The sequence below is a fragment of the Peromyscus eremicus genome, chromosome 4, assembly GCF_949786415.1.
Source record: "Peromyscus eremicus chromosome 4, PerEre_H2_v1, whole genome shotgun sequence".
NCBI classification, from domain to species: domain Eukaryota; kingdom Metazoa; phylum Chordata; class Mammalia; order Rodentia; family Cricetidae; genus Peromyscus; species Peromyscus eremicus.
In genome coordinates this window covers 57,009,955-57,154,133 of record NC_081419.1, presented here as the reverse complement: position 1 = coordinate 57,154,133, position 144,179 = coordinate 57,009,955, and the positions used below count along the sequence as shown (strand labels likewise).

The following is a 144,179-nucleotide window of genomic DNA, read 5'->3' as shown; positions in this document are numbered from 1 at the left end:
CTAAAGCCTGTAAAGCTCCTACCACATATCTACTGTCTGAATACAAATTAAAGGAACAATCTTCAAAAATTTTAAAGACAGCAAGGGCAGCATATAGCTCCACCAGCTGAGCTGACTTGAAAGGGGTTGTCATAACATTCTTTTGGCCATTGAGGACATACGCAGCTTTACCATTACTTGACCCATCTATGAAAAGCACAGGGGAGTCCGGGATGGGCTCCATTCGGGTATTTTTAAGAAAAACAAAAGAAGTAAGGGAGAAGAATTGTAGGAGTTTATTACTGGGCATCTGTGTGTCAAGTTTCCCTTCATAGGTGCAGACAAGAATGGCCCAGTCAGGACTACGGGTGCATAACCATTCAAGTTGCTCTTTATCATATGGCATAACAATAATATCAGGGTCATGTCCAAAGTATCGAGTGGAGGCTTTTATTCCTAACATTATTGATTGGCAAACCAGGGAAGGATAAGTAGGAAGGATTTTTCTTTTAGTAACAGGAAGATGTATCCACAGTAAAGGTACGGACTCTTGCCAAAGCAGGCCTGTAGGGGCAAAATCTGTAGAAAAAATGATCAAATACAATGGGAGAGTTGGGTCAAAATATCCCGTGTGTTGTTGAGTGATGGCCGTTTCAACCTTTTGTAATACCCTCTCTGCCTCCACTGTAAGGTATCTAGGGGATTGAGGGTCGGAGTCTCCTTTGAGGATATCCTCAAGGGGGCGTAACTCTCTCTTGGTTATTTTTAAATAGGGTCGCAGCCAATTGATATCCCCTAAAAGCTTTTGAAAATCATTGAGACAACGAAGTGTATCTTTTCTAATCTGGATTTTTTGTGTATAGAGGAGGTCCGGGTGTAACTCGAACCCTAAAAACAGGAAGGGGTATTGGGTTTGTATCTTCTCTGGAGCTATATGAAATCCTCGGTCCTGAAGTGTGATAATTATCTTTTGAGCTACATTTTGTGTTTTTTCTTCAGATTTTCCTGCTATTAACAAATCATCTATATAATGTATAATATAAACTTCAGGGTACTGGACCCTCACTGGATCTATAGATTGAGCTACATACTTTTGGCATAACATAGGGGAATTGGCCATTCCTTGGGGCAATACTTTCCACTGAAATCGAGGGTTAGGCCCAACATGATTCACAACAGGTATAGAAAAGGCAAAGCGTTTGCAATCCAGAGGATGCAGGGGGATAGAGAAAAAACAATCTTTAATATCTATGACTATCTTAAAATATTTTTTGGGAATGGCCACAGGGGATGGCAACCCAGGCTGTAACGCTCCCATGGGGACCATGGTTTTGTTTACTTCCCTGAGATCCTGCAATAGCCTCCATTTTCCTGTCTTTTTCTTTATCACAAAAATGGGAGTATTCCATGGAGATGTGGAAGGTTCAAGATGCCCTTGTTTTAACTGTTCCTGCACCAACTGAAGGGCAGCCTGTACCTTTTCTTGAGGCATTGACCACTGATCTATCCAAACCGGATCATCTGACTTCCAAGTTATTTTATCGGCTTGGTGTGCAGGAGGAACAGTGGTCCTTAGGAAAAAAGGTCTGTCCCCAATCCCCTTTTATCCAGCTTAGGGGTGAGCATGATGGGCTGAGTTCGTCCTTGTTCAAACTTCCCCAACCCTTTGCCAGGCAAAAAGCCTGTCTTTAGCATCATTTGGGTCACTTTATCATTGGGACTCATCATAATAACCCCCATTTGTGTCAAAATGTCTCTTCCCCACAGGTTGGTTGGCAACCCCTCAACTATAAAGGGCCTTATTGTTCCAGTATTTCCCTCAGGGTCTTTCCATTTTAAAAATTTAGAGCTTTGTAATGTATTTTGAATTTGGCCTATTCCCTTTAAATGTGTGGCAGTGGGTTCCAGTGGCCATGAATCAGGCCAGTATTTTTTTGCTATAATGGTAGCATCAGCACCTGTATCAAGAATTCCCGAAAATTGCTTCCCCTCCAAGGAGAGGTTGAGTATAGGCCGGCCCTCCGTTAATTGTTGTACCCAAAATATATCTGAAGATCCTGGTGTTGAGTGACCACGAGTTGGACCCTTATGGGGGAATCGTCCAACCATTGGGAGAGGAAGGGCCTGTGCGATGCGGTGGCCTGCGGGGATGGTGATAGGACCCCGAGAAGCCATGGCCAGGCATTTTATCTCTCCTTGATAATCAGCATCTACTATGGAGGGAACAATGGAGAGCCCTTGTAATGAGCTGGAGACTCGGCCTATAATTAGGAAGAACATACCAGGCGGGGGAGGGCCAAGGACCCCAGTTTCTATAATCACTGTGCCCTCTTCCGGAGTTACAACCCGGGTGGTGGGGGAACAGAGGTCCAATCCTGCACTTCCTGGTGTGGCTCGGGATAGGCCTGAGGAAGCTGAGCCAAGGCTGTCTGGGGCAGCGGGGTCCCCTGTTCCTGATTGTTGCGGAAGGGGTTGTTGGGATTTACACGGGGTTGTAATGGATGGGTGGGGCCCCGAAACGGGGCCCGCATCCCGTTTCCCGATACCGCAGACAATGGCTGGCCATTAATATCAGTCCTGGAATGGCAGTCCTTGACCCAATGTCGCCCCCTTTTGCATCGAGGGCAGAGCCCTGGGGGTAGATTGTTTAGATTATTATTAAAAGAGGATCCTTCACCTTGGGTGCCAGGGCACTCTCTGGCGAAATGTCCTGGGCGCCCGCATTTGAAACAGCTCTTGACTCCATAATTTGGCCCTCTAATGGGCACCTGAAGCACGGCACCTATGGCCATATTAATGGATTTAGAGATCTTGTGATCAAAGGAGTCTACCTCATTACATAGCTTGATCATGCCATTGAGATCCATGGCCTTAGTTTTGCCTCTTAAGGCTGCTCTGCAGGCTGCATTGGCATTTTCTATGGCCAATTGTTTAACCATAATATTTTCCAACCCATCATCTCCCAGGATTCGTTCAGCCGCTTCTAGTAGCCTGGCAATGAACTGGGCGTAAGGTTCATTGGTGCCTTGGACTATCTTAGACAGGGAAGTAGTGGCTGTCCCTGGTGCAGGCACAGCCCGCCAGGCAGCCATCGCTGCCTGGGCTGTTTGCACCAGAAGCCCTGCTGGGAGTTTTTGTTGCTTTTCCTCTGTGGCATACTTGCCCCTTCCCGTAATTTTATCTGAAGACCATGAGGCCGTCTGGGAGCCTTTTTTATTTATGACAGCCTGTGTTTCAGCTCTATCTATAAATTCAGCCTTCCAGGTCAAAAATTGACTTCGAGTTAACACTGACTGTACCACTTTGTTCCATTCATGAGGCAACAAATTGCCCCCCTGAGCCAGTCCTTCAAGGACTGAAATTGTGAAGGGGGCGTTGATACCATAATTTTTCACTGCTGAATGCAAATCTTTTAAATGCCTGATTTTTAGTTTTCTATATATGACCTGGCCATTAGTACCACCCCCCTGTTCCTCCGCTAGGTCTTCCTCCTCCCCTTCGGAGGCTGAGGCGCCTTGCTCTGCACCCTCAGCGTCCTCATTATCATCCTGAGTGGTGTCAACTTGTCCCCCCGCATCCTGGGACTGAGTACCGGAGCGGGTCATTACCGGGAAGGAGAGAGAAACGGTGGGCAGTGTCTTTTTGATTTTTTCTACTTTTGGTTTGGCCTTCGACTGGGAGTCTGAGTGATGGGAATTACTGGAGGCGTTGGGAAGGGTGGTGTTGGCCTCTCCTGTAAGGTCAGCTTGTAACTCCTGTATCTGTTGGGCAAGATCCCTCAACTCTCTTTTCATAGAAAGAACATTTTTTAAATTGGTGATCTGGTTTAGAAAAGATTCCTTGGCCTTTAAGAGACCCTGCATTCCTGGTATAGCACAGCCCATTTGTCCCAGCACTGTTTCTCTATGAGTAGGGGCCTTCAGGGCGTTAGGAATAGGAGGGACATAGGGAGGCAGGGGGGGCCAACGAAGGCGCCTCTCACCAAACAGAACCTGGGACTGAGTAAAAGGAGAGGGGTCATATCTTTCTTTTTCATAGCGCGCTGCTTCCTCTCCCAAGCTTACTTCAGATGAGGGGTCAAGCCATTCATCACCTGACACATTTTTATAAATGACAGGGTAGATCTTTTTACAAGATTGAGCGGCAGTGGGTGGCTTTAGTAGGGGGGGTGTTAACTCATTAGGGACAGGCTCATCGATAAGAGAGGGGGCACGCGAGACCGGGGCGGCTGCAGGGTCGCCCGTGATCTCGATGTTCTTTTGAGCCTCTGTTAGGGGGGAAGCGGCCGTTTTTGTTTTACTTTCATTTTTTAACGGAGTGGCCGCCACACCTCCAGACTCATTATCGGGAGTCAGGCAGGAGGAGTCTGAGAGAAGATCCTCTGCAAGGGCTAATAAATGTGAAACACGCCCGTCTCCCTCTGCTTCCTTTAGAACATCTCTAATCACACCATAAAAACTAAAAAAGGCATCGGGGACATTTTCCCCGTCTCTGAGTAATTTATTAATATCTTTCCCAACCTTGTTCCAAGTCAAAGGGTGAATTCCTGGTCCATCAATCACTAACCAGGGACACTTCTCCTCCACATATTGAAAAAACTTTACTAAATCCTTTTTTTTAACTCTTAATCCTCTCTCCCGAAGATTCCCTTTCATCTCCTTTAAAAAAACAGCCTCTTTAGATAAATTTTTTCCCATTGATCGATTGGACGACACTTACCTCAAGACTCTCCCGCGTTGCACGAGTGATGCGGTCCGGGCGTCTCTACCCTAATTCTCTCCGGGGCCCCTTTTGTTATCCGTCGTCCGGTAGGTCACCGTGCCTCGAGCCCCACGTTCGGGCGCCACTTGACCCGTCCCGCGGGCCACGTTATTTGATGAGACCCGAGGAGGCACCTCCTGAAAGATCAATGGGGGTGAGAGAGAAAGGAGACCAGGCGCGTAAAGGAAGACAAAGTCAGTCTGAGTTGCGTCAAGGTCTCGTTTATTGCAAGGGGAATCGGGTTTATATATGCTAGGAGCTAGGAGAAATAGATAGGGGTATGGAAAGTTACTAGGAGGAAGTTAGGGTAAGGTAGGGTTCAGGAAAAGGTCTCTTTGTTCCAAGGCCTGATCAACGGACCATACAGCAAACCATTATGTTTCAGGGAGTAGATCAAAAGGTACATACTGTGGTTTTGTTGAAAAATGGTTGCTATTGAAACTGTTAACGGAAGATTGGGTACACTGCTTTTTCCCATGAGAATCAGTTAGGCTACTTGGCTCCTGACACAGGGCAGAAAGGGCAGTCTGTGGGCCTTGAGTCTCAGATAGTGAGACCTGATTATCTCTGTACAAACTCCACTGTGCCAAACACCTCATAGGCATGCAATTCAGTGCCTGCTCCCCAGGATCCCTTTCCTGGTTCTATGCTCTCCTCTCAGTCATCGGAGTGGGTAGGGACAGGAGGTAACTGCTTTGCTTATTCCTCAGATGTCTACCCCCTGAGTGTAACTCCACCGCTGCACTTTCATTATTTGCATACTTACGGTCTTCACTACCACACTGTGACTAGAAGTGCAGGGACTTCCGGAACCTCTTATTGTTAGATCCAAAGCTTTAGCAACTAGACTAATGTAGAGCATACAACAAATATTTCCTCATTGAAAAAAATTAAATATATTGCAGATGGGCTCAGGTGAAAACATCCAGACTTGAGCCCTAATTCAGTTTTGCTAAGGACATCTCCATGCATCTGTGTACTTCAGTCTGAGTCTTGCAGTTCCCTTGTCTGAACTTCTATGGCCCTGTTTTATGAGGCGTTGATCTGTTTTGCTTGTTTTTGTCTATTGTTTTGTTTCTGTTTAGGGATTTTTATTGTTTTTTTTTTTTTTTAAATTTTACTCAAACCTTGCCTATTTACACTTTTTGTACTTACATTTTGGCCTTTCTTAAATTTTATATAGATATAATATTAAAATTAATTAATTTTTAGAAAGTAGACAAATTAGCAATAACCTTGGTTTTAGAGTATGGTGATCTATGAATTTTCAAATTTCAAAGCTAATTGTTTATCAACTTCTTTCCCTCAACTACAACTGTCCCAATATTTTTTGCCTGTAATTAAGGCACAGCAACAAATAACACACCCAAAGAAAGAAGCTTTTGAATGTTTATAAAGTACTTCACTAAATGTCACTTGCTCTGGTTATAGGATTAATGTGAAAAAAATGGCTGTTTGTAGGGTGAGTTTAAATATCTCAGAGTATGGGCCTTCACCATGCAAAGGCTCAAGGCAAAGACAACGTATAAAGTACACTGCAAGGCAAAAACAGCACACCAATCAAGTAAGCAAGCATTGAGGCACAAATAATATAACCATGTGACATTTGTATAGTGTGAATGTGTGTGTATCTGTGTGATATTTTTGTCTGTGTACATGTGACAACTTTGTGGTGTGTGTGTATGTGTGTGACATCTTTGTGTGTGACATCTTTGCGTGTGTGACACATTTATGGTATGTGTGTAACAACTTTGTGTGTGTGTGTGTATATGTGTGTGTGTGTGTGTGTACATGTCAGACATAGCTTGAAAAACAGATTTTTTTAGCAGTCTTCTTATCCTAAGCCAGCAAAGGGAGCAGTCTGCCTTCACCTTTACTAAACTTGGTTGAAACAGATGTTCATTTGCTCTCTTATGCCATTCATTAAATTTAAAAGGTGGTTTTGCAAATTTTTTAATTATGTATGACTGAATTTGAATTTGATCATTTATTCATCCCAGAGTATATTCCCCTGTTTTACTGGATAGAAACCAAATGAATATAAATGATTCTTTTATAATTAGTTTTAGGGGGTTTTTTTGTTTTGTTTTTGCATGTGTGTGTGTGTGTGTGTGTGTGTGTGTGTGTGTGTGTGTGTGTATGTAAAGTTTTGCTGTGTATCCCAGACTGGCCTTGAGCTCACCATGTTGCCCATACTGACCTTGAATTCCCTGGGGTTCTTCATCCTACTTTGGCACTCTCCATGCTGGGATTATGAGTGTATGCCACATGCCCACTGATAAATGATTATTCCAGTCACACTTAACCATGGTACAGTCATTATTAAGTAGCACAAAAACAATGCGCCTGGATTAGAACGGCAGTAGGAAGTCCCACATGCACTGCCTTTCTTTGTCACTTCCTCCCAGAGCACAGTCAGTCTCTTACTCGAGGCTAATGTCCTTCTTTGACCAGATCACTTGCCAATCTCACCGCGCTCGACTCCATCTTCTCCTCTGTCTGTACTGGTTTTACACAAAGATATGGTGTAATGGACACAGTTTAAACACTTTACTTTTAGCCATTTTCTATTTTATTCTTTTTTATTTATTTAAATCCTTTCAAATTTAGACACTATAGAAAACTATTATTTGCCTCAGAATGGCCTCTTCAGTGTGTTTCACAGTCTTTTGTGGAAAATAATGACATAATGATAGTGTTCTCAGACCTATATTTTCTACTTGATAAACTAGCAATTATATGATTAAAGCATTTTTTAGAAACCCACATTAAGTATGATACTCTAGAAATCAGTCCATCATGTAATTACACAGTCAGGAGAGAAATAATTTGCATGACTAAAAACCATCTGAAACAGTATCTGTGACCAGTGTGTGACTTTTTAAATGGGTAAAGAATTAAGAAATGTCAAATGGTTCTATATATAATGTACTTTTAATGTTAGGACTATAACTTCTGTGTTTTTAAAATTAGGTTTCAATTTTTATTTTTTTGTCATTAGTAACAGGAAGCTATATCCAACTCTGCTGGAAACATGCTGAATACATTAAGACAAAACACATAAATCTGATGATTTCTCTCCAAAAAAAACCAAGTACTTACAAAGAACAGAGACAAGCAGATGAGGCCTGGGTGTTGAAGTTTCTGTGATACATACCAACTTTGTAGTGACTTTTCTTCACTATATCATAAAGTCTAGCTATCTGGGTTGATGACTAGAGCTTCACAATTTTCTTGAAAGTCAAATCATAAATCAGAAAACCAATATTGTGGTCAGGTAGGAGAGGTATAAATATGTCCACACACATCATTTTTATTAGAAAATAGAATGGACATTAGCAGGATGTACAATGGGTTCTATCAGGAAATTTTGAGGTTCTCTCAGGAAAGTTTGTGGACCCATCTTCAAGACTAAAATATGCTATATAGACCCTTCATTGATTAATTTAACTCTTTAAAACCAATCACCCTGCTTTCCACACTGTTCTTGGAGGAAAACTCCAGAAGAATTCAGAAGTCTGACCCTAGGATTTACCCTTCAAAAGAATAATCCCACAAAGTCCCATGGACTAGTATTGCTTAAAAATGAAGCTTAGTTATATTAAGAAGGAATATTCAGTCTACCAATCAACGCATGTTATTTTGCCATTTCTGGAGTTTTTGAAGAATAAAACATGTATACACTCAGACTGGGCTGCATTTATAGATCTCTTTAAGCAGAAAGAGGAGAGTCTGGAGAGATGCCCCAGTAGAAAAGGACATATACTGTTTTTTCAGAGGACCCAAGTTTGGTTCCCAGCACCCCTGTTGGGCCACTCATAACCACCTGTAACTGGCTTCTGCAGGGCCCACACACATCTGTGCACACACTCACACAGGCATACACACATAAACATGAATAGGTTTTTTAAAGAACACATAGGAAACCTATAAGAAGAGTCCCTCTTTGGCCAGAATTGGATAGGATGTATGTGAATTAGACGTTGGGCCAGGGCAGTAAAGGAGAAATTTACAGAGATCTATATGCTTTCTGGTCATTGAGTCATTTGCATGCTCTACTCAAATATTATGTCTTCTTTAAATGTAAGAAAAAAGTGAGATAGAGCGAATGTTCTTAGCTCTGAAGAGCTTTAAGAATTAAGTCACCCCTGAGTTTAAGCCTCTAGAACCACAAAACAATGAAAATAGAAATCAACAAACATCTTTGCCCCTTGTTACAGCCTTACTCATTACTACCACAACCTCTCCAACGTCACTGGCTTCTATGCTTTCTAACTCAAAACAAGTTAAAAAGCACAACACATTTTATATTACAATGATGGGTTCACAACAGAATGAAGCCGGCACGGGATACTTGGTGGCCATGCCTAGTGATAAGAATGATGGTAAATACGTTCCACTCTTCCTGAGAGATCGTAAGAGAAAGCCAGGCACCACCATGCTCAAAGTAAACCTTATCTTAGCCTCAGTAATGTCTCTTGGGACACACATCCTCAAAAGTCCTGCCATTCAAGAATTACAAGGAGCTGAGAATGAAATCAAAGGAAGATAGAGTACACCCACTCATACCATAACAACCAAACTGATATGAAAAAAGGCATCTGCTGTCTTCCAAGTCTTCCCATTGACACCGCCTGGGCCATTCTTATTGGACTAGAGGATCACTCAGTTGGTCATTAAGAAAAGAACACAGGAACTGTTGATCTGCCAATCCTTGTATAAAGAATGAATGTGATGGAGATGCCCTGAGACACCTGATAAGCTCACAGACTATCATCCCACACAGACAGCAATGAGAGGCAGGTGGAACAGGGGCATCACATACTTTTTCATCAATTAAGAGTGAAAAGCCTGCTTGAAAGTGAGCAGGACTCAATCTCAGGTCTTGTGGGCTTGTGTCATTTGTTATATACCAGAGTCTTGATTTTCTCCTCACACAAGCAAGAAAGGCTTCTACAGCTGTGCTGCCAATTCCACACCAGAAGAGAGTCATAAGCTATGTTTTTTAGAAAATACTTTTTTCTACACTGTGGAAGGAATACAAGCAAGTAGCAAGTATGCTTCTAAGTTTTTGTATGGAAGCATGTTTATTATTTGCTTCTTTATTTTGTCTTTAATGGAAATTTTAAGGGAATGATACATAAACATTTGTTGCAACTGTTGACTGTTCATCTTAGAATATATGAACATGACCTCCTGGAATTTTGATCTTAGATAGATAGCCAACTGAAACTTCCAACATGACCTGGTCTGATCTCATCAGTTTACATTTGGAATAACTGAATGAAAAGTCCTGAATTTTTTTCCCCTGTGCTACTTTACCCAACCATATGTTTCCCATCCTCCTAAATATGATGGAGGCAATATGTTTGAATTTCAACAAAACACACTGTAGAAAAAAATGAAAAGCTGACAGGAACTACAAAGCACACTGTACCCTTGCCTACCCAAGTAGGGGAACACGGAGGTCTTCTCTGATTTCATTTTTGTTGCATGTTGGTTATGCTGGGCAAATTTCAACACAGGTCAGCACTTGGACCTTCAAAGTGAAAATGGGTTATCTTGAATCCACTTATTTCCTGTGTAATTAAACACCATCATTTTTGTCATGCCCATCACAATGATGCTATTTTAACTGTTTTACCATCTATATAAATGTTTTGCATTGATTGTTACTCCCACCAGCTAACATAAGAACACTAAAGCATTAAACTCAGTTTGAGATCATGTTTTACCAGACATCCATACTAACGTGTTCTGAAGAAAATGTCCTTTGCCAGCCTTAAAGTAATGAACATTGCTCATGTAAAAATATAAAGTTGATGTGTGTGTGTGTGTGTGTGTGTGTGTGTGTATCTTGGTTTATGAATTTCCTTAAAGAACCATTATTTAATTTTTATATATTTTTTTAATTTTTGAGATCATAACAGACTCATAATATTTCTCCCTTCCCTTTTCTCTCTTGAAAACTTCCCTATATCCATCCCTGCTCTCCTTCAAATTCAGGACCTCCTTTTTTATTAATTGTTATTGCATACATATATGGATATAGATATACAAACAAATTCTTAAATATAATCTGCTCAGTCTATAATGTCACTTGTATGGATGTTTTCAGGGCTGACTGTTTGGCACTGGACAAGCAGTTGGTGTGCTTTTCCTTGGGAAGACCACTCTCCTGTCCCTGGCATTCTACAGTTGTCTACAGCTCTGTGTAGGATTGAGGCCTCATGGGCTATTCCCTGCCCACTTTGGCATGCCCATTGGTGTCAGGTTTTTCAGCTTGTGTTTAGGCAGTCGTATCAATGAGACTTTGTTGTTGTATCTTCTTACATTAGTAGGAATAGGTCTCCCTGTTCGCTGACTTTTTCTAAAATTTCACAATAAAGTTCACTGAAGCAGGGCATATTGCAACAAACTGTTTCAGCATATATTGAATGGAGCTTAGACTCTGCTTACAAATGTGCACAACAGACCCTCTAGGATGCATCCTAGAGTAGACTGTTACACAGTTGTAAGTAATGAGAGATGCTATAGTGATACAAACAGTATACAGCCAGAGAAGGTAGTGTCTGTCCCTGGCTTAGTTATCTGCTTTATGTCTGAGAATTCTACTGCTGCCTTCAAGATTTTAGCATGGAAACCATGATTTTTGTCTTACAAGGCACTCAGGGGAATTAAATTCTGCATGCAAGCAAAAACACCTAAGGATAAATATAAGGAATTCATTTTATAATTACTAGTATTGAAACCATAGCGACAAGCACAGTGATAAGCTTCTGGTCTGCCATACCAAACACCATGGCACAACTGCAATCCCAGCACTTGGGAGACTGAAGCAGGGGAATCATCAATTCAAGGCCAATCTTGGCTATGGAGTAAGACCATGACTCAAGCAGAGGGGCAAAGACAGGAGGGCGTGGTAGGGAGAAAGGAGGTGGGGAGAGGAGAAAGGAGAGAGTAAAAAAACGCAGATTTTAAAGGCAATACACAAATCAGATAAGCTGTCATCTTTCCTTAGGTCATCATAGGGTTACAAATGTTCATCTTGTGTTCCTGCTTGCTGGTCAGAACACAAAGATGCTAATGACTTTCTTTAAAAAAAAAAAAAAAAGAGGGTAATACAATGGTTGAGTTTTTCAATTCTATGAATGTCTTGACCAACCAACTCTGTAACCTCAAACAAGTTGTCTAATCTCTCTCCCAGTTTCTTCACTAGAAAAAGGAATGAAACAAGTGCCAACATCTCAGAAGACAGGTAGGAGTGATTCATGGGTTATCATAGGCTTAGAGTTAACGCAATGCCTAACACAAGTCACTTCAAACATACTGGCCGATTTCCTTACTTACTTGTAAAGTCCAAATGATCAGAGTCCATCCCAGATTCACCTTCCTTCATAAGCCTTGATTTGCACTGTCTTTTGAAATGAACTCTGGGTGACCCCTGTGTTCAAGTCCACTTTGGTCACCAAAACATCTTATCCTAGCTAACTGGCCTTACAACAATTATAATAATAATAGTGAATTCATTCTAAATTCTTGCCACGTGACTTGATTGCTTCATTCATCTTAAGAAGAAAAGAAATGGTAATTTTAAAATCTCTAACACATACTAAGTATTGCATTAAGCTGTACAGTGGAAGGTATAATCTTTGCCTATCCCCGGGAAAGAAAGATAAAGTATAACCAAAGTTATTACAGAAAAAAAATTAAAATATAGCTGTAAGTAGAGATCTCAATGAGGAAAAAAAAACACAGAGCTGTGGGTCTGTAACTTTAAGAGGGAAAAAAATCAAATTATAATGCTGAGGGCAAGTCTGAGGGAGGGATGGCTGCCCTGAAGGTACCAAATTCTAAACACAGACAGGGAGATGGGAGGGAACCTGGAGCCTTGATGGCGGTGAAAAATACTGCAGCTGAGATTGATGCCCAGAAAGAGCACGGAACAAGTGGCAGAAGGCTGGAAGAGCGAGCCAAGCTCCCCTTCAGGTGAGAGAGATTCTAATCCTAAACGCTGAAGGAGTGGAACCATGGGCACCTGGCAAGTTCTGCGGAAAGGAAGGACCCATATGATCAACTGCCCCCGATAATCCGTTTTAAAGGGGCTAAGAGTGATTGTTCACAAGCTGGTTAGAAGGAAGCCTGGCTTCCACATGCATGGGACTGGACCTCTGAGCAGGGCAGCTGAGCCAGAGGTTTTGCAGGTGCTGGAGAAACAACTAGGATCACATAAAATACACTGTTTCTCCTTTTGTTGCCCAGCATATCTTTCACATAAAGGCACTTTCCTTTTGGAATATTCTAAAGAATCCCAGTAAAGGTTAATGGGGGGTTGAATGGTGGCTTCCACACACATTTAAATTCATGAGGGAACAGTCAACATGCCAATTCCTAATATAATTGGTATTATTTCCCTCCAGGTGAAAGTCCTTGTTTGGTACTGCTATAAAACAACACTGGAAAAAATTCCATTGAAACACATTTTTACTAGGAAAATAGTACAGATTAACACCATTTATAAGAGATTATATTAAAAAGTGGCAAAATCATGGAACCCAAAGTAAAAGAAAACAAAATACATGTGTGAACTTCAGAGGGTCATAAACAACACATTCAATAATAATAAAATCATCAAAGGCCTTGCCTTTAGAATCTGCTGGACCAGAGCCTTGGGGACATTGACTCCCATGCTTTGACCACTAAGCAACTGTGGGGTTTATGTCTGATGGCCAAGGCAACTGAGCAAATGGACATGTGTGCACACACAGGCACAGATATCGACAGCCCCATGACAGGCTAACTTCATACATCTCACAGAACTAGGCAGAAAAACAAAAGGAATGCCTCCCTGCCACAAGCAGGCACATAAGACATCCCTTAGAATTTTCTCTAAGATAAATCTTTCTCTCCTAAAAGAAAAAAAAATTAAATCATTGGCAGCCTGACTCTCCCCGAGTAGAAGTGAGACATTAATTTCAATCATGCACATTGAGAAGTTATTGCACGGCAGGGATTTCCAATTACATAATGCAGAACCAGGACTCTGCCGTGTCACTTGGCTGCCAGTATCCATGGGCGAGCTGTGTGACACTGCTCTGTGATGTAGCTCATGTGAGAAGAGAATTCTGCTCTTCCAAGAAATGGCACTCATCTTGGAGACCTTCCCAGTTACACAAAAGAGCATAATTTCCACATTATCCCCAGGCATACTGTCTGAGATGATAAGCGTGTGATAGCTTTATGTGTAAATTATAGATGCAATCCTTCTATGGAAAGGCATGCGAACTGACTGCTCTTGGGTGGTGGCAGTGCAGAGAAACTAAATCAATTTGTTCTTTGATTTTTATGAAATGATAGCTAAGCCCTCCTTTGATAATCAACAGACACTTGAGGGTTAGATGGCAGATAAGGTAATTGCATGGTGATTATCTATAGAGAAAGGCAGGAGCTGGAGACTTGTGTGGAGATGATGCAGGCTTAGTAACGAACTTGTCACAGACTGGTTCATTATTTGGATTTTAAGTCCTTCACAGTTCAACCCTAGTATTTATCTGTTTTTCCTTAGGGACTATGCATACTATTTGCAAATAGTATACATATCACACACACACACACACACACACACACACACACACACACACACACACATTCACACTTTTAAAAGAGAGAAGTAAAGGATGTATCTTCCTTATTTGATGCCAAGTTCTATATGTAATGTACACTGTGTGCCAGACACAAGGTTAAGCTTCGAGAAAATCTTGTGTGCTTTTCTCCTGAAAGCTCACAAGTCTTTTTGATAAGAGTCAAAATTATGTCCTTTCCACACTGTCTGTCAGTATCATTTGGAGGATTTCTTCTTAGTTGGTTAAGTTCAATCATATTTTAAACTAAAGAAAACAGGAATTAGAAAACAAAGGCAGGTAGACTGAACCTTATTTCTCAAGCATTTACTTTATCCAGGTATTACTCATATCCAACCCCTATGATAATTTAGTCTCTACATTTCAATCTTCAATGTAAAACAAAGAAACCTGGGGATCCTGGGTCAGGCATAAAGAAAGGGACTCTTTCTTCTTGCCTCCATCCCTACCTCCAAGTGTGTTCAGTGTTCATAAGGCAATAATGGGACAGTTCAGACTGATTCGGTGTATTGTGATGGTAGAGTCCAGATCAGGTAAGGAAGTGGAGTATGTGGAGAGGATGGCATTGATTGCCAGCCTGAAACACAGTCTGAGTCTCTAAGAGAGATTGTAAGTGTATTTGAAACTCTAGCCAGGAGATTTTAACCTACTCCAGCCCTCCATCCCAGAGTCTACAAACAGCTTCTGAGTTACGAATTTTACATTTAGAATTGTCTACTTTACAGTCAGACTGGCATGACACACATTTAGTAGAAACCATGCTTCAAATTCTGAAAGTGGATCTCTCCTCAAGGCATGAGATACAATATTATATATAGAGAGAGTTACAATACAAATGTCATATGACATATATATTATAACTGTGTTGGACAATAGCAGCAGTGAGCTGCATCTCAGAACTAAACTTGAGTTCATGAGAATAACAACTCTATAGAGTCCTGAATCACTTAGCGAGGAGGCTCAATCAGTTATATTTAATGGACACCCAGTTTTATGATTATTTTCAGTTTGCAATGGTTTTATGGGGACATTCCTCCATCCTAAATTGATAACTGATTGAATTTCTTACACCCAAGCCAAGATGATCCTTAAAAAATCTGTCAGATAGCCACTCTTATACTTAAAACTTTCTAACACTCTTGTGTTGACTAGTTTTATGTCAACTTGACACAAGGTAGAATCATTTGGGACAAAGGAACCTCACTTGAGAAGATGACCCCCACCAGACCGGCCTGTGGGAAACCCTGCGGTGCTTTTTCTTGATTAATGATTGATATGGGAGGGCACAGCTCACTGTGAGCAGTGCCACCCCTGGCCTGGTAGTCATGGGTGTTAAAGAAAACAGGATGAGGAAGTCATGAGGATCAAGCCAGTAAGCAGCCCCCTCCATGGTCTCTGCATCAGCTCCTGCCTCCAGATTCCTGCCCTGCTGGAGTTCCAGCCATGACTCCCTGCAGAGATGGACTGTGTTATGGAACTGTGTGAGGAAACAAGTCCTTTCCTCCATAAGTAGAGTTAGTCATGGTGTTTTTTCACAGCAATAGAAACCGTACTGAGACTTATGTCAAAGAGTAAAAGTCCAGGTATGTACAATGCTGTACAAAGCCTGCACAATGACATTAATTGGTGTTTTTGTTTTTAACTTCAAAATGTAAATTCCATAAACACATACTTATCATTTTTGCTGACTACTATATCCCCATCACAAGATTAGCACCAGGCATTTGTAACTGCAGGAAACTTCATGGAAAAGCAGTAAACTAAAGTAGCACAAGCAGCAACCAGAACCTGACGGACAGTGCAGTAGAGAAGGAAAGAGGGAGAGGAAACTGTTAATGAACTAGACATTGTTAATGTAATTCTTGACTGTATATACTGTATATACTTATTGGATATAGTTTTTCTTGTATTAGTTATAAGCCTTTTTTAATTTTAGACAGAAAAGGGGAAATGTGTTCCCCAAAATATTGTGCACCCTAATACACTTATTTGGGGTCAGAGAACAGAACAGCCACTAGATACAGAGGCCAGAAAATGGTGGCACACACACCTTTAATCCTAGCATTCTGGAGGCAGAAATCCATCCAGATCTCTGTGAGTTCAAAGCCACACTGGAAACAGCCAGGCATGATGACTCACACCTTTAATCCCAGGAAGTGATGGCAGAAAGCAGAAAGGTATATAAGGCATGAGGACCAGGAACAAGAGCCTGATGAAGCTTTTAGGCTTTTGATCAACAGTTCAGCTGAGATTCATTCTGGATGAGGACTCAGAGGCTTCCAGTCTGAGGAAACAGGATCAGCTGAGGAATTGGCGAAGTGAGGTGGCTGTGGCTTGTTCTGCTTCTCTGATCTTCCAGCATTCACCCCAATACCTGGCTTCAGGTTTGCTTTTATTAATAAGACCTTTTAAGATTTGTGCTACAGGAAACCATACTGCATATTGTACAGTTGCTTCACTTCTCGGTTTCTCAGTAAGGATCATCTTATTCAAGATGACTGGTTAAAACGACCATGGTCAAAGTTAATAATGATTAATCCCTAGTTGCCTAGTTATAGATAGGGCAATCTGGTCTAGTGAAAGAAGGAAGGGGCCAAGAACTTGGATCATAAACTTCGACAAACACCGATGTTTAGACACTAAATTTTGACTAGCACTTTTAGTGTAATAGTTTTAGAAAAGTTAGTATCTGAATCTATATCCCAGCAAGACAGGTGACCATGTAACAGAGAACAAAGAATCAGCTCAAAGGGCTCATATTAATTTAATAGTTGTATTTTGATCAATTCTAAATATTACATAATAATTGAATAATATTGGTTACTTAATGTTTGGTGAATCCCAGAATCCTGACACTTTTATATATGAAGTCAGAATTGTCTCTTTTCAAATATGTATTTGCAAATGTTTATAGGATGCAGTATGATAGTTTAGTATATGTGTAATGATCAAGTCAAGTGTCTTGGGAGGAGCCCCTTATCCAACTCCCCACTATCCCTCCTCCCCTACCCACCCTTCCAAGCTTCTATTAATTACTACTAAACATTTTGAATGAATTTTTCAGCATCCACATATGAGAAAGAACATTCTGTAGTTGTCTTTCTGTCTCTGATATGTTTCATTTACCATACTGTCTGCTAGTGCCATCCATTTTGCTACATATGAGAGCATGACATGTTGCTATCATTCTTACTCTTTCTCCTCCTTTTTTTTTTCATTTGAAACAGGGCCTTCCTTATGCAGTCTAGACTGGCCACAGAATGTCAATCTCCCTGCGTATGCCTCCTGAGTTACAAGTATACACTACTGCGTATTTTTTCATGGTCACTTACTATTTCATTGTGTTCTTTTTTCAGTCATTCATGCTATCCATCCATCTTTAGATTCCATATCTTAAATACTGTCACCAGCAATGAACATAAGCATGTAGGTGCTTCTCTAATATGATGATGTCATTTCCTGTGGATATAGACCCAGAGTAGAGTACCAGGATCATGTGACAGGTATTAGTGTTCAGAGTTTCCTCACTGGATGCTCCAGTGGCGCAATCGGTTAGCGCGCGGTACTTATACAGAGTTTCCTCACATTGTTCTCTAAGATGGATGCTCTATCTCATATGCCCCACTAACAAATGTGTAAGTTCTCTTTTTCTACAGTGTCACCAATATTTCTTATTTTAAATCATTTTAATAACAATTATTTAAGATACTACCCTACTATAGTTTTTATTTTAATTTCTTTTAAAAGGTGTCTATTAATATATTTGCCCCATATTTAGTTGGATTATTTAGGGGTTTATAACTGACTTTTTAAGGTTCCTGGATATGTTGGATATTAGTTACTTGAACAGCTTGTGGATTTTTTCCATTGTGAAAATTGTCATTTTGCTGTTTCTTTCACTGAATAGATTCATCATAGTTTGAAATCATTTCTTTTATCTATTTCTTTCTTTTTGTTGTTGTTGTTGTTGTTTGTTTTTTTTTTGAGACAGGGTTTCTCTGTGTAGTTTTGGTTCCTGTCCTGGATCTCACTCTGTAGACCAGGCTGGCCTTGAACTCACAGAGATCTGCCTGGCCCTGCCTCCCAAGTGCTGGGATTAAATGTGTGCACCACCGCCGGCTGACTCCTTTGTCTATTTCTACTTTTGTTTCTTGTACTTTGGGGGTCTTAGAAAAAAAATCTATTATCTATAATGATACCTTGAATTATTCTGAGCTTTTCAATCTTACTAATTTCATGTTTAAACTCTTAAGTTTAGATATATTTATTTATTTTTATTTGTTTTTATAAGTGAGACAGGGAAATAACTTATCAATTATCTGCAAATGTGTATATGAAGATCAAGTTTGCCCAGCACTACTTATTGAAGAGGGTATACTCTCATGCTCTGTCTCTCCAGTATGTATTTGGCATCTTTGTCAAGAATAATTCAGCAGTCAATGCACAGGGCTATTTTGGCCACTCTGTCTTGCTATAGTGGTGTGTATGTCTGTTTTTATGCCAACATCATTAAGTTTTGATAACTTTGCCCTTGTAGTCTATTTTGAAAGATCCTCAAAAATTAAAGTAAAAAAGTCTAAGTTTTCTCCAGGTAATACCTCTTAAAACAAATAGATTATTCTCATGGAGATTTCTTATTTATAAGGAAGTAACAATGGAAGTTTTCTAGCCCTAGAAAATAATACCAAATGTGATTTTATTTTAATGTTTATTACATTTAAGTGTGTGTGCACGCATGCGTGTGTGTGTGTGTGTGTGTGTGTGTGTGTGTGTGTGTGCATACCACTGTACACATGTAGAACTCACATTGTAGAAGTTGATTCAGTAGTTCCCTACTTTCCCCTTATAGGATTCAGGTCATGAGGTTTGGTGCAAGTACTCTCGGAACCATCTCACTGGGCACAAAGGTGATTTTAACTCAAATGTATCTTTCTTTTGTGTGACAGAGTATTGAATATCTGTATGTAGCAGGCAGCCTCATGTGCTAGGTAAATAGTACTGAGTTCAAAAACTATAGAGGCCAACATATAACATTTTTGAAGAGCTATAAGATTATAAAATAAAGGTGCAAACATAAGAATAAACATACGAAGCAGGCACTATGAGAGCAAGTAACATGAAAGGCTTAGCAAAATGGGGTAGCTAATGAGGGTTCTTTCGTTACTTAGAGAGAGGGTGGGCTGTAGAACAAACTTGAGGAAGAATAGTTTATGTGGTGACAAGATTTTAATGCCAGATTTTCATCCTAGAAAACACTAATGCCAGGGTAAGGGATCATAATTTAAAAAAATAAGTAAATTGCCCAAGATATGGGTGATCAGCTCCTTCATACTTTTAAACATTGTAAGGAGTTCAGATTTTTATTTTATTTGAAATAGGAAGTAGTTTCAAAGACTTTCAAGAAAGCCTGATTTGACCTGCTTCCCACATTTAGGAGCTCACGGGTGCTCAGAGTGATGGATGGCTATGGTAAGGGACAGAGGGGAACAAAGGAAGAAAGAGGGAAAATAATTAGGAGATTGTTGTAATCATTTCAGTGAATGGGGAATTGGTCTCTTGGGTGAATCGGATCACAGAAATGAGAGGAAACAAAGGAAACGGATTGAAAATTTAACCTGTTATGCAGACAAAGATGGCTTTTTGGTCATGATGGAGAAGGGGGGAACATCAAAAGGTACTTCTAAATGTCAAGTTTAAGCAAGTATGTGGTTGGTGGTGTCGCACAGGGATAGGGTAAAGAAAGAGAAAAGTGTTCAGAAGGGAAGTCAGAGCTCTATTCACAGCCAACTTGGAGGTTGACTGTGAGTCATCAAATAGAGATTTCCCAAGACTAATTAGAAAAAAATTAGTTCACAGCTTCCAAAAGAGGCTCCACAGGGTAGCCCTGGGAAAAAGGAAGTTTCTAGGTACTCTGAGTTGAAGAAATGAATGTCAGAGTCTAGGCAGATTAAGAAGCCCGTGCTGGCTGTAGCTCAGTTGGTGAAGTACTTGCCTAGCATGCACAGTGTCTCAGGTTCCATCCCCAGGACCACACAAAGCAGGCATGGTAGCTCGGCACAGTGTCTCAGGTTCCATCCCCAGGACCACATAAAGCAGGCATGGTAGCTCATTTGAAAAGTAGCTCAAGGCCATCATTAGCTATATAAGAGTCCAAGGTCAGCTTGGGATTCATCAGAACATGTTTCAAAAAATGGGATGGTGTTGGGGAAGCAAAAGCTTTCTGGGTAAGTGTGAGGATTACTTAGGTCTTCAGAACCCATGTAAAAGCTGGGCAGATGTGGAAGCTGTAATCTCAGTACTCAAGAGGCAGAATCTTCAGGGGATTCATGGGACAAACTGACTGACCAGACTAGCCAATCAGTAATCCCAGGGTTCAGTTAAGAGACTCTACCTTAATAAATGAGGTAGAGAACAACTGAGGACCACAACCAAGGTCAACTTCTGGTCTCTACATATGCACATGTGCTAGTACACACATGCATGTAAACATGCATACACACATACAGACATAAACAAGCAAACCAAAAAAAAAAAAAAGGTGGCTATAGTTCACAGGAAAATAAAACAAATGAAAAGAACTTATGGAAGTTGCATTGAGTCACTAGAAGTCTGAAGAAAGTCCTTCTTCAGTACTAAGTAGTGCACTGGTCATCACAGGCATCTCAGGAAGAGAAAAATCTGGAGGAAATTATCCTATCTACAACAGCTAGACAGCAAAAATCCCATAATCTAGAACTCTGAGTAAGTACTCTCAGGAACCTTACCTTAGTACTGGGAACTGCCCTAGGCTAACACTAGCGTGATGCCACCTGACATTTTGAAAACAGGATCTGAAAGGATCACGTTGCTTTTCAACAACAACATCACAAAATGAGACTCATGAAGTATCCATATGAATAAAAAAAAATACACTGTAAGGTAAAATTCTCAAATGTCTGTCATCTAATCAGAATCATAAGACATATGAAGAAAAGGAAAATATAACTCACTTAAAGGAAAATAAAATAAAACGAATCAACTGAAAGCAGTCAAGAGATGATAGCAATGTTGGAGTGAGCACACCAGGGTAAGTCCCACCCTCTGAAACACAGATGTGAAAGATGTAAAACTGGCAACACAAGACTATCATGGCCGAGGCTTCCAAGTGTAACAAGTTAGGTGAGTAACATATTCCATATTTAAAAAAAAAAAAAAAAAGATTCAGCCGGGCGGTGGTGGTGCACGCCTTTAATCCCAGCACTCGGGAGGCAGAGCCAGGCGGATCTCTGTGAGTTCAAGGCCAGCCTGGTCTACAGAACGAGATCCAGAAAAGGCGCAAAGCTATACAGAGAAACCCTGTCTCGAAAAACCAAAAAAAAAAAAAAAAAAAAAAGAGAGAGAGATTCAATGGACTAGAAAACACAGCCAAAGAACTATCAAAATGAAAACCTGAAGAGAATAGTAAGTACTTCACTGCAATAATTTAAAACTTGACGTGGAAATGCAAAGATTTAAAATAGTTGAAACAGCTTATAAAAAATTGAAGATCAGCACTACCTCATTTCAAAATAAATATCACCAAGGAAATGGGTTTGGGCATAAAAATAAACAAACAGATCACTAGAACAGAACACAGGACATAAACATCCACCTACCCATATATAGACAACTGTTGTTTCCATTAATGTGAAGAGTCAGTTCAATTGAGAAAGAACTCTGTCAAACAATAATATCACATATTTTCAAATTTTAGTATAAGAGAGAATGACCCAACTCAAAATGACAGAATATTTGAACAAACACTTCTCTTAAAATGAATACAAACAAAAGAACCTGGAAAAGACAGACAGCATGAGGAGACTTCTTGATGTTCACTGTATTCATTGTTATGCTTGGGGTGATAGTCTCACCTGTAAGCATATACGTCAAAGCATACCAGAGTGCACATTTTAAATATGCACAGTGCATTGTATGTCTATTACTCTTTACTCAACTTTGTTAGAAATAAATTCAAGTTGAGAATCAGGGTAAGGAGAACAAAGTAAACACATTTTGTTTTGCTTTAACTTTTTATTGATTCTTTGTGAATTTTACATCATGCATCCTAATTCTACTCATCTCCTTGACCCCTTGCTTCTGCCCTCTGCCCTTGCAATCTCACCCCCAAACAAAATTTAAAAGTAAAAACAAAAACAAACAAACAAACAAAAAAACAGCAACAAAAACAAATAAAACAAAATCTCAGCATGAAAGCTGTAGTGTGGCCCAGTGAGCCACAAAGTATACCCTTTAGTCCACACATCTTTACTTGAAAGTGTTCATTACTATGAGTCATTGGTATGGTTCAAGGCCTCTGGCTTCTGTTATACTATCAATAGTGGGCCCTCACTGGAACTCCTCTTGGATATCCTATAGTTGCCTTGTGTCATGGAGATCCTGTAGCTTTGGATCCACAGGTCCAGCCCCTCACACACTCCAGCAGTTCTCAGATGAGGCGGGTGTTAAGATGGGCTTCCTTGTAGTCTTAGTTCTGGGCCAGAGTGGTAGCTGGATTGGTCAATGCGCCAGCTTTTCCTCATCTTCACTACCTGGGCGAGCTCTCCAGCAATGCCCCGGCTAGCTCAACTCAATGCAGCAGAAAAGCAAGCAGCAGAGCCAGTTCTCCTGCTCTCACACCCTCAGGTCTGGCTCACAGGCTTTCACACCACCAGGGCCAGCTCTACTGTTTTGCCCAGGCAAGGGGCAGGGCCTGATCTCTGGGTTGCTGCACTTGATGAGGGGCAGAGCCAGCTCTCACACCCCAAGGCTACCTCTCCTGCCTATCACAGGTGGCAAGGAGTGGAGTGGGAGGGCATTATTTCCCTTACCCTTGCCACTTCATGGCATATGAGGGAGGGGGCAGGGCAGCTTTCCTGCTCTCATGCCCACAGGCCTTGCTCAACTGAATACCCTCCCACCTTCCCACCCCCACCAACAGGGTCATCTCCAGTGTGCTACCCAGGTAAGGTGCCCTGATGGCTCTCCCATGTGCTGCAGCTGGTGAGGGACAGGGCCAGCTCTCCCATCCTAATGGCCCCAGGGCCCACTCTCTCCCCTGCCATAGGTGGCAAGGGGCAAGGGAGGGAGGGCTTTTATTTCCTCACCCATGCCATCACATGACCGATGGGGGGGTGTGGCCAGAAGGCTTCTCAGGTCCTGCCTGGCCCCCTGCAGACCCGAAGCCACTTATAAAATAATCATTTAGAGGCTTAATATTATTTATAACTGCTTGGCCATTAGCTCAGGCTTATTACTGACTAGCTCTTACACTTACATTAACGCCAAATTCTTATCTATGTTTAGTCACCTGACTTGGTACCTTTTCTCAGTTCTGCCTTGTAATCTTGCTTCCTCTGTGTCTGGCTGTGGCCTCCTGACTCCACCCTTCCTCTTCCCACCATTCTCCTTGTCTGCTTGCCCTGCCTATACTTCCTGCCTGGCTACTGACCAATCAGCATTCTATTAAACCAATGTACAAGAGCATTATCCCACGGCAAGGGGATCAGTACTCCTGCTCTCAAGGCCCCTGGGCCGGCTCACCTGCACCCCTGCCAACAGGGTCAGCTCTATTATGCTCTCCAAATGAGGTGCAGGGTCTGCTCCTCAGAGTGCTGCTGCCAGTGGGGGCAGTGCCAATTCTCCCACTCTGGTGACCTCACCAGGGGCAGGGTAGGAGGGAGGTCATTTTTCCCTCTCCCACTCCACCAGATGAAGAGTGGGGCCAGATCTTCCGTGTTTGTGGGGCCGGATCACCTGCCCTCCCCATGCCTCATCCTCCCCCCACCCAACCCCATCCCCTCAACAGGGTCGGCTCTGCTGTGCCGCCTGGGCTAGGTGCAGGACCCACTCTCCCAAGTGCTGCAGCCGGTGAGGGGCAGGATCAACTCTCCCACTCTTGTGACACCAAGATCAGCTTTTCCTGACTGCAGTAGGGTGGCAACGGGTGAGGAGCAAGAGGAATATCTCTCTCTTGCCTGTGCCACCATGTCACAGACCGTGGGGCTAAGCTCTGGGCCAGCTCACTTGCACCCTCGCCAGCAGGGAGCTCTACTGTGTTTCCCTGGGGAGGTGCAAGGCCCAATCTCCAGAGTGGTGCAGTTGGTGAGGGGCAGGGCCAGGACTCCCTAGTGCTGCTGCCAACAAGCTGTGGGGCCGACTCTGTGCAGCCCTATCCTCACCGCTTCTCGTGTGCCATGGTGTTAACAGGAGCCACAGACATCAACACAGACCCTGGCTGCAGCAGGGCCACAGACGCAGACATGGCCCCTGGCAACAGCCCAGGCCCTGAGTACACCGTGGTACTGGGTAGCAGCACAGGCTACTCAGATCTGCATGACCGCCCAGCATAGGTTCAACCCTCAGACACTAATTTGGCCCCAGATGTCTACGTGACCCTTATTGGCGCTATTAACCTAACCATGATCCTTACAAAGAGAGTACTTTAAACTTCGGAAGTGAGTGGAGTCCACTGGAGAAAGATTAGCAAGAAGAGAGATGAAGCTCTAGGGTGGACCCTAAATCAACATCAAAACAAGCTTCAAAATGAAGCCAGTTGTGATAAGCAGAGTGGTTTCTACATGCTGCTTAAATCTAAAATCAAATCTGAAGCACTCGATGACACGTTAGGTGAAGCAATGTATATGCAAATCATTTAAGATCATTTGTAACTGGTTATTTTATACTCATTTCTAGCCGTAAGGACATTGTTCCTGATTCTGACTTACAAATGCTGTCTTTTTTTCCATGTTAATATTTATAGAAATATCACTCAAAAATGGTCTATCACAATGAAATGATGTCTTGTGTGTTCGGAAGCCATAAAACATGCCAACTTACCTGACGTTCAACTGGCAGCATTGCTCATGCTGTACTGAGCACAGAATACAAAATAGCCACAGAAAGGAGAAGGCAAAACCCTTCATTTGAACAGGTGTTTATGAGACATATACATCAGCGTATATCCTAAGCTAAACATGCTAAAGCTCAAAATTATTTTTTCTTTTTTTTGCCTTCAAGCTTAAGGTAAATTATTTCAAGTGACTGAGTTAATTCTGTGAGTGTTTCAGATCATTTTCTCTGTTTATTTGTTGTTTGCCTTTGTAAAACGACAGCCAAGAAACCTTGTAAATATTACAGAATCTTTTCAGGTGAAATCTCTGTGTTTATAATGCAAAACAATATTTTACTGGAACTATTGCACGTGCCTCTTTTCTTACTCAGCTTACACACTCCACCCTCAGCCCTTTGCCAAATGCTTGCACAAGTGTGGTTACTATTCCCTCCCTCCTCTTCCAGCCCCCAGCCAGGCTGCTTTTCCGGAAGGCTCCCCCAAAGCCTGCTGGAAAACCCCACATTTTCTGAGGGGAGTTTGTTCAACACTGGGGACTGCCTAGGGTTTTATTTTTCCAATAGCTCTCTCACACTTCTTTCTTTCTTTTCCTTCTCTCTCTCTCTCTCTCTCTCTCTCTCTCTCTCTCTCTCTCTCTCTCTCTCTCTCTCTCTCCTTTGTTCCTTTGTCTCTTTGTTTCTTTTGGATAGTACAGAAATGTTAGATAAGATACTATCTCCTCTTGTTTGCTGACTATGTGTCTTCTGGTGCAATTGTGAATTTGCATGTTTCTGTTTTCCACTTCCTTCTTTCTCAAATCACTTCCTGGATGGCCTTATCACCCACCACCCATGTTTTTAGCTCCAGCTTCCTAAACTATTTTTTATCTATATGAAATAAAGATGACACCTCTGGGAGCAAACCACACTCTCCACCTGCCTAGCTCCATTTATTTGCTAGTTTCTGTGGGACCTAGATAGCTAGGGTTATCTCTGATGCTTAGAAGGCATGCTTGTTCAACAACAACAAAATACATGGTCAAGGTATAAACCTTCCAAATAGTTATGACATGATGATGATATGTTTCAGTTTGTAACAAATTTATTTCAGGGACACCTTTCATAAAAACGTACATCAGCTTGTGTGTGTCAGTCATGGGCCAGCACAGAAAAGCTGGGGGAAATGACATTTGAGAGTGGAATCTCAGCGAGTATGAATTCATTTGGTCTGAAGCCAGGGCTTCAATGTTCATCTCATATTAATTTCCTGTACAGCTTAAAGTAAACCAAAGTAAATTAAAATGAAATGTGTGACCAAACTCACAGAAGTATGCTGAAGTCTAGAGCAACTCTGTCCCTAATGCCTGTGATACTTCACTATTGCAGAGGAAACCATCTTAAAATTCTGACCCTTAAGTCACTCGGATCTTGCACTTCCTGGGCAAAATCCAAGATTTAACTACAGGTAGGTCATTTTAGTGGCTGAGGAACCAAGGGGAATTAGAAATGCGTTGTCCATGCAGATGCTGCTTATGGAAGACTATGTCTCCTCTTTTCATAGCACCAGAATTATTCACTCATCAAGTTCTTCACATTGATCACAGTTTATAAGTAATAAAACATGTGTCGTCTATAGCTCTGCATTCTACAAGCTTAGCCTTCACAAAGCAACTGTCTTTAAAAATGTGTAGGAATACTTTCTTTGCATTTTCTACACAAAATATTAACACATATTCCTGTAGTGATCAGAAACTGTATGTAAACCCAATTTTTAAATTTCTGTTGGGATATTACATGCTTGCATTTAGTAAAGTAAAGAGGACATTTGAATGCTGATAGAGATAGAAAAATGCAAAAGAAATTGGGATGAAATGATGGTAGAGAAATGAAATGGTTTTCAAAGTACTTTATCATGTTAGATAATGAATATACAGGTCATAACAATAAAACAGCAAATGGTTTCCTACACACAGTAGGTTTGAAGGTATACATTTTTAAATACTTAGTTTTAAAAGATTTCCACACTGAAGTGTAAAGAATGTTTCCAGTAACATGCAAGTTTTTCTTAAACTTCAAGATTGATGATGATTTTCATAACTGAAAGCACTTAGTGAACCCTCTCAGTAAAACTGCCCTTCCCTCCTGTTATAATTCTCTTGGCACCTTCTTGTATTTACCAAACAGCAGACACCATCAGTGCACATGCACAGTTCACAGAGAAACCCATTCTCTTCAGTATTCGATAAAGCCAACTTGGAAGGAATCCACATTCACGGAATTTTATCATGTGAATAGAATATAATGAATCTCTACAGGTACAAGGTTGGTAGGTCAACAACATTTATAAAAAGCATATCTCAATCAGCTGTCTCATCACTGAGCCTCCCAGCACACTGTGGTGCAGGAACACTTACACACAGGACAAGGAAGGGCCTTCTACACTCTTCATTTCAATTACTGAAAGGTTCTCTAGCTGTGACCAGAGGCATACATCATGAAAGGTCATCGTGGTTGCTCAATCCATTTTCCTAACACTAATTTTCTCTACTAATAAGAATGATTAAAGTTTGAAAATTTGTAAAAGAGTAAACATATTAGATTCTGCTATTAAGCAAAAAAATACTAGGTTATTGAAGCAAAACCCTAGACTCTAAATGTTTTAATTAATTAGCTTAAAAAAAACCACGTCTCTTCAAAAGTTACAGAGTTGACGTCTAATACCTGTACTGACTTTTTCAGAACACACGCAAATTACAATCACAAATTCATAACGAAAGCAAGTTTCGACTCTGCTTAACAGGCGCAAGCTTTCCCCTCGAGTCTAATACTGTAGGTTTTCAGCATGCTGACATGGTTTCAGAAGTCTAAGTTTGAATGCGTACAACACAACCATTCTGTAGGCAGAGGACCTAAGGCACTGCACCAGCCTGTGGAAGGGCCACCATGACCTGATGCTGTCTGCTCCTTTCAATCCAACTGAAAACAAATGAAAGGATCATGAAGAAGGGGAATTCCTCTGTTCACATATCTTGAGTTACCCCAGTTCGCGTAATCAAAAGACTTTTCCTCTAGATAAATGATTGTCAAAGCCCAGTATTTATCACGAAAGGAAACAATTGCAATTACAATTCGGGGCTGCCTGACAACTTGCACATGCGCGTGTTAGAAATGCAAAATTCTTTTGTTGTTTTAATTTGTAATCCCCACTCCCATTTTTCTCGGGCACATATGCATATTTTTTAAAAAATTATAAAATTTGGATTCATAATTATTTTGATGGGGAAAATTATTTTAAAAAGAAAACCTAAATCTCAGAAAATGAACTCCGAATTTATTTTGTACAAATTCCAGGGGTCAAACAACTTTTTCTCCTCTAGAAAAAAAAATAATGCTAAACTAATTTTATAATGCCCCAAATGGATCATGATATGAACGGCTCTATTTTACTATATTTTTTCCAAGTTATGCCATAGATATTCATCTTTTAAAAAGTAACAAGCTGGAAATCCTATAACACCTGCATTGTAGCAAAACAAAGTGTATCTTCTCAAATCACACTTTCAGGAAACTTAAAAGTAAAAGCAGCTCTCCAAACTGCTCTGTTTAAAGTGTACATATCTGTCTAAAAATCATCATCCAATGTCAATGACGAAGAGCTGATGCAAAATATACCCAAGACTAATGAATGTGAAAATTCAAGTCAGCGAAAACTATGATAAAAGGGACACTCTTACCATGAAATATGGGTTTTCTGCTATATATTATATTCTTAATTACTCAAATCACTTATTTTGCCTTTGTCTTTTCACATGTTAAGACAGTGCCACTTTCCTTTTTAAGTTTGTGGAGCACAGTACCACTGACTCAATGCCATCTTCCTCTCAGGCACACTTCCCTGGCTCAAGACTCCCAAGGGTAGAATGACTTTGGTAGTCTCAAATGCCCTAGAAAGAGCAAGTGATGGCTGTAAGAGCATTAAGGACTCATGACATTATAGTAAGAATAAAGTTGATCAGTAAACAACAAAAGTCTTCCCCCCACCCCAGGGACTTTCAGAGAGATTACAAATGATAAACAGACAAGAAGTGAGCACACTATCAGGAACCTGTGCTTTAGCATGCCAGAGGATTCACATGAAACTCCAGAGAGAAATTAATAGTGAACCAAAGCTCAGTAGGTCAGAGCTGAACACCAAGTCACACAAACAGTAAAGATGGAGAAATGTCGGACTGATGTTACTATAAAGTTGTGCATTGACCAGACCTTTTATATCCACTTCTGCATTCATGATTCTTCCATACTAAGCTTTGGAGATACTCAAGAAATAGAGGGCCATCACCTCCTCCTCAACTGCATATGTTCATGTCATTGGTAGACAAACTTCACCCAAGTATCCTTGTATAGTTAATATTGGCCTTTCTTTTCTTTTCTTTCTTTCTTCCTACTTCCTTTCTTTCCTTCTCTCTCCTTTATTTCTTTCTCTCTTTTCTTTCTTTCTTTTTTTCTTTCTTTCTTTCTTTCTTTCTCCCTGTTTTTGTTTTTGTTTGTTTCACTTTGCTTTTGTTGTTGCTGCTGTTCATTTGCTACTAAAAACCATGCAACAGCTCCTTGTTTAACATTCTATTCTTGCCTGTTTAACTCTAGAGCAGCACAAAGTCCCTGTATTCTTTGATTCTAGTGGAACAGACAGGCAACACTTTAATACGCAACAGGATGTTATATTTTTATGAAGCTAAATGAGAGGAGGGTAAGTTACAGGAAATTTGTTACTTTAGATGGTGTGATAAAGAAAGTTGTGTTTGAGAAAATATGTGATCAGAAACCCGAAAAAAAAAAAATTGAGAAGTAAGCCATGAGGAGTTTTAAAGGATTAACAATACAGTTTTGAGGAGAGAGAATCTGTAGGGTGATTAATAATGATTGGGGATGCCATTGCAATTGGTGTGCCATGAGATAGAGGCTGAAAAGGGTGTCAATCACATGTTGGCCAGGGGCCAGGCGATGCAGCTTGTTAAGTGCTTTAGAAAATGCTACAGCAACATTCACTATTGCTAGGCCAGTCTCCCAAAGGTGCTGTCACTCATCAACATTCTCTCTATGAAAACAGGCCGAGTGTCTATGCTCAGCTGGGTTGGAACATCTACAAAGCTGTCGGCCAGCCATTTCAGTTTGCTTTTGAAAATCTCCTCGTACCTTGAAATGGTATGAAGAGAATAACGTTACAAAAGCTGTCTGAACACAAATATTCCCCAGTGTCTGCTGTGGTTTTCAAGCCCAGTGTACCTAGATATTAGGCCCACTGGCAGAAAACAGGACAGTTTCACAGGCTGAGAAATTCTAGTATAATCTCAAATCCAGTAAGCTCTGAAATAATAATTGCTGAAGCTAAAACAGGAACTTCAGATTAATTTGGCCAATACAAAGCTATTCGACAGAATAAGTTGCTGAAAGGCCCAACATAAATCAGTAAGACAGAATTTCCTAGGTTTATGTTAGATGGAAATGGTCTTGCAAATACTTATTATGTTCCTCAGTTTGCAATGGAGTTAGTTCCTCATGGGTGATGTTCAAAAAACTGAATATATTTATGGAGAAAGGAAAGGGAGTGGTAAGTGATATAATTATAAGATCAAAAACCTAAAAATATTGAACATATTTGACACATTTATATACAATGACATATATATATATATACAATACATTCAAAATATATTAGAAGCCTCTCATCTTATTGCATGTGTATTGAAAATGTACTTAGTTTATACACCTGCCCCTCCAAACACCTCAGCTTAACAACATAGTGCTTTGGACCAGTGCATCACTCACCCTCTTCATCTCACGGCTAGATATTCACTGTAGCTCCAGCCACTGCCAGCACCATGAGCATCCTGCCAGAGGTCACTATGCTAAGAAATGCAAAATGTCCCAATCCTATGCACACTCCTACTAAATGGGCATTGCTTTTGTAAGCCTTCTTGCTAAACTGTTCATCTTCAACCGTAATTGTTATAAAGCAATTTAAACCAATAAATATGTCCATGGTGAGTAAGCAGAGAAGGAGTTTGTGTTTGTGGTGGCCATGCAAACTTGTCTCAAAACTTCTAGTTTCTGCTTCTTGAGTTGACAACCTTCCTTCCAAACCCAGAGCACTTCTTCCAGTCTAGACAACAGAACCTGCTTCCATCTCACACAGGACACTTGGGAACCCCAGATCTGTCTCATGTCACTCACAACCTATGTGATACCACATAAGCCAGGCCTGTATGTTCCCTCCACACCCCACAGAAGGGCCCCTGAAGGCTCTTCCTATCTGTGAGCCAATGCCTTCACCAGATCCCACTTGAAGATACCTTTCGTTCTGTTTTCTTTTCACTTACCTTGTGAAGTCTCATCCCCATGACCCTGGTGGTGGCTTTGGGTGTTGGCTGAAGAGAAAGCAGCAGCAGTTAGGAGGTGATTTCCTGTAAAGCAGGCAATTAAGCACAGCTCGGGTCAGGTCACTTCATACTCAAACCGAGAAGTCAGCAGCAGGGCAAGGTTGGGCTGATGAACTTTTTCACTGAGTTGCACCTGCAGTGGAACCTCTGACTGGTTTTCTTTCTAGTCACTTTTCAAAACCTATTTTTCAACTTACAAATCTTTTCTGAGAGCCTTCTGTCAGTCATCCAGGAATCATCATTTGTACCGCCCACAACAAAATGGACATTTTAATGAAAGCATGGTTTTAACTATGAAAGATAACTCATTTTTTGGCCTGGAGACTTCAAAAATACCCTGGGCCAGGAAACGGTGGTGACATTCTTTGGTTCTTACTTGTGCTTGCTAATTAGATGAAGGAGAAGAGAGGAGTGTCATTTATCTTATTCGGATGACAAAAATAGGCTGAGCTTAATGAGTTAAAAAGCTCATTCAATTCCAAAATTCTATGTGCCAATCTTGTTGACAGTCAGGATTTGGGGCACTTAGCTTAGGCTTCAGTACCCTACCTAGTGAGCATGGTATTCCTGAGAAAACATGAATGGATGTAGTCTAATGTATGGGTTTCAGTTTGTCAAGACTCGAGCCCTAAAGCGCGTGTATTGCAGGGAATTAATTTGAAACTTAGGAAAGAATTTGTAGTGCTTGTTAAAAAGTTTCATCTAGTCAGACTAAATGAAGACATAGCTACTCTCATTTCAGCTTTGTGTATTATAAATTTGCACATACGGCCTGATTCACTATACACTGCTTGCGGCCACTTTATCTAGCAAGGTAAGTGCTTTCTAACTTGTTTGTACATGTGGATATATTTTTTGATGTACGTTTTGAATGTTATCTCTAGTCTAATTTTCATGAGTCCCACAAGAAGTAACAGAGTTTGATTAGTATCAGTTTAAAACTTCTCTGCGAGATCTCTTTTTTTTCCTTAGGAAGGAATAAATCAAAGTACCTCAAAATGTATCTTACATCCTGACACAAGTCCCACACCTAGATTTGGCTCTTCTCTATCTTTGGACATTTTTTGTCGTGTAAGCTTTAGTTATTTACATTCATTTCTGAGTGGAAGTTAAAAACTCCCCACCTAGTTCACTGTAAACCGAATCACCCCATCTGGAAACAATACTGCAATTTTGAAAAGTTTAGTTCTTTATTCTCAGCTATAATGAGATCTGTTTTCTGAACTTTTCCAGGGAAGATGCAAACAAATACCTCTCACCACAGACCAAGGACAGACCAAAGTCCAACCAGGCAACCCAATGAGTTTGTTGGCCTTGATTGTGGACGAAGACACATCGGTTTACAAACTTACCAGAGCATGGGTAACCCCTGAAGCACCCCAGCTACACCAAAAACTCCCCCTTCTGGCCTAGAAACCGTCACAAGCTCATGTGTTCCCTCCACTTTCTATTGACATCCCGCCTTCTACATATGCCAGTGCTTGGTTTTTTTACAGTTATTCTAACCCATTCAATAAAAACCTGTACAGCATTTCCATTTCTGTTTAGATGGCATGTTGTCAAATAGAATCATATATAAAACAAAACAGAGAAAAAAGGCTTGTAATTCAGTTTGGCTATAAAATATTAACCCAAATTATTCTAGTTTCTTTGGGGCAAAGAAAGGTTTAGTTCTCAAACAGGAAATAAATTCCCTTTTCCCAGGTTGGTGGTTAGAGATTAGAGAAAATGTCTAATTAGGAAGTAAAATAATAATAATAACAATATTAATAATAACAATAAGAGGGAAACCCTATAAACACCGCAAACAAAAAAAAAAAGCAAGCATATAATTAATAAATGCCTCAACAGTGGCTTATTTCTATCCCAGATCACAGCTACTCAATTTTAGTCTGGAAAGATAATGTGAGTGTACATCCCTCTGAATTTCTCTTCATTGTTGGCCTGAGTGAATGGGAAGAGAAGCACTTCAGATCTCTTGCTTGCTATTCCTGTTGGTCTGATCAGACACAATTACTGTAGAATATTAGATAAGGCAGACAGTGGGTGGCTTGCCAATCACGTTTACTATGGAAACAGTAGATGTTGCCACTTTTTGCCACTTCTGACAGTACTGTGAGGAATTAAACAGTGACATTAACTCAACACAATTATACTACAGAGACTGAGTCAGTCACCAGTTTAGGCCCCCATCCCCCAAAAAGTGGCAGGTAGAGATGCACTAGCCACAGCTAATAGCATGAGTGAGCTGGAGGCTCTGGCCAGTAGATAAGCATTTACAGGGCCTTTGTTTTTTTTTAATTCATCAGGCCATATGCTGCCAGGCTTTCATGCAAATAGACAAAATTACAAATAATAAAAAAGAACCAACTGTTTTAGTGGTCAGCTGTTTTCTGTCCTCATTGCTATCCATGTGAGAGGCCAGTTAATGAAAGAGGGGGTCTTGGACTTCCAGCGACACCAACCTAAGGGATAGACGCTTCAAAAGCCAAGCCTCATTCGAAGCATGTTAAACCTCTGCCCTGGAGTACAACCATGCCAAGTGTCTATTTGGCTGGGAAGCAAGGATCCTGGCCCTCCAGCTGGCCTGGACACTGGGCACAAGGCTCAAGTGCTCCTGCAGCTGAGGCCCATTGTCCACCGATGTGAGAAGAGATAAGAGGTTAAGTTTCATTCAGGCAGGGTTAAGTTGAGGCTCATGGGTTTATCAGATTCACGAACTTTGAGTAAAGTAATCATCTTTAGAAACAGAAAGGATTAGTCAATGCAATTTCCAATTCTAAAACTATAAGAAAATTAGCAATTATGGGCTTTTTAGAAATCTCTAACTCTTTAATAGCAAAGACTGCTCTCCAAGCAGACTCTAAACCCTTCCCTGAAATACTTGGATTTAAAACTAAAATGTTGTTAAACTTTTGAATAATTTCTGCTATCTCTCTCCTTATTACCAAATCTTCCAGTCTGTACAAATGGAGAGTTTCACACCCTTGATAGAATTCACACATTTGTTTCCCATTTTAAAGCAGTAAACCTCCAACCAAAAAAAAAAAAAAGAAGCAGACCAACTGAATTCATATCTATGTATTTAAAATAGAGCCATTCTAGAGATGTTATGTTAACGTTCATTTACACCTCTATTGGGTCACTTTGAGACAATAATTTACACCTTTTTAAAGATGATTCAAAACCAGTTGTAGTCAATTAGTGTGCAACATGTTGCCGTTTGAGAATTGTCAAAATAAAGTTGTCACAGAAATACATTCAGAATGCATGTAGTTCCCCTGCAGCAAAGAGAGGGTGTTTAAGATAGCCCAGGCCTGCAGAAGCCATGGCAGACAAATGTTTTGTAGGCATGCAGCAGCAATGTTCTTTCTATGCTGTCCACTCTACCATGCCACCAAACATTAGTGTCTTCCTGAGTTTGATTTGCTCAACTGGCTGATTGTAAACTAACCAGCAAGGTCACCCGGGCTTTGCTCTATTGCCAAGAGTGGTTACTAAATCCACTAGGCACATATCATCATAGTGATTAGAACCTTGCCCTCACCAGATCCTTATTCATATGCCCCACCAAAATGGTGAATTCAGTGAAGAAAATTTATGTTAGTACATAGAGGAAATTAACGCTCCCAAGGAAAATTAACCACACTGTAGATAAAATAGGGACAGAATATATTTCTGAGAAACTTTCTTAGAGACTCCCACAATTGGAATTAGTGGCTTCCATTGTTACTGACACTCATGATCCTGTTTTCCAAATCAATTGAAATTTTCTTCTAATGTGCAAGTGCTTACTTAGCTGGGAAAGGGGGTTCCTCCATGATGCCCATTGCATATGGTCTTACACAGAATGGTCCAACTTTCTAATTTAAAGCTGAGAAAAATAGAACCCAGATTGACTCTAACTTGAATGGATATGAAAGCCAGAAGTATTTATACACAGTTCACAGGGATAAGACAAAAATTTCAGACATTTTTATGTTATGGGAAACCATGCAAGTGAGGCGTGGGAGAACAAACAGGCAGTGATCTCCTGTGGCACTGGGGCACTTGGAAGTTTAGTACTTTTGACATGCAGCATTTAAAATTTGCATTTAAAGGGGGTAAAAATCCTTCTGTTATAGGAAAATCCATGCCAGAAATAGGCAAGTTTATTTGCATGGTGTAAACGAGATACTGCTATCTACTCAAGTACAAAGTGTCTATCAAACGGTGCTAAAAATTAAGCACATAAACAACATATTAGTAAAGCCCTAGTCTTCATCAGGTAGACTACTAATGTCACATATAAATGAAATATAAATACTCTGATACATATCAAGCAAAGTTTTTATCATCTTAGCCATTTCTTATATTCTTTCTTAGCATTAGCAATACTGTGTTTTTGGTTTTGAAATAGGGTTTCATGTATCCCTCTCTAGCTAGCTAAGGATGACCTTGAACTGTGATCACGCCTCCTCTACTTCCTGAGTGTTGGGATTATGGCCCTGTGCCAACACACCTAGGTTAAGTGGTGCTTGGGACAGGTTTCATAAATGTTAGCAAATCACTCTACCAACTGTACTACATCCCCAGCCCTAGAATTATTCACTTTACATTTCATTTAAATTTATTTTCAACAGATACACACAAACACTAAAATGATATACATTAATAGGGCAATGTAATATTTTAATGCATGTATATATTATATAATGTTTGAATCTGGTTAAATGTTCCTTTTCAATTATTTACCATTGCTTTACAGTATTTCTAAGTATGCAGGCCATTTTTAATCTAAAGTCACCTACACTTTTCATTCCTCTCTAACTGCAGTTCAGTACCTGCTGATAAACCCTCTCATCTCCCTCCACACTGTTCTTTATAGCCTCTGCTAACACTACTCTATTTCTCAGTTTCTGAGACTGGCTTTAATAGATTTGACATACTGACGAGACCAGGGGAACCTAGTGAGACCAGGGCGAACCTGTCTCTCTGGCTGGGCTTACTTCACTTAGCATAGTGAACTCTGTCACCATCTGTGTTGTGGCAACTGATGGAATTTAACCTCTTTAAATGACTGAATAGTTTTCCATTGCATGTAAGTCCTGCATTGTCTCTATCTGTTCATCAGTTGGTAGACACTGAAGTTGTTTCTGTCTTGGCTATTGTAAGTAGAACTGCAGTGGACACTGTGTTTCAGATATGTCTCTGACACAGGATTTTGTTTCCTTTAGCTGTATATCCAGGAATAGGATTGTTGGATCATGTAGTAAGTAGGTCTATTTTTAATTGTCTGGGGACCCTCCATTTTGGTCCTCTATTGGTTACGTTACAGGGACGGTGGATACAACAATGAACTCCTAGTGGAGCTATTTCAAAGAAGACTGCACTCTGGAGATAAATGAATCCATCCATCTATCCACCCACAAATATTGATTGACTCTCCATGATGTGCCAGGCTTACACAAAGAGTTCTCTACAGTTCACTAGACAGCCAGCCTTGGTGATTGGTGAGCTCCAGATTCACAGGAAAACCTTATTTCACAAAAATAAGGTGTGTGTGGACGAGGGATGCTAGTGAGATGGCTCAGTAGGCAAAAAGCCCCTTCCTGCCACACCTGACACTGAGTTTGACTCCCAGAATCCACAGAGTAGAAGGAGAGAACTGATGCCCCATAATTTTCCTCTGGCCTCTACATACATCCTATGGCATAAGCATGTGCACACACACACACACACACACACACACACACACACACACACAGAATAAATACAATATAAATTCAAATAAATACAATAAGAAAATAATTTAAAAACATAGTGTGGAAAGTGATTAAGGAAGACATGCAACATCGATCTCTGGCATCTACATAGAAGCACACACATATGCACATGTGTTCATGTAAAATGATACTCACACATGGACAGGACACATGAATGATCCGCATACACACACATAAAGAGTAATGGCTTGAGAAGTCAAGAGTTGTTTTAGATATTTATAGTTGGTACCTTTCTTGTGGAAAGCTCAGACTCATTCACTTGTGGAACACTCCTAGACCCACACAGTCTTCACACAGCCAAACTACACCCTTAGAAACCATTCAACATTAGTACCTCATTTGTGTGTGTGTATGTGTGTGTGTGTGTGTGTGTGTGTGTGTGTGTGTGTGTGAGAAAGAGAGAGAGAGAGAAAGGGAAAGAGAAAGAGAGAGATGAAATTTGAGTGGACTAAGTGGGCTTATCTGATGTACCACAGCTCAATAGACAAAGAGCTTTCACAACTGAGGAGTAGAAAACATTGTGTATCTCAACTTGCTTTATACCCCATGTTAGTGGGACATGCGTCTAATGCCATGAGGAAGTCTTTGAATCCACTTCAAACAGGAAGAATCTATGTAAATAATGGCCTATTTAATGAGATCGCACATAATGGTACTCTTACTGAATACCTGGCTTCAAGTGCCCACTCTCAAAATATAGTTTTTCATTTCTAGATTCACTTAGGAAAATTCTTTTCCTGAGGTACTACACATAATATGCATATGTGTAGACAAAATTGGTAACAATGCTTTGAACATTACAAGATGGATCACCATGACATTATAAATCTATACAACTAGGTTTTATATTTAATTAACCACACTAGAGAGATAAAACCACAGAATACCTATAAAGCAGTTGTGACTATTTCCATAATCCAATTTGTTCTTCAAATAAATTACAATGGTATGAGTGGGAAAGCTATTGTAACTCTTTTAGGGATAGAAGATAGGTTCAGAAAGTGCAAGCAACCTTGTCTAAGGTAACAAAGGTCCACCAAAGACAGCTGAAATCTGTGCTTCTCATCTCAGCCTGTGTGTTTTTATAAGAACATCTAACTCTCCATAGATGTGTCACTGAGTCATTGGTTACTTAAGCTACTGATGTGATCAGGGAAGCCATGAAGAAAAAAAATCTACCCATTGTTCTTTAGAATTCTTCACTTAACTGTAAATATGACTATGTTTGTACACACACACACACACACACACACAGACACACACACACACACACACACACACACACATGCTAAAATGATAACTCACACAAGGAATGAAAGAAGCATGTCCCTCTGTAGCCGGCCTTTCTGCAAAGTGTCTCATCCACACTTGTCTCCCTTTCAAAATGTTACAACAGTGTATTCCCAGCCATTTCAGCTCCCAGTGTTGGAGCATTGTCTGTCTGGCTTATCTGTTGTGGAATATTTCTTTAACTAGGCAAAGATGTATTACATTTGTTCACATTGCATTTGTTTAGCTACACAAAGACGTGTTGCTGTTTCACCTTGCCTGCCAAGGATACCTGATTGGTCTAATAAAAAGCTGAATGGCCAATGGCTAAGCAGTAGAGGGGTAGGTGGTGCTGGCAGGCAGGCAGAGAGAATAAGTAGGAGGAGGAATTTAGGTTTGGAGAGAATGAGAGAAGAGGAGAGAATGAGAAAGAAAGAGGGAAATGCCTGGGGCCAGCCAGGCAGCCACCAGCCATCAGACACAGAGTAAGACATACAGAATGAACAAAAGGCAAAAGTCCTGAGGCAAAGTGTAGATGAAGAGAAACAGGTTAATATAAGTTATAAAAGCTAGCAAGAAATGAGTCTAAGCTAAGTCCGAGCATTCATAACTAATAATATGTCTTCATATCATGATTTGGGAGCTGGTTGGTGGTCCCAAAGAAAGCCCATTACACTTATCTTCTTGCTTCCTAAGAATACTCCAAAGGAGCACATGTGAGTAGATACAACAAAACAATTTGCTTCTTGCATAAACCTAAATGTAATGGATTTAAAGTATTACAGACAATCAGAGGCAAAAGAAGATAAGAAGATGTCCTGGGCATCCAAACTGTTTCATTAGCCAGAAAATTTGCACCACTATGTTAGAGAAATTCATGGCTTGCAGCTAACACCACTAATGTGTGAGCCCAGCACAGCTCAAGCCCTGAAAATAAAGGACTTTACCTTGGGATTGCCAATGGCTTGCTCATTGACTGGTATGCAAAGCTCCACTCTACTCTGTTAAATCAAAAGGTTCAGAAGCACTTCATGCCCCTGACTTCCAAAAGAAGCATGGATAAATAATTAAGCCAACAGACCCCACTATTTTATACTCACTGTGTCATACTAAGTTAACAGTCAGAGGCCACACTGTTTCCACTGAGAAGCATTTAAGCAACACTGCTTCCATTCCCACGTTCTTGTCTTCCATGGGCTTGACTCCAATGACCAGTCACTGGCCCGCCATTCCATCAGCCCTCAGGTTTTTGTTTGTTTTTCCCTCACTGGGAAAGCTATTTCTAGTCCTTCTCACTGGTGGTGCTCAAATGTGGTGGGAAAGAAAAGAAAACATTAGCAGGAAGGAGACAAGATACAGAGCTGACACTCTTCATGCCCAAAGATGTTCAGTGTGCATAGGAGGAGGTATGATGTTGGCTGAAGGCAGAATAGTAATTTTCACTCTACCCCATGTTTTCAGAAGTGCTGTTGATTGGTCCTAATGAACTGGTTATAAGACAGCCACCCGTTAGGGAAAAACGGAAAACATTCTTCCTTGATCTCTGCTTTCTAATTACTTGATTTATACATTCTCATTTAGATACATTGAAAAAAATCAATTTTAGAACTTCTGTTGTCGGTAGTGATTAGTGATAGCACGTACAGTGCAGCTTTCGCCACTAAAATAATGATTGAAAATAGTTGTTTACATTAAGTAACTCTAAACATAAAACCTAGAGAACAATGAACCATATTTGTTTGGGACAAGCTCCCTGGAGAGCATGTTTTCTGATGTTTGATGTACAGAGTTTTTCAAGAGAAATCATAAAGACAGTGCTGTGGCCATTTGCAATTTAAATACAGAATTCAGCAGTTTGATTAAATATTTGTGATGCAAAAACCCTTTCCTACAAAACTAGAAATATAAATAAAAGAAAATTTTGTCTCTTTAATACTTTGTATTTACTTGTTTCTAGATTGGCTAATAACTCATTGTATGAGAGAATATTTCTGTCACTATGGAGAAAAAGTTCATCCCAAATTATGGTCTGTCTAAACTATAGTAAAATAATTCAGTTTTGAAAATGTCATTCTAACTGATTAGCTAGCTCACCTTCAAATTGTATGGTCTCTGCTTCCAGATAGCAGATGCCTCTTGCAAATCTCTACATGGTCCCCCCTGTTTCCCCAGTTTCCTACGATGCTTATTTAGAAATAGATAAATCCTGGGTTTGTCAATAAAATTGCTTCAAGATGCTCCACTCATAGAAGAGCACCATCTTTGTGTTGCTGAGTGTGGAATACCCCCACTGAAATTATCTGATGGTTTTCTCTGATATTTTTAAGGCGACTGCCCAAGACACCGCTCTAGGGTCTGTCTTGCTGATTAACTCTGTCGTTTATTAGAAAGCCACAGGCTTCTCCCTGTCAACTCAGGTTTGTATACAGATAAGTCATGTGTTGAAAGCACACTGAATGCCACCCTAACAGATGTCCAGAAAACCTGAAATATAGAGGTCAGTGTTTAAAAGCATCTCGGGAATGAAATCATTTGTTGAGACCGTCTTAAGGGCCTACTGAGGAATGTAAACTTCCTATGGTTGTCTGAGCGCTGACTGAGTTTGTCAGAACTGGACTCCCAAATTATTTCAAATGTATGAATGGAAGAATCCTTGTGTGGAGGGTTGACCTCATAAGACAGCAGAAACCACTTGACATAGTGACATAAAAAGATTCATTTGAGAAGGTCACCAGTCACTCAAGATTGCCTTTATTGGCTTAGAGCATAATAGTACATTCAGCAAAACTACAGACACCATTGGCATGTAACAAAGGATACAGAAAAGACTATGAAGCAGGATGGGGACCACAGGCAAGCTTCATTTTATATATTTTATTAGGGCTGGCCCTTGGTTATAAAGAGAAAATTGTGTAGATTAAGATGTAAGCACTTTCCGCCACATTAACAGTTTTGAATTTTGAAGCAAGATTACTGGTCCAGATCATCTGAAATGCTCTTTTTCTCCCCTCAGATCTAAGTTCTCATAAATTAGATGTGCTTGGGAGGAATCAGTATACATAAGAAAATTGTACTTTGATTTGCATCTTCTTGTGGACTTTCATGATTATTTTAAAATTTAAAAGCTAAGCCCTGATTCTTCATTTAAAGATCACCTGGAAAATGTTAATGTTGGCCTTCCTTCTCATGCCTGAGATAGAAAATCTGGTCTCCAGCTGCTGTGTCGCCACTGCCACCAATGGCTCCTTCTACTCTGGATCCTGCACTGTGTCCTGTCCTCCAAGCTTTGACTTTCATCCATGTCTACCAGCTCCCCCCTCTGCCTACAATGCATCAGCCTGCTTCTTTCTGCCTCTGCGGTAGTTTTGAAGAAATATTCCCAGTTAGATCCCCAAACCTTGTATTCTGAATCAGATTTTAGGTTCCATCCAGCTCTCATCTTTAGCTTGCCTAGATTCACCTTCTTCCCCCTTTTAATAAAATTTGGTGATTTGTCTGTGTTGTCCACCAAGCATTCCATGTTCCTCCAGCACTTTTCAAACTTTACTTTGAGTCACTGGAATAACTTGTTATAACACAGCTGCTTCTCACTGAAGCTGGATGAATCATGAATCACCATACATGACTATTATGCTTCTAGGTGATGCTCACATTCTTCAGATAGGTCCTTATGCCACGGTACCCACTTGCTCTAAACTCATCCGGGTCAGGCACAATGCATGGTTTTCTCAAGTTTATATCTCTAATGAGTCTTAGACTGCTGAACATATCACAACACTCAATAAATGCTTATTAAGTGATTGGCTGGATGAATAGGTATGTTATCAATATGCCCTGGCATTTAGAAATGTCTACTTAAAATAGACTGTTTTTAGACCTCCACACTTAGTTTTTGTTTTTAACTGAAATTGAATTAAGGATGGGTATCACATTATATTATATCTTCTCAAAGAATTATATATGCCCTGTGACCACAGAAAATAGACAATATAAATAGTAAATAAAAATCAATAAATAAAAGAGTTGATTGAATAAGTCACTGGAAAAAGAGCTGTATTAGGTGTAGCTTGTCCATGAGGTATCCAGAAAACTGGCCATATCCAACTGGCCATATTTTTGGATAGAAAGTCTCAAATCCAGTGAATGAAGATGGAGATGACAGGAATATTCAAATGAGCAACCAGGAAAATATGGTCTTTTGTAGACACAGACACAGTTTAATGAGAAAAGTGCTTCGGTTAGTTGAAATGCCAAGTCAGTGGTTGATGTGCTTGGGAATAAAACCAAGCATTATCACAGGGGGAGGCAGATGGCACATTCTCCCTTCATTCAAAGCTTCACTTTGGTAAATAACAATGGAAATTGAACAACTGGCACATTACATTCTGAGCTTTGCAGACTACATTAAGAGTTCTCAGAAAATGAAACTTCTCGGCCATTTCTGCCTTTAGAACACATAAGTATGTGCTGGCTTGCAGGGCTATTGAGTGGGTGTTTTCACCTGCATGGTCTAGATCTGTTCCCATGCAGGCTGTAGCCAGGGGTGGAGACCTTAGCTATATACATGCTCAGTGCACAGTGATGCTTGTTAAATAAGTAATAATGGAGCAGATCTTGGGTGGCACACATCCCTGGTTCCTGAGATGGCTCTGGAGTTGAGGAGAGAAAAGCAGGATGGGCCAGCAAAGAGAAGTCGAGGCATGGCACATGAATGGATTCCCAGACTAGAGACGGGAAGCCGTAGACAAGAGCTATAGATGTTTTTCTTTCTGGCATTTTCCTTGCTTTGTTCCACTGTATTTACAGAAGGTGAACTAGCTTTGAGTTCTGCCATTGCCTCGCTCTTTAAAATACTATCATGGAAATAGGTGAAAACTGTGCTTTTCCCAAAGCTTTCATCACCGTTTCACTGAGCATTGAGTCAATCACCAGATTATTGTAAGTAAGCTATTCGCAAACAATTTACCACCAGAGGCTATGGGCTTTTGTCTTTTAACTATATCATATTTAGCAGGAAATAACAAAGGCATACATATCTATTTACAGAGAGTCATACATGTATGAATGGTACAGATAACTACACAGTTTCAAATAGACTGTCAATGTGATGATATTAGGTTCATATTTTAATCTATTAACTACCTACCTATTACACAATTACTGAAAGGATTATGCTTTGATTTTGTCCAAAGCGTGGATTCTTGCAGGACCATAAGAGCTTCTTATGTGTAGAGTATTTAAAACAGAATGAAATTAGCAGTCTGTAACTTAAAATTATACATAACATTTAGCTTCATTTAAAATTAAAGCAGTAGAAGGAACAGATTTTCATGGCATTTCCATTATGCAGAGAGGTAAACAACAAATAAATATGCCACACATGAATATGAAATTCACAGCATGGTAATTGCTGTACTCCGTTGGCGTGTGCAATATTAAATCCTCAAATAAACACTTACTTAACCTCATTCTCACACACGCCTATTGCTTTTATCAGAGGCAGAACCACCTGAAACACTCGAACACAACATCCCCCAGTGAGGTACAAAGTCGACAGGAATCACTGCTGTTCCCCAGAAATTGCAGACCTATTTCTCCACCAGCTTCAGCAGTGCCAGTATTTCCAAGAAGCAGGGACAGGAGAAGCCGAAGTCAGTTTGAAAAAGTGTTGTTCTCCTGTGATTGTTTTGCCTGTCCCTCATCCTCAGCTCCTCTGCTGATGTTCAAAGGCCTTATTATGCAGACCAACAGCTTTACAGCCATGCCTTCCCGATGAGACCACACCCCAGCTCTCTCTTTCTCTAGTACTTGTTCTATAACATTGGTGCTGAAAACTGTTAAGCCTCATTTTCTGCAGAGAGCTCACACTCTTTTTGTATGCTTTTCATAATAGCTAACGTCTGTCTTGTGCTCTGGGCCCAAGCTTGCCCTAAATTTAACCCTAAACAATGGTTCTCTATTTTACTCACAGCCTTGAACTGACTCATTTATGAAGAGGCCTCTGCTAATCCTGGAGTTTTTCAGCAGGCAAAGGTTAAAAGGTCAACCATGGTGTCATTTCTGTCTTTATGTGTAGACAACTGGCAGAATTAATTTACATGAAGGTAACATGCTGAAGATGTCTCCTCATTTTCTACAATGTGACCAACGGTAAGGTTCACGAGCGATGCATGGTTTGAGTACATGAGGGACCATGTGTCCTAGCAGGGGACATCAGTGTCTCTTTTAGAAGTTAGGAACGAGAACATAAGTTGATTAAACTCAATTTTAAAATAGAAGCCAAAGAAGTATGAAATCCAAAGAAAGGAAAACTGTGTTGCTCCACATAAATACCTTTAAAATTCATCAGTTTTCACTGTCCTGGTGATGAAATTAATACATCTTTGTTGATCGAAACTTAAATTTGACTCGATGGGTAAATTCAAGCCTGAGGCTTTTATGCCATTATCAGAGGCTCTGTCAGTGAGTGCTTTAACCTAATTACATTTGATGCAGCAAATCAAGAAAACCACTGCTGGTTATGACCTCTGCCAAGAGCACTCACGAGCTAGACAAATGGAGCTTAAGATGTTATTAGTTGTTCATCGCAGAGTTCCAGATACAGCCCGCCAGGAGTCTGCTGCCTGATGTGGGCATGCACCCTCCAGATGGCACTCTGCATTGGCTTGTGGCAAGGCTCTTGGGGATGCTGGCACATTTTCTCCGTCAAAATGAAAGTTTTCCAATTACAAGGAGATAATGTGAGGAGATGCAAACTTAATCTCTTGAACAAAAGGTTGCAAGCTGTGTAATAGCCATTTCAGGGAGAGATTTCACTATAGTTCAATTGATTTAAACGTTGCAGATCACAAAATGGGCTATCTTTCCTAATAAAACGAAGGACCCAGCTGCAGTGGCTTCTACTTCATGGGGCAGGGTACCAGTGGGCTCCTCATCTTAGGGACTGCTTCTCTGAACTCAGTGTTCTTCTGTTGAATTCTAGTCAGTGATTATTTTTGTCTTCTCTTATGTGTGAAGGAATAACAAGAAGTCATTTCCTTTTAGTTAAACAGCAAATGTCTTAAATGAAGGCTTCCAGGTGTAACAGTATAACACAACTACTAGACAGCAGATCGTAGAGTTTCATCAAGACATAGTAAGTGGTAAGAAAGCCTCATTATTATCAAAACCCTTCAGACAATTGAAATGTTAGTCTTTTTTTTATCTAAGTCAGGCAATCCTGATACAAATGGGATGATAGACCTCAACACTTGCCCCCAAATAACTGACTCATTGAAGTTAGTAAGCCCAAGCTTGAGTGTAAGGATACCTCTCATGTGCTTGACAATTGACAAGAGCATGTGGTCACAAAACAAGAAGGTCTCATATACCCATCCCCACAAGCCAAATAGGGACACTGCCAAACAGGAGAATGAATGTGTGCCACCTCTGCACAGAACATTTACGGTGTGTGTTAGAGAGGTGGTGGTGCTGATAACAAGGTCCTCTGCTAAATGCATTGAGCTGGTTTTCAAGTGTATAAATGCTATGTTTATCATGTAGCTCTAATATAAGCAAAGACCCTTCAATATTGTTAGATTCCTTTCTTCTGTGATTTGAGAAGAATTTACCAATACAAACTTTCACAGCATAGATTCTCATAGAGAAAACAGACACCTCTAAAAAAAAATTAAGGCAATTTGCATGCAGAAAAATACTTCTATAATAAATTCCAAGATATTGAAAACTACATTTTAGACCTTGAAGTGATGGATGAAACATGTTTGTATCAATCTCTGAATTGCAGCTGATGGGGCAAACCATAGCAAACAGCTGCCTTCTGTCGTTTTAGGAACTAGCTACAGAACTGCCATTTCTTCACTGAAATTCAGTCAACTAAATAAAGCAGGATTATAAATTCTAAGTAGTCTCAAATGCAACATTGTAGGTCCTGTAAATCAGTCAAGAATATAAGCAAGCCCTTCAAATCACTCAGGAAACTTACCAGATTCCCACTGAGGAGTTAATGTATGCAAGCAATGAGCGTTTTTAAAAAGTCTCACCATCAACATAAAGTGGGCCACAGCAGCTGCCGAAAAGCTCAACATCAGTGTTATGTTGGCTCAACTACTAAACAGCGATCACAGTGATGTCCCTTAGGAGGCATTTAAGGGCCCCAGTGGAGAGCAATTTAAAAACTAAGCAGGAAATGAAAACTAGCGCCTAATCTGTTTACAAACTAGTTCTCCCTGTGTGCTTGTACCACCATCTAGTGGCTACACCGCTCCCAATCTGATCATTAATAGGAACGTGAGATAGAGGAAGAGGAGGGAGGAAGAAAAAAGGGTAGAAAAACACAGGAGAGAAATGAAAAAGAAAACGGCAAGAAAAGAAGCAAGTAAAAAACAACAACAAAAAATGCAGGTGCATAAAATTTCAAGATCTTAAAATCTAATTCATAAAATGCATAGGGCCTTGCCAATTAAAATTAAGACATTATTTAAAACCATTTGCTAGATATGAGAATTCCACAACTGATATAACAAATGCCTTATTTTTACAAATATAGCTACATTTCTAAGGACTTAACCACAATGTAGAATCTAGAGGAATGTTTGCCTGTGCATCTACAGATATGAATACAAGATCATAGGACTGTTTGAACAGCCTCAGTGTAGGTAAGTAGACTCTTTATATAAAGTATGGTACTTTACATCCTTAAAGTAAAGCATGAAGTCAGTCTTTATGGTTACTACAGAACCATCTCTATTGTACTTACTTAACAGAGGGAAAGCAATTATACGGAATGATGACTTTCATATTTTACCACTTCTATAAAGCGTATGTATTGTGTTACATGTGTACAGTAGGAAGAAAGACTCCTTACAGAGGAGAGAACTAAATTCGTTGGAAGCCAAGGATGAAAGGAGATATATACTATAGCTTAAATCATATGCATGCATTATGTATTCAAAACTAAATTGAATTTAAATCTAGAATATTTCACATGATTAAAAGAAACGGCCACCTGTTTGAGTTTTAAATTATTAAAAACCCTCCCTGGCAATTTCCCATAGGAAGAAACATATGAAGCATTTTATGTAAGTGTACATTTATTACAAAATGACAAAGATTGAAACTTCACTTTTTCTATATAAAAAGAAATTCATGGGTCTGGAGAGATGGCTGAACAGCTAAGAGCACTTGTTGTTCTTGCAGAGGACCTGGATTCAGTTCCCAGCACCGACACAGCAAGCAGCTCACAACCCTCAGTAACTCCAGTTCCAGGGGACCTGATGCCCTCTTCCGGCCTCTGCTGGTACCAGGCATGCATGTGGTGCACATACATGCAGGCAAAACCCTCATATACATAAAACAAATAGCATTAACAAAGTAAAGACATTCAGTAGTTCAAAGGGAAAAATTATTTGTAAATGCCATAAAAATCAAGTGATGGAAATTCAAAACTATTTTACCATCCAGCTTTGATGTGCTGTACAGAGCCAGGCAGAGAGGCACATTCTTATGTGGAGATTCAAGATGTTCATGACCTCTAGTTCCCGTCTGAAATGCTTAGAACGGGGAAGGAAAGTTCACTGGGACAGCTCTAGTTAGCAAGCAGGTGACCAAAAACAGAATTGGACTCAGTGAGTTAAAAAGAGGTCGTGGAGTGAGGAGGGAGACCTGTTTGGGAGTGGAAAGGTACAGGGGGAGCTGGAAGAGGGTGTGTGGTAGAAATGGTCAAAATACATTGTAAACAGGTCTGGAAAGATGGCCCAGTGGCTAAAAGCACATGCTGCTTTCTCAGAACCTGGGTTTGGTTCCCCGCACCCACATGGCAGCTCACAACTTTGGGCCATATCAGTTCTAGGGGATCCAACGTCCTCTTCTGCCCTCAAGGACACAAGGCACACATGTGGTGCACATACATACAGGCAAAACACTCGTACACACAAAATAAAGAAATATAGAATAATGACGCTAATAAACAGAAAGGGCAGGGTCTGTCGTGAGCTGGAAGAAGCAGTGAGAGTATACAAGGAGGTGTTCAATGGTGCAGAAATGTGATCAAGATGGATGCAGTTGGTCATTCACAAAAGACTTGAGCCCAGATCTTCCAAAGGCCTCTTCCACAGCCACAGCAAACTACTGATATTGGTGAGATGAGAGTCATTGGAGACCTTTGTGCATTTTTCATTCATGAAATAGAAATGTTTAATTATATGAATTATTTTTGATTTATGATTTAGGCATTCCTTGTCATCGTCATATAAGCTTTAGGATATGAACATTGTGAAAAGTCCCAGAGGAGACCTAGAAAGCATGGAAAGCTGGCAAGTAGGTTTGGAGAAAAGAAAGAAAGAAAAAAACAATTTACCAGTTTTAGCTCTTGGGATTGTAGGACAAGAGAGAGTTCATAAAAACCCTGATCATCTATTAACATGTTCATCATTATCATGATTTTAAGAGCATTGCAGAGATGGAGTCATTTAGTGTGTAGTGGCCTTTGGGGTTACTCTTTTCACCCACAGCATAATTCTCTGAGGAGATAATCAGTTCCAACTAGGTGACTGACAGACACTGCTTCTTAACTCCTGAAGAAAGAAGAAATGCATAGTGTACCTGGTTTTTGTTTGTTTGTTTGTTCTTGTTTTTCTAATCTCATTAAGAAGAATGTTCTAAAACCAATAGACCTATTTCTCTTTTTATTTCTATAGTTCGCTATATCTTCAAGATCCTTATATCTTATACAATTTTCCAGGTGCTTAGTTCTGTAAAATATTTCTCAAGTAAATAGGCAACATACTTAATCTCAGAACCTACAAAACAAGAGAGTTTTTGGAGATTTGGCATCAAAGGTAAATTATCTACAATTAGTACAGGCTACTAACTTAATATTTGGAATATTGAAAACTGACACCAAATCATCATATATCCAAGTGAGTAAATTCTCTTTGGTCAAAGCTGTAAGGAAGAGTACATAAACATGGAACACAGTGAGGTCTTTGCTCGAGGAGGTTGGTCGAGCAGCATAGCTTCGCACTGCACTGCACTCATGCTCACTAGCAAAAGAGCTGACACATTTCTGCATCCAATTTATATGCTATGTTCAACAGGATTTTGTTTTTCAATCAAACTCTTCGCTTTCAAGAGCTTATTATGTATTTGCTTGCATTTATAAGAAATTAGATTCTGTAAAAACCACACAAAATTTCTTTCAAAAGTAGCATCTTACAAAATTATAGTGCAACATCACCACTAGGGGATTGGCAGAGGATAAGATACAGACGTTCAGCCTCACAATCATCCCTCAGGTTGCCCTTCTTAAAGCTTCAATCAGTTCTCACACATCCCACCAGCTATGTGATACTCAATGCCCACTAGGTGTTCACTATTACTATAATTTCAGAACTTCAAGAGCATTGTATAGACAGAGTGGTTTAGATATAATCCTGGGGTTTAGTTATGTTTACTCACAGCATAGTTCCTGGGAGAGATATTTGGGTTATGGCGCATACCCATAGTTCATTCCTTCTCTCTGTGAGGTAGTGATGCCATTCCATCACATGAACCATATAGATGCGCCACAGTTTGTTCTACTGTTTATCCATTGCAGAGCATCTAAGGTTGTTTTTAACATGGGGAAGATGTGATTAGTTTGAAAAGGTTTCGAAGGAATATAATTTCACAGGATCCTGGAAGGGTGAGGCACTGTCCAATGCAGTTCTCTGGCGAGCTCTGCTGTGGTTGGTACCAGCATCCAAAACCACAAGGTAGCAAAGCTAAGAGAGACAAGAGAGACCTTGTACGTGCATCCTAGGTCTTAAGGGTCCCTGGTGGCCATGCCCCAGGTGCATGTACCTCAAGGTCATAGGCATGTGTAACAGCTACCTGCTATCTTACTATGGGTGGTGCTTCAGGGCATGGCTCAAACAATCCATGACAATTCTGTGTGCAGGGAAACTGTAGTTGATCTCTATAAAGTTTTGGTAAACCTTTCCCATCTTCCAAGGCTCAACTCAGGTGTTTGCTTCGTCTACAGAGATGTTAATGCCTCTTATGGAAGGAGTAGGTTTACATATGGACTTTTCAAGCATCATTAATGTTAGTTATCTTTTTCTCCACTCCACACCTTTGCCTTACCCTCCCTTCTGCTCCTCTACTTAAGCCCTCCCACTATCCCCCTTTCTCCTTCATATCATCTAGGTTCTACCATCCTCCGCTTAAGGTCTTTCTTTCCTCTCTCCACCAATGGCTCCTTTCTAGTTTCCTGAAATGGAAAAATAAAAATTGTAGGGAGATCAGAGGCAATGTACAAGGCAAAGAGCACATTTTAAAGAGAAGATACTGTATTTGTGAGTGCTAGATAAAAACTCACAAACTTCAGTCCTCATGCTTGTGCAGTAGGCACATGACTGACAGTTATCTGTAACCCAAATGCTGGGGGAGGGAGTGGTGCTGAGACAGGCTGATTCCTGGAGTTCATTGGCCAGCCAACCTAGCTGAATGGATGAGCTCCGGGTTCAGCGAGAGAGTGGCACATACATGGATGTGCATATACACCTATATATACACTGTGCACCACACATGAACATGCACACACACACACACACACACACACACACACACACACACACACACAGAAAGAGAGAGAGAGAGAGAGAGAGAGAGAGAGAGAGAGAGAGAGAGAGAGGTTTAGAGCTCTAGCAAACAGCTTGAAAATGTGTTAACAATAAGAATATAGAAAACAAAGGTCAAAATAAAATAAGCAAATTTTAGAAGGACCAAGTTGAAAAAGAAAGGAAATGCAATTAGTATTCTTTGTTGCTTTGCTTTGGATTTTTAATTATCATAATAATGCAACATTGGGTGCATTGTTTCACCAAACGTGACATGATTTGAGAGGAACGTGATGAGGGAAAACGGGGAGAGATAGGGTATGTGGCACAACAGAGGTCTGGGCAAGCTTGGTTGTTCCATTTCACTGTAGCCAAACACTGGGGTTATTTTGTTTAGAAACTAATTTGAAAAAAATAAGTAATGGGGATTACAATTCTTTCTGAAGACATTTGACCAATACAGAGCAATGCTACTCACAATACAATTGTCTCGTGTTTCCACCTTCCTTCCCTCACAAAGAGGTCCAATAGATCCTCTCCAGGAAGAGTCTAATGTGTACACTTGCAGGTATTTGTCAGCACACACAGATGGATGTCTCAGAAACAGAAGCCCCTCAACAGTAGGCAGCTATGATGTTAAATGTATGCAGCAATAAGGTTAGATTAGCATTTCCAGAAATTCCATCAAATATAATTTTAGATGCTCTGTGAAGATAATTTTGTGATGGATTAACATTTATATCAGTAGATTATGAGTGAGGCAGATTACCCTGTATCATGAGACAAGACTTTCATCAGTTCAACACATTAAGAAACAACAGACTAACGTGTCCCCCAAGGAAGATGGAATTATGCTTCCAAAGTACCCTCAACAAGCCACACCTGTTCTCTGGGTATCCAGCCTGCCAGTATGTACTACAGTTTGGGCTTGTCAGCACCATAATCACATAAGACAATGCCTTAAAATTAAATTATAATACACAAAACATGGGTGTTGAAGGGAGAAGAGGAAAGAGAGAGGGGATGGGGTTCAATTTCTCTTCCATATTATGTAAGGGCACACAGAGAATAGATTTGGACTTTAAAATGGATGACTCTGAGTTTGAACTAAGTAAGCTGGGGCAACTGGCAAGATGGTGTCCATGAACACAAATGCATAAGGGTTAATTAACAAGGCGTGCTTGTTGAAAGAAAAATTTCAATAGTATCATGAGAGATTCTATATGGGTAAACTTTTCACAAAAATCTAGTTGTAAATCTTCTTTTAGCCAAATCAAAGACAGGGGAAAAAAAAAACCTTTGAGAAGCTTGAGTTGTAGAAAATAGGAAGGAATCACACTAACCTACTTTCAAACCATGGAAAACAGCTTCTAATCCCTACTGTCTTGAATTCGCTGTCTTATCTTGGATACATTATTTCATTTCTCTAATCTTGCATTCCTACATCTATCACAATGGGAACAATTATACCTTTCATATGGCTATGGGGATAATTAAATAAGAGGATGTATGTGAATATAAAACCCACATTACACTGGACAAGAAACCATTAAAGAGTAATGAGTATTAGCTGCTTCCAGGGAGCAGTTTAAAGGACATAGGTTTTAAAGTGACTCTTCTGACAGAGTGAGTTTAATATCCCTCTCACTATCTCAGAGGAGGGGGAGGGGGGATTGGGAGGAAGAAAGACAAGGTACTGATCTCTGAGAAGTAAAACCACCACCACCGCAGAGGGTGAGAGTGTAGCTGGAGGGTTCTCTTTAGTGCAAACTCCATCTACAGGAGCAAGACAAGGGGAACTGGAAAAACCGAATGTGTAATGGGGTTAAATGCTGAAGATTTTAACAGTTGGCACCATAATTTCTCTTAGGAACACTTTGGTCACTTTCTCCAACACGGTGCAGAGCGTAGAGGTCAGCGAGAAACAAGACATCATAAACACAGAATGCTGCTTTGCACATGGGAGGGATTTCTTTTTCTTGTCTGCCTTTGTTGTTTTGTCTTGTACTTACTGGATAAAAGAAGCAAACACGAGTAAAAGCAGAAGACAAAGAGAAAAGAAGAGAGAGAAAACAAAGCTCCCTGGGAAGAGGTCAGATGTTGAACCAGGTGAGTCCTCTTGTCTCAAGACGATGACAAAAAAAAAAAAAAAAAAAAAAAAAAAAAAGACGATGACAAAACCCGGTGTTGATGTTCTGAAAACTCATCCTGGCTGGGCACATCTGGCAGGTGCAGAGGCTCTCCTGTGTGCACAGGGACTTTCTTGCTTAGGAACTGACAGTTTTTAGCGGCGCTCTAACCCTTCGAGGAAAAGTCACGAAACACGACAGCATCCACTAACAAGAGTTTTTTTGAGACAAGGAGAAAGGGATAGATGTGATCAGGCCTGCTGAAAGGACACGTGTGGGAGAAGGGGAGAGGGTACATGGGGCCCTGACTTTTTGGGCCACCCCAAGCATGCGCATACAGGCCCACGTGGCTACTCCACGCATGCACATAGATCACGTGGTCACGCGGCTCGTGATTACATGACCATGCAGGGCATGGGTTATGTAGGACGTATGACCCGGAAATGATTAAGTGTCCTGCCTGGGCATGTGCAACCATGGGGGCATGGCTGGAATTCCTATCAGGAACTTCTTTTCTTTTCTTTTCTTTTCTTTTCTTTTCTTTTCTTTTTTTTTGGTTTTTCAAGACAGGGTTTCTCTGTTTAGTTTTGGTGCCTGTCCTGAATCTTGCTCTGTAGACCAGGCTGGCCTCAAACTCACAGAGATCTGCCTGGCTCTGCCTCCCACTGCCGCCTGGCAGGAACATATTTTTTAAAGTCCCTAGGACAGAGGTATAATCTACAAATCCCAAGGAATCTACATGTTTTCAATGTACTTACTCTCCAATCTTATTTCTTCTCAAAGCACACATCCCCTTGTCACCATCTTGAGCACATCTGCCAAACACTATATCATTATCATCAGAGGTGCGGCCACCATTTCCTCCACCTCCTGCTCCTTGGTTAAATCCCATACCAGGTTTGGCTCAGGCTCCTTCTTCCAGGAAGCCATGTTTGATTATTCCAGCTCAAAGCTACCCTCCCCAACCCCAAGTTTCACTGTTTAGGGTATACATATATCATAAAGTTGATGACATTTTTTTCAATTGAAGCAAGCTTTATTTGGGGGTACACCTGGGATTGGCCAGTCCAGCTGACTCTCCCTAGGTCAGGATTTCAGAGAGCAGCCCCTGCTGGCCTCTTGAAGTCTTTTTATAGGAGAGAGAAGGTGTTCATAGAGACGAGAGAGTCAGCTGTTAGACATGGTTAGAAAGATACAATGAAAGGGAGGAAACAAGGGTCAGGAGACATCATGGAAATGGGGTCACAAGTTTAGTGCAGTACACATCAGATCTAAGAAACAAGAACTTATTCTTAATTACAAATAGGAGCCTTGACTTGCAAGGACTTGGCACAGGACAAACAGCAACTTATTCTTCAGCTACAAACAGAAAGCTTAACCTGCACAAGACAGAGTCCCAGGATAGTCAGAGCTGTGCAGAGAAATTCAGTCCTGAAAAAGAAAAAAAGTATGGTAGAAAGCGATTGAGGAGGACACCTGACATCAACTCCTGACCTCCACATGCCTTTGAGTAAACACAAACACACACACACACACACACACACACACACACACACACTCCACACATACACACACACACATACACACACATACCACACATACACACACACCACACATACACATACACACACACATACACACACACACCACACATACACATACACACACACACCACACATACACACACACACACACACACCACCACCACCACCACCACAACAACAACAACAACAGTTACACAGACGCATAAAAATAAAAATAGCTTTAAAAGAATTTGACGATGAAAAAGCAAAGTGATTCATATTATAATAAAAATTGAAACTACTGAAAAATCTGGAGAGGAATAAAACATTACAAATATTTAATACAAAACAATACAAATTGTAAGACCGAAACAGGAGCAGTATATGTTGCCAGTTAAGGTTTCTGTTTGCAATTAAAACAGCTAAGAACTTGATGACATTTTAATCTTTTCTATATGAATCTATTTTAATGATTGTGTTATGTGACAATTTTACACACGTAAGTAATATGTTCTGATTATTGTCTCCCCAGCATCCTCTTGTCCCTGTCCCATCCCTGTCAACCCAGATCCACCCTGACCCCAACCAATCCCTTTTTGGGATTCATGACTCTTGGTTTTGTGATCCACTTAGTTTAACCAGGGCCGTCTGTGTGACAATTGGTCAAAACTGTCTACTGGAGCCCACTGGAGACACACAACTAAGGGGAGTGACTTCCCCCTCCTTTAAAGTATGAGTAACAAACAGTTCAGCAGTGAGGAACGGGCTCTCTGAGATCCTTTTCCATGCATGTCTGAATAGTTGAGAGCAGACCCAGTGCATCCACATAAGAAGGGCTGCGAAATAATAGATGTGACCTTTGACCCCTAAAAAGAGTCTGAGCTTCTTCTGGGAAGGGACTAGTTAATTCAGTAATTCACTAGTTAGTGAAAAAGATGAGTTTCACTGTTTGACATGGTAAAGATAAATAGCAAGGAATGTGTCTAAGGGTTTCACCTTTCTATGTTTAAATTGAGGAATTTTTGCTGAAAATTATAAAACATGGTTATCTCTGAAATTATATACTAATTATGAGCCACAGTGGATAGTAAGTACTAACTCAATTTTATTATAAACTAAAAACAATTTAATATTAGAGGGCTAGGGTAGCCTCCGCCAGTGAGTAAAACAAGCTATTGTGCTTATTTATCAAGACCTTGACTAGCTCTTCCTAAAGATTTCCTGCTCACACAGTTTCCTGGAAACAACCTATTTTTGAATGGGTTCTCCAAGAAACGACAGCCAACCCTTTAACTACGTGAACTGAATCAATTATCATACTGATTTTGACAAACAGTAAGTGCACTGGAACCAACAATCTATCCCTACAAAGAATTTGCTCTACTTTGTATTGGTCACTTGCTTTGTTTCCTATGATACGGTTCAAGAAAGTAGAGTGTCCAGTGCGCATGTGCTTCCTACAACACTCTTCTGTTTTCATTGACCAAGTATTGTATTGGGATGACACTAGTCAGTAGCTGAACAGTATACTACTTGGGAGAAAATTAGTCTTGGCTAACTCCATCAGAAATTACTACAATTTACCACTACAAAAATTCAGAAAGGATAAGCCATGAAAATTTGAACCCTTGTGTTTTATGAAATGACTCTTAAGACTTCTAACCTCCAGAAGGAATTGGTTTGTGAGACTGTCACTATAATATTATGTTAATTGCAGTTGGAATCTTAGTGAATAAAAATGACAATTTTCTTCTTCTTGTATCCTGATCTCAAAATGCACAAAATAAAAATAAACCACTGAGGATGGTTCTTGTCTGTAACCCTGGAAGGAAAACCTCTAATGTTGAGTAGCATTGTATTGCAAAAATAGCTTGTCTATATGTTAACCATTGTTTTAAACACTAGTGTGTATGGAAATTATACTGGGTATTTATTAAAAGTAGACTCTTGGGGTAGGAAAGAAGGTGTGGGCTTAAAAAGTACTTGCCACACAAGAGTGAGGGTCTAAATGTGAATCCCCAGAACTCATGTAAAAGTAGGACATATAGTCTGAGCATATGTAATCTCAGAACTCCTATGGGAGATGGGAGGCAGAAGCAGAAGAATCCCTGGAAACTCATGGGCCAGCTAGTCTGAGGCATGCATCAGCAAAACAACAAAGAGATTGTCTCAGAAAAGATGGAAAATGAGGATAACACTCAATGTTATCCTCTGACCTCAATATGCATGCCACAGCCTGGGCACATCCGCATTCACACAGACAAATATGTGTATACGCAGGCACAACTATACACACAAAGTAGACTCCTGAATTATTTTGTAATGCTGTTACAGTATATTTTTGAGTGAGACCCAGACATTTATATATTAACTAGCAACTTAAATGATGAGATGTTGGATCATGTTTTAAGAAACACTGCTTTGGTCTTATATGACATAGGTTCCATTGTCCCTGCAGTGGGAAGAAGAAAAGATGCTGATGAGCTTCCCCTATAGGACCAGAGCCAACCTGGGCTTAAAGGCAGCTAATCACATCTGAAATGGCCTAGGTTAAAAGGGACTTATGATTTAAAAATTCTAACAAGGTGGATTATGCCTGGCATTTACCACAGTATTAGGAAAGGTTGCTATTTGGCTTCTGCCTTATCAAACTTAAAATTAACAAGATAACAAATCATTTCAATGCTGTATTTTCAGTATGGAGTGAATATGATTAAGTTCCTCTTTAAATATTCATAACTTGGTCAAATATATCTGGGTAGGCTGCTATAGACGTGGCATCCTTACATTAACTGTTAAGTTTTGGTGCAGCTACATCTAGGAGATTCTGTCTATTCTCACGTCAGGGCACAGCATGGGCAGTATAAACAGCGTCCAGACCTAGAGAGTGTTCATTATGAGTCTGGTCACCAGAATGCTGTAACAAAGGCTGCTGGCCTTGGCAGTGATGGTCTGGGTCTTAAACTCCAGTTTTGACACTTTAGTTTTATAACTTACAGTGTCAAAACCTTTTATATTGAGACTTTGGAAGGACTAAAGGTAACCACACATGTAGATGGCCAGACACAGTGGTAACAAGCTCTCTCTCTGCCTCTGGCTCTTCCTTGCTTCCCAGTGATGATTGCTCCAAGGGCTTGTCATTCAGAATAACTCTGAGACTCATCCCCGTCTTTATGGCCCTACTTCAGTAAATACCAAGTCTACATACTCTATTCCTACAAGCCTCCCTAGTGCCATCTACCTCATCAGGCCTGGATGCTTTGTGCATCTCTGAATTAAAATATCCTCTCATATTCCTCAGGCTCTCTGAGAGGGTCTCTTGCCACAGAAGGCCACCAAGCCTCTGATGATGCAGCGCTGTACACTTCCCTATGGGATCAAACTAGTCAACTGACATGTATGAGAATCCAGGAAATGACCAAGTTCCTTTATGTCCCTCGAGGTCTAAGATGGGAATCAGTGACCCTTTGCCCACTAAGACCACATATATACTTTAAAAGAAAAAAAGAAGAAAGTCCACTGCTAACTACTCCCCAGAGATCACAGCATATATAAGATGGAATCATTGTTTTAATGTATTTCAGCAAATTTAGAACTGAAATCCAGATAGAAAGAGAAACTACATTAGTTAGAAATGTAGCCAGGGAAGTGGCTCATTCAGTAAAATGCTTGCCAAGCATTCATGAGGACAAGTTTGATCCCTAGAAACTGGATAAAAAGCCAGACATGGTGATATGTGCTTCCAATTCCAGTCCTGGGAGACAGACAGGCAGATCCCTGCTGCTCATTAGCCAACCAATCTATTCCATTTGGGGAATTTCAGGCCAGGGAGAGACCCTGTCTCAAAATCGAAGCACTCAGATAGTCAAGGAGGGCAGATACCTTGTGAATTTGAGGTCAGCCTGGTCTACTTGGAGTAGGGGTTCTCACCCTTCCTAACGCTGAGACCCTTTAAGACAGTTCCTCCTGTTATGGTGAGCCCCAACCATAAAATTACTTTGTTGCTACTTCATAACTGTAGTTTTGCTACTGTTATACATTGTAATGTAAATATCTGATGTACAGGATATCTGCAAAGGGTCATGACCCACAGGTGGAGAACCACTGACTTAAGAGCATTCTAGGCCAATCAAGGTTAGAGAGTGAAACCCTGTCTCAAACAGAAAAGAAGCAAATACCCTAAGGTGGATGGCAACTGAGAAATGATACCCAAAGTTGACCTCTAGCCTAGAAAAAAATAGAAAGATTCTTACACAAAAAATGTTTCTCAAAAAGAAGATAGAAACCAGAATGATGTATTTAAGAATGCACATGTCAAATTATATACCTTTAAGAACAGCTACCTTAGGGCTGGAGAGATGACTCAGTGATTAAGAGCACTTACTATTGTTACAGAGGATCAGGGTTTGGTTCCCACGTGTTGCCTCACAACCATCGACTATAACTACAGTTCCTGAGAGTCTGATGCCCAGACACACATGAAGTACACATATACTCAGGCAGGTAAACACTCATACACAACACAATAAAAATAATTTTAAAAAGGAATAGCCACTTTTTCTTAGGGATTCATCTAAATTATTTCTGAAAGCTGAGCAAGGATTATATGTTAGGAAACTAGCAATACTTAATTAAATGATTTTCATAAATCACATGATCTGCTGCAAATGGTAGACTTAAAAAGTAGAGCAAAATTATGCAAAATATAAAATAATGATCATAAATATGAATTTTGTTGTCTTATTTTTCTGTTGCTAGTTCCAAGTTGAAGGTTTGGTCAGTATTACTATGGATACTGTACAAACTAGGGATGGTAAGCTTAAAGCTGCTGGCAAAGAAAAAGCTGGACTGAGGTCTCAAAACAGGTCCTTTAAACATGGCCCAGGAGGCAGCTCTCAGAAAAGTTTTGGAGGAGGTGATGCTCAACATCCAATATGTACTCACATGAAAATATCCCTATGTAACACAGTTACCACGCACAATAAATATACACCACCAAATTTTAAAAAAGAATTAATATCTGAAAAAAGGTCAAATGTGTTTAGGACTTAATATTTAGGACTTATTAGACAGGATCTCTGAGAAGCAGACAGAGGCCTAGTTGAAGAACAGCAAGGAGGCTTTTCATGATGGATGCGACACTCCCCAGCTTTTATCTTGAACTTTCCACAGCACTTCTTCCAAAGTCCATCAGTGGTTGGAAATCCATTTGCCAAACAAACAAAAGGCACGAGCTATAGATTCAGTTAGGCATGAGGCTGGAGCAATGGAGAGAACCTGATGAGTCAGACAGCTGAGGAAGTGGGGCTTTTCCTGAAATAAAGACTACAAGAGTTCGAGGCCAGCCTGGGCTACCAAGTGAGTTCCAGGAGAGGCGCAAACCTACACAGAGAAACCCTGTCTCGAAAAACCAAAAAAAAAAAAAAAAAAAAAAAGACTACAAGAAACTGTTTGCAATCTTTTATGTGTGCTACAACCATTATCTCATCCAACCTTCAACAGTAACTACTATCAACATTTGTAGTTTACAAATAAAAATTTGAACTACTGAGCTAAGCATCTTAGCCATGGTTAAACAGCTGGTGTGGCTGAGAAGCTCATGGTGGTAACTAGCATACTGCATGTCAATCTTCCCATCAGAAATCCCACCTAAGCAAATATGGTCTGTTTGTGATAAACCAGAAAACACTGCTTACAAGTTTAAAGATAGCCGTCAAGTCGTTCTTCCTCTCTGCTGAGCATAAAATTGAAGGATAAGTCCAGTAACGTGTTTTTGTTTTGTAAAATGCACTGCATGGTAACAAAATACTAGGTTCTTAATGTCTAATACCAGGCTATTATATTCAAAACAAAAATACACTGTACAGAAGATTCAAGATGGTATGAGTGTAAAACCTGATTAACGTATCTTTTTGTTAAACTCACTAAACCATGTATTTTACAACTACAACCCCAAGGAATAGCAATACTAAATGTAGGAATAAATTTGGTGCAAAACATTTGCTTCTATATATTCCCTTGATGTCCCATTTTAAAAAGTGAATTAATGCTTTTGTGAGAACCTATGTCAGGAATGCATAGGACCTAGAGCACATGAGGCAGGGCAGAGAATCCTATTCCTGTCAGGGTTGGATGGAGAGCAGAAAGACCTCAGAAGGTATCTTCAGAGGCAGTAGCTCCTAGATGATGCTTGGGTTAATGAGAAAAAAAAACACAACTGGAATTCTGAAATTCCTGGCACAAAACCAAAACATCCTTCAAACATACTTTGTCAGACAGAATTTATAAAGGACATGCTGTCAGTCACAAGGTTAGACACAAGAAAATGACAGTCTTATTTTCTGACTTGATATCTATGGTAGAGCAACAGGAGGGTCTGTAGCAGTCCCCAGAGAATAGTGGTTCCTGGGTTTATGGGAAATGGAGACAGAAGTGTTTGAGGACACAGAGAAGTTGCATGCTAACCCTCAGCTGCCTCCATCCCCCTAGCCAGGCAGCCCTTGTGTTCAGGGATGAAAGTACAGGGTGGAGCTGAGAGGTAGCAACTGCAGCTTGAGGGTTTTCAGAGCTACCTGGGAAGCCTGTGAGAGACAGTCAAGGTCTCAACAAAGCAACAGAAAGAAGATGGCAGTTGGGAGATTTCAAAGCAATCATTCTCTTCTTTGCTTAGGTAAGAAAGGGAAATTTTGAGGGCCTACAGCAGAAGTTATTGGTGCATTTTCTGACAAACCTCTAGGCTGTTGGTCCAGGGCAATACTACTGTTGTATTACTGTTGTTATATAGAAAAAAACCTTGATACCAAATCCTAACAAGCTTTTACTGAGCTCCCTAAAGGCCTCTGGGCTCTTGTGGTCATATACTTCAGAAGGGTAGCCAGGAAGACAATTCAAATGGTCATCCCAATTACAAGAAGGATACCTGGCTATGGAAGAAAATTGGCCTAAGTGGGTGGAAGTGGTTTCCCAGGTAAAGATCCTTGATGGTCCTGTCCTGTCACTGAACTACTAAAGCTAGGTAAGGAATCCTCCACTGCAGAATCGTTTTCTGCGGTATGAAAGGACCTATGCGTGAGGAGGAACTGCTCAGGAGAGCATGGACAAGCCTACCAGTCAGCAGTGAAAAAACCTTTGGTAAATTATATTGCTGTTTTCTTTTTTTCAATTTGAAAGGCAAAATGGCTTTAACCTTTTTTTGGTGCAGGTTCATTAACAACATTTGTAGAAAATACTGGTTGTTATGCTTTAAAGGAATAAACCTATTGATTTCTTTTTTTTTTTTCATAAAATATATTTTGGTCATGTTTTCCCCTCCCCTAAACCCTTTAAATCCTCCCCACCTCCCTATCCACCCAACCTCATGTTCTTTCTCTCCCTTTCCACAAAACAAAACACAAAAATCAAAACAGACAAGTGAGAAACAGCCTAGGTGTCCATCAATGGATGGATAATGAAATGTGGAACATTTATACAATGGAATATTATTCAGCTGTTAGGGAAATGTCTCCTCATTGGCTCTGGACTTTCGTCCAATGCATTTTCAAGTTCTTAAGATATCTTAAACCAAGCTTGGAGAAGATTTTGTAAAGAAAAGCCTGCAATATTTAGTACCAATGCTGTGTTTTGCTGAACAGCCTTATGTGTGGGTTTCTAACAATACAACCCACTGTGGGAAGGAAATGAAGATCCAAATACTTTTGAGGCCTGTGCTGCTTAATTTTTTTTTTTTTTTTAATCCTCTTGACAGTATTACAAGCAGCCAACACCAAAGCCAGGGCTTCTAAACTTGCAAAGATGAGAAGACACCTTGAGAGTTTGAATGAGAAGCTTCTCCAGCTAACACTTCTGGAAAAAAGGGAAATGCTGGCTTATCTTTGGAGCTTGTCAGCAGGTCGAATTCCATACCCAGGTCTCTGCCACCTATCAGGGCAGTGTGAGGACTGCAGCTGCCTATGGCTGTGCTGTTACCCACTTAAGCCCTAGCACTGAGTTAGGAATACAAATCTGTAAGCCTTTCCTACTCTGCTGAACTTATACCTATTTTAACAAGCCAGTCTAACTCATGTGCCAGAACTTCTGAAGATTCCTAGGTGATGAGGATAGGACTTGCCATGGACAAAGATGTCTGTCACTGCATACTAGAATTATGGACTCACGTGGGAGCTTATTGGACAAGCAGACTTTGCTATCCAAGCTGCACAGATCAATGTACATTTTACAAAGTTCCCCAGGGGATTCTTTCCTAAGTTCAAGTTAGAAGCTGAAAGAACCTGACATCCTGTTCTCCTAGAGGATTTTTCCATGTGCAGTCAGTTCCTGGGGGGCCAGCTATATCAGGCAGTTGCTGGAATGCTTTGGGCATCTCTTCATGCTCTCAGTCAAAATCCCTACTCTTTGCTTCAAAGCAGATGTGGACAGTGTGAGTTTTATGAGCTAATGAGCTATAGAGCCACTAATAAAATTCAAATGTGACTAATTCCTGTTACAGCTACATTAAAAAGACTTTGGGCAATGGCTGTACTTTAAGCTACAGAATCTCTAGTGATGAAATTCTAGGAACAATGAAAGGAGTAAACAAAGGTGTGTGAGGGTTTGGGATAGCAAACAAATCAGAATCAGAAATGCCACTGACTGGCTTTGTTTGGCCTCACACTGAATTCTTTTCCTCCAGATTTAATAAGAATTGACTGGATAAAGAATTCACCTAGGATGACCTGTCACTTAGATTTGCTTCAACCATGCACCTGCAGACTAGCAGGAGTTTAGATGTCTGTACTGAAGCCAGTAACATTCACTGGCTTGAGTAGTCTAAGAATTAACTTCAACTGAGCTTGTATCTGGTAGGTTAGGGTTAGGAGTTGATGTCAAAGAGTCTTGCATACACCTTACAGCCCCCTAAACACTCCTGAATTGTACCATTCTAACTCAAACATTCACGTGTACAAGTCTGGAAACCCAGGATTACAAACAGTATTACAAGACAGAGGGGCTGGTTAAAGATCACAGAAATGAGGCTTTTAAATTTTCTAACCAGTTCTGATTCACAGACCCAATTTCCTGAACTGATAGTCACTAATCAGCCAATGAAGATTTTACACATAATCCTATGGTTGCTAGACTATCATTACTTGAAAGAGACATACCATCAAAGTTTTCCTTTACACATACAAAATGTTATTATATTCCTTAATTTGATGAATGCAGTATTCACTACATACAACTTCTGAATCAAAATATATCTATATGTGAAAGTCAATAGTGATTTCAATTTTGATAACTTTTTCAGCTATACACTATCTTATACTTTAAACACTTCCTCACCAATATTTATATAATCCCAAGAATATTACTGCAACATTTTCTTGTATCCGGATAAGCATTTACCTATATTTGGAATTTATATTGTTTGAAAACCTGACCCTTTACCTCTGCCTGTGTAACCACAATTACAATTATTTAAAATAGCAAACCACATTAATTCCATCTCCTTGAACCACAATCCTTCAATGCAACCGACTAACATGAATAAGACCTTTCAAGGGTGAGATTGTGCCACATTTATATAACATGCACAACAAAACAGCATGGTTTTGTCTGTTTGTATGTTATAAAACATTACTAATAAAGTGGAAATAAATTTTCCAATCACCTTATCAACCTCACTTCATTTTTTTGTATATTGTTGTTTACAAGCAAAATTACTACATATCTGCAAGCTATGTTATACACTGAGGGAAAAATCAGTATTTAAGTTGTAATATTAGAATTAAAGATGAGTTCTTTAGGAAACTAGTATAAACATACAATATATAATATGCCCAATAATCTTATCAAATAACCACCAGCTTGAGTCTTCATTCAGTTTCAATTTCCTTTCCCATTTCTCTTAAGTAAATGAATTAAGAGGATACTCTTACTGGTCTGAGTTCACTATCTATAGATTTTCTTTTTCATAGTTGTTTCGCGTTCTGTGTGGTCATGGTTAAACTTTTAGGTTTGGGTTATAAACATTCCCTAGTTGTCCTCAATCAGACTGCTATTCTTATGCCAGCCATACTGAACAACTTATTAGGGAAGGTAGTAGTCCCAAGGACTGAGCATGGATGCAATGCAGACACCAAGAAGTACAGAAGGACTTAGGGGACCGGCCTGGTTCTACTGCACGGCAACTTCACAACCTGAGGCCAGTCAGTGTCTCCATGGGACTCTCATTTCTATACTATAAAATAAATGTCATATTTATAGTTTCTTTGGTACTATTATAAAAAAATGAGTGTATGCAAGCATCTGAAGTTTTCAGATAAAAAGGTAGACAATTCCTTATTTGAAAACAGAACAACAATCATTAGAAAAATAGCACTTATTAACCAGTATCACTAAAATGTCTTTGTATCAGTCTGAAAAAATGAATTCACCCCTCTTATGGGTTTCTCCAACAGTTTTGGAAGGCTGGACTGGATTCATTTAGTCACACACTGACATCTAGTGGAGATTTATAGTGAGCTGTGGGCTACCTTACACCCTAAAACAGGGGTTCTCAACCTTCCTAATGCTACAACCCTTTTACAGTTCCTCACGTTGTGGTAACCCCCAACCATAAAATTATTTTTATTGCTACTTGGTAACTGTAATTTTGCTGATGTTATGAATTGTAACATAAATATCTGATATGCAGGATATCTGATGTGCAACCCAAAGGATTCACGTCCCATAGGTTGAGGACCACTGGCCTAAAAGAAGCAAAACCACCACAAACTTTTATTAAAAGCATCAAGAACAGATATTAAGAGATTGAGCTATGAGGTATCTTCTTTAAGTCTTGCTTTTAATGTTGGGCAGTACACAAGGCAGAAAGGAGCTAGGGGAAGGTGGAGGTGTGGATGGTGAGGAGCTACTTGGTCCTGTGATGTTGGAGAGTTCCACCAAACAACTTTTTAACTTACAACTCTAAAGAACACATAACTATACTCAGTTATTCTTTTCAAGAGTGGACACAAGCAAGTAAATTTTCTTAAAAATACAAGTAAAGGGAAATGGAGAGAAGATAAGAAGCATTTCCTGGGTTTTCTACCACATATTGTGAGCTAACTATTCTCCATGGTTAGAATTTTATTAATTCCAGACAAGCATATGTTATGTGTATGTTTTACATATTACTAAGCATTTACCTGAATCTATTTACTTACCACACTCTGAAATAAAATATGTAAGATGTTTATTCTATTTTCCCAAGCTTTCCAAAGTATGTAGCACTATCAATAAAAGCATGACATTTTCCCTAAGAAACAAAACTGAGGGCCCAGGAGGAAGTCGATATAACACCTTCATATTTTATTTAATATACAAGTATTCAAATCAAGTAAAATTAATATTTAAAGATTGTTATAGCCATGTTTTTATCTGCTACAAACTAAATTTAAACCATGTCCCCTCCACCGCCTTTGTGAAGCTGGACTGTGTAGAGATGGTCTGATCCACATCAGGCTACTTCCTTGTTCTCCATTGGCATCAACCACAGGATGGCTTCCTTGTTCTAATGGACAGGAGAACCTGAAGAAGAGGAATTCTGGAATTCCATATATATATATGGCTGTGTGCTTAGCGTCTGTCTGCTCATGACAGACTTTCCATCACATCACTTCTGGGGAAAGAGAAAAAACCAAAACAAGAAAAAAAACCAGGAAAGTGAAAACCTCTTACTGTTGGTCAGGAACAGTATTAAATGAAATCCTCAAAAACTATGCATGGTACAGATTTCCTCCTGAGAAGAATGTGTATGAGACTGCTGCTACTACATCCCAAATAATTCCAATTCTTAAAATGTTTTCCCTCTTTTATTGCTTCTGTGAATCTGAATTTCTAGAAATGATTGTCAAGACCAGCCCTGGAGTGTAAAAATCCTAAGTGAATCTTAAGGCAGCCACATTACATATATAAACTATCCATCCTTAAATAAACATAATTGTTGGCATTCTTAAATGTAAAAGAAATAAAAAGGCAGGAAGACATTAGGGGGGAGTGGACGTGTGAGTGAAGAACTGTTTGGTACTGTGATGTTGGAGACTTCCCCTAAACATCCTTTTAATTTACAATCCTACAGACACATTGCTATACTCAGTTGCTCTGAGTACATCATACCAAACTGGTATGTAGGAAGACAAATTCACATCGGTCTTCAGTAATAGTGAATTCCAGTCTTCAGAGCTGAGACAAAAACAAACAAGCAAGCAAGCAAGCAAACAAAACAACAAAAAAGACAGGACCCAGCCAGAGACCAAGCAAAAGCATGTGAAGTGTCATGCTGCACAGAACTTAATGGTATTTTCTTACATTTGTTCTCCAAATAATCACAATGCCTATTGTTTTGCCACTAAATAATTTTCTCCCTCACTACATTTTTGCAGTGTTGTTCACTGGCTTTAGCCCAATTATACAATTGAAAAAAAAATATTCAGATTCCAAGAAGTAGAAAAACAAAATCCCAGTTACAGACAAGATAGCAAATAAAACTGGTGGTGACACTGTTTGAAGTTCAGTTTACTAAAGATCCAGAAATCAGAATTTCAGTACCAACTATAATTAGAATATTTTATTCACTAGATATTATGATACATTACTTCCCCGGTTTACTGAGACTACACTGAAGTTTTTCAGTTGTGATTCCTGTGTTTGTTCTTTCAAAAGGAAACTGTCAAAGTACGACAGGCTGTAAACTTGGTAATGTTTTCATAAACATGTATCATAATTTTACTGGATGGTAGGTTTTGACAGCAACAGAGTCATGGGCAGGACCCGTTTCAAAACTACGGCTACTATCTCTACTTGGTAAAATAAGCAGAGTCTGGTCATTTTCATAAGCTGTTAATTATGGTGGGGGGTAATATGTCCCACTAAGTTGGTCTTCTAGCTCCATTCTCTGAGGATAATGTGTTATGGAATAGTTTTCCAGATGGGTTCAAAGCTGTAAATGCTAAAGACAAGGCAGCTGTTAGAAGAGCAGTCCATGGTACGTTCTATGGGATGAATCTGCATGTGGTCAGAGTACCTGTGTACAAAGTATTTAATCTCAGAAAAAGAGTTTGCAGTAACAGCACAGAATGGATAACTAACATTTCACCAGAATCCGCCACCCTTTGTGATCTGGGCTTCCCTGGACATCAAGAAAATACAGACACGTCTGACTTGGAGAAGCAGAGGAAACTTTATTGATCTCTTTAACCTTCCAGCAATGAGAGCAAGCATGACAGGATTTTTAACCCAAGCTCAAAAGAGTACACCTTTTTCCAGAATTTAAATGGTTGGATGGTTATCCCAGTATAGTGCCTCCCTAAATCACACCTTCTGGTCCACCATCACCATCACAGGCAACACCCACACCTCACTGCCAAAGGGAATGTGTCTGTACTTTCTTTCCAGGAGTCCCCACTGGAGCACTGTATCTTCCTGTGGGCTTTTGGAATCCCATGATAATTTATAGTTCATATTCCTGGATGATAAACAGGGTTATGTTAATCCTACTTTGAAAATACATGAGAAAAAAAATACATTGAGAAGAATGTAATAAGCTGTAAGTCAAAATACAAAACAATTTCCAATTTTAGTTACCAAGATACAGGACTTGAGAAATGTTAATGGATTTGTGACATGCCCTTCTATAAACACAGACTTGAGAGACTCTATTAATTGTAATCCTCCAGCCCAGGCATACATGGGGAGTGCAGTTTAAGTGTTTGAGAAGAGGCACTGAAGGGAATAAACTTATTTGAGGTGACCACTCTGCACCTTTAAATCACTCCAGTAATATGTGAACATTTTGCTTACGATGAGCTTAACGAATGGTTAACTTTAAGCCTGGGAGATTTTGTGTGCACATTAAATATAACCAAGTACTAGCTAGTCTTCCTAGAACCAGCACTACGATGACAAAACCAGTGTGAGACGTGCCAAACTGCCAGGTAGGACTTTTCCACCGAGTAAGAACTTGCCTCATGAAGCCTCATTTCATGAAGGTGCCTATACATAGTTAAATACGGGTACATGTAGTTTGTGTCTTTGGAAGCTAAGATTTCCAAATACTCAAATTCTGAGGAAAGAAAAGTACAAAGTAGCCCACTCATCACTGAATTATTTTGGACTAAACAGAAAGCTCAATTTTAGCACTGCCAAATGCTCTTAGGTACAGACGGCAATGTGCCACCTCACCATCTGTCTTGAAGCACCAAGTCTACATTTAAAATACGAATGTGCCTAGCAACGGATCTTAAGCAATGTATGTGTTGGTGCTTAACCAAAACTTAAACATGGTCAGGTCACAGGGCTACATGTATCAACTTTTAACTACTACAAGGAAAGTACAAAGATGTCAGAGTATCCAAGAACTGCAGTGTTCTAAACAGAAGAAAGCCTTGAAGTAGAGTCCAACGATTAGGAAGTATTCATGATGCATTACTATCATTATTTCTCTGAGCAAGTATTTACAATGGACAGATACAAAGGTTGCAGTCGGCAAGAGTGACCCTTGACTTTCACTACAAAAACAAACATCTAGAGCAGCTGACATGGACACTGCTCCATTAAGAGTACAGTGACAGAAAGTGAGGCTTCTGCAGAATGTGGACTTGCATCTGTTCAACAACAGGCAACCACTAACATCGTATGAGCGGGAACTGCAAGGTGGAGCTTGTATGGGAGAGAGCTATGTGCTAGCAGTGTGAAGAATGGACTAGAGTCTGCATATGGACAAGAAAGTATTCCTTTTTTTTTTTTTTTTTTTGGTTTTTCGATACAGGGTTTCTCTGTGTAGCTTTGCGCCTTTCCTGGAACTCACTTGGTAGTCCAGGCTGGCCTTGAACTCACAGAGATCCGCCTGGCTCTGCCTCCCGAGTGCTGGGATTAAAGGCGTGCGCCACCACCGCCCGGCGAAAGTATTCCTTTAACAAGGTTCTGGTAGATAAGGGATAACCAAGCACTGGATTTAAAGAATAAGGTTAGAAAGGAAAATAAACTGACCCAAAGTCCTTCAGAAATAAGGAAAATAAAGCAATTATCAAGTTGCCTCTATATGAACTATTTTAAAGAATATTACAATCAATTTAACTTCGGAAAATAGGCATAGCCTATTTAAGTTCAGGGGTAAAAAAAACATTTACATGAGCTGGTACATGAACAATTACAATTACAGCAAATGGTCTTTTTTTTTTTTTTTTCTCCTTTGGTACTTTCTACAATCTAGCTTGGACCTAATCACAGGCTTAAACAAAACTGCACTTGTAAAAGTCATCGATGCAAAGCACTCCCCAGGTAGATAATGAAAACGACCATTTGAGTCTTGATTCCTGAATGCCACCTGATGCAAGGAGCCCCTTCTGGCATCCCTAAAACTCCTCACTTCCTTTCCAGGTACTTCCACTCTCCTTGGATTCTTTGTGATGTAGAGTTAACCACCCCAGCATGTACCTCACTTGGTACATAAGCTTGGGCCTTTCCATAGTGTGAATGCTGCATCTTCACAAAAGCACATGCCTAGTCCAGATCTGACTGCAACGCAGATTTACATATCCACTGTCTAAATATCCACTGCAGTGTTTAGTCAGGCACTTCAAACCCAGACTGTCAAAAATAAAGTTCTTAGCCTTCCTCCTGACCCTGTTCCCTCCAGACTCCCTCACAAATATATCCTTCTGGTCTGTTCAAGTCCCATGCATTGGTCCTTTTTCCACATCACACAGTCAAATCTTACCAAATATTGTTAGCTCTATCTTCAATCCAGGCACAGACATGTCTTATGAGTAATACTGTCACCCAGGTCAGGGCCACTTATATCGCTTATCTGGACTACTGTACTAGTCTCCTAACTGATACCCCTGTTCTCGGATTTCCATACAGGTGTCCTCTCCCTTATTCACATCCTCACTCTCATTTTTCTTTCCCCTAACACTAATCAGAGACCTAACAAAACTTGTCATGCCCTGAATCTTTGGGGTAAAAAGACCCTCAAAGAGCTTCCTATTTATAATAGCCAAAGCTCATCCAAGACCCCCAAATCATTCCATTTACCTCATCTTGTCCTAGCTTCCTACCCTTAGTGCTCACCCTACTCCAGTCTCAACACGCTTATTCTTGAACTCGAGTGCTTTCCTACTAAGGAGTCCTTTCGCCAGCCATTCCTTCTGGTATACTCTTATCTGGCTTATCCTTCAAGTTCAGCTCTTTCCAGCTCTTATTTTTCTGTCCATGTCCTTTACTGGCTACCCTCAACTCAGCTGTTGGGTTTCTAAAGTGGCAGTTTTATTAGGAAAATGAAAGTAACATACAATCTTAAACAACTAAGATACACAAGGATCTGAAAATTCCTATCTCCCTACCTTTGAAGACTTGGGACCATGATACAGGATCCTACTTTAGGACTCCCTGTGTTTTAAAGTATAGGGATATTAAGGATAGGGATTTTTTTTTTTTTTTTTTTGGAGCTCTAGTCTCTGCTACTACTAAGCATCCAGGACAATATTAATTTGTCCAAGTACACACATCATAATGTACTAAATTAATTGGATACATTATTTCTGGAAGCCTCATTAATGGAGTTGATAGATACACACAAGTAGAATGTAATATGCATTTTTAAATGTGCCATTTAAAAACCTATAGAAAACTTATATATATTATATATATATATTATCATCTTCATCACTGTTTGGAGATATAATTATAACCGTCACTGTTTGGTCAGGACAAATTCAGAAGGTTAGTGTTCCACTAACAATGATGAAGGAAGCAGGTAAGGGGAACCAGTAGATCACTCTCTTTACTCTCCTTAGCCCTTTATACTCCACAAAAAATTACTTTTCATCACTTCATAGACAGCAACATGAAGCTGGACCTAATTCCTCCAAACTCAGATCACTAGGAACTGAGAAACTTCCTTTGGGTTCTTGACTGCCAGGCTTCTGATGCCAGCACTGTTCAACCACCAACTTCTCACAGGGTTTTCTTCCATCTTTACCACACTGAGGTGGGCCCAGTTTGCTCAGCTGATTTAAATACTCATAAGTGAGATAACTGGAATCAGGAAGTCACTTTCCAATTAGACTTATTAGAACAATTATTGAGCAACAGAGTAAAAGGCAGCTTTTTGATCTTTATGTTATTACATTTCCCCTTTTCATAGACCCTGTAAATAGGGAATCTCAGTAATTACTTTCAACATTCAAGGGCAGCTCTCTACTACATAGCATACAGTATATTATATACTTCTACATAGTTCTTTTCCTCAAAGTATTTTTTTTTTTAAATAATATCCTCAAAGACCTCATTTCCCTTCTTTCCTAAAATACTGGGACACAGTCATGAATATCTTAACAATGGGAATATACTCTGAGAAATACGAGGATAGCCCTTCATCATTGTAAAAACATCAGCGTACACTTCAACTAGGCTACATATAACCCAAGAAACACCATTTGTAAAATCCACTTATCAAAATGCTGGCACACGGGACACAAGTCTACATATGCTTCTTTGTGACATTTTTTTCTTTTTATGAATAAAAGGGGGTTAAGAAAATACCAACGATAATGGAAAACTGTGTACAATTATAAGAAAGAATGATTTCTGGTATACTGACGAACTTTTAAAATTTTAAGATTAATTAATTCTTCATTCTAAGACACTGAAAAAAGTGTTATTACTTGGCACATTTTAACAGGAATAACCAAAGCAGCATTTACCATGTACAAAGCACTGCAATCACTGTATTGAGGATTTAAAGAAGACATGCTTTGTCATACAGACAAATACCATGTGGTGTGGGACAGCCTTAAGCTGAAGATTTACCTCCATGATAACATAATCATCCAGCTAGCAGCTACGTTAGATACCAGGTATTGAGACAGAGAAAGAGGATATATGACGTCTTCCCAGGGCTCACTAGCCAAACATACAGACATGGTGTTAAACTGAATAAAGTAAAATGCCAAAATACAAGTCACAGACATTGAATATGAAGAGTAATTTTAAAGACTGTTTTTTCTCATTTTGTGTGTATGTACAATGTCTAAGAGGAGGTTTTCTCTTTCCACCTTTAATGTGTGTTCAGGGCCGACTAAGGTAGTCATGCTTGCATGGCAAATACTTGGATCTGCTGAGCCATTTTGCTAGACCAAGAGTGTTTTTAAAATGTCAGTTAGTATGAAGTTTATTGAACATTATATAGATTGAGTACATTTACTAAACATTATACCAGCGTTTTTATTGTTATATCAGCAGAGACATCTGCTCAACTTCTCATTCAGCAGAAAACGAATACATTTTTTAACAAAGACATGTTTTTCTTTTGCTAGGGAGAAAAATCTATCTGGACAGGAAAGTGATTATAAGGATGTGAAAATGTATTCATCTCTTTATGTTTCATACTCTCTAAATAAACCAATCAACTATCAAGCACTTAAACTCTGAAGAACAAACTCTTAATGTAAATCAGTTAACGGGTTATGTAGTATATGCATCTTCTAACCACTACCTGCCCACCAAAAAGAAAAAGATAAAAAGAAGTTCTTGACTTTTAGGGAGGGCACCTGGCTTGTTGCTGATAATGGAAAATAAATACATACTTGATTCTTCGTGATGCTTGTATAGATGGTATCTCAGAAAAACAGACTGACAAACTAACAGGTAAATGAGAGCAGTGTGACAGAAATGTTCAAAGGGGTAGACCTGAGAGAAACTGAGGGGATTTGAGGGGGGAAATCTTTCAGTGACTTGCATGAGACAGACCTCCATGAATGAGGTAATCACCATGTCTCCATGCCAAGCTATTTATGTTGTTATTCTCCGTTCTATCTTAGATCACATCTAGAACTAAGCTCCGGCGCTCTGCTGCCTAACCTACACTTAATGACAAAGACTACAGAACGTCTGTACCTACCCTTGTGCCCAAATCTGGGTCATATGCTCTTTAAACTCCGCCCCCTCCCCAACACACGCAGTTTAGCTTCTTAGTATTTATGTATGTTGACACTGAAAGTTCTTATTTAAAATTCACTCTGGCCTTCCCGTCCAAACACAAGCAGTTGCAAGCCCAGCAGGTGACAAACTGGAAGACGCTGGTCCCAGGGCATTCCCTACAGAGAGCTGCTTGTGAGTTCAAGAGTCAGGAAGGAACGGAAAGGAAGCAGCAAGAGCAGAAGCACAAATGCATAAGCCTGTGGGGTGGTCCCATCTTGTCTCAGTTCTAGGTTAACAAGGTGGACGCTGTCTGACAGCGAGCAAGGCTTTAACACTCATAACCACTGGTGAAGCAGTTACAGAAACCACTTGGCAGTGTAGTCTAGAACCATGCTGAAAGCACTAACAGTCCACCATGCGTAAATGTTCCACTGTACACTGGAGACAAACACTCTTTAAAACACCGAAGATCTTCCTAAGGAAAAACTGAGCCTTTTTTTGGAGTGAGATTTGACTTAAATAATGTATATGTATTAAAATGTAATTATTTTCATTGGGGTATTGCTTGAAAGAACTAATGTGACTGGAAATAAAACAAAGATGCTTGTACATTTACTTACTCTGAATAAGGAACATTAACTGAAATATAACCATGATGCAATTATTGTAGGATTAGTTTCTTAAAGTGGTTCGACAAAAAGTAATTGATGTTTCAGCTCAGACTTAAATGATCCTTCTAAGTGTACCATATAAACTGTAACTCACAGTGTGTTAATAACATGCATTAACACGATAAATGAAGTTTCAGGACTGCAACTGCCACATACTCCTACTAGTTGTTCTTCTATTACTTGAACACCATCAAATACCAGTGGACTGACTCAAGTTCTTTACAAATCAGAGCAAAACTCAAAAAAGTTCTTCTGAGAAAAGGTGGCATGGGTCAAATTACAAATTTTTATCCCAATTAGTTAAGATTTCCTAGTTCAAAAGAAAAGGTCGTGTCCAGATAATTAAAATAACATACTTGATATGCTTATCAATATAAGCTTTTTGATGTGGTTATGTAAGATGGTTTTTAGTATTACTTGAATGAAAAAAAAATGTCAAGTTTTTAAACGAGGAAAACTATTTTAAGTGTTCCGGTAACAAATATTAATAAGCTACTTCATATTCATTAGAAATAAGTCTGAAACTAAAATAGGTTAGGGATCTACTCAAATAATTCTTTATCAAATTTCAGAAGTTGTAATTAATCGATGAAGAATTCTTTTACAGGCAACAGTTATAGCAGGTATGCATATCCGACACTGCTTTGTGCAATGCCCAGCTCCTCAGAGGGTCTGATGGGATACATGGTGGCTCGGTCATTCTCAGACATTTACAAGTTACAGTAGGAACAGCAATGCAACACCACAGCAATATGCAGAACAAAAGCTCTCTAGCACCAAGAGAAACTCATTACCCTAGGGTACAGCATGACCAAGTTCAGCAGTGGGGTGAAGTCCTTCCTACAGCTTACCATGGCTAATTAAAATGGTTTTGACTTTCATACAAAGCCTCCACTCTCTTCACATTGACTTGAACTGTGGATTTTTAATTTCTGTTTAAAATAACAATCAGAAGTTTCCCAAGATAAAGCTTAAATCTTCTAAACATTAACATGTTGTTCATTGTTCCTCTACAAAAGGGTACTGGTGTGTGTGTGTGTGTGTGTGTGTGTGTGTGTGTGTGTGTACTTGTAGGAAAAATAGAAACCTGCTAAATTTAAGTTTCCTCTGATTTAAGATTTCTGTCACCAAATACTTGAGTAGAAGCCCCCTATTTTAACAGTGGTAGTCTATGTAATTATACGATTCATTTTCCTGAAGAAATGTCTGTGTGTACGTGTGTGCATGTGAGTGTGTATGTGTGAGTGTGTGTGTACGTGGTGCTGAGGATGCCAAGGCAATCTCTACCACTGAGCTAACATTCCCCAGCCCAAAGCAATACATGCTTTTATCCTAATAATAAATTTCCATAAATTTTATGATGTTACTGTATTACCATATTTAGAACCGGAAAAGACACTCACCACAGATAATTTATTCCAGGCACAGGGGAAAAAAATAGTACAGTTATATTGTTTACAATTCTCTTAAGAAAGCTTAATAATTACAAGCTAAATAGTATACTTAATAATTACAGTTAGAAGTCATTTAACCTCTAAATCCGTACAATTTAGTATGTCTTCAACTGAGAGTGCCACATCTGCACACTAACACACCTTCTATCTTCAGGAAAAAGAGGGCCTTTGAGCCTCTGGCTACACTTGCTGGCCATGTATCACAGTAACAATAATGCACCATAAAAATTCAAGATCAGGATTAAAGGGAAAAGCACCATAGAAAAGAAATCACAGAATAGCAATTATCAGACAATATTGCCCAACTTTGAATAGACATCACCAATTTGGAAACAAAATATTATGTAAGACATGGATAGAGTCCTGAATAACCCAGGACTTCATTTTCAACTCAAATACTACATCATCAATGTAGAATTCATGTTTTTTTTTTTCTTTTTTAAAGGCCAATGGTTTAAATCCAGCTTCACATTTAAGCCACTATATTCTCTCCTTAAAGGAAAAAACTCTACACACTTAAGATTTTTAAATGTTTTCAATTTAATAATTCATTCATTTGTACTAGTCCTTAATAATCCATCTTCATATCCACATCTTTATTTCATCAACAATCATCTCAGACACACCTTCTGACAAGACTTTCAACATTACGACAAGAAACTATGCCTTCAGGAGCATGTTTATTGTGTTTGAGATGATACATCAGTGCTCTCTGAGCTACAAAGGGTAAAAGGAAATCCTCTCATTACAAACTGACAAAGGTAAAAGGTAAAACATTTTCACAACAGCATGAACCACATACTCAGAAATAGATCTGGGCTTAATACAAATGACATAATTCCTAGTCATCTACAGCTACTTTTATAACTTCATACAGATAATGAATTAGGCTAAAATGCACTATAATATTTGGTAGACTTCAGGACCAGTATCCTTAGTACATCACAAAATACATTTTGATATCCCAAAGAAGCAAGACTTGCAAGTAGGCATTTTAAACGTAACTAATCTACAGCTACGAAGTTCTACTCTTTATAGCATTTACCTTTTGGGGGAGTCTCCCAGTCTCCAAAGGATAAAGGCAGAGAGTAGAATCAGTATAACATATACACAGAAGTCCGTATTGTAAAGGCTATAAAGATCCGCAGCACAGTGGGAAGAGGCCTTCTGCTCCTTCACACTGCATACAAATTATGAGAATTATGTTGCGTATCTCTTGGTCCACTGTCTGGCTATCCTGTCATGTTCTGCTCTGTTGGTCAAATACTGAGTGGCTATGCTTCCAACCAGAGGATCCGCTGAAAAAGTAAAAACGACATTAAGATATCATGTGTGCTTTACATGTACAGTTCTAACATGGCATTATATTGAAAGTTATATTTTGGCAGCATTTTAAATATGGAATGTTTTAATTTTTTCCAAAGAAAATAATATATTTTAAAATAATAAAATAATATATTTTTAATATTAAAAAAGCCCCCTTCACTAAAAAAGTCTAAGAATTTAAGAGATATATTTAACAAATATTTTCAACTTTTTGAGAATCATACTGACTACTGTATTCACATTATTTCTACCTGCGTCTCTGCCTGAACCACCCCCTCAAATTCAAGACCTCTTCCATTATCATTGTTACATATGTGTGCATCCTCCCCTCCTTTTAGGTCCACGTGCTTAAGGCAACCACTTAGGAATAGATAGCCTATCGGGATAGTCTCTAGAAAAGACAGTCTTCTTCCTGATTGTAACTCTTCATTTAGGGTAGGGACACACACACACACACACACACACACACACACACGCACACACAGTGGCATGCCAATTGCTGATGTTACTGTGTAGGTTTTGCTTAGGCAACCTAAGATATTCTGTTGAGATATCAAGGATGCAGCATCCCGATCATGCTATTCTTGACATTTTATTCAACTATGAAAGTGTGGTAGATAGAAGCTGCATTTTTGTCTTGTTATGTATCTTAATGTAAGTATCTCATAATGCTATTCAGAATGAAATGTTCCCTGATGGTCATACAGTTATGTCTCTAACTGTAAACATAAGTCACTAAAAAACTGACCTGCCATTTCATGTTAAATATAATTTTGAAGTAAAAGTTGAATCTGAGATAAAAATTCTCAGCAAAGTATGTGCACATGGTACAGAAAGTGTTCCAAACAAAGCCAACACAGAACAGTAAAAGCTTTCCCTTCTAGACTCCAAAGACTCAGGATCCTCTCCCTGGCCAATAACTGCTAACACTTTTAAATTATTTTTCAGATATTCTATATATGCCTTATATCTAGGACTTAACAATATTTGTTAAGTATGAATGTATCTTTTTAAGGTCTCTCTATCTTGACATACTAGATCTTAAAGACTGTCTCCCTGTAAGCTCAGAATTGTTTCATTTTTTAATAGCTATAGTCTCTTAGTGGACACACAGGTTATTTCTAATGGTCTGCTTAAACAAATACACAATTAATTATCTCTTCTTCTCTTCCTCCTTGAACCCTCTCAAATCTAATAGCCAATCCTACACAGTAGTAACATGTGAAACTCTAATTCTAAACATGACTCTAACAAGTCTGTTACCCGTGTTCAATTTCTTATGAGGCATTTCAGAAGTCATTAATTATACACTAATAACTTTGAGTTTATACAGTAACAATCTAGACTGATTGATGAGCAGTAACTACAATATCCATTACCACTCTATTTAATACAATTAGCTTTAATACGAAAAGAAACCTTCAGTTACTGGGTGAGTACAGTAAAGCACATGGCAACATGGAAAGAGGGAAAAGGAATCAAAAGACACTGCTTAACTCTCACAGAAATGATCTGTACAGCCCCACAGTTTAGAAAGTAGAGGTTCCATAGCTGACAGTACAAAAATAATCACAAAGGGGCATGACACTGCTGTGGAATGTCACTTTATGAAAAGGTATGTTAAGCCGGGCGGTGGTGGTGCACGCCTTTAATCCCAGCACTCGGGAGGCAGAGCCAGGCGGATCTCTGTGAGTTCGAGGCCAGCCTGGGCTACCAAGTGAGTTCCAGGAAAGGCGCAAAGCTACACAGAGAAACCTTGTCTCGAAAAAACAACAACAACAACAACAAAAAAAAAAAAAACCGGAAAAAAAAAGAAAAGGTATGTTACATTTGTTTATGCAGTGGAATATTACTTTATGTGAAGGGGTGTTACATTTGTTTCTGCTGCCTTTGTTATGGCTACAAAGATGTCTTACTGTTTGTGCTGCATTTGTTTAATTAAATAAAGATGTGTGCTGTTTCATCTGCTTGCATAAGGTACCTGGATTGGTCTAATAAATAGCTGAACAGCCAATAGCTAGGCAGTAGAGGGATAGGTGGGGCTGGTGGGCAGAAAGAATAAGTAGGTGGAGAAATCTGGGAGAGCGGGGACAGGACAAGAGAGAAAGAGAGGGCATGCCTAGGGTCAGCCAGCCAGGCAGCACCAGCCAGCCAGACACAAGAAGCAGTGGAAGGAAGGAAGGAAGGAAGGAAGGAAGGAAGGAAGGAAGGAAGGAAGGAAGGAAGGAAGGAAGAAAAAAAGAAAGAAAAAAAAGAAAGAAAGAAAAAAAGAAAGGCAATAAGCCCTGAGGCAAAACATAGATAAAGAGAAACATTAAAATAAGAGCTAAGGTAAGGCTAAGCATTGATAACTAATAATAAGTCTCTATGTCATGATTTGGAAGCTGGTTGGTGGCCTAAAAGAAAACCTGCTACATGACAATAATAAACTAAATAAATATTAAGAAACTTTTGGCCCAGTTTCTAATTGAAATAACACTGATTTCTCAGAATTACTTTTGGTTTTTAAGAGAGAGGGTCTCACCAGATAGCCCCAGCTAACTCAGAAGTCTTATGAAGTAGTCAGCCTCAGACTCACTATTCTGCTGACTCAATCTCCATGCCTATCCCTCAAAAAAAATCTTATGCTGATCTTCCTAATAATAATACTTACTTCTTGATCAACATTAAATTAAGAAGCCTTATTTGTAGATTTATAAAGATTTGCTTACCAGGGTTGCAGTCTGTCAAAAGGGAACAAATAGAGAGCAAAACTTTTGAAATCGTCAAAGCAGGACTCCAGTTGTCTTTTAGAATATCCAGGCAGATGACTCCCTGACTGTTGATGTTGCAGTGATAGATTCTGGTGCGGAAGGTAACCTATACATGGTCACAGTAGAAACAGGAAGAAAAAGAGGCTGTGTCACAATTCGTCTCAGCAGTAACACCTCAGATGATGCTGACAACAAACTATTAACAAGTAATACTCATAGGTTGGGTATAACAACAAGTTAAATAGTTTGAACTGACTTAGTTAAAAATATTGTTTGTTCTGTCTTGTTTTGACTTAGTATATATAGAAAGAACTGTATTTGGCTTAGGTTTTGTTAAGGTTGTTTTGTTTTTTTGCTGCTGCTGCTGTTTGTTTTTGACATGAGGTCTCTAGATATGTAGCTTTGGCTAGCCCGAACTTGCTTTGCAGACCAGGCTGGTTTCAAACTTACAGCAATCCTCCTGCCTCTGTAGTGCATGCCTATAACCCCAGTACTCAGGAAACAGAGCAGGAGGGATCAGGTATGTGTGGGGGAGGGGTGTGACAGCTGCTAGACAATTTCCATTTCCACTAATGGTGCTAAGAAAAACATAACTGTAAATATAATTCTTCACATACAAATATATTCTGTTAACTTTCTCCCCTTATTTTTTCTAGTTTGTTGAAACCAATTTCCAATATGAAAAACTAGGCATGTAGAAGTATCACTATTTATAAAAATAGACATAAAGCTTACTAAAGCTTTGTTATACAGAAAACAACCAAATAAAAATTCAACAGTCAGTAATAAGCTGACATTAAATATATATCATTCTCATGAGAATCCAATGTATGCCACTATAACATGAGGGTTCTGACCTTTTATTTGACTTAGAAAAGCAGGCCTGCATACCTAAACAGCTTTCAAAGATAACTTCTAGGATCTTAGATTCTAATGGGCCACACTGTAAAACACTCAAACACAGTCTAATCTGGAGTGTGTCCAGGTGGTTAAAGGACCAACTTGTCAGAAAATGCTGTACATTTAAACAATAAAGCATTACTCAGCTGTTAAAAAAAAATGACATCATGAAATTTGCAGGCAACTGGATGCAACTAGAAAAATAAGAGCCTGAGTGAGATAATAACCCAGACTGAGAAAGACAAATATTGCAATAACTTATAAGTGGATATTAGCTGTTAAGTAAATGATTATCAAGCTACAATCTATAGACCAGAAAGGTTAGGTAAAGGGCTCCAGGGGAATGACACATGGGCCTCTCTGGGAAGGGGAAATAGAATACATTTTGCAAGTGGACTGAGGGTAGGTGGAGATGGGAGCAGGAGGGATCAAACAGTGGTGTGTGTGTGTGAGTGTGAAGACAGAGACAAATGGAGGACTCCTAGTAATCGAGGAAATGAGGTCTTTGTAGCTAGGCAGGTCTTCGAGTGGTGGGACTGGGTTGCATTCAGTTGAGTCGTTGGCCAAGAAGATCTATGATCCCATGGAGATCCCTAAACAACCCAGGCTGATGCAAGGACAGAGGGTTACTCTCCAAAAAGTGACGGTGAAGGGGGAGTGGACCACTGCTGAGGACGACATCCACGTAACTCATCGAATGGACAGAGGATGAACTGGTGCCTACATGAAGCCTTCATCCCTACATTCTAGTCTCTTTGCTAAGAGAAGATAATCTGCAGACTACAGAAAGAGAAACCTGGACACCAAGCCAGCCACAAAACCCTCCACCTATGCAATCTGTCCTGTCTGCTAGATGTGCTGGGGAAATGGTAGCGCAGAACATGTGGGAGTGGTCAAATAATGTTTGGTTTAACTTGAAGCCCATGCCAGGAGAGGGAACCCATGCCCTACACTGCCTGAATGGCCAGGAACTGGAGACTGGATAGCCCAGAAACCTAGGGTTGAACAAAACATGACTGGCAAAAAAACCCTATTGGAGTTGTCCACTAGGTCCCTCCCCTTGGAGATCAGGGAATCCCATGGAAGGGGGAGGGGTGTGTGTGGGAGTCAGAGGATATAGAGGACACCAGACAAGCATGGCCCTCTGAATCAACTAAACAGAGCTCATATGGGCTCACAGAGACTGAAGTGGAAAGCATGGGGCCTGCATGGTTCTGAACCAGGTCCTCTGTATACATGGTAAGACTGTTAGCTCGGTGTTTTGTGGGAGTCTTAACACTGGAAGCAGGGGTGTCTGACTCTTGCCTGCTCTTGAGACTCTTTCCTATTGGGTTGCCTTGTCCAGCCTCAATATGAGGGCTTTTACCTTTTCTTACTGCATCTTGTTTTGTCCTGTTTGGCTGTCTTCTCTTGGGGGGCCTGCTCTTTTCTGAAGAGGAAACTGGAGAGGGAGTGGATATGGGGAAGAGGAGAGGTGGAGGGAAGGGGGCTGGGAGGAGTAGAGTGAGAGAAAGCTGCTGTGGTGGGGATGTAGTGTACGAGAGAAGATTCTTTTATCTTCAATAAGAAAGGGAGGGAGGGAGGGAGGGAGAAGGAATGGAGGGAGAAGGAATGGAGGGAGGGATCATTCTGTTTTTAATTTGAGGTACACACCACTAGGTGGGACTCTTTTGCAATGTGTTAGAGAATATTTCCCAGAAAATGTCCTTTCTAAAAATCAAGTAAGTCTTTACAGACACAGACAGACCGACAGACACACACAGACACACACACAAACACACACGGGAGGGAGGGAGGGAGGGAGGGAGGGAGGGAGGGAGGGAGGGAGGGAAGGAGGGAGAGAGAGAGAGAGAGAGAGAGAGAGAGAGAGAGAGAGAGAGAGAGACTGTAGAGAATAGATAGGATGGATGGATTGATGAAGACAAACAGATACACACATACACACATATACTGAAAACATGTATTTAAAGAAAAGATTTAAAAAGAAAAGCATTTTACACACAAAGAAATCATATAAAAATTAGAAACTTTCTTGGCTTTTTCTTCTATTTATTTATCTAATTTTATTTTATTATTTGTTTCATATGCCTGTTTATATCCCAAGGAGAAAGAGAGAAAGGGTGTGTATTTGGGTTGGTAGGGAAGTAGGGCAGATCTGGGAGAAGTTGGGGGAGGGGAAACCATAATTGGAATGTATTATATTAAAAATTTTTATGCAATTTAAAAAAAAAAAAAAAGGAAAAGCACTTTACTAGTTGGGGGCCATGGTCCTGTCAACCTTCCTGGCACACTGGATTCCTCTATAACAAACTCAGCTACAAAGGCTAAGTAAGCTCCAGGGTTTTTACTTGAGTACTTTATAATGAGAAGTCAGAGGAAGAAGCCCTTGAAGTTAAGTATCATGTTTTCTATTTGTTACCCAGCTGGACACTCAGTTTAAATGAATTAAGGAGAAGGCAGAAGTGAGCCTGTCACTCTATTTTATTACACTCACAGAAGGCACAAAACGAGTGTGTATTAGTTTTTCCTTTTTTTGTTAGTTTTCTAATTTTTACTTATCTATAAATAAAGACAAAATCCTTATTATTAGCCTATTTATGAAAGCTGTCAATAAGGTTTATTTCACAGAGGGAATTTTGCATAAGATCACATTTATGTTTTATTTAATGTATAATTTTATTTAGTATTAACAAATTATGTTTAATATAAAATTATTTTTAGAAGGCAGAAGTCAGTAACTTTTTGGTTTCAAAATAATAGGTTGAGTTTCCATATTAATTTATGAACAATAAAATAAAAATTATTACATCAATATACATATAAATTCTACAATTCCTGGGTTTGGGAGAAGGATAATTAATCAATGTATATCTAGGTTCTTACCTTTGGTGGCTTAAATGGATAATCCGAAGAAAATGTGATATCCAGAAAAAAAACACCACCTTCATATACAGAACCTGGTGGACCAAGTATAGTTGACCTCCATTCATAAATGTTATCTCCTTTAGGCCCAGCACTATTTAAAAGAAATAAAAAAAAAATCAATATACATATCTATAATCACCTATATAAACACCTATATACATACTTATAAAAATTTAGGTTAATACTTTAAGATGAATGAAAAATTAGAAATAAACAATCTAAAGCAAATGTGCTCATGCACACATGCATAAATTTTGAAATATTGCAAATGAACAGAAAAAAATTGCAACGAAAACACAAACACCATGTAACTTTACCCAATGCGTGTGCTGCATCAACACTTATAGGTTGCTTACATCGTGATCCTTTCTATGTAAATACTTACATGTCCTCTTCCAAAAAATAATTTACAGATCAACAGTTACAACAGTTATAATTTCAGTAACTAAGTCAACCACAGTAATCTATAATCTGTATGATAAAATTGTCAACTAACTCTGTAATACACTTAATCCTCGCCTCGCCCCCCCTCCCCCATACAAGATCTAGTCTTGGGGTCAAGAAAATCTTGTGTCCTATACTTTTAATACATTTCATGACAGGGTTTTATTATTTATACCCCAGGCTGGCCTAGAACTTGCAATGCTCTTGCCTTCCCAGCTGTAGTGCTGTAACTGCAGGCATAATCCATCATGTGCAATTCACCACATCCACTTACCCTCTATGCCTTAACTTTCCTTTAGCATGGGTCCTACCATTATTTAATTTCTAACTTTTATTTGACAGGATATAGTCCCCTAAAAAAAAAAAAAAGTGCAGCATCATTTGAGTTTGTGGTTCTCTCATAATGGACTCAAATAATACACTCCTAACAGAGAAGTGAGTAAGTGGTATGTCATTTGAGGGTCAAGACAGTTTGAAGCACTTGATATGGTGTCCTGTTCCTCACTTGGTGATGTTAAGCTTCAGCCATAGAAGATGCATTCCAAATTTCCTACTGCTTAGTTACTATCTTTTCCTGCAACCAATAATATATTCTTTGGTCAGATTACAAGCATGAAAATAACCCACTCTCTTCATTCAAATTTCTTCTCTACATTTAACACTCATTTGGAATCCTCTGAACTTGACTATGACACTGGCATAATCATGATTTTCAACTCCAGTTCTTCCTCTACATTAACAGCTGTCTTGAGCCCCCTTTGGCCCCATGTGTTTATATAAATGTTATGCTAGTGATATAGTCTCATAAATTACTATTTCTTTCCAATGCTTTACAATTTACTACTGCTTTTAATTATTTTGCTACTTGAACCATCCTAGATTTGCCCAGTGGGAGAGCCCACAACACAGCTCCAACATGCTTCTAACATTCTGGCATTGTTTTAGAGTACATTCTTCCTTTCTGGCATGAAAAGATGCTCTACTGTTCCAGCCCTGGAATTAGCTTCAGGAACTCTGGGTCCTTGTAGGGGAATGTTAAGAAACCAAGACTTGAATTCTACTGAACCACATTAACATTTTAATGCAATGTGCTCTCAACATCAGTATCATTTATGGAATAAAAATGTAACGGTTCAATATAATCTAAATTCACAATTTGTGGTTAGCAAAGCAACTCTATGATTCCTGTAAATATTTTTCAAGCACACCTCACAAATTGCCATTTTCCTCTATTTGTTTAAATTTTCACTTTTATCTTTAATCATGTGTATATGGGGGTGGGGTGGGCAGGGAGGACATGTGCACATGAGTGAAGGGGCACACAGAGTCTAGGAGACAGTTTCAGATCCTCTGGAGCTTCAGGCCACCTGATATGAGTGCTGGGAATCAAATTCAGGTCCTTCTGCAAAGGCAGCACACGTCCTTAATGGCTGAGACATGTCTCCCACCCATTTTCCTCTAGGTTTTTACATCACAAATTATCCTGGCTTTCTAAATGTTAAGTATGCATATGCTTTTGTTCTTTTAAACAGTCCATCAATTAAGAGATGATCTGGAGGTTCTCCTTAAATAGTAAGTGTGAAACAGTACTGCAACCATATTAATAATAGGGCCATCAGTTTAACTGCAGGTTATGAATCTGCAAAGCTGACACTGCAAAACTAGAAAACTTCAGAAGACAAAATCTCAACAAATGCTATTCTATACATTCTACAAATGTTTTCTATTTACTTCTTTAATTTCACTGTGGCTACTTCTGCTATCCTGACAGACTTTGCAAATACTTAACTTGTATAAGTATCCAAATATATAAGAACCAACTTCCAAATAACCATATTGCCTCAGAACACTTATATTTCAGATGACTGAGCAGAAGGTAAGTTGAAGTTAATGAATTTTAATGGACCGAAGAATTGTAGACTGAAAAGATGGTGCTTTGGACAAATCCACCACCCCTTGAGGAAATCAAGATGGAGAGGATGAGGAATCTATCTCAAATCCTGTTATGTGGAGGAAAAGTGAGATACCCACTGTGAAACTAAATTCTTGATTCTAAAGTTTGCTTTTTTCCCTTCTTATGCTGCATGAGAAGGGGTTCACTTAACCCTATTACAGAAGGACATTAAATGAAACAGAAGCACCTGGCCTAAGGGGTCTATTTTCATTTTCCTTAAGGTAGCATTTAGGATAGAGAGGTTGGGGCAGACCCACCAAGAGGTGTGGAAAAAAGGAGCTTCAGGACTCAGCCCATTAATTCAAAGCATTTCACAGGCTAGCAGCAGACCTGCCATTGAGGCCTCATAGCTGGAGGAAGGGGGATAATTGGTAATAATGGCCAAGCATTTCCTGTATCGTTCCTGACCGATCTCCATTCTTTTTTTTCTGTCCCATACACAGGGCAGAACTTCACAACCTTCCACTTTGCCTTACACCGTCTCAGTTCCCTCTCAGGTGAACACCACCCATAAGAATCCAGCAGTGCCATCTCTCCAAACTTGATTAAGAAATAAACTTCTGTTCACTAAACTTTCCGACTTTCACCTCAAACTGCTTTTCCTTTAATAGAAAAACTTCCTTCAAAGTTTTGCCTTTACCAGTTGTCTTCAATTTCTCTCCTTCTGTTTTTAAGAATTTCAAATTGAGTTCCTTTCCTCATTTTTCTACAGAAACAACTCTTATCTAAGGTCAACAATGACATCACTGATGGACTCAGTGGTTATTTCTCATGCATCAATTAACTACATTTTAAAAGCAGTTAAGTCAACTCAAAAGAAAAGAAAACCCAAGAAAGCAGAGGAGGGGGAATGAACAAAATGCAGTGTGTATGAAAATCCCATATGGAAAAGCTGTTGACAATTTTTTTAAAAAGTCAAGTATTAATAAAGTAAGTGGCTTGAGTGAAGACTCATCAGTTGAGAGCAGCGGCTGCTCTGCTGAGGACCCAGGATCAGTTCCCATGAGAACCCACATGATGACACATAACCATCTGTAACTCCAGTTTCACAAGTGCCAATGCTCTCTTCGGGCCCCAGTAGGCACTGCATGCACATAGTGCATAGACATATATGCAAGAAAAACACTTGCTCATCAAGTAAAAATAAATGTTTAAAAAAATAAACCATGAAACTAATTAAATAGATACTGTTCATATCAAATTCATAGGGAGACTAGTGTCAAAATACCAATTCTTCTAATTCATCTATGTACCAATGCTGCCCCCCCCCCGCCCCTGCCAAAAAAAGAAATCAAATCAAATCATTCTGTGAATATCAACAAATTGATTCTAAATCTTACTTAGAGAAGAACCTGGAATGTTTATTTACTCAGGAAGGCGGGAACAAAGAAGGACATTACCTGACTTGAAGCCTTACAGCGTGACTACAAAGAGCCAGAAAGGGCATCAGTATGCTCAGTGAAAAAGAGAAGAGAACAAGAAACCCAGAGAGTCTTCTAACCTTAGTTATCTTCCTAGGGGCAAAGACGAAAAGGGATGCTGGAGTAAACACGGCTTTTCAACAAACGATACAGAACTACTTACTGTAGGAAAGCAAAATGACAGAGGAAATGCCAAATGTCAAGAGTTCTCGCTGTCTGGGGCTGTGGATGGTTTACTTTGGAACACTTTGGCAGTTTCTTACTAAGCACATCTTTCCATATGATCCAGCAATCACATTTGCTTCTACTTAACCAGGAAACTGGAAACTCAACACAAAAACCTGTGCATAGCCAGTATACTCATAATCGTCTAAACTGGAAAGCAACCAAGATGACCTCAGTGGATTAACAGATGTAGAAGCTGCTACATATAGATGATGAAATCCTACTCAGTGCAAAAGAGCTATCCAGCCACAAAGACATAGATGTACCTTAAATCCACAATACTTGGTCAGAGAAGACAATGTGAAAATCTATATACTGCCACACACTGCAAGATTCCAAGCATATATCCTGAAACAAGCAAAACTATGGAGGAAATAAAAAGGTTAGAAGGTGCCAGAGGGTAGACAGACACTGATTTGACAAGCAAGATGTATGTATCACTATATATTTGTCAAAATCCATAAAATATACAGCACCAAAAATGAGATGTTATGTAAACTAGGAACTTTATGTGGCAATGTATGCTCAAAGCAAGTTCATGTACTGTAATACACAACACCCACACCACTGTGGTGGGGGTGCCAATGAAGGTACTAAGGAAAAAAGAGGCAAAGGAGTACGTGTAAATGCTGTAGTTTCTACCAAACTTTGCTATGAGTCTAAAATTGCTGTAAGAATAAAGTAAAACATACTAATTCAAAAGACAAACTGTAGAACACATAAAAATTTGCATGCTAATGCAGTAAGTAGTAAATATTTTTCAAGTCTTGGTTTATAAAAAGGGTTTCTAAATTACAAACAGATGTACTCCAAAATTATGTCTCAAAACTAGGTATTTTGGACTCTGGAAGCACTCTAACCATAATACTATAAATGAAGTTTTCCACACCTGCCCATCAATATTAATATGAACCACTTTCCCCCATAATAGTAAATGAATAAATGCATGTAATTTTTTTAGTAAGTAACACTAAAAGTCAATATTTATTGTGCTATCAGGGTAAGCATTTAAAACTACATTATCTACACTACTTCAGTTTAACCAGCATAGCTTCAAGTTCACAGAGTTGGCAGATAGGCACTTTGGCCTCTAAGCTTTCCTAACACAACTTTACAGTCCAGGACAAAACAGACAAAAAGATTCTAGTCACAAAGAATGAAAGGCCAAAAGAAAAGATTATTCTTGTTTAATGATTAGAAAATGAAAGACACAGGACATGATGTCAGAGTGAAAGGTCGGCTGTGAACAGTGAGGGTCAATCAGTCTAAGAAAGGAAAGTCAAGGAAAGGGGACAGGAAGTTAGGGCAGACCAGCAAACATGTCATAGCAAGGATGAAATAAAGGAGGAGTTTCTTCTGTGACAGAAGAGACAAAGGAAGCAGTACAAAGACAATAAAGAAGGAACAGACCCTAGCCTAAGGGAAGGCACATCCTCTGCAACTATGAAGACCGGGTCTTGGGAAGACTGGAAACCGAGATCTGAGTTATAGACAGGAAGGAAACATCTATAGCTATTAGCCAACCAGTAGAAAGGATTAATCAATGTTATTGTTAGTGTTGATATAATGTGTGGAAAGAAAATATACTCTCACTGGTGACTGTTTCTAAAAGCACTCAGGCCATCTCCAGATTTTTTTTGTTTGTTGTTTTTTTTATTTAAAATTTTTTCTTTCCTTTTACATACCAACCCATTTTTTAAATTAAAATGTTTCTAGAAATAAGCTAGCATATATCCTAGCACTTTAGTCAATGCCTCAAAATAAGGCAACCCCTGTCTTTGCTTCCTAGGTGTTGAGATAATAGGAGTGTGCCACACCAGGCTTTGTTTTTTTATGAGACTAGACCTTGATGGCAGCCTATGCTGGCCTCAAGCCCACAGTGATTGACCTCAGTTTTGTGACAGGACTATAATCAGGTGCTACCACTTCCAGCTTAATCTGCTCCTGACTGTTCTTGATATCACCAAGATCCTGTTGGTGGCGTGTTAAAAATCAAGTTTCAACAAACATTTCAACTTCAGACTTACTTTTATCATAATGGCTGTTTTATACTTTTGAACACTGCATTCATTTTCATGTGGAATGTGGCTTGTTCTCAACTATCTTTCTACATCTTAAAAACCAGGTAAAATTTAGTAATAATCATAAATAGCTAACAAAACAAAACAAAACAAAAAAACCAAGCACTTCACAGCATACATCGGCCTTACTTAGGGTTTAGAATCACATAATTTGTACATGGCCCATAATTACACAGAAATACATTAGTAATGTGGAAATATACCTAGAGTCTGTACCATAACTGAAAAAAATTTTACTTAGAAGATGTATAAGCTTCAAAATACATAACTGAACTTGTAGCTAACCCCCCTGAAAAACAAGTTCAGAAAAGGAACATCATTAAAGGCTATCTCATCTACTCCCTGCAAATAAAAACTTCAAAAAAGTCCTATATATAAAATATATCAGAATTTGTATGTACCTGTCATTAAAGGACACTTCAGAATTGGTTCATTTCATTTAAAAATGAATAGAAGCCGGGCGGTGGTGGCGCACGCCTTTAATCCCAGCACTCGGGAGGCAGAGCCAGGCGGATCTCTGTGAATTTGAGGCCAGCCTGGACTACCAAGTGAGTTCCAGGAAAGGCGCAAAGCTACACAGAAAAAAAACCCTGTTTCAAAAAAAAAAAAAAACAAAACAAAAACAAACAAAAAAAAAATGAATAGTCCTGGAAATTAAACTGATGATTATTAATATCTACTACTATTAGTACTGCTAAAATAAGCAGTAACTTCTACACTGATACATGTTCCCACAAAGAGGCAATCACCGCAGCCTCTTACATGAGTACTCTGAAAGGAAAGGAAGAGATTAGAGAAAGAAACCCTTGAATTAGATGAACCTTTTAGGAACAAGTAAGAGTAAAACAAGAAGTTCACCAAAAACCTTTCAGTCAGTTGCACACATTCAAGGGATTAGGATAAGGTTCAATAAATGAATGTGCATGCATTTAAAGAATATTAAAAGTACAAACACTAGCATCTACGGCAGTACAAAACTACATAAAACCTAAATCTAAATATCCATAAAAAAGAAATACATTTGCTAGTCACAGTGGTACCACCTGTAATTCCCGCTAGCACTTTGCCTCCCTGAATCCAACAATTCGTGTGCCCTAACTCTCCTTCCCAAATTTATGACCTCCTCTTTAGTTACTACTAACATATGTACATCTACTCGTACACAGATGTATATATTTAGCCTACTGTATCCACTTACTGTTGCTCATGTGTACATGTGTTCAGGATGAGCACTTGAAATTCAGGAGCCCATCCCTGGAGGAAACTGTTTCTCCCTCTCTCAGCAGCCACTGACTGCCTATAGCTCTTTATCTAAGGAAGGACCATGTGAAATTTCTCCTGTCCACAGAGGCATGTCAACTAGTATTGTCATTATGCCCGCCCTGCCCAGGGGCCATATTGTTGAGATTCATGGGTGTATTTTCCATGTCATATCTAAGGGACATAATCTCTTAGCAGGTGTCCTGGGCCTAATGGCTCTTATAGCCTCTCTACCCCTCTTCTGTGATTTTCCCTGAGCTTTACATACAGGAGTTACACTACAGGTTACTAGTTGGGGTTGGGCACCCCATAATCATTTATTTTCAACATTTGTAATGATTTGTGGATCCCTGTTATAGTCTCTCACTGAGGGGGTGAGAGCTAGAGCTACACTTACCTGTTGGTATAATGATACATATTTAGAACACAGTTACATATTATACTGGTTTAGGAAAACGATAGGTTCTCCTTTCAGGCCTGTAACTTCTCCACTCATGGGTAGTTGGTTGGTTTACTGTACCAGGCATGAATCCCCTCCTATTTAATGGGCTAGAATTCCAATTAGCTTTTGGTTATCCCCAAGATAAAACTGCCACTACTGCACCATTGTGGATATCTTGTCAATATAGTCATTGTTGTGTTTTGTAGGCTTTTCAACTGGGTAGGACTATCAACTGCTCTTCTCTCTTGGCAGCCTGCACAGCACCTACCCATATTAGGAGAACTATCCTCAAGAAGGAGGCTACCAGGTCAGTTCCAGATCAACAGCTCCTAGTCCTGTGTCTGACAGGATAGTGTCTTCAGTAATAACGTCTTAGACTTCAAGCTCTGGATAGTAACACTGTACAATAAAAACTGCCCATGTTGTTTGGCAAGACTTGTACCCCCACCTAACAATTTGAAGGGGAGATTTCCCATGTCTGGCATTGGGGTATTTATTGGATAGTGGTCAGCACTCTCAGCAAATTAAAACTATTCTGAGATTTCATCTTACTCTAGTCAGAATAGCTGAGATAAAGAATAACTGGCAACGAATACTGGTGAGGATGCAGGGAAAGGGGCACCCGCACTCCCTGTTGGTGGGATGGAAAACTGGTGCAGCCACTATGAAAATCAGTGTGGAAAAATCACAAAAAGCTAAAAAATATATCTACCATATGACGCAGCCATCACCCCTTGGCATCTGCCCAAAGGACTCATTATCATACTCGAGCACTTGCTCAGCCATGTTTGGTGCTGTCTATTCACAAAAGAGAGGAAGTAGAAATAACCAGAATTTCTTTCAACTGAGGGATGGATAATGAAAATATGGTAGACATGCAAAACGGAATTCTACTCAGCTATAAAGAAAAATGAAACCATCAAATTTTCAAGTAAGTTGAGGGGACTGAAAAGTACTACACTGAGTGAGGTAACCCAAACCCAGAAATACAAATGCCACAGGTTCTCACTTGGAGATCTACCTCCAAATCCTTAGTATATAACCTGATAAATCTGAAGAAGCCAGGAAAGAAAGAGACCATAGTGAAGGAGGTGCTTAGGGCAGAAGTAGCTCTAGAAATGGGAATAGGAGACAGGTGCCACAAGAGGCAAAATGTGGGGAGGATTTAAAACTGAGGAGTAGGAAGAGTCATAAAGGGAGAGAGGAACAAAGGAGAGGTAAGTAATACCACGGATATTTGAAAAATCCACAGAAAACATTTTATAAGTTTGTTTTAAAATATATATTACGAACACACATACATTTAAATGGAGTTGTGATATGGAGTGATGGTGCTCCCCCAAGAACCATGTACTATTAAATAAACTAAAGTTTTTAAAGAAAAGAATTCAAAGAGCATCACCTTCAAAAAAAATATAATTCATCTACACTCTAAGCCTGTATATGTAACTCTCTTCTGAAACATGTTCTTCAATTTCAATAACTACGAGTTAATACTGTCCTGTAGAAAAGAGTAGACTCTCATGTAAGATCCATGGTAGGTACCATCTAACCACTGTTATGTCAGCACATAAGCACAGACCTTCTGGAACTATGAACCATCCTGCACCAGTGACATGTTTTACACAAATTACTGCAAAAAATGCTATGTAACATCCTGGCTCTTTTATAAATAACTGTGACACATGAAAAGTAGTTATGCTGCTTTGAAGCCTCATCTTTTTTTTTTTTTTTTTTCACATATCAAGAGTGAGACATGTAATATACACTGCTTTCCTCTTTCTTCCCGGCCCTGACAATGCCGTATAGTGGTTTACAGGAGGAAAATAGTATTTGTTTCATGGTGTTTTTTTCTTAAAAGGATTAGATTCATCATGTTTTACACACATGCACACACTCCATTTGCAAGATCATGTTTATGAGGAAATTAATATTAAGTTAGATGTACACATAAAGGACTGATGGATTTAAAAAGTTATTTATAGCAAACCTTTCTTCTTGGGCCAGTATCAGCATAAAGTTTGATGTGGAATGTCTTTCTGTATGCTGTGAGTATGTGTTGCTATGATTGGTAAATAAAGAAGCTGCTCTGGCCTATGGCAAGTCAGGTTATAGCCAGGCAGGAAATCCGAGAGAGACAGGAAGAAGAAAGGCAGAGGTGAAGGAGAGGCCATCCTGACATCTAGGGAACAACATGTAATGGTACACAGGTAAAGCCATAGAACACTTGGCAACATATAGATTAATAGAAATGGGCTGAGTTTAGTTATAAAAGCTAGTTAGCAAGAAGCTTAAGCCATAGGCTATAGCCATACAGTTTGTAAGTAATATTAAGCCTCGGAGTGATTATTTTATAAGCAGCGTCAGGACAGCGGGGCAGGTGAGACCAGAGAAACCTTCCACCTACAAAAGTCTTTGATCTAAACTACTACAAAGCTCATGCTTTGTCTATCTTGACATTCATCATCCAAATACAGGTATGCATAGTAAGGAGAAACATTTTAGAAGATAGTTAAGAATCCCAGTCCAGACACAACTCACTACACAGTACACTTGTGGAAGTCAGGTGAAACACTTCTAAAATTAATCTTACATAAGTTGTGAAACTATTTTTTCAAGACCAATCAACTACTTCAACAATATTTTAGTGTCTAAAAGATGATGCTAGAAGAACAAATTCTAAAGACAGTAAAATCAAATTATCAGCATCTGCAAGCATATTCTCAAGTCTCTCACAATCATTGCAGCATGTAATACTAAATTTAATTAAAGTATTTACCTGTAAAAAAAATGTTCGCCGGGCGGTGGTGGCGCACGCCTTTAATCCCAGCACTCGGGAGGCAGAGCCAGGCGGATCTCTGTGAGTTCGAGGCCAGCCTGGGCTACCAAGTGAGTTCCAGGAAAGGCGCAAAGCTACACAGAGAAACCCTGTCTCGAAAAACCAAAAAAAAAAAAAAAAAAAAAATGTTCTAGATACCCCTAGCTTTTCTCATTATATGGAGGTACCAAAAATTCCTTCCTTCATTTAAGTTTTACCCTGTCCATCATCCACCACTCCCTCCTCCATTTCTAAGTCGAAGCCTATATAGTTCTAACTTTACCAAAACACAGGAAGAGGGGGGGAAATGACTTTTGTATCCATGAGTTGTTCACTTTTATCAATGATGGCTGACAGTTGGGGCCTGGAATATCCCTAGCATGCAAAACAGATTACATTAACTACATCAAATACTTACATGGACTGGAGTGACTTCTACCGGAAACCTAGGAAAAACTTCCTCGTAAAATTTTCTAAGGAAAAACCATGTATCTTTATTTCTTCAAACTTCAATTATTTAAGTGAATGATTACTATTGTAAGGGTTGTAGGAAAAGCTGCTTTTCTCTCAGCTGAAAGTGAATCAAATCTTCATGATTTATTAAGAATAGATAAGTACAGACAATTGCAGAGGAGGTAGGTGGAAAAATGGCACAGGAAAATAAGCCTACTAAAGAGGAAGACCTAGACATTTACTAGTTGTTCTAATTACTTGGTAATCCTACTCTCCTTCTACACAAAATGTCTTTAAAAAAACAAATGTAAATTCTGGTGAAAAGAGTTATCAATTTCTACTACAACCAACCAGGCCAGAGTACTGCTTATTCATCCATATTGTGGTTTGTAAAAGTGAATCTACCATAAATTGAATCTTCATAATTGCTTCATACTGTATTTAGATTTTCACTAGAGAAAAGAGAAGTAAATGTATCCTTTTATTGGAGATTTATTGAGTTCAACTATTTTATTATGGGTACCTGTAGCATGAATGATACAAAAGCCCCTGATTATAGCCTACCTGAGGATAAAGACCTGAAATAAACCCACACAAAACAAAGCAAAAATGTGACATGTATTACAAAGGAGAAGTTTGCCTTGCTGAGTGCCAGGGGCATATGAACTAGTCAAGAAAATCAGAAATGAGTGGACCGGTAGGAAGCAGTGGGTGGAAGGATTTATGAGATCCACATGAGTTACCTGGCTGGTGAGCAGTAAAACCTGCACAAGACTGAGTGGCATATGCAAATATGGTGGGGCAACAGGTAGGCAAAATGAACAGCAGAACCTGGAAATCCGGACAATGTGGCAGAATCCATAAGAACATGAAAGCATAGTAAGAGCTGAGCTTATGAGAAAGTAACCAGTATTCCTAATGGACCTGTGTTCAAGCAAGGAAGGATACTAACCTTTACCCTGAAGACAACAGAAGGTATTAGTCACCTTCATAACAAAGTATCTGAGATGGTTAACTTACAAAGAGAAAGTTAATTTTGCATCAGCACAGAAAATATTCCAGAACTAAGTTTATTAATGGTGCTACTAATATTAATCCTAACCTACTAATATTGGTCCCAACGCTCCTAATATTGGCTAGCAGCTGGAAACAAATCAGGAATGCTAAGATTCATCAGTCCCAATTCTACCATGCCAGCTCCAGCAATTCTGACTTAAGGATTTGAGGTTACAGAAAAAGTTCATCAGGTGATAGGTATCGAGTGAAGCTATATGATTCAGCATTGAGGAAAGGATATTTGATATACATAATGACTGGGAAGTGAACTAAATCAAAGTATTTCACTGCTCAGAAAAGATTAACCTAAGTTTTGCAAATGTTTCTTGACTGTGCAGATAGATGTAACATGCCATGGTAACTTTTTGCCAAAACTCATTACATCTATGAACTGTGTATTTATCAAGGTAATATTGGTCTATTAAGTCTCTGTCAGAGGCATGCCAGCTAGCCTGGAAAACTTCCCTGTCGTCACCTCAAAAGCTTAGGACCTTTTCTTTAAACAGATCAAATGTGAAAATGTTCACAATGTTTTTGCTTACACAATAAATGAGTGATTTTGCATCTACATTTGTCTTTAAAGCACAATGTTAGGACAATATTAGAGTCCTTACTTTTTCTGCTGTCATATATTCTGTTTTCTCTCTACTTATAAGTCCAAAACAGACTTAAAAGCATAAACACTAGGTAAAACTATTAGATTATACATGTACGCACTTCAATTAAGGATCTTTAACAACTGACTTTAAATTCAAATATTTACAAATTCACACAATGGGGAAATATAGTTCAATCATGCACAATTAATTCTAAAACACAGACCAATATACACCAGATAATACATTAACTGATATGTTAGAAATACTTTAAATGGAACATAATGGAAACCTGTAACTCTGGAAGCATTGAGCAAAATAGTATCAGAGTGAGGGGGTAATAATATTTAACATACAGGTTAAAATAAATTTATCTAAGTACTTCAGAAATATATCATCATCTACAAGTATATAATAAAAAAGATTTGCTAAAAAAAAACAAGAATACAATAGCCTATGTGACATAAAAAGTGCTATTGGCACAGTAGTGGAATTAGAGAAGAAAATGTTAAAACTGTAAAAGTGGTTGTTACAGTAAGTTGAATATTTCTCAGTCCAAGGCCTTATAAAGAACTCAGAGCCTCTTATTAATGAAAATCTGTACACTGTTCAAAAACTGTAGTATGTAACGATACCAAGAATATAGAAGTACAATAGCTCTTACATAATACTTGTGGGGTATAAAGTAATAGAACTCCTTAAGGACTCCTAGACACAGGAATCAAGAGTCATTTGATCAAAGAACTCTATTTTCATAAAACTGTTCAACAATGATAAACCGAGGTGTAGGTAAATGCAAAACAGAAATAGAAAAGTTCAAAATAACTTCAATGTCCAACAAAACAGTTACAACTGAATTGCTCGGCTTCTAATCAACTATAATGCATCTACTACAAATTAAGATTTTGAAAACTAATGTTTTTAGGGAAAGTTAATGACAGATTAAGGAGGAGCAGCAGAGCACAGAACTGTATATACCACTAATTAAACTGTAGAAATATGTATACATATTTTAAAGTAGAAACTATTAGTGGTTATGTCTACATTTAAATGGTTCATCTTTAGTTTTTCCTTTTGTATCCTAAAACAATTATACATTATTTTAAAAATTATCTTTAAAAATTTTATTACATATTATTACTATGCATGGATATAGATGAAGTGTGTGCCAAAGCATTTGTGAGGGAGGTAGAGGACATCTTTCTAGAATTGGTTCTCTCCTTCCATCTTGCCAGCCAAAACGTCTCAGGAATATTAATAGCAGTTCTCTCTCTCTAGCTGTCTAGTTTTAAGCACCAGCCCCTCTGATACCAAATTGGTCTGCTAGTCCTATTCCTCCCTCTCTCTCTCTCTCTCTCTCTCTCTCTCTCTCTCTCTCTCTCTCTCTCTCTCTCTCTCTCTCTGTAATACAAAAGAAGAAACACAAGACGACAAGACTGAACTGGGAAGCCATGGAAACATAGATGTTCTACAGCTTGGTCATCTTTGACAGACATGGTAACTTAGCCACTGTCATCTATATGTGTGTTGCAGTACTTATCTCTGTGGTTATTTTGAAGATGGTGAATTTTTGGCACATTCTATTTTAAGCATCGGATCTAGGAATGAATTATGGATGTTTAGACCTGAAAGGTGACTGCAGCTCAGTTGCCTGCCACTTGTTTTATAAATAAAGAAAGTGAAGTAAATGACTTTCTCAAAGTCACAGAGCTGATATGTGGAAGAATCTCAACTCTACCATTTCTTATACCCAATTTCAGTATTATTTTATCAGCAGTTTTGGAATGTCTTCAAGGTTGTTTTGTTCTGTTTTTTATACTTTGTTAATTACTTTTGCCTCTTTTAACTGTCTTTATTTGATTTCATGAAATAAATGCAAGGTCCTGTACAGTACCAAGACTGACTTCTCCCTCATTCTGAATTTATCTAATATACACCACTGTCTTTTTAGTTAGACCTCATGGATAGAAAACCAAACAGAATACAACAGTGTGCAGTCAAGTCAGCAAACATGAAACATGTAAACAGCTGCTGAAGACACAGAGGAGCAACTGAAATTTCACAGCAGCTTTGAGGTAAGAACAGACTGAACAACCCAATATTCATTGTATCTTTGTTTACTAACAGAAGCAAATATATCAATCTCCAAATAATCTGAAAGCTTAGGATATGACTGAAAATTGGTGAGCTATACTAAAGGGATAAGACACAAGGTGGTTAATGGATCTTATAATAAACACAACTGAAAAAACTAGAAGAAAAATGAGTATGTCCTAGACTTTAATTATAATTTACCAATATTAACTTATTATCGACGAATATAAGAGTAGAGATAACATCTCTACTATTTCTCATGCATACTGGCTTCCTAAATGTCTTGGACAAGTAACACTAAAGTATATATACTCTGTAGACCTACAAATATAAGGTGTGCTCTGATCACCTTCTACCTTGTGATGGGCATGAATTCTTCTCATAACCCAATGAGATACTTCCAAATCATACTATCTGTTGCAAGGGAGCTTGGCTGTCACTCAATCCACCAAATGATTTTTGCAACCTACGCTATTAAAAATACTTGCATGACATAGCAGTCTTAGAAAGAATCCCAACACCTACCTATCTTAACAATTAGTAGGACAGTGATAGCCTGTAAAAATGTTTAGTTGAAGCTTTTATGACGTCCATTGCCTCTGTGAGGAGAGACAAAAGGTTTTAGTTCAAGTGTTGACACTCCATATGAAAACTAAACTCTACTTGAGAAAGAAAAACAGCCATGAATCTGAGAAGCTTTACTTTCCATCAAATGCTTTTAGAGATGTAAAAATGTGCCAAAGCATCAGTGCAGTAGTTTGAAAGCTTTCAGACTACACTTAAGAAAACTCAAGTCGTCTGTCCCTCTTGGCAGTCAGTGCACTGACTGCATACCCTAACCAGTTAGCTCAACCTAACAGGATGACAGAAGGGAAAAGATTTTATTTAAAAAGAAATCTCAAGTTGTTTTGTGATGTGACATTTTAAATGATGGTTGTTTTAGTATCACAAGGACTTTCTTTGTCATGAACAGAACAGTTTTTCTACTTTTAACCTATGATCCTCCTGAAAGTTCTGGTGACCACCCACCTATGTCCCTTATATTACATTTTGTATTAAATAGGAATTACATTTTATCCTAGCTTAAATGTGTATGTTACAGCATCACATACATCTACAAACAGCTTATAAAAATGTTCACCACTTAACATGCTACTAAATAAATGCTATCAAACATGATAAAAATGCCTCATGACCCAAAATCAACTCTAATGAAAAACAAAACATTTCCTATCTACTATTTATTACACATATATCTTAAGCCCACAATTTTAGTTGTGACAAATAAAAAGGAATGTCAACTGATTAAATTTACAGATATGAAAATGGCCAAATGCAATACAATATAACAAGCAGAACCAAAGACAGCTAAACAACTCACTGGACTGTAAAGGTGTTCATCATTACTTAACACAGTAGAACTATCTTTTCACAGGGGTTGCCTAAGACCATCTGAAAACAGAGATATTTACATTACGATTCATCAAAATTACACTAATGAAGTAGCGACAAAAATAATTTTATGGTTGGGGATCAAAACAACATGGGGAGCGGTATTAAAGAGTCACAGCATTAGGAAGGTTGAGAACTACTGCCTTAACACATATTGAAGTTTATGAATGCCTGACTGTGAGGTAATTTTTTTTCCAACTAGTATGTTTTTTAAAGCACTGTCCTCAGTTAATCAAGTAAGTTATTAGAACTGTCAAGGAGATAATACAGATATGTCTAAACAAAGCATTATGCTAAATGAAGACACCCAGTACCACACGCATACAGCCATGGGTGCTCCACCTACAGAACATCCTAGAAGAGGCAAAAATGTAGTGCCAGAAACAGACCAGTAGTTACCAGGAAGAGGGTAGAAGAAACTAAGACAGGCATGTAAAATATTTATTGGTTTAGCTACAAACTGTTCAAAATCACCAAATAAAAATAAGTTGTTTTAGAACTAATCTTTTCTCCATGCTCATATTTCACAAAAATCTTATCCAATTAGCCTTTGCATTACTGAAATACAGCCCTTCTGATTTTGCTATGGACATTATTAAGAAACTTTGTGTCTTCCAAAATTAGTATCAATACAATCTTAAAACAGATGGTTTCTCCTTCTATCTTCAATGCAGGTAAGCATTTATTCATGATTTTTAAAATGTTTTAATTGCCTTTGTAGTGGTGTAATTTACTTAAAAGTTTACCATTTGAAAGTAAACAATCTTATAAATTCTGACAAATGCATACAGCCCTGCAACATCCAGACAATTGGGTTATAGAACATTTCCACCACTTCAAGAACGTTTCCTCAGGTTCCTGATTTAACACTCCTTCCCATCACATGCTCCTGGAAACACCAATTAACCCGCTCTCCGAAACTCTTGGTAGAAACACACAATATATAGGTTTTTATGACTGCTGATATAATTACAGTCTATTGTCAAGTAAGATACTAAAGTTTGGAAGGTAAGACATCCATTTTCAGAGTTCAACTCGTAAATAAAACCTCACAAGGTTAAACTTGAAAAAAAGGGTAGTATTAACAGGTCCAAGGTTGGTTTGCTTTTGGCTCTGAACTGAAATGGTTTTGATGACCCTAGTATAAAGTGAGAGTTAACCAGGCATTACTCACAGATTTTGCGGTTCCTTGTCAGCTCTGCTATAGTCCCTGAGTCACCTTACCCCACACCCATCTCTTCACAGTGCCTTACCTCCTGCCACCCGTTTTATACAGAAACTCACTGGTTAATTTTGTTACATTTCTGTCTGTCTCCATGTTATATAAAATTGGAGTTGCTTGAGTTCATTCATCTCATTATTTAACATTTATCATTTCATCCTTAATAAAAATTTTTATTTTTATTTTTTTAAACTTGTGGATTTTTTTTTTTTTAATTCATTTGGTTCTCAAAACACAAAAGGTCAGTTTCAGGTCCAAGGATGACACTAAAAAACCCCATTAATAAAAATTAAAACTTGAAAAACTTAAGCTGAAAAGTTTTCTGTTAGGCTTTCATTTCCTATGCTCTTTTTAATACAGTTTTGGCCAGGTCGTCTATAAAAAGTCTCAAACAACTAATAAAAAGGGTTGTATTACAGTAGCAACCAATTGTCAATAAAATCTAAAGAATACTATAGAGATTCTGTCTCTCATGGAAGAATTTGTTCTGGTGATGTATATATACATGGTAAATACACATACACCTATGTTTAGATATGAGGTTAAAATTCTCAGATACACAGATATAGCTGATGTAGAATGATGATAATTATTTACCATGTAGTTTATCTGTAGTGGTTTCTTAATGTATATACGCAGCTGCACAAGCTTTCCAATTCAGTTATGTTTTTACTCAGGTTTTGTCCCAAAGGAACAAGGAAAACGTAGGAAAAGTGATAATTATTTCAGGAAAGGTGTTCATAGAAACAGTGTTAGAGATAACTGGTGGAAAGATAAACCAATTATTATGACTTGTACATATAATATAGCTGTGACTAAATATCATGAGATTAGTCAGGATTGTGATAGTTTTACTACAAAAAAGATATTAATCCTGGTGATGTTTGACATCTTGAAATAACTCATTTAAGTTATATTTTTCTGTTCTTATCCAAGATTTAAAAATTATCCAAAAACTGAATCTCTCCCACCCTCTGACTTAAATAAACTTCTGTGGTTATGGAATCAAGTACAGTAATTTGGCTGTGATTGGCAGATGGTGTGGTGGATTTTTCATAACTATAAGCTAGTTGTGTTTTTACTACTTTTCATTCCATTTTTTAAGAAAGGATGACACATAGGTTGGAAAATGTTTCTGGGTTTTGTTTCTTTAAATGATTCTAAATGCATCTGGAGGTTTGACATGAACTTCGGAGAATCCATGATTTTAATCATTCTTCATATATGAATCCACTTCTACTTTTAATAGTCTCATTATTGAGTAAAAAATATTCTACCTTATAATTTGTGCAAAGAAGAAAAAAATAACACGAGCAGCTTTGTGTGTTGGCATGGTGCACATACATGATAAGAGTGTACACGTTTGGTGGCCAGAAGTCCACTTCAGGTGTCTTTCTCCATCTGACTCTCTCTACCTTACTTGCTGACACAGGGTGTTTCACTGAACTTGGTTGGAGCTCACCAATTCAGACAGACTGGCTGGCCAGTGAGCCTCACGGATCCTCCTGTCTCCAATCTGCCAGCACTAGGATTACAGACACACCATATTCCTGGCGCCTGGCTTTAATGTGGGTACTAGGATTCAAATTCAGTTACTCATGCTTACAAGGCAGGGCTTTGACTTGACTGACTGAGACATCTCTGTATGCAACATTTCAGAAATTAATAAAATGAGGAACAGATAGGGTTCCACTAAAAAATTAGAACTTATATAGAACATCAAATATCACTATATAATAAATTACCATAGTTTTAGGAGTCGAGTGTTATTTTTCTATGACTGTTAAGTTATTTAATAGTGATAACTCTATCCATTTCAGGAAGATGTATAGATGGTTAAATAAAGAAAAAAGTTTTAGTGGTACTGTGTTTCATAAAGTTTTCACAAGCTCTGAATTACTAAAGATTAAATCACTACTCCTAGGAGAGAGAGTCTGGTTTCTCTGGGCCTATAGTCAATTTTTGCCAACAGATCAGTATATAATTTTGCTCTGTATAAAGATACCTTATTTACTATATATTACTGATTCATTGCATTCAGATATATTTTAATATCTTAGTATTTCACAGTAAAGTGTATACCCTTTGCATATGTCTTCTGATTTCTTATAGTATACAATGTCACCAAACTACGTCTTAATTAATGCTTTTGCCTTTTTATTACATGGAGTTTGCTACATAAAGGAATCATAAATTGCTGTAAACGCAGAAGACTGAGGACTTAAACAGTGTGAAGTACCCTTTACCCTTCCTGAACACAGCTTCTTCCAGGCTCAGCAACAGCCATGCATTACAGAGCATAAAAATGAAAGCGGTCCAGTAGAGCAGAATAGCTGAGGACAGTTGTCTCGCAGCCATCACTTTCCAGACGTGTGACTTTATGTTCATGACTGAAGCTTTCTGTTCCTTAGTCTCTTTTGTACAATGGAGATACTAATGGTATCTACTTTCTTAGTTTAGCTGAGAATTAAATTCCTAAGTGAAAAGTGCTTAAGTTAGTGCTCAAGAAATGTCATCCATCATCATGACTATTTTAAGTCTCATCTGATGTGTACTTTTTTGAGTCTTACACCTTACTGTGGTAGTAACAAAATGATCTGACAAACTTCTATGATCCTTCTCATATTTGTTACCTCACTCAACACCCACATTTGCTGTTGTTCTTCATAGCTACTTTATACTCCTACTACCATCATTGTAAAGGGGCAGTGATGGAAGGATATACTGCTTGTCCATGAACCAATGTAAAAATGGTGGGTCACCAAAGACTTAGCTTTTAAAATGCACTCACTAATGTTTTCTTCTTGATTCATCTAAAATGAGTCTTTTGACTATTATCAGACCATAACTGACTGAATACATATGCTTAACTTTTAATACTAATTAGATTAGGAAAACTCCTCCATCCTGCCACCTATTTACCTCATATGAAAAACAACCCAGAAAAGTTTCAATTCCGAAGTTTTAAGTATTTTGGAGTTTCCATTCATCATGAAATAAATAAATAAGCAATAATCAGATCAGAAAATGCATTAACAAAATAGAAATTTGACAAGTGATATATGTAATGAGAATGCCTTACCATGTATAAATAATTGTTATCGGCGTCTACTTTTTAAACATCTTACTGTCAACATATTTAAATAAATACCTGAAAATCATTTAGTAGCTACCTATGTCTGCTATCCATATTCTGTCATCAATAATTATTTTTATGAAGGTAATTTGATATAGCTTGGTTTTAATCAAAAACTATATAATCTAGGGAATGAAGTAATACAAATCATTTGTTATTAGGTAATTTTACTTGAATTGTAACATTTTAACTGTAGTAAATAGATTTGTGATGATTTTTTTAGTGCTTCACTTTAGGTTTATTAACAGAGTTAAAATAATTTTCATGATTTCTTTATCAGGATAGCCAATTTAAAAGAAATTATTAAAAATGTTTTTAAAGCATTTCAAAAAGCCACAGCCTTTCTTTTGGCTTCAGTCCTTTGTTGGTGGATTCTGGGGCCTAAGACAGGAGAAGCTAAATGTTCCTATTCTAAAATAGTCCACAATACTTTTTCAAAATCTAAAACTTTTGAGTGACAATAGAGTCTCACAGGTGAAAAACTCTACACCTTGACTTCCAAAATAGTTACATTTAGAATTCAGGCACACTAAAAATATAGGTTTATAAATTGTATTCAAAGCATAAATGAGTTTGTGTTTATACTTGGGTCTCATCCCCAATTACATCCTGTTGAATGTATGAAAATACTCTAAAACTGAAAAACATCTGAGTTCTGAAACACTTATCCCATGCCTCCTGAATCAAAGTTCCTTGTCCGTGTTATCACATTAAAAACATCAAGTATTTCTATCCGCACTAGTGTTCTGAGGCATATGTCCTATGTTAGGGTGGGTTTGGAATTTGTTCAGAAACCAGATATTTTGACCAATATATTAAAATTTGTAAATGGAAATTAGATTCTTAAGAAGCCTAGAGTCGGGCAGTGGTGGCACACGCCTTTAATCCCAGCACTCAGGAGGCAGAGCCAGGTGGATCTCTGTGAGTTCGAGGCCAGGCTGGTCTACAGAGCTAGATCCAGGACAGGCACCAAAACTACACAGAGAAATCCTGTTGGAGGCGGGGGAGGAAGGGGGGGGGGGCTAGAGTCGTGGATGTGGAGAGTGACCTGGGCTTGATTTCTAGGAATGCTTTTTTGACTTCCCAGGATTTTATTTGCAAATATGGCATCCAATGTCTGATTTGATTTTGTCATTGAAAATATTATCCTTGTTCAAATTTGAGATATTAAAGTAAATTTGGTTTTGTTAGATAACTAATTTTCCTTCTTCATTTATTCAAAATACACAATTTCCTGGGACATAAGCCACTTGGGGCTATTCCTTTTTACAATTGTTATTTGAAATATCTAATTATATGTGGTGATATATTGTTTGTAATCTAGGAAATAAAGCTTGCCTGAAGATCAGAGGACAGAGCTAGCAACAGAGTTAGCCACAGAGGTCAGCCAGTGATGGCACACACCTTTAATCTTAGCACTCGGGAGGCAGAAGCAGAGATCTGTCTGGATTTCTGTGAGTTCAAGGCCATACTGGGCTACATGAGATTAATCCATTCTAAAAGAGAAAAAGAGCCAGACAGTGGTGGCATACATCTTTAATTCCTGCACTTGAGATCATGCACCTTTAATCCCAGCACTAGGAAGGTTGAGACAAGAAGTGATATGGCTGGCCAGAAAAAGGAATATAAGGCAGGAGGAGACAGGAACCAGCACTCTTTAAGGCTGAGGAGTTGGTGAGGTAAGGGGTGGTGGCTGTGACTTGCTCTACTTCTCTGATCTTTCAGCTTTTACCCTGGTATCTGGCTCCAGGTTTTTATTTTAAGACCATTTAGAATTCATGCAAAAATTATAGTTGTTAAAGGCCATGTCATTTTCTTCAGCATTTCGATGACCACCATGCTGTATTACTGAACTTGTCATAGAAGTGAGAAGTGGAGGGCTATTATATTTATTCTGGATTAGAATTAATCATCATATTGGTCATTAAAAACCTTCCAAAGATCTTCACATAGTAGCAGTGAATAATCAACTGAGTGACAATCTCATGTTTAAAAGAAAAACTTATGACATGAAGGGGTGGTAGGGCAGGTGCATGGGCAACCAACTCCATGTGACAGCCAGAAAGCAGAACCTGCACAACGTAAGTCATCCAAAGATAAAACTCAGGGACCTGTTTCCTCCAAGTAGTCCTTACACAGTCCTTACTTTGCCTACTTCTACTACCTCCCAACTACAATGATCTTTTTTTTTTTTTTTGGTGGTGGTGGTGGGGGGGGGGGCATATGTGTGTGTATTGGGGCGGTAACCAGTGAATTAAAACATCCAATTAGGCCAGAGACTCAGGATCTCTGCATCTCTGGAAATGCCATAGCAGACACATACAGAGCTGTGCTTTACTGAGCTTAGTACAACCACGCTGACAATCCAGATTAAATGGCAAAGCTTCCTTCAGATTTAGTCCTAGCTATTTACTATTGTTGATGTTACTATAAACTGCATCATCAATGTATTCCAATGTACACATACTCATTATGCTATATAGATTTTTTTTTTAAAAAAATCTAGGTTGATAGTCTTGCTATCTCTGAATGGGGACACTCACACACACACACACACACACACACACACACACACACACACACAAAAAAAAAAGTTCATTTTATTCCTGTGTCTTGCTGATTCTACTGTCTAGGACCATGGGGTCCTAAGTGGACTTCCTGTCTTCCAGATTTAAACAGTAATACAAACCTTTAATTTTTTTGGTTTCGTTTTGTACTGTTTTCCCCCTTTACCAGACAGGGTCTCACATAGCTGGGCTCCCCTTTGAACTTATTGCACAGCTGAAGATGACTTTGAACTTTGATCCTCCTTTCTCCACCATCTAAGTGCTAGGATCATAGGTGTGCACTACTATGCCTGGTTTTATGTGGTGCTGGGAATCCAATCCAGGACCTTTGTCCAGCACTCTGCCAACTAACCTACATCTACTCCCACCCCTACACCTTTCGTCTTTAGAACAATTTGGTGTTTCGTTACTGATCTCCAATTAAATAGCATTCTAGTGCTAAGATATAGGACCCGATGAGCAGCAGAGGACACTTCTATATAGAAACCTTCTCAGCCAAGTGTGCTCACTAGACTGGTTTGGGTCTTGGAGAACAGTTTTTACAAGAAGAACTGCCTAGCAGCGCTGCCTTCCCTTTGCATGGCACCAATAGCATCCATTTGTTTCTATCAGAGGCTTATATGGGCTTAGACAAAGCCAGAGTTATTCATAATTGTACTCTCATTACATAACTATGGGCTCTATGAACACAGAATGAGAAACTTCAAATTGTATAAATTTTTCTAAATTGATTATAAAAATGTCAGATAATGGTGGAACTTAAATACATTATGCCATCACGGGGCTTAACAGCTCAATTCATATCCTAGATTTTAAATTTTAAAAATATATAACACATATATAGACAAACATACAAAGTTGGATGTATATCTTGAACTGTTCATACACACAGAATACTGTACAGTCATTCAACAAACTTTCAAAATTAACTTCAAGTTTAACAAAATGATAGCTGTGATTATTACATGTTAAACTTCTGTGTGGCTGCCAGTTAAGTTATTTAAAATTGCATACACACACCTGACTTAAAAAAGCACTCACTCCATGCATATGCATCTTCACCCCCAGATACATTTTGATTTTAAAATTGTAATGTATTTAAAAGTACTAAACTATGGCCTAAACTCAGCCTGATGACCTGAGTTCTATTCCTGGAACCCATAAAGTAGAGACTTATGGACTGTCCTCAGACCCACCCCCCTCTTTTCTCTCTCTCTCTCTCTTTCACACATGTACACACACAAAAACCCTAAAGTACATAGAAAAACTAAGTAGGAACTAAGGAAAATAACAAGACAACACTGAAACGGCAACTCCAGCTGACAAGTACCTTCACAACTGAACAATATCTACAGTTCCACAAAAATGTGTGTGTGACGGAAACTAATCAAATCAGTGCTACTAATCTGTAATACAGAATATTTAATTCTTAAAAATATACAGTATATAACATTACATGTAACAGAGTTTCTGGGACCCTAGGGCCCCCTTATGTGCATAGGTGTTTTGCATTCATATATATACACATGTATGTACCATATGCATACTTGGTGCCTGCAGAGGTTAGGACACCAGATCCCCTGAAACTGAGCTGAGAAAGTTGTGAGGCATCATGTGGGTGCTGGGGATTGAACCAAGGTCCTCTTCCTCTTAACTGCTGAACCAAATCACTAACCAAAAATCACTAAATCTAACCAAATCATAGCTATCAAGCTAGCTTATGTTGCTGCAAGACAAGAACAAATGTGCACTATTGAAAACTGTCAAGTGCAAGGACAAAGCATGGGGCTAGCAGTAGCAGTGAGCTTTTCTAGATTTGATCTAGCCCTGCATTTGATCCTAAGTACCATAAAACCAAACCAAACCATTGCAGCTTCCTCTGCAAGACAATTTTTGTTTTCCCAGAAGACTAGTAATTAACTCTTCTACTTTGCAGTTCAGCAAAGTAGAGTTGCCCTTCTACATAAAAATGACAATTTAATTCTGGCACAGAACACAATGTATTCTATAAACTATATTTTGTCTAATAAACCTCATAAACAGAATCTTAAATCAAATAAATAAAAATACTAGTCATGTTAAGGTAACTGAATAAAAAAAATAACCCACAACATTTGCTCCTTTTAAAAGCAGTTAAAATAGGAAATGACTGATTCATTTTAAAATCCAAAATAAATCAGAACGTAATGGCAGAAACCATTTTTGTAACATGAGTTGCCAAAGGACTTCAGTGATCTAACTGGTATAGCTCACAGGTTGCCAATGAGACCAAAGATAACAAATATGGAAGGTCTTGAGCAAGAAATTAAGTTCCAAATAATAACTTCTCATCCCATAGCTCTTCAGCAGCGAGAGCTAATTTTCTAAAAGAAAACACTGCCCATCTAATAGTGAAGTGCCATAGAAAGCACTGGGCTTGCTATGGTATAACTATCCCTTACAAAACTCATGTTTAAGTTGAATTGCCAGTGTGACCACATCAGAGGTACAGTGAGTGGGAGGTGATTGGGCTGCAAGGGCTCCCCTCATGAATGAACGCTACTGCTATGGAGCTAGGCTATTACTTTCTATTTTATCATCTTTTCCTTCTCCTTCCATGGGATAAAGTAACAAGACGGATGGTTACTCTAGCTATCAGCACCATATTAGACTTCCCTACCTCTAAAACTGAGCCAATTAATTCTGTTTAGCATAAATAACCTGATTTCAGGAATTCAGTTTTAGTGACGTAAAACTGAGTAAGACAGAACTGGAATCTAGACTCTTGCTCCAGATCTTACTAAGGTGGTGACTTGACCATGTTCCCAAGTCAGGCAATCTGTACTTAATTTTACCGAGAAACTTGAATTAAATTAGCCTGTAAAGATCCCACCTGTTGTATGCCAAATTGAGACTGAGAAGTCATCAAAAAGTTTTAACCTTATTATAAAGAACTTACAAGAACAAACAAACTCATATATCAAAATTAAGCAGAAACAAATTTGGTCTATGAACTTCTGTATAGTTAGGAAAGCCATGTTGAATCTGTGGAGCTTCTCATTAGATTTAAATTTTCACTATCAAATATATTTTTATGCGTTTATCCATGACCAGGAAACAAAACAAAACAATCCAAACAAGTTCAAACTAGAAAATTAGCTTTATAACCTCTTTCTTGATGACAAGTGTCCTTTACCTTGATTCAGTCCTTATCACCTAATATTTACCCTTTCTTGTTCACCTTTCTACAAGTTTATACTGTATCCAGATGTACATTTGTTTATATATGTGTATATATCAACATACATACATACATACACAGAGAGAGAGAGAGAGAGAGAGAGAGAGAGAGAGAGAGAGAGAGAGAGAGAGAAGAATAGACATGAGGGAGAACATTTCTTTCTGAGACTGTTACTTCATTTAACATTATACATTCTAGTCTAAGAACACTATACTCAACAAAGCTAGATCTCATAAATGAAGAAGAAATGTTTCATAGCAGGTAAAAACTTGATGGAATTTTCACAAGACTGACCCTCCAAGACATGCTTAAGGGAGACTTCTACTAAATGTAAGTAACTGATAGAAAACATTACAAAACTGAAGTACACTTAACAGTACAGCAAATACACATACAAAAAGAAAATCAAATCTTACTATTGCAGAAAAACCCCAAACCAGGAAGATGAAAAGGAGGGGAACAAAGGAAATACAAAGCATCCTGAAAACAAATTACCAGAATGATACAAGTGTACCTTTTCTTACCAATAACAGCCCTGAATGTAAATAAAATTCCTCAGTCAGAGGATATAGACAGATGGGTTCAATAGCTAGAAAAATAAGTAAAAAGATATGCTATCTACAACAAATTCACTTACCAATGAAGACCTACACAAACTGTAAAAGAATGACGAGATACACCACACAACAGACTATGGCATTTAAAATGTTTTAAGAACTTGTACTTTACTGGGCTGTGAGACATGCCTGCTCTTGGCAGCACCAATTACTTCAAAGAGGATGATGGGCATCAAAGAAACTTGTTATGGAGTTTGCTTACAATATAGAAAAGTCTAGCCATTTGGGCAAGAAACTGTTCTTGCCTGGACTGCTTGACAATATGTTGTATAAACTGGACATGCAGGACCAATGAGAAAGTGACCACTAAACTTTGCCAAAACAATGCAGGATGGCCTTTAAGGTTCCTGCTTTGTAGAAGAAACTGGCAGATATTCTGCAAGACACAGAAGAAAGCGACTGACAAACTTCGCCATTCGGCAGAACAGTCCTTCAAATTTCCAATGAAAAGTATGCCAGAGACTCTAGGCCTGTAGGCTGAAGACAGATGCCCCAATGTTACAGTGGAACTTTGGGTGACTGTCCAGGCCACCAGACGGTCTGTCATTTCTAGAATTTTGGAAGTTGCTTTCAATGCACTTCCCATTTACTTAAGTAATATTATATCCTTCTGGGGTCTTTGATGGAGTTGAAGACTAGATAGTTATAATTTTCCTTGGTTATGATAAAAGGTAAATTAGATATGAAACTTTAGACTCACAAATATAAGATAGAATATTTTCTTTAATTTTGTCAAATACAAATAGACTGGATATTGTAACAAACTAGATATTGTAACTAGATACTGTAACGAACACATCCATATATCAAAATTAACCAGAAACAAGATATCATTGTTTGATAACTGTTTTGTTATACGTAATTTTACTATGTTAAAATGGAAACCTTCCTTTTTGATTAGACAACAAAGGGGAAGTTCTGTGGAATGGTCTTTCTGTATGCTGTGAATATGTGCTGCTACCATTAGTTAAGAAGCTGCTCTGGCCTATGGTACGGCAGGATAGGAGCCAGGAGGGAAATCCAAGCAAAGAGATGGGGAGAAGAAGGGCAGAGTTGAAGCAGACACCATCCAGCCGCCCAAGGAACAAGATGCCAGCAGACCAGTAATGCCATGGCCACATGGCAAAATATAGATTAATAGAAATGGGTTAATTTAAAATGTCAGAGTTAGCAATAAGCCTGAGCCATAGACTGAACAGTTTGTAATTAATAATAATCCTCTGTGTGTTTATTTGGGACTGAGCGGCTGTGGGACACAGGAAAACTTCTGTTTACAGGTACTACTACTTATATGCATTGTAAAATTAAAAAGAAAACATAGATGTCCAAAAGCTAAAAGTGAGCTGTAGTGCTGCACAACTGTAACTTCAGCCCTTAGGAGGGTGGGCAAGGTAGGAGGATCACTAACTCAAAGCTCACATGGGTTACAAAGCAAAACCCTTACTCCAAACACGGGAACACACTATGCCTCATAAAGGAATCAGTGTAACAGGAGGAGATAGTTTTAAATATATATAGGCATACCATATCAGAATGGCCAATTACATAAACCAAACAAATACTGCAAGATCTAAACGGACATGGAAAGAAGGGGGGACCCACTCAGTATAGTAACTGAGAAGCTTAATACCCCAAACTCAGCAGTGAATAGAACTTACCAAAAGAAAAACAGCAAAGAAACAGTTAAACAATATTAAAGAGAAACTGAATCCAACAACCTTTTATCTAAGTGTTACAAAATACACTCTCTTAGTTACAGAACACTCCACATGATAAACCACATGCTTTCAGTGTAACACTGTTGTTCACTCTTCATTGATTACTCTTAAACATTTCTGTGGGGCTAGGAGATAGCTCAGAAGGTAAAGTGCTTCTCTCCAAGCCTAAGGAACAGAGTTCAAGTCCAGAAAACCATGTAAAAATCAGGGCATGAGGGCACACACACTTATAAGCCAAGGAATGGGGAGGTGGACAGATGGATCTGTGGGACTCCCTGGCCAGCCAGCTCAGACTGTTAGACCAGACCAGCTAGACCAATCTCAAAGGAGGTGGAAGGTGTTCCTTGGGATAGTGCCCAAGGCTGTCCCTATCCTCCATATGCATATATATACACAGGTGCACATATGCATCTACATACACACATACATAAATATAAAAAATGAACCTGTATTTTGATATTATGATGAAGACTAATATAGTCAACTTGACAGGATCTGGGATCACCTAAGAGCCAATCTTCTGGGCAAGACTGAGAAGGATTATCTAGATTATGTTCACTGAGATAGTAACAGCAATTTAACTGTACATGGCGCATAGAATGTGGCACCATTCCATAGGCTGGAGGCTCTGGGTTGATTAAAAAAAGAGAAAATGAGCTGAGCAAGAGAATTCATCATTCTGTTTCCTGACTGTGGACGCAATGTGACCAGGGGCCTCAAGATTCTGCTGCCATGGCTTCCCCACCATGACAGACTATATCTCCAAACTGTAAGCCAAAAACAAACCTAAACCCTTCCTTCCATAAGTTGCTTCTACTCAAGTATTTTGTCACAACAAGACAAGTAACTAATACAATTCTATTTGTATTTTCATGTCTAGTCTGATATACGGTGGCAAATATTAATCAGATTCCTCTGAAGCCATGGTATATGGCTTTTATCATAATGGAGTAAAAGTAGAAATCAACAAATCTTTAGAAGTTGTTGAGTTACAGAGAACCAAACATACTACTGAATGAATAATGGGACAATGGGAAAATTAAAAAAAAAAATCTTGGTAGCAAATGAAAATAAAAATAGCACATGAAAACATAGCAAGCAGTACTACAGAGGGATGAGTGAAACAATATGTACCCATGTCAGGAGAAGAAAGGAGGGAGGAGTAGAAAGGAGTGCTCAGATGAGTAACCTGAAGATATGATTCAGGGAACAAAAGCAAGAGCAAACCAAATCCAATTGATACAAGGAAAGATACAACAAGATCAGAGTAATAAGAGAACTGGAACACTTTTAAAAAAGAAAGAAACAAAAATGTTCCTTTTCAAAACATAACTACAATTTGAAAAAAATGTTGGCTAGACTAAACAAGAAAAGAGGAAACTCAAATAAAATCGAAGAGAAAATAAAAACATACTGCAAGAAATATCATAGAAAGAGGAAGAGAACTTATGGGCTACTATCAAAAATTAAATGCTAACAAATTAGAAAACAAAAAAATGCATGTAACCCTGGACACATATCATATATCCTAATCAAACCTGAGCCCTGAAGACATAGAAAACCATTCCAAACACTAAAAACCCAGGAATATTTAGTATGCCCTAATATTTAGTTTGTATGTAACTATGCCTCATACCCTCAAATATATTTGGTGTGTGCGCACATGTGTGTGTGTATGTGTGAAATAATTCAATGTTGATCTAAATTTAATTTTAATTAGAAATTCATTTATCCTGCCAACCTGGACTCAGAAATAATAGCCTTCATGGAATTTAGAGGAGACAAAATCAGAAGCCCTAATCCCTAAAGAGAAACTATATCCTAGCTAGAGAAGTGAAGTCATGCTTATGAGTCAACATTATACCTCTGAATTGAAGGCTAGCACAAGGAATCTTCTCAGAATTTCTCCTACAATCGTGTCCAATTCAGGCTCTTACTGTCTCTGCACCAGCTGTGGTAGCCTCCTACAACAGCCCTAAGCCATCCACTGGTGTTTAAGTCAGTGCTCTTGGTTTATCTGTAACTGCATACTCAACCAAAAATCTTGACCTCAGGCTGTTCTAGAGCAATTCATGACATCCAGCTGAAGTTAACCAATTCTGGGAGTAAACTTGCTTTGGTATTGTCATTTGAAAAATAAAACCAATGAATTCAAACTGTTTAAGCATTTTTACTACTTCATTAACTAAAACAACTTCACATTCACAAAGACACATTAAGACACTGACACCCAAATTATTAAAAGCATAAAAGTACATCTTTGCATTAAATGGAATAAAGATGTACAATTGCACAGTCATAACAAATTCTTCCAGTTTTGACAACAGCTATAAACCAGGGAATCATACCCAAATGCCTTTATGGCATGAAAAACACAATACAAATTAATTAAACCAACATGAAAGGGAAAGGTGAGGTGAAATGTAGAATGCCTGTTTTAGAATTACCTCTAAAAGAGGTAAATACTGATTCTGCTGTGCCGCTCCATTCATTAAACTTGTGATAATCCATTTCAAATGAATGTCCCTTTCTAAAGCCACCTCAACCTCAGAGACAAGCAAGGGCTGCAGCACCAACCACACTCAGATGCCAGCTTCTCTGCTCTCACCCTGCAGTGACTGAGTCACTGATAATTGAGTGAACTAACAAAATGAAGACATACAAGTTATGTACCATACAAACAAACTTAAGGACAGAAACTACATAATCACTCTTGAGCTGAAATAGCATTTGACAAAGTTTAAGAAAATGTCCTAATACAAGTCCTGGTGACATTAGGAACCGATGAAGTATAACTCAAAATAATAAAGGCAATATATAACAAACCTGTAGACAACATTGTACTAACAGATGAACTGAGAACACTGTCTCTTTGCCCTGTCTTATTCAATACAGTGCTCTAAGGCTTAGCTAGAGCAATTAGACAAGAAAAAGACACAAGGGGATAAAAACAGGAAAGGGAGAAGTCAAACTATTCTCATTTGTAGATGGCGTGATCTTATACTTAAAAGACTGCAGAGTCCTACTAAAAAAGACTTTATAGACTCTACTAATAAACACAGTAGTTGAAGGATACAGAAATTTAAAAGAACAGCCTGCCATCTATAACATGAACCTGAAAGGAAAAAAACCTCATACACATTAACTCGAAAACAAACAAAAAAAAAAGAACCTAAGAATATATGTAGCCAAAGCACAAGACCTCTACGGTGGAAACTTCAAGACACTAAAAAAGAAAAATCAAAGATTATATTAGATGATGGGAAAACTTCTCATACTCCTGGACTGGCAGAATTAATATTGTGAAAATAGCTGTACTACAAAAAAAAATCTATAGACTAAATGATACAACCTAAATTCTGATGTCACACTTGACAGGTCTAGAAAACACAATTCAAGAATGTATATGGAAACACACACACACACACACACACACACACACACACACACACACAAAAAAAAAAAAAAAAAAAAAAAAAAAAAAAAACACCACCAACTAAAACAATCCTCAGGAGTAATACAGCTAGAGGAAACACAGTATTTGACTCAAATTATATAGTGACAAAGATATCCTCATATTCGTATTGGCATAAAAAAATCAGACTAATGAAGCAAGATAGAGGACTTGGCAATAAACAGACAAATCTACGGTCACCTAATCTCTGACAAAGTTTTCAAAGAACACACTGTCAAAACCACAGCTATTCAGCAAATGACGCCGACAGAACTGATGTCCACCACCAGGAGACTCAGAGACCCATACCTTTCACCTTACACAAAAATGAAGTGGAGCTGCATCAGAGACCTGAATTCAAACCCTGAAAGTACTAGAAGAAAAAAAAAATGGGATTTCTGGAGGCAAGCAAGAACTTTCCGAGCAGAAATACAACAGCACAGGGACAAGCACGCCCCACGTCAATGGACAGAACCCCATAAAATTAAAGTTTCTGCACAGCAAGACAAAAAGCTACCATCGGAGTGCACACAGGCAGGCCAGGGTAGGAGAAACCTTCATCAGCTATATTTCAGATAAAGGGCTAACAACCAGAATTTAACAAGAACTCCAAAACTCCAACACCAAGAAGACAAAACAGCGAGTCATCAAATGAACTGATAAAATAAACAGTTCTAAGAAAAAAAAATACATAGTAACTATTGTTAAAAGTGTTCAACATTTCTGGTCACCAGGAAAACATATATTAAAACTATTTTGAGATGCCAACTCACCCCAGGCAGAACAGCTATCATCAAGGAATTTGACAACAAATGTTGGGGAGGCTGTGGGGAAAGGAACCCTTACTACTTACAGGAGTGCAAATTAACAGTCATTATGGAAACCAGCTTGAAGGTTCCTTAAACAATTAGAAAGAAAACTATCATAGGCTCCAGCTGTCACTCTTGGGCAGATGTCCTAAGGCTCAATACCCTACCACAGAGGCATCTGCACACCCATGCTTGTCCCTGCCCTACTTACAACAGTAAAGAACGGACCAGCCTGGATGTCCATCAACAGATAACTAAATAATAAAAATGTGGCACATACTCAAAATGAAGTATTATTCAGGTGAAAAACAAAAGGCAATCATGAAATTTTCAGGAATTAGGAAGGACTTGGAAAGTGTACTTAAGAGAATGGAACCAAACTAAGAATGAAAATACATGTACATCTTCCCTCGCATATGTAGACCTGGTCTATAATGCATACGTATATATATGAAAATAGGAGTAAGTGTGGACATAATCTAAAATTTAGAAAAAAGACCAGGAGAGGATAATGAGGAAGGATGGCATGTAGCCAAAAGGACACTAGTTATGAAAGAGGTTATATAGCTTTTTATTTTCTAGTTTCAACTTTAGTTTTTTCCTTTATTTGTGGTGGATATACAAACTCAATTTTCTGAAAAAGCAAAAACCATTTTTTGAATTCCCAAACGAATCCAACATGGTGAAAGTTTGGTCGCCTATTTTTAGTGACCATTAACACAAAAGGAATTAGACATAACCTGTCAAAGAACACATTTGTCACACAAACCCACTTAGGAAAAAGAGATTTTAAAAATTTTGTTTTAGTGAGAGGTATTATAATCTGAAAATTTCTCCTTTTCTGCTGTTAAAATTATTATCAAAACATTCTATTATAATGTTACTTAATATGTAAACTGTACTTCTCAGTGTAAAGTATGCCTTTGAAAAATTAAAACAGATGCTGGAGAGATGGCCCAGCAGTTAAGGGGACTTGCTTCTCTTCCAGAAGAGCTGGGTTCAATTCACAGAACCCATATGGCAGCTAACAATCATCTGTAATTCCAGCTGCAGAGGATCTGATGCCCTATTCTGACCTCCGAATGCACTAGGCAGACATATGATGCACAGACATACGTAAAACACCTATCCACACAAACTAAAATCATAAAGAGACCTCTCTGGGGAAGAGCTGGACTGGACAAAAGAGCATATGGCAAGTGACCCACGGAAGTACTCGACTTAAAGCCAGAGAAGACAGGACACAGCATGAAGAGCCAGAAGAAAAATAATAAAAACATTTTCTAAAATAAACAAACATAAAGACTGCTAGCGAGTAACTGACTGCACCTAACCCTATACATTGTGTTTTTCTAATGCACACATAACAGTGATAAAATTTAGCTTACAAAGATAAGCAACAATAAATAAAACTAAGTTGATACTAATCAGGCAATAAACAAACAAATTTTTGAAAAAAAAAAAAAAGCCTAAAGTGGAAAGTCACATTATGTGAAAAGGTAACTCAACCTGAAGGGTGAAAGCTGTAAGGATTACCAGTGATTTTATCAACATAAAAAGGTGTGTTTAAAACTGGGGTTAACTGAGAGGAAGAAGTCTGTACAATCTGAAGGTAATGAAATACTGATGCCCAAATAGACCATGAGCTTTTTAATTCTGTGAGCCAGTCTGTTCTGAGTTCCTGTGTCTGCAACAATATGCCTTCTGATACAAACACGCTATTTTTAAAAGCAACTCACACAAAAACATAGTGCTAAATTTGTCCCATCAACTGCCAGAATGCAACTACACACAAATACAAACTTTGATTTTATTAAAATCGTTTGAAGAGTCTGCTGAAATGGCTCACCAGGTAAAGCACGTGGTGCAAACTAAGTTCAATCCCTGGAGTCCATGTGCAGGTGGAAGTAGACCACTGATTCCACAGACACCCTGGAACCAGGTCACGTTACACCACACACACACACACACACACACACACACACACACACACACACACACCCACCACGCATGCACAGTTCAAAAACAATTACTGCAAACCTTTTCTTTGTAAAGCACTTTTAGACTTCACACTAGCTTTCAAAATGACATCTGACCAAAGGCCAAGAACAGTACAGCCTTTTCACAGCTGTCTTAATTATCAGTGTATTATTGCTGTGAAGAGGCACCATGACCAAAGCAACTCTTATAAATGAAAGCATTTAACTGGGGCTTGCTTAGTTTAGAGGGCTAGTCTGTGGATCATAATGGTGGGAAGTGCACAGGCATGACACTGGAGCAATAGCTTGGAGTTCTGCATCCTTATCCACAGGTAACAGGCAAAGAGAGACAGAGCCTGGTGTGGGCTTTTGAACCCTCAAAGCCCATCCCCAGTGGCACACACACGTTCTCCAACATACTTCCTAAACCTTCCCAAACAGTTCCACTAAGTGGGGACCAAACATTCAAACACAAGAGTCTATGGTGACCATTCTCATTCAAATCACAAGAGCATGAGGACTAAAATGACTTCCCTTTAAAAAGTGACAAGCTCTAAATATGAGAATATTTATGTATTACTGATATTGCTGATGTTAAGCTTATTAAGCCCAAGTCAAGTTATTTAACACAAATGTATGAACAAATGAGGTTTAAAATATTAATATTAATTTTTACAAATAATATCTCTCTCTCTCTCTCTCTCTCTCTCTCTCTCTCTCTCTCTCACACACACACACACACACACACACACACACACACACACACACACAGTTTCAATCCTTAACTTTAAAAGTGATTCTAAATTCTCAAAAGCCAGTAACTTTCAGACTGTAATACAAGGAGGAGTGGGGGAAAGCATTGTGTTAAACTGATGAAGTTTATAGTATTAATCATCCTTTATAATCTACCCCCAACCTCACATAAACATCCATACACACATTCACCACAATACTATTTGTGGTGGTCTGAATGAGAATGGCCCCCATAAGCTCATATATTTGCACTTGGTCCCCAGTTGATAAAAGTATAAAAAGTATGAAACAAACAGTCTTTAAAACACAACAGAAGAGATTAGAAAACTAAAGGCACATTTTCACATAACAGATGAAAATCCTATTAACATAGGATTGCCTGTAAATAAAACTAATAAGTAAAAAAAAAAAAAAAAAATCAAAGGGATTCACGAACTGGCACTTGTAGTAGAGTATGTATGTATGAGTGAGTGAGTGTGCAAGAGTGCATAATAACCCCACAATGCTCAAATTAACGAGGAGATTTCAGAATGGAATAGGTGTAAAAAGTGAAATATTGAGGGAATAAAGTATTTTTTCATAAGACACTTACATATACAATAAAAAAAAATCACATAAATTTGAGGCTAAGGAGATGGCTCAGAGAATATAGCACCCAAACTGAGAATTGGGAGTTTGGATCCCAGGACCCATACAAGAAAGACAAGAGGCGTTGGCAGCCTATCATTCTGTAAAAAGATACAAAGGATCCTAAACTAGAGAGCTTGAGGTTCAGCTAGAGACACAGCCTCAGTACACAGTCATCAAGGAAGACACCTAATGTCAACCTCCACAAGTATGTGCACACATGCGTATGTACACATAAATGAAGTGACAACAATTAATTCATGATAGATCTTACAATAAAAAGTTTATTACAAATTATTTTGTATTACTCCAAATAATGCTATACAAAATTAGCTTAATACAGCTCTGCAGTTTCCCATCACAGAAATCTGTAATTTACACAAGCAATTTTCCAAAGTAGAGAGATGTACCCTCCCCATACTTGACATTTGTGGGGAAGAGGGTAGAAGACATAACTCGGAGAAAACCTGACTACCATTTAGTCAGTAGGTTCTGAGGATGGTCAGTATCTTCTCAGGAATATAGCATAATCTAGACCCAAATGCTGTCAGAAATACTAAGCACACAAAGAATGTTGCTTGTCTTGAGGATTTAGATAGCAAGAGGATTCAATTCTTGTATAAATTATTCGATTAAGGTAAAAGTGAGCCTATCACTTAATCTACAACTGTTTAATTCAAAATTATTAAAAGTGGCTTGAAAGATTGTGTGGTTGTTAAGGCATCTGCTACTCTTGCAGAGGCCTGTGGTTCAGTTACCAGCACCCAAATGGCAGCATGCGACCTTCTGCAACTCCAGTAACAGGGGACCAGGCATGTACATAGTGCAAATACACATGCAGGCAAAGCACCCAAAGATATAAAATAAAATTAACTCAAAAATTATAAATTAATGAAAACAGAGAACCTATTCTAAATGGAGCTATTTCTGTTAGTCTATCGCTAAGAGTTAATTATTTCTCCACAAATAACAAGTGGCTAGGACAACATCATGTTTAAAAGAACAGCTTCTGTTAACTTTTCAAAATGATTCCTCTGATTCTAAGTTTTCCTAAAGCATAGTCATTTAGCCTGAGTGTGCTTATTTAAAATAGGGCTGGGGAGGTGGCTCAGTAGATACAGTGCTTCCTGCTCAAGCACAACACAGTTCATATCCCCACGACTCACATTAAAAACCACTGTGTACGGTGGCTTGAACAATACCACAGTGGAAAGAGAGGAAGAATGGTTAGACATGAGGATCCTTAGAGGCTCAATGGCTATCTACACTATTCAAAACAGTAAGCTCCAGGTTCAGTGACAGATCCTGTCTCAAAAACTAAAGTAGGCTGTTGTTGTGGGTCACAAGGTTCAGAACTGGATGAGACTGATAATTAGTCTTCTTCTCCAGTAATGTGTATAACACCTTCCAGCACCATGAATGCTAGGCAGTAAGGGATAAAGCTTCTAGCTGGGCACCAGTTGGATTTCTCCATTTTCAATGGTGTTAACTGGTATTTCAGCAAAAGGGCCTCATGCTCATGTTGTGGAGAAGAGGGTAAAAAAATATGACCAAAATATATCATATGAAAAATTTTAAAACTAATGAAATATCATAAAAAATAAAATTTAAATTGCCATCAGCAAGTAAGAACATTTGCTGCTCTTGTAGAGGACCTGAATTTGGTCCCTAACACTCTAGTGGGGCAGCTCACAACTGTCTATAACTCCAGTTCCAGAGGACCTTCTTCTGGCCTCTGCTGATAACAACACATCAGTACATGTACATACATATAGACATCTGCACATGTGCAGATAGACACCTTACACATAAATTAAAATAAACACTATCTCAAAAAATTATTTTGAGACTAATTACCATACTAAAAAATAAATAAAAAAGATATCCAAGTCAACAGTGACCTCCACATGTACACACACAGAGGCAAGCACACCCCCAAACATATGTGCATACATGCATATACACACAGAAAACTTAATAAATTCTATAAGGATAATGATAGTGATACCCTAAGGCAGTACAATTCATTGAGAGACAACAAACAGGAGCTAATGATTCCAAAAAGGAGAGCAGAAAACTGGCTTATCTAATGAGAAAGGAGAGGAAGCACACTGCTAAAGAGGATTTATGTACTTGTCCTGCTTTGACCACATACCTTACACACTGCTGTGTGATGACTTCTCTTACACCTGTCGCAAAACACTTGACATAAACAACTTAAGGGGGGAATGGGATTCTTTAGCTCATCATTTCAGGGGAGCATCACTGTCCCTGATGGTGAGAGCATATGACACAGGTCTCTGCAACTGAAAGCAAATACAGAAAACAGGACCAGAAGCAGGCCCAGGCTACATATCCTCAAGGACTGGCCCCTAGGGAAAATCCCTGCCAGCTAGTCCCTACCTCCTATAAATTACATAACCCACCCAAACAGTTTCACCACCTGGGACCAAGTGCTCAAAAGCATAAGCCTATGAGGGATCTGTTCAGCCAGGTAACATCCAAAAGGCTGTCAAGTCCTGAAAATCTCCTGATAGATCATTCTGCCTATGAAGCAGTTTTGCTTAAAAAAGGAAAACAAGAAAAGAGGGAGACAATGGTTGTCTTAGTTAAGGTTTCTATTGCTGCAATGAAACACCATGACCAAAAAATAAGTCCGGAAGCGAAGGATTTGTTTCGCTTACACTTCCCTATTCATCATCGAAGGAAATCAGGACAGGAACTCAAATACAGCAGGAACCTGGAGGCAGGAGCTGATGCAGAGGCCGTAGAGGGTTGCTGCTTACTGGTTTTCCCCCCATGGCTTGCTCAGCCTTCTTTCTTATAGAAGTCAGGACCCCCAACCCAGCAATGGCACCATCCACAATGGGCTGGATCCTCTCCCAGCAATTACTAATTAAGAAAGGCCTTACAGCTGGATCTTATGAAGGCATTTTCTCAGTTGAGGCTCCCTTCTTTCAGACAGCTACAGCTTGTGCTAAGTTGACATGACTAGCCAGCACAATGGAGAAAAAGGGAAAGAGGGGAGGGGTAGAATATGAATTCAGTTTGTCTCTGATCAAACCTCTTGACCTAACTCCAAAATTTAAAAATACACCAAAGAAATAAAAGATACTAAATTACTTAATAGGAGTCTAAAAGCAAAACACAAATCACAGCAAATTCAGTTCAGTTTCTCTAATAAGTAAGTTGCAAAATGAAAAGATATGGAGAAATTTTGAGCTCAGAAAACATTAAGTTGGGAGTTGTCAACCTTCCTAATACCATGACCCTTTAATACAGTCCTCAAGTTATGGTGAGCCCCAACCATAAAATTATTTTGTTGTTACTTCACAACTGTAATTTTGCTACTGTTATGAATCATAGTGTAAATATCTGATAGGCAGGATATCTGATAAGTGACCCCTGTGAAAGGGACATTCAACACCCTACCCCAAAGGGAGGAGAACCTTGAGAACCACTGCATTAAAGTCTCATCAACCAATCCTGATTTACCTGCTTTATTTGGATTCTGGCTCAAGTTAAGTCTGGGAGAAGCCAAGTCATTCACAGCACATTTGTCATTTTGAATAATGACGAAGGAACTATGATCTTGTAGTTAAGAGTTGTCTACAATATCTATTTTAAAAGAGAGAGATGAACAGTGCTGAGATCTGCTTATGTAATATGGAGTCAAAGGAACGAAGTGTGTAGATGAGACAAGAAGAGCAGGGAAAGGTGACCACTGCAACTGGATGAAAACCTCATGCAGAGTTTATCATGGTGGTCTCTTTTCTTCTACATGTTTGATATTTTCCGTAAAAAGATCATTGAAAAAAATTAAGTCTTCAGCAAGAAGGAAAACTGATTTATAACATATTTCAGGGTTCAAAGAAAAGAACAAAACAAATACAACTCAAACAAAACCCTTTAACAGAAATGCTAATATTAAATATAAGAAAATTTAACAAAAATGTCTTCTACATTTTTTCAAACATTATATAAAGAAAATGAAGAAAGCCTCTTCATTTCATAATGACATGCATGCCTCAAACTGTGTTTGTAGTCCAAGTGACAGATTTTACCTCATTGTGATACTAGGCAAACAGCACAAGCAGGTATACCACAAATCCAACAAATAGCCCAATGCCCTAGTATAAAGCAGGAATAAAATCATTAAGCCAATGCCTTACTGCACCCTCTACATTTTGCTGTCACTACTTTTTAAATTGAGACAACTACAGAAAGCATCAGAAGCCATAAAAAATATGCAACCACACACTTCTAAGATTCGTTCTCTTGGGGACTCTGAATAAATGGATCCTCACCCTACTAAAACTTAATGTGAAAAAAAGATACATTTGTAAGAGACCTATACAATTTTAAATAGCATACCTATCTAGAAATATTCACCTTCAGAAGGGAAATAAATGCTGTTTGTAAGAAGTGAGACACGGATGTAAAGGGAAGATCATCATGATGATTTGTAAGCAAAGGAAAATAAAATAAAGAGGTAACAAAATTTATGCTTCCCTAGGCCTTTCACTCAGCCCAGAAGATGGAGCAACACTCCCAAAAGCAATTTCAGACTAGATATGTCTTTATTTTTCCCCAGACAAACTGGATGTTAAACAGAATGACAAAGTATTATTTGCTCTGGGACACTGAAGGAGCAAAAAGAAAAGAAAAGAAAAGAAAAAAAGGAAAAACTCTTGGTAAATGACATAACTGGTCAAAATCCCTCCAAACAGGCTGACTAAACCTATGACAGTGAGTACTACAATATTGTGATTCCTTCCAATTCTTTCCAAAGTTTTGTTACAAAAAGCCATAAAACTAAAACAATTATTATACACAGTAAAAGCCAAACAGAGGACCAGATCTTTAAAGTTTAGAAACACTAAGCTTAACCATTATTAGTGATACTACTTTTAATCACAACTGAGCACCACAGGTGCCATAAATAAGGCTGAGTTGTTTACTTATAGACTCTTATAAACTTCTAAGACGTTAAGAGATAAGACCTCAAAGTTGGAATGTAATTTTAAATCAGCATCTAAACAAACTGCAAGGTACAGAGTTGAGTGACAAAGCTCTATAAACCTGGTTTGTCACTTTGAGAACATTATATCAATTTTGCTAAAAAGACCAGCTCCTAGAGACATATTAGGGGAAAAAATCCCCATAAAATATCTGAGAACAATTTCTGTATAAAATCATATTTAGGAGAAACAAGTTTAAAAAACGGTGACACTACTGAAAACAAAATTATGAGGAATCTAATAAAAAGCCAACAGCTGTAAAAACCTGGATCTGGTACCAGTATTAGAAGATTTACATGCATGTTCATGCTGCTATTAGCTTTAACCTTCCCTTAAAATCTTGTGTGCCTGGTAGCTTTCCCCAATAAAGCACACAAATTCTTAACTGCACAGAGCTTTTTATCAAGTTCAAAGCAATCCATAAAAATGGACTGCTTTCATAATAACCCAAAGAAAAATGTAGATTTATCATTTGTCCACAAGAAAGGCATACACAAGAGACTACAAAGCAGAAAACAAAAGCTTATTTTTTCCATTATGAACGCATTCAACTCTTTACCTCTGTGCTTACAAGGAGAGAAGAGCAGAGAGCGGGCAACCCTGGAAATGCTTCCTGGGAACAAAATTCTTCAGAATGACACTTCCCTCCCCAAAAAGAGGAAAGCCAGCATCCCTAAGCTAATGAAAGCAGCTCTCTTTTTCTCCCAACTACTTGAACCTTACTTGGGGCCAGATTCTAAAACCATACAATCCAACATTTTGGATACTTTCGTAGAGGTGCAAGACAAAAGAATACACTTCCCCTAAACACACACTTAAAGACCCACGAGCTCTGAACCATCAGATTTTTCAACAGTGTTGTTTGAGAGAGAAAAAAAAAGTAAGAGTTTGCTTACTTCAAACCTGAAGTGAACTGAGACTTATGCCTGATTCTCTCAAGTACATGTACTACAACTTCTAGATTCCTCAACAACTCTTAGTTTTACTTTTTAAATTTAAACCCAAAGAGACATCCATCCACTTTTTATAATTCAAACAAAACAGTGTATTAGTAAGTTATTGAGCTGAGAAGCATCCTGCAATACCAAGCTGCTTCTCAAGTATTCCCTCTTTGCTCTTGGAGAGAATGAAAGTCATCTACCCATCGAGTATATGTTTTTGTGGCAGTATGTTTTGGTTTCTCATGAAATGCTCCTGAACTCCCTCACATTTCTCAGTCCCATTTGTGTCTTATTTCCAAACCAAAGCCTTAAATCTGGCACATGACAGCTTCAATTCTCTCGACTCCACTTGTTCCAAGTGGCAGAGCTATAAGACAGAAGCATGGATCTGAATTTGCAGAGGAAGAGCTTCACAGAAGCGTCCCTGGACCCGCACCGTTGTCTCTCGAAGAAGAAATACACCTTTATGTGCAGAGCCAGTAACTCCTGGAAGCCTCTCTGTAATCACAGCACAGCTACTAGAATTTGATGTTTCTTCTTACAGCCTAATTGCACTTAAATGCTTCAAGACAATACATATTTGAAAATGGCTCATCTTGTGTGTGTTAAAGGACATCTTTTCTGTGTAATTTTGTATACTAGAATGAACAGAAAAATTAAAAGAAAGTATTTTGAAAGCAAAGTGGGAAAATAATCCAATATATACAGAACTTTAAAAAGGAAACAGACACAATTTCACTTTAAGAGTAAAGAACTCTAAACCAACAATCTAATTTTTTTCCTAGTAAATACACATGATGTTAAAAAAAAAAAAAAAAAAAAAAAGCTCTGATCCAAAACTAACAACCAAGAAACTGGAATCCGCTCCTCAGGAACAGGTGAAAGAGAAGCAAAGAGACTGAAAAACCTTTCACTGGTGGGGGCTATGACTACCACTGTATGAGCAGAGGCTGGACCAGGCCACACGGGCTGGCTCCCAAGAGCTCTGAAGACCCAAAGTTTATAGTAAGGTTGGCACAAAATAATTTGGTAGCAAAACCAAATTATGAGCTAATCTTAAATGACTTATTGTCTCTACACATTCCACTTAGTATGAATATTCACAATGTCTTTAGTGTAGAAATATTCATATTGTGGTTACAGAATGCTGTAGCAAATATACATAACACACAATGATCACATAATGTAACTTTTCCAAAACCTGACAGCTCATACATCCTGAAACATACCTGGACTCAAAAGTTTGAAATAAAGGAATCTGAAACTGAGGCAATAGTATGGCAACCTGGCAGGCTAGTATTTTAATAATGAAAACAAAAAGAAGATGAAGAGCATGGCTTTCTTACTAGTGTGTAATTCAGTTAGTTTAAAACTGAACTTTGATGATTCATCAATGGTATTTTTTTCCTGTTTTGGTTTGTGGTACTGAGAATTCAATTTAGGGCCTCACACATGCTAAGCAAGCACTCTACCACTGACCCCTTATCTCTGGCCCTGCATACTTCTCCATTATGTTACCTTAACAGTCCTTAGAACACCATAGATAGAATCAGCCGAAAGCATACCATGCCAATGGTACTATTAACAGTTACAAGACCTAAAAGAAACACTGCTGAAAGCATTTCTGAGTTAAAAAGCTGTAATTTAGCAGGTAATCAGAGTACCAATTCCTGTGGCTTCATACATCATAATATAAGACACATGTAAACTCCAACAGAGGACTGGCAAGAGATGGGAACTTGTTAGGAGAGAAGCACAGGTGAATGCATTAAAGCTGACATCACCAGGAGAATAGTCAAAAGCAAACTATCCACTGATCTAAGAGGCAGAGGACAGGATCAAGTGTCTACAATGTTCCTCCCAGCCTTACTGATGCTTTTGTTCTGATAATTCTTTGGGGTGGAGAAGTTCTCTTATGTTTTACAGGGGATACGGCAGCATCTCTGACTTCTACCCACTAAATCTAGTGGCCTCCTTTTCCAATTCTCAAGAACAGTGATGTCTCTGGGCATTGGCAACTATCCCCAACATGAGTGATAGGCGTGCTGCCCAGTACAAAACCACTGATCAAGAAGAAAAGCTAAAAAATTTAATACAGTTCATCCTCTAGTATCTAGGCATCCAGTAAAATGGCCAAACATACTTCCCTGTTGAAAGACATGGGAAGAAGGACAATAATCATATTCTATTCTCTAAACCTGTGCCTGGTTTTGTTTTTCTCTCGTATTTGTAAAAAGCAAAAAGTCAAGTTCTGCCTTCTCAACAATCTGAACGTCCAAGCAAATTACAGCATCACATTCAAGCTGAGAGTAAGGAATAAGGTATCAAACAGTTGCATACAGAGAAGAACATAATTTGCAGCATGTAACTTTTTAAAAGTACTTATTGTTCCCACATACTTTCTGAAATCATTTGAACTGAGTGTTAACAGATCCTAATAAAACTATGACCTTTGAGGAGTTACTGTTTTCAGTTACTTCTCTGGGTGGGCGGGCGGGGGTGGGGTGGGGTGGGGTGTGAGTCTTTAGTCTTAAAAACAGTCTCAATTTCTTCTCCTATAGATTTATATACAAAAAGAAAGATTACTGTGAAAATCAATTTCTTTTTTTTATTTTATAATTTAATTTTACATATCAGCCACAGATTCCCCTGTCCTTCCTCCTCCCGCGGCACCCCCCCCACCCTCCCCCCATTCCCATCTCCTCCAGGGCAAGGACTCCCCTGAGGATTCAGCTCAGCCTCGTAGATTCAGTCCAGGCAGGTCCAGTCCCCTCCTCCCTTCACCCAGGCTGAGCAAAGTGTCCCTGCATAGGCCCCAGGCTCCTCCAAACAGCCAGCTCATGCACTAAGGACAGGTCCCAGTCCCACTGCCTGGGTGGGGGCCTCCCAAACAGTTCAAGTTAATCAACTGTCTCACTTATCCAGAGGGCCTGATCCAATTGGGGGCTCCTCAGCTATTGGTTCATAGCTCAAGTGTTTCCACTAGTTTGGCTATCTGTCCCTGTGCTTTTTCCAATCATGGTCTCAACAATTCTTGCTCATATAATCCCTCCTCTTTCTCACCCCAGAGCTCTACCTGGGGCCTGGCTGTGGATCTCTGCATCCACTTCCATCAGTCATTGGATGGAGAGTTCCACCACAACAGTTAGGGTGTTTGGCCATCCGATCACCAGAGTAGGTCAGTTTGGGATTTCTCTTATAATCAAGTAATAATGGTAACAGAATTATATTAGAAATATCACCACAACTGAAATAAGGACAAACATATACAAAATAAGTATTTTCCTGGAATTTCGCAGTTTAGAACTGAGAAAATAGAAGGCTAAAACTACAGCATAAGTCAATAATCAGAATGGGAGGGACACTCTGATAAGAAGCAGAGCAAGGATCTGAACCCAGACAGTCTTATTTCTACACTAGGACTTTCCAAACCTTAGCAAACTCATCTTCCAGTCTTGTTACAATCGAGGTTCTAATTCCACACCTCTGGGAGAAGATGGAGCAGGGCAAAGGGAGAGGGACACAACACTCTGCACTTCCCACAATTCTACCCGGGATGCAGACTACAGGTCACCCTGTCCGTAGCAAGGGTCTGATCTACCATAAAAAACAGTTTCAGCAACACCCAGAAGACGGTAGAAGAAAATCCCCAACTGAGCTTATGAACAAGGAGCAGTTACCAGATTCTCATTTAGAACTCAGGCTTCCAGGCTTACGTTTCTTCAGGGGTAAGCTGTCAACATTTGTAAGCACCTGATTTTAGGTTTTATCTGAAATATATCATTATTAATATCTCCCCCAAATAAAGCATTTCCCACATCCAAAAACTATCTACCAATACCCTAAATGTCTGCATCATAACAGATTCAGCTTAAGAACGTTAAAGAGTATTTTAGAAGCATGCATTTGTACTTGTTTATACATACAGAGAAATTGGGGACTAAGTTAGAAACAGCACCTTTCTAAACAAGCACTCTCTACAAGTGGTGCCTGTAAGATGAGGTCGCCCTGTTAGCACATCACTCCATGGTCATGTCAACAGGTTTCTCTAAAAGCAGAGCAATGCCTATACAATTTTCTTTCAACTTTACTAGCATATCAATTATTTATAGCTTAATCTGAGGCCTGGATGGCAAGACTATAAATTTAAACCAATAAATAAACACTGTATCTGTGGTGGCTAATCTTCGTGAGCAACCTGCTGCATTTGAAATCACCTAGGAGATGACCCTCTGGGCATATCTGGGAGGGTGTTTCCAAAGAGACTTAAATGAGAAGGAAGTCCTATCCTGCCTGTGGGCAGCAGCACCTCATAATTCCAGAACTGAAATATAGTCAAATCATTGGAGATAACATCTTTATCAAAGTTTTCAGTACCAGAAAAAAGAAAAGAAAAATCTACCAAACCACAATGAATCTTACTTAAGGGCACACAATTTAACAACCAATTCAACACCTGATCACTCTGGGTGATTAGACCTAAGGTAAGAATGCTAATCAAAAGAAGAAACTTAAGAAAATTCTTCCTGGTCCAAGTAATTTGGCTTTATTTCTGAATTTTCCTGGATTTTTCAACCTTTTTTCTGAGATACACAGCTATACTTTACATTTCTGCCCCAAGGAAGAATTAAATCTGTCATACTTTGACAAGCTTGTAAAAAATAAAATTCACATCCATAATAGTATTCTGATTAAATAACTATATACCAACAAGTCAAAAGTATACACGAAAAGTCAAAAGCATTGGGTTTTTTACATTTCAGACAATATAAACCCACATATCTTAAATGTACTTATGAATATAGAATTTCATTTTTAATGGTAGCCTAAATAAAGATTAAATTTAAAGTATACAATCTCCACAGTCTTATAAGAAACATTTTAAACACTTACGAATTTAAAGAACACTGTGGTGTTCTTTCCCAGATCTGATATGAAGGCAGAAAAAACACAATGCAAATTTAGGCTTGTCTGTCAAAATTCTATACTTCCTGCACTAAACAGTCAATCTACCAAGTTTCTACCCTAGATAAGGAGTAGACCTGTCACACAGAATTAGACATGCCCAAGATTCTGGTCTTTTTACATGTAAGATATACAAGAGAAGAAAGCTTGACTTCGAAGTGCCAGGAAACAATTTACAATGCCCACTTTTTTTCTAATTACTTATGCAGCTTCAAAGAAATACAGATGCTAAAGAAATAGAGACCTGAAAGACGTCACCTGTAATAGTTGACAGTTATCAAGGGCAGCAAGGGAAAACAGGCAAACAGCTGTGCACAAGCATGTTCTAAGTCTCACTAGCCCACTAGTCTAAGAGCCAAATGCTAAGCACTATCTTAGAGACCGGTACAGAGGAAAAACTCAAAACAAATCAAACTCTCTGCCCCATAGAAAGTGTCTATTTCCTCTAAAATAATTCTCAGTGACCTTGTGGAAACATTCCAGGGTTTAATGTAAAAGTTGGTTCCTTCACCACTGCCACACTGCTCTGAGGGCAATCAACACATGTCTACCACATTCCGTAGATTATTCCTGTCTCCTGGATCGTGCTATTTGCAGAAAAGTCAACCACCTTTTAAAATATTTGCTCCTACATGCAACTTTTAAATACCTGAGTTTTATACTGAACTTTACATCTCTTATAATGGGAAAAATAAGTATACATATTGAAAATTAAATGATTCAGAGAGCAAACTTAACTTGACCTTCTTAAATGAACACAGATTAGACACACCATTTGGGAGGCTGGACAGATACTTCAACTTATTTTTAAAGCAGCAAAAATATGACATTACTCACTCATAATTACTTGTAAATTTCCTGTAACTAAACTAAATGGGAAAAAGTGAAAATAATTTTAATAACATTTATTAAACATAATCATAATATTATCACTTCAACATTTAACAGCAAAATTTTATGCTCTGCTAAGCTTTTAAAAGCAGGGCATATGTCACACTTTTAACATGTCATTTTGAACTAGTGGCTCCTGTATTGGATAGCATAACCTCCTACGTTAATAGTTTGGTTGGACATACCTACTTTTAATACGCAAAACTATTAAATTCAGAATCAGATCATCTTATCAACAGATCTAATTAATGTATACAGTAAGAGGTCAATTATTACATTTGTGTCTATAGCTAACTTCAGAGGTGTGTCTGATCAACACAAGCAAACACAGGATTTGTAGCAGAAACAGATTAAACGCTAAAGCATTTTTCTACAAAATTATAACATGGCCACAACTGCACCAGACACTCTCAATCATAAGCATCTGTCTCTATGCAAATTATTTCAATTTATCTCTAAATTTGATACATTTCATAAGCCATATAATCACTGTTCAAAATTAAAAGTATAGTGTATAAGACGAAATAGAAAAAACTGAGAAAAAATGTCACTGGCTACTTTTGATGCATCTTAACATTATTAAACACAACAATCCTAAATTATTCTACCCGGGTTCCAGTGAAATTCTTTCCACAATTACAATTTACTTTCTACTTATAAGAACTTTCGAGTAATTAGGATAATTGCTTAAAATATAAATAATTCCAACAATGCACCCTCCGGAAAACAACACTCAAACTATTAGTTTAGCACCTAACATTTTTCCTTAAGGCGAGTGACTAAGAAATCCAACAGAAACGACTGCACTCTTGTTTACTGCTGCACTTCCATCTTCTAACCCTGCATTCAGCAATTTCTAAATCTGGAAGGTCAGTTCAGATTGCACACAAACGGCTCTGTAAAGCTGAAAATTTTAGAAATCACTGAAACACAGTTGTGAACAAAAATGCTCCACAGACATACAAGCAAAACCAACACCATCCACACTAATTTCAGAAGCCAAAAGCCTGTGTTTGCAAGTTCACGATGGATCCACGCTAGAGAATATCTTCTCTCCTATTTTCATTTAATTAATTTTCAGTTTCGTGCACTTCAAAAGAGTGCACTAACAAATGAAGCCAGCTTCTTCGGCTGCACATCTATCCAGGCAAGACCATTCATTTCTCAATATTTTTCCACAACTCGGAATGCAAACAAAACGTGTTTCTTACCTGCAGTTGGGAGGAGGATCAAGGGTGATTTCAGCTAGCTCCTTCTGAATTCTGTCAGTGAAATGAGAACAAACAAAAAGGCTCTGAGGCAGTCCACAGAATAACCGGGAATCACACTGCCCTCTACCACCATGCAGTTAAATGCAAGGCTGGCTTTGCCTTCAGTAATGCTAACATGGCTGCTTCCTCTTTGTTCTCAGAGGCATAACCCAAATCCCTGAGCAGAAACTTTGCAGCTCTTTTTCTCACGTGCTCCTGTAAATAAGTGTGTCACTTACACCTGATTTGGGCAATAGTCCTTTCTGACTACTAAGTGAAGGATATATCATCTATGAAAACACACTTTTTACCAAGGAAATTCTCTTTTCAAGCTTATATGCAAATGAGACACAAAGGGAGGAGGGAGAACACCAGAGAATTGGACAAGGATTTCAAGTCACTTTTTACTGAGCTAAAAATTAATAGGCTGCTACAAGAGCACATTAACAGTTTTGGCAACATTTTTTTATCTGTCAGAAAAGTTTAAAATTTATAAACATCTTTGCCAATGAGAAATTTCAAATTGGCACTCACATTAACGAGGACTGTCGTCTCTGGTTTTTAGATTTACAAATTTGTAGTGGGGAAGAAGATAAATATATAAGCTCAAGTTATAGGCGAAAGGTAACGCTGATATTCTTCAAAATGAGGATGTTTTCCAAACTTCAGACATGTTTAATACGTCCCTCCACAACATTACAGCAAACTGAGCACTTTAGATTATTTCAAAGACTGTTCCTGGTCAGTAAAATATTCTAAAGCTGTTAGCATTTGATTAGAGTTAAAATCCACACAAAGAGTTTGAATCAATAACATAATATCTGATCAGTTTTTACATTTTTCTTCCTTCATTTATGACCAATAAAAAAAAAATCAACAAAACACCTGTCCTGGGTAATGTTGTGAGCACATTTCATTTTTAATTGCTTGTTTCTCTAGATATCCCAACACTCTTTCCACTCACAGTCCCCCTGGCAGAATTTTTTTCTGTCATCCCAGAATATAAAAGTCAACAGAAAACTGATCTGTAAGGTTGACTCAGTGATGCTTCCCCTGCTGCCGAGTTAACCTGTCAAACATACCCACAAGTTTGAAGAGTGAAGAGGAGGAAGGGCAGTGACATTTGCCGTCACCGGGTGGGTGGCATCTGAAGCTGGAACTGGCTACTTTTCAGTTGTATCTGCCCTCACCAAGAGGAGGGATACAATAATTTATCCACAGTTACACCTGTGCCAGGAGACTTAAGAGTCTTGTTCCTCCAAACAGTGGGCCAATTTAAAGCACACCGTAAGATCTACTTTTCCCAATATGACCGAGTCTGGTATTCACCAATTTTCTAGTAAATATTATCATTTCTAACCATTCAATTTTACGGAGTGAGGCACTGCCGATCTCTAGAACGGTCCATTTCACTCAAGCATGACTCACAAAAGGAAACGTCTCCAATGTACCATCTAATTTGGGTTCACCAAATTTTCCTTGCCAGCTCCTTCATCTGTCAGAGCCAGCCTCAGCTCTGCTGGAGACAACTCCTCCAGGGACCGTAGTACAGAACAAAGTCCACTTGGCTTTCAGGGCAACAGTTGTAGTAGGAAGGTTGCTGCTAGACCACATACAGAATGACAGCTCATTCAAGTCCAAATGCATTTGATGGAGAAGTATTTCTGAACCATTGCCACTGCTGTTAGACCAACAGAACCACCCGGCGGGACACAAGGCACCCTGACCACCTGCGTCCCGCCTTGCGGACATTACCTTTTAGCACTAGTGGATAGCTTAGCAGTCGTTTTGCTAGAAAGTTTGGTGTTTTTCTTCTGCTGGGTAGCAGAAGGTTTTCTTTCTTCCTGTTCCTCAGGCTCTGGAGCTGCAGGGTCTCGCTGGTCCGCATCTGAACTGCCACTGCTGGTGCTGGGGCTCTCATCATCCGACCTTTGCCTATCACTGGACATCTTGGTGAAGTTATCTCTGGGAAAACTTCTAAGGAGAGAAGGGATGGTAGAGAAATGTTCAATCCTAAAATAATAATAATAATCATCATCACCCAGCAGCACGCTCTTTCCTCAGTAAGCACCTATGAGAGCATTTAATTGGAAAGATTCGGAAGTCCCCATACTTAAGGTGCAGCAAGGTTACAGGGAGGCTGATGTGTCTCACAACACAGGCGTTGAGAGATTTACCAAACTCAAGCTAGAAAACCCACTCACATTTTTCCCCCATCCCTTAGACAATCTATCAATTGTCTACTTTCTCAGGAGGCATGAAACAGATTTGCCAGGGAACTTGGGCAACGGGCATTAATAACATATGACAACTGTAAATAACAGATCTCGCGGAGAATGTTCAGAAGTCACTAATATCGTCTAAATATTTACAGGCTGACACCGGTCTGAGCTACCCAATCCTCCTTCCCAGAGGGAAACATACCCTGTTAGTCGCCCATATGCTTATTTACGGTGGCGGGTCCTCCCGTGCGCACCGAAAGCCTTAGAACACAGCACTCCAATTAAAAAAAAAAAAAAGAAAAAAAATCAACTGGCAGCCGCCCCACAAGCCGTCCCCACGGCCAGCGGCGACGATTCACCCGGCCAAGCCGGAGCTGCCACCCGGGGAAGGGCAGGATCCGAACAGCACCTTCTGCAAAGCTCCCGGTGCCACCGACGTTCCCCGCTCGATTCCTCCCTCACCGACCGACATTTTGTCAAAAAAAAAAAAAAAAAAAAAAAAAAAAATCCGCAAAGCGGCCAAAAGCCCGAGGGCAAAACAAACAAACAAACAAAAGCCCTCCCCCCCCTCACCCCACCACCCCCAGAAGTGCAACAAATTGGCGCGGCCCGCCCCGGGGCGAGCGCCGGGGCCACGCAGCTCCGCGGTCCTTTGTGGGGAGGGCCGCGCAGGGGACCGCGCCACTGCGCCCGCCCGCCCGCCGGGGGATGCGGGAGCCGCCGGCCCGCGCCGCTGACGGACGAGCGCGGCTGACTGAGGAGCGCGGCGCCCGACCGGCGCGAACAAAGCTGCCGCCCCCGCCCCCGCCGCCCCCCACGCGGGCCCCGGCCCCGCCGCCCTTACCTCGGCCGCCCGCCCGGCCCGCTCGTGCGCCGCTACGCTGTGGGGGAGGGAGAGCGCCGAGGAGCCTTCCTTGAGGAAATGGAGGCAGCTAGTGGGGGGGGGGGGGGGAGAGAGAGACGACCGAGGAGGGAGGGGGGGGGGGCCGGGAAAAAAAAAAAAAAAAAGCCGCCGCCGAGGCTCCGGCCCGGGAGTGTGGAACATCGAAAGTCGCAGGCGGCCGTGCAGTGCCGCGCTGCGGCCGGAGGGTGGCGCCGCCCCGCGCTCCGGGGAGCCACGGTGGGGTGGGCGCTCTCCGCCGCCGCCGCCGCCGCCGCCGCTGCCGCCGCCGGCCGAGCTCGGCAGGGACGCGGGAGTTTCCCCCCCCACCCCCCGCGCGCGCGCGCGCGTAGCCTCCCGCCGCCCCGGCTCGGCTCGGCTCGGCTCGGCTCCTCCCGGCCGCGCAGTCAGCAAGTTCCGAGCGAGCGGGCGGGCGAGCGGGCGGGCGGGGGAGGGGCGGGCGGGCGGGGGAGGGGCGGGCGCGGCGGCGGTGGCGGCGGTGCGCGTGCTCGCCGCCGGCCTGGCGGAGGAGGGAGGGGGGGGAGCGAGCTGCTCGTGCGCGCCCCCGCGCGCGCGCGCGTCCTCGCCGCGCCTCCTTTCCACCCGGGGTGGGGGGGGGCACGGGAGGGGTGGGGTGCAGATGCGCACGCGTCCGCCCGCGCGCGGCCGGGACAAAGAGCGCGGCGGGGACCGGCGGGCTGGCCCCAGCGCCCTTGGCCGCCGAGCTTGTACGGGAGGAGGAGGAGGAGGAGGAGGAGGAGGAGGAGGAGGAGGAGGAGGAGGAGGCGGCGGGGGCGCGGTCTCGCGGGGCCGCGGGTGGCTTCCGGCCTGGGCCCGCCTCCGGGGGGTGGGGGGTGGGGGGTGGGGGCTGGGGGGGGTGAGGTCAACGCTGTCCATTGGACTACCCGCCCCTGAGGCTAGGGCTTCCCCCCCCCTCCACCCCGGGGTTGCCAGGGGATCCCCGTACCTGAGCCAGGGCCCTGGCGCGTGCCTGGGGCTTCCCTGGTGCCCCGAGAAGCAACCCAATGAATGGTGTGTTATGGAGGAGGCCAAGCAAGTCAGGCGCAGGAGAGCTGCTGCTGGCCCCTCCGTGAGCTGAAGGGAGAGGCAAGGTGAAGCCCTGGGCTCTCAGGGAGGTGGAGAGGATTTTTGCGACCCCGGGGACCGACCTCAGCTCCTCTCTGGCTCCCATTCTGCAGTGTCCCTGCCAAAGGGGACTGCCCCCCTGGACGCTTTGAAAACTTAGAAATCCCGAACTGTTTTGGAAATGTCCCGCTCAAGATGGGAAAAGTGGAGTGAGGCAGTTTGGGGGGGGGGGGGGGCTATCACCTGACATTTCTGGCCGGCGGGGCTCTGCCTTGCACGTGAGACACCAGTTCTGCCTTGGGTGGATCTATGGCAGTGTCCTCATAAAAAAAAGTTTTAGATAAGGGATCACGAAGGTTGCATGACTTTTGCGTTTCTTTTTGCAATCCTTAACTGGAGGCCAGTTTTGCCCCAAGCACAAAATAGGAGTACAAAAACTTCCTGTTTGCAGCTTCTGAGAACGTGTTCCAATGATGGAACCTCAAAGGAATTTGTGCATTCCTCTCCCACAAGTGTCCAGGGGCAGGGGTGCTGGGAGAAGAAGTTCATAGAAGCAAGAATGGCAGAGCCGTGTGAGAGATGAGCCAATGTTCAGAGAAAGAAAAAAAAAAAAAAATGAGTGAGCCAACACACTATTTTTCTTCCAATAGAGAGATACTCAAAACTGTAAGTCATGTGTAACTTTCCAAAGACACACGTTGGGTGAGCTTACATAAAGGGGCTATATGCTGGTATATGCTAGACACAAATTTCTTTCACAATTTATGTGTGCAAAGCCGAGTCTCCTCGCTTCCTGCCAGGAGTTCCATGTCGGGAACAGGACCCCATTACTGAAGTTCACCTGGACGGGAAGAAGGGAAGGTATTCCAGTTTTGACAAAGTCCTGTGTCCGGTGGGATCGTGATCTGTTTGTGAATCAACACCCCAACACTTTGATTTGACCGAAAGGGTACAGGTAGGCAGGATCTGAATGAGAAGACACCCAGTTTTCATTATGGGACATTACAGCCAGTTTGGAGATTGGGCATGGTTGGGATTGCAGCATTGGGTTGTGTGTGAAAGGTGAGTTTCTGAGGGAAATTCGATACCCTAGAAATAGCCTGGAGGCCCAAAGGCTAATGGTTAACCACAACTCCATGACTCTTTGGTGTGTTTGGATTCATGGAGTCCCAAGCAGAGTATTTAGGAACTACCAAATACTAAAACAATTGGGAATGCACTTATAATCTTCAGTTTGAGGTTGGGCAGAAAGAAAATAGATAAAGATCAAGAAGTACTATTGTTCCAGGAATTAGAAAATGAGATTGCAGCGTTATTAACTATCAGTTAAAAACCGTCAGTGGTTCAGAAGCAGCCTCTCCGTGGAGAGTGAGAATAATTGTGTACAAAGCAGAGGAGCATCCAATTGTGTGACAACCTTTGTGCAATGGAATTGTGGTTAAAGTGGCAATGGGTTTGAACCAAAAGAAGTTATATTGGACTGAGCCTGGAGGGATCACTAGACCTTAATATACAGGTGAAAATACCAAAAAAAAAAAAAAAATACAATGTTCTTGGCAAAATATCTGAAAGCTGTTTGGGGATATACAGTTCAATAATAGAGTGCTTGCCCACGTGCTCAAGGGCCTGGGTTTGATCCCTAGCACCGGCCAAAAGTAAAGCCAAAATATAGAACTTAACAGGCATGTATCAAATAATTCTTCCCACGTTGTTAAACAACGAAAAGATCTTAAGTTTAGATAGAGAGAAGTACCTGCCACCACTACACTAAGGACTCAGCTACCTCCATTCACTTTACTAACGGGGCTGTTGAGGTGCTTTTTTAAGCTGCCCTTCAAGGTACTGTGATGTCACCCGCCCTGACCCAGGAGCAACTCTTTAGTTATAGAGCAACTCTTCAGTTATAAAATGTTAACATGAAATCCTCCTTCACAAGACACCCTGCTTTGCACTTGATTTTTCTTCTGTTTGTTTTTGTGATGTCTGTGTTTGAATTTGGGGAAATGTGATGAATAACCACTTCAGGTGGTATGTAAGTCTAATCTAATGCAAATTATCCCCTAAAAATATAGTAATTTTCCCCACAAGGTGCCACAAAATACTACCAAGAAGCAGACATCAGCTACAGGATGATTGTTCCCACTCCATCTCTCTCTCCTGTTAGTATGGGATCCTACCAGCCTCTTACAGTGCTAAGAGGGTCAGATGGAAGAGCAAAGATTGCTCTGATACTGAAGCCAGTTGCCGTGGATATTACCATTCCTGTAATCACTCCTGGTCCTCTTCCATCAAATACTGTGACCCCATGACTGTTTTTAGTTATGAGAACAGATAAGGCTCACATCTCTTTAGTTTGGGAGATGCTTTTCCATGGGCCTTCCACTGGATCTGTGTTACCTAATTAATTACACATCCATCATTTTTTTAGTGGCTTAAAAAGTTTCTAAGTTGGGTTATTGTGTAACCTTGGGTGAGATGTAACAAAGCTAAACTCATGGTCAACAACCTAACACACACACACACACACACACACACACACACACACACACACACAATAAAATACAAACTTACTAATCTGTTCTGTGGATTTAGGGTGGGGTTTTTGTTTCCTTTCACTCTAACTTTTCTCTGTGTTCCTATATTCCCCTCTTCCCCTTTTTTGGCTGTTTCTGATACTTTGTAATCACTTGTATCCTTCAGGCTGTAAACTTTTCTTTCTACCCCTGTTCGATGAACTGGGTTTGATTACTGGGAAGCCAGGTCAAGCCCAGCGGCACTTTCCAAGGCTGTATCTGCCATAGTCTGGACAAGCAAAGTCCAGTGAGTTGCTTAGCATCTGGGGCCTCTCCAGGACTGTGTTAAACCTGCTGCAGGGCTGAGATGGAAAGGTTGAAAGTCTTCTATAAGCCTGGGCTTGGCTTCACTGGCTTTAGAACACAGTGATCATTTCTTGCTTTATTTCTTTGAGATAATTCTGAGGGCAGTTAAGTACCAACAGGACTCTTTAAAGAATTCACATGCGTGGAACGTAAGTACTTCAAGGAGTGAAAAGGACACGAACAGGAAAAACTTTAAAGAAACGTAGTTTACTTAATTAGAAAAAGAAACAACTAAACTGGCTGATAGAGGAAAGGCTAGGAGGAGAGGGAAGAAAAAGGAGAAGTAGGAAGAAAAAAGGAAGGGAAAGAAAAGAAAAAGAATGGGAAAAGGATGGGGAAGAGGGAGGAAATTTCCAGGACATGGTGGCGCACATTCAGGAAACGGTGCAGCCAGGTAGACACTGAGAAGCTTTCTCAAGAAAGCAAAGCAGACACAAAGACAAAAACCCGAAACTGAGATACCTCTTAATTAGAAAAAGAAAGTGAGAGATTAAGTGCTGGCAAGTCGAGTTTTTACATTCCCTTTGTCCATCTTCAGAGGTGATAAAAGTTGGTAAATTCTTTAGAAAAAGTTTTGAGGTTTCTAGGGTTTGGTTTAATTTTATCGGGTCTTAGTACTCAGCCCAGGTGGTCTGGAACTCAAAGAGCTCCACCAGCTTCTGAGTGCTGAGTGAAGAGGTCTATGCTACCACGTTCAGCTTGGTTTGGGGATTTTAACAGAAACCTTAAATACACTCATTCTCCTCAACCAAATCTCTCCATTTGAAGAAATGCATCTTGCCAAACACAGTGACTCTTGCACTGAGCAGGCAAAGAAGGATTGATGAAAGCTCATGGCTAGTCTGGACAACGAAGCAAGACCCTGTACCAAAAGAAGAAGGGAGGAGTGAGGGAAAAAGAGGAAGTGGAGGAGGAGAAACATAGTTAAAAGGAAGCATCTGTTAATAAATGTGAGGGGAAACATCACTGCAAAGGTGAAAAGATCAACTGTAGGAACACGATTACAATACTGATTTACACATACCTTGAGACATGCTGCTGTCAGTGATGCTCATGAGGAATGTGCACAAATACAAAAGCAGGTTTTGAACTAATGTCAGTAAAGGCAGTATTTTGTCTGTCTTACTCATTGTGACGTAAGAGCCTAGTGGCATGCTAGCACAAAGACAACAAGTATTGTTCAGTGGATATGGACCATACTTTCACAACTTCCAAGACAAAACCGTCTAAGAGTATTCTGCAAGGTTAGGTCTTTTGTGATGGGCGTGGATGAGCTCTTTCCCCACTACGTTCCTTGTTGCTGTTCTTTAATGAAAATGCTACCTTTCCAGAAGGGAGGGGCAAAGAATGAATCAATACAGGTATGAACTTAGTAAATACATGTTGTTTTCACGTTTTTAAAGTTCTGTTCTTAAATTAAAATGTGAAGATTCAGGCAGGCTGTTTTAGAATTCATCAATATTAAAATTGATAAGAGAAAAAAACTGAAAGACCGTTTTTTTAACCATGAAAAGCACAATAACTAGTTAAATTAATAGGCGACTTCGTCTAAGTCACAACAGAAAGGATTGTGTAATGAACTAAAAGTGAGTTGAGGTAACTACTCGCCAACATGGAAACAAATTGCTTTGAGATAGTTGGTATCACATATCTGTAATTTATGTTGATGTATGTATGATATAGACATATCTCTAAATTAAATTTATAATTGAATGCTAAAACGAGAGGATCCCCATGAATTCCAGGCCAGCCTGAGCTACAAAGTGATACCTTGTCTCAAAAAAGAAAGGCTAAAAACAACAACAAAAGGTTCTTAAAATGCCACTTCTTGGAAAAATCAGAATAATGAGGTTTTTACTGTAGGTAGAGCAGAATTATAACATAGGAAACAGTAGAAGAACAAACAACACAGGAGAAAATGTGTATTCAAGTAGGTAAATAATGAATCTTCAACATGCCTTTATGTGCACATCCACACAAAGTTTAAACAGTCAACTGCAAAAATGGTTTTCACTGTGAAAAGGGATTCATACATGCCTCACATAGTGCTGCATAGCTCTATAAAAGTATGAGAACATCATACAATTAAAAGAAAAGTAGAAACAAGATCTACTAACTGCATACAAAAAGTATTTATACTTGCCTTAAAATATTTGGAATGTATAGTAAAATGAGAGTGTACATTTTTGCACCCCAAATCTAAAAAACGATAATGCCAAGTACCTGTGAGTAGGCCTTTCTCTGTGTTACTGATGGCAGGGTAAATTGATATAACCTTTTTGGAAAGCCATATGACAGTAAGTTTCAAAGCCATAAAAATGTTCATACCCTTTAACCTAGTGATTTTGCTTCTGGAAATCTATCCTAAGGAAGTAATACAAAATGTTTTCAAATGCCACATGCCTGACAGTGTTTGTTCCCATGTAATCTGTTCTCTATAAATACGAAAACCACTCACATTGTCCAACGTAAGAGCTAGGGTTTAGTAAAATATGGTTCATTCACTTGATGGAAAATGATTTGTCAATGTAAAATGGTGAGTAATATAATTATAATTGTTACCAACTCCTTTGTGTGGCTAAGTCAGTTTCTCTAAGGTCTGCTCATAGACTACTCGATAATACTAACTGGAGATGTTGGGCATCATTCTTTTTAAACTGATATGTAGATTTTTCTAGGATACTTTACAGTATCTCATATGTAAAATCAGAATAAATGTATGTCTCTTCTTCAGTAAATAACTATATGCACAGTGATTGCCTGGGGAAATGTATAAAAGAGATTTAAGGAAAATACACAAAGAACTATTTTGGATTAAGGAGCCTGTTTCCTTGTGGTTCTGGCTACCTTGTCTATATTGCACAAATGGTATCTAATTGGAAAAGACTCAGAGTGGAGCAATATTCTTTCATTTGTAAATAAAGTAGTTTAATCTGATATAAGCATGCTTACATTTCCTGTGAATGGCTTTATAACTAAGGCAGAATAACAAAGTATCATTTAAATGAGGATGTCTCTATACCAAGAGTTCTATCCTAAATACCTGTAATGACCCATGAAAGATTTCAAAGGTATACCTAAAAAATGTCAAGGTGCATATGGTTTTTAATCTCTCTCTGTCCCAAAGTAACTCGTATAAAGTGAACAGCACAGAGTAATGTCAGTGGATTAAAACAAAAGTAATAAATAATGTTCTATAAGAACATATAACACTCAGCACATAAAGAGTTGACTACCTAGTACCAGTACTTAAATGCAAAAAAAAAAAAATGTTGACATACTAGATACAATAGATATTTTCAGCCAAGGAAGTTAAGGATCTTAGGTACTAAATGACCTTCCCTAGATTCCTAAAGGTAACTCCTAACAGAACAATAGACAAAACTTGGGAAGCCAGGCATGGTGATTTGTGGCAGTAATTCCAGCACTTGGAATGCTGAGGCAGGAGAATTGCCACAATTTCAAGGCCAGCCTGGGAGACATACCAAGTTCTAGGCTAGCCTAGGCTGAGAGTGAGAAATGAAAATAAAGGAGTGATAAATGTTTCAAAAATAAACAAAAACTTCAGAATTCTATCCCCATACTGTTATACTTATCATAGCCACCAAGGCATCATCGATTTCTTCTAAGTTTTTATTCATCTCTATCTGTAAACAGGAGAGCCTCTATGTTAGGGTAGCATAGCTCAGTCCTGTTACAGTCATTCAAAACAGACTGTTTTCATAATTTT

The 144,179-nt window shown here is 39.3% G+C and overlaps 1 protein-coding gene across 2 annotated transcripts; it reads right to left on the bottom strand.

The window, feature by feature from the left end:
- Positions 1 to 76,673: 76,673 nt before the first annotated feature.
- Positions 76,674 to 136,570, bottom strand: Ube2e3 (ubiquitin conjugating enzyme E2 E3). Of its 2 annotated transcripts, none has more exons than XM_059260781.1 (6): positions 136,449 to 136,570; positions 135,138 to 135,359; positions 133,344 to 133,394; positions 83,875 to 84,007; positions 80,050 to 80,197; positions 76,674 to 77,310 (listed from the first exon to the last, which is right to left on the bottom strand). In XM_059260781.1, exons 2-6 carry the CDS (start codon positions 135,329 to 135,331, stop codon positions 77,213 to 77,215), a joined length of 624 nt encoding a protein of 207 aa, XP_059116764.1. In that variant the 5' UTR covers positions 135,332 to 135,359; positions 136,449 to 136,570; the 3' UTR covers positions 76,674 to 77,212. The 2 variants fall into 2 exon arrangements, with proteins under 2 accessions (XP_059116764.1, XP_059116765.1); XM_059260782.1 differs by lacking the exon at positions 136,449 to 136,570 and adding an exon at positions 135,807 to 135,899.
- Between the last annotated feature and the right edge of the window lie 7,609 nt (positions 136,571 to 144,179).

Excerpts from the sequence above, each read along its gene's own strand:
- Ube2e3 (XM_059260781.1), bottom strand. The coding sequence starts at position 135,331 with ATGTCCAGTGATAGGCAAAGGTCGGATGATGAGAGCCCCAGCACCAGC. Across the intron at positions 80,198-83,874 it reads ATCCATTTAAGCCACCAAAG|GTTACCTTCCGCACCAGAAT; the intron begins GTAAGAACCTAG and ends GACCATGTATAG. Across the intron at positions 77,311-80,049 it reads TTTGACAGACTGCAACCCTG|CGGATCCTCTGGTTGGAAGC; the intron begins GTAAGCAAATCT and ends TTACTTTTTCAG.